The 144,179-nt window shown below is 45.7% G+C and overlaps 1 protein-coding gene across 1 annotated transcript; it reads right to left on the bottom strand.

Annotated features, from left to right (window-relative positions):
- Window positions 1-48,850: 48,850 nt before the first annotated feature.
- On the bottom strand, window positions 48,851-132,076 carry VAPA (VAMP associated protein A). Its single transcript, XM_073550973.1, has 6 exons — window positions 131,705-132,076; window positions 93,632-93,784; window positions 84,934-85,037; window positions 77,729-77,809; window positions 68,672-68,818; window positions 48,851-50,516 (listed from the first exon to the last, which is right to left on the bottom strand). The coding sequence occupies exons 1-6, from the start codon at window positions 131,784-131,786 to the stop codon at window positions 50,403-50,405; spliced, it is 681 nt and encodes a 226-aa protein (XP_073407074.1). The 5' UTR covers window positions 131,787-132,076; the 3' UTR covers window positions 48,851-50,402.
- Window positions 132,077-144,179: the final 12,103 nt, after the last annotated feature.

The following is a 144,179-nucleotide window of genomic DNA, read 5'->3' as shown; positions in this document are numbered from 1 at the left end:
CAAACTGTCCACTTAGGAAGCAACACTGATTGACAATCAATTTCTCATGCTGTTGTGCAAATGGAATAGACAACAGATGTAAATTATTGGCAATTATCAAGACACCCTCAATAAAGGAGTGCTTCTGCAGGTGGGGACCACAGACCACATCTCAGTACTAATGCTTTCTGGCTGATGTTTTGGTCACTTTTGAATGTTGGTTGTGCTTTCACACTTGTGATAGCATGAGACGGACTCTACAACCCACACAAGTGGCTCAGGCAGTGCAGCTCATCCATGATGGCGCATCAATGCGAGCTGTGGCAAGAAGGTTTGCTGTGTCCGTCAGCGTAGTGTCCAGAGGCACTACCAGGAGACGTGGTCGCAGCCATAGGAGGCCAACAACCCAGCAGCAGGACCGCTACCTCAGCCTTTGTGCAAGGAGGCACAAGAGGATCATTGCCAGAGCCCTGCAAAATGACCTACAGCAGGCCACAAATGTGCATGTGTCTGCACAAACGGTTAGAAACAGATTCCATGAGGATGGTCTGAGTGCCCGACGTCCACTGATGGGGGTTGTGCTCACAGCCCAACACCGTGCAGGACGCTTGGCATTTGCCACAGAACACCAGGATTGGCAAATTTGCAACTGGCGCCCTGTGCTCTTCACAAATGAAAGCAGGTTCACACTGAGCATATGAGACAGACGTGACAGAGTCTGGAGACGCCGTGGAGAGCGATCTGCTTCCTGAAAACTCCATCAGCATGACCAATTTGGCAGTGGGTCAGTAATGGTGTGGGGTGGCATTTCTTTGGAGGGCCGCACAGCCCTCCATGTGCTCACCAGAGGTAGCCTGACTGCCATTAGGTATCGAGACGAGATCCTCAGGCCCCTTATGAGACCTTATGCTGGTGCGGTTGGCCCTGGGTTCATCCTAATGCAGGACAATGCCAGACCTCATGTGGCTGGAGTGTGTCAGCAATTCCTGCAAGATGAAGGCATTGAAGCTATGGACTGGCCCGCCCATTCCCCAGACCTGAATCCGATTGAGCACATCTGGGACATCACGTTGCACCACAGACTGTCCAGGAGTTGGCGGATGCTTTAGTCCAGGTCTGGGAGGAGATCCCTCAGGAGACCATCCACCGCCTCATCAGGAGCATTGCCAGGCATTGTAGGGAGGTCATACAGGCACAAGGAGGCCACACACAATACTGAGCCTCATTTTGACTTGTTTTAAGGACATGACATTGAATACTTTTAGCACAAGATGGTACTCTCCTTGAAGGACAGACAACAAAGGCGGCTCCTCGTGTTACAAAACTGTATTCTCAGGATACACAGAAGGAACCACCACCCTCCCCTGACCAATCTTCCCGGAGGACATTGAGATTCAAACTGAGATGTGGTTAAAGTCTTGCCCCTATTCTCCTCTGACAGCTGAGGGTTGCAACCCCCAGGTGTGAGTTTTGCCTGTTGGTTGAAGAAAATAGGGGGGAACCCACGTCTGGTTTTTCATTAATTTATTTCACTTGATCACAGGCGGCGGCTGAGGAAAACCCCGATCATCAGCTCTTGCTGTCACCGTTATTAGCGGCAGCAAGTGTCGGATGATGGGAGTAATTATCCCTAAAGCCCCCACCTGCTGTCTTCTTTTGGACTTTAATATAACACTCATCATTCTCCCCTGCTCGTGCTGATCACCAGCAGAGCAGGGGAGAATGATGAGAGCCATCTTCAGCACCTGCCAACATGGAACAGCGCTTACTGTAGCGCTTCTTCCCTGGTGCCGATGCGTGTCACACGGAGGACATCAATGTGTGTTCTCCGTGTGCATATGTGCAAGACATTTTGCCGTCCGTGTTGACTGTAAAAACGGACATATCAGTGTGTTTTGGACACGGACACATGGTCCGTGGAAACACACTGACATGTGCACAGACCCATTCATTTGAATGGGTCTGCGTGTGTAGGTGTCTCCGGTATGGGTGTCACCACACGTACCAGAGACACTGATGTGTGAAAGGCTTTAATCAGACTTTTATCAGAGCTTGATCAGAGTGTCATATGCATGATGGACATGATTCTCTTGAATGAGAGCATCTACAGCTGTCTGCACATGCCCTAAAAGAAGGTTCAGGACAAGCGGTCAATAAACATAGGGCAAAGTAAACAGTCCAGGTTTGCATTTTTTTATGTCACAAATATTTTAAAGAAAGAAGTTGTTAAACGTTGGTAAAGTTTTCCTTTGTCACCATAGGAATCCAACACCACTTAAAAAATGTAACTAGAGAACATAAAAGCACATGGGGATATGATCCAGTACCTGTATTTTATTCATTTAAAAAAGATGCACCTAAAAATACCAGAAATAGAAGCATGAAATATAGTAGAAATCTCAAGTTAAGACACTACTGCCCTCTTGTGGCTTAATTGATTCATCAACTTTTCCTGTCCTTTATTCAAGTTACAGCCACTTAAAATACAGCTCTGGCAAAAATTAAGAGACCACTGCAAAATTTTCAGTTTGTCTGATTTTTCTCTTTATAGGTATATTTTTGAGTAAAATGTAAATTGCTCTTTTATTCTATAAACTACTGACAACATGTCTTTAAATTTCCAAGCACTAAATTTTGTAATTATTTTCAGAAAATGAGAAATGGTCAAAATAACAAAAAAAGTTCAGTGCTTGCAGACCTCAAATAATGTTAAGAAAAGTTCATAATCATTTAGAAACAATAGTAATGTTTTAACTCAGGAAGAGTTCAGAAATCAATAGTTTGTGGATTAGCCAGGATTTTTAATCACAGTTTTCATGCATCTTGGCATGCTTTCCACCAGCCTTTCACACTTCTTTTGGGTGACCTTATGCCACTCCAGGTACAAAAATGTAAGCAGTCCTTCTTTGTTTGATGGCTTGTGACTATCCATCTTCCTCTTGATTACATTCCAGAGGTTTTCAATGGGATTCAGGTCTGGAGATTGGGCTAGCCATGACAGGGATTTGATGTGATGGTCCTTCATCCAAACATTGATTGACCTAGCTGTGTGGCATGATGCATTGTCCTGCTGGAAAAACCAGTCCTTAGAGTTGGGGAACATTGCCTGATCAGAAGGAATCAACTGTTTTTCTAGGATAACCTTGTATGCAGCTTGATTCATACGTCCTTCGCAAAGATTTCCCTGCCCAATTCCAGCCTTGCTGAAGCATCCCCAGATCGTCACCAATCCTCCACCAAATTTCACAATGGGTGCAAGACACTATGGCTTGTACGCCTCTCCAGGTCTTCGTCTAACCATTTGATGACCAGGTGTTGGGCAAAGCTGAAAATTATGGTTTTTGGCAATCTTCAGCTTGGCTCTCCTTTGCTTCTCATTGATGAAAAGCTTTTTTTTCTAGCTTTACATTACTTGAGCCCTGCCTCTAGGAGCCTATTACGAACTGTTCTTGCAGTGCACTTCACCCCAGCTGCCATTTGGCATTCTTTTTGTAGGTCACTTGATGTTATCCTGCGGTTGCTGAGTGACATTCGAATAAGATGAGAGTCATCAGAGTCAGTGGAGAGACGTTTTCGCCCTCTGCCAGTCTTCGGTAGCTTTGCTGTCCCCAATGTCTGCTGCTTGACTTTGTTGTAATGGACTGCCATTGTAGAAATTTTAAGGATGGAAGCAACATGATGCTCACTGTATCCTTCTGCCAGTAAAGCCATAATTGAGCCCTTCTTTTCAACTCCTTTGGCATGGTTAAAAGTTATTTTTTCATTCCTATTACTTTTGGGATATTACTAGCACTTGTTTTGGCATCCAGCTTGTCCTATTGCAAAAGGATTGTGAACACCACAGCAGGGTTTTTTTTTATACTTTCCTTCCTTAAATAAGATTTGGTTCAAGTGATCACCTAATCAGAAGCACATTAAGTAGAATGAGGTGTACTCTGGTTGGAGTTCAACTGACACTGGAATGGAATGGATGTCAGACATGTAGAGAAGCTAAATAAAAAAAATAAATAAAAAAATCACAGTTTTCCCACAAAAAGCTTCTTTTAGCCCAAAGTGTTTTTATTTTCACAAGGGTAAAAGGAGAAATTACACCATAGAATCTGTTACACAATTTCTCCTGTGTACTCCGATACCCGATATGTGGGGAAAAACTCCAGTTTTGGCACATGGTAGAACTTGGAAAAGAAAGAGCTCCATTTGACTTTTTCAACGCAAAATTTGCTGGAATCATTAACGGATGCCATGTTGCGTTTGGAGAGCCCCTAATTACAAAGATATCAGAATTATATTGGGTTTTTATGCTTGACTGCAGTAACACACTAAAATACGCTTTTTTTTTGTAGCCAAAAACTAGTTTTTGCATTGCCATATTTTGAGAGCTATAATTTTTCCAGATTTCTGATTACAGAGTAATGTGAAGTCTTATTTTGTGCGGGACCAGCTGACGGTTTTATTGGTACTATTTTCAGACATGACTTTTTTATCACTTTCTATACAGATTTTTAAGAGGAAGAATAAATAAAAAAACAGCAATTCAGGAATTTTTGTGGGTTTTATGCCATTCCGCGTGATGTAAAATTGATAATAATAAATAATAATAAATTTTATTTCTATAGCGCTGACATATTCCGCAGCACTTTACATTTCAGAGGGGATTTGTATAGACAATAGACATTACAGCACAACAATAATCACATAGATTATAACAAATACCAAGAGGAATGAGGGCCCTGCTCGCAAGCTTACAGTCTATGAGGAAAGAGGTAGACACGAAAGGTGGGTGGTAACAGTTGCCCTGATTGTATGGACCAGCCATAATGTTAAGTATGTAACAGTACAGACACAGGGGGCTAATGGTGCACAAAGCATGTGGGAACATGATGCAGGGAACCTGGTTATGGTAAAACTTTTGGCTGTGCCACACAGGGATAGATTAGGTTAATGTGTTGAGGCAATAGGCCAGTCTGAATAAATGCGTTTTCAGGGCACGCTTAAAATTGTGGGGATTGGGGACTAATCGTATTGACCTGGGAAGTACATTCCAAAGAATTGGCGCAGCACGTGTAAAGTCTTGGAGACGGGAGTGGGAGGTTCTGATTATTGAGGATGCTAACCTCAGGTCATCAGCAGAATGGAGGGCGCGGGTAGGGTGGTATACTGAAACAAGGGAGGAGATGTAGGGTGGTGCTGAGCCATGGAGGGCTTTGTGGGTGAGGGTAATAAGTTTATTCTGAATTCTGGAGTGGATGGGTAGTCAGTGTAATGACTGGCACAAGGTAGAGGCATCGGTGTAACGATTGGTGAGGAATATGATCCTGGCTGCAGCATTCAAGACAGATTGGAGAGGGGAGAGTTTGGTAAGAGGAAGACCGATTAGAAGAGAGTTACAATAGTCGAGACGAGAATGAAGAAGAGAAACAGTAAGAGTTTTTGCGGAGTCAAAAGTAAGAAAAGGTCGAATTTTAGAAATGTTTTTGAGGTGCAGATGACAACAGCGAGCCAGTGATCGAATGTGGGGGGCAAAGGAAAGCTCTGAGTCAAGTATGATCCCAAGACAGCGGGCATGTTGCTAGGGAGTAATAGTGGAGCCACACACAGAAATGGCAATGACGGGTATAGGTACATTAGTAGAGCGAGGAAACACAAGGAGTTCAGTCTTTGACAGGTTCAGTTTCAGATATAGTGAGGACATGATATTAGACACAGCGCTTAGACAATCGCCGGTGTTTTCTAGAAAGGCTGGCGTGATGTCAGGAGAAGAAGCGTATGATTGGGTGTCATCAGCATAGAGATGGTACTGGAAACCAAATCTACTGATTGTTTGACCAATAGGGGCAGTGTACAAGGAGAAGAGGAGGGGGCCTACAACCGATCCTTGAGGAACCCCAACAGTACGGGGAAAGTGAGAGGAGGAGAAACCGGCAAAAGACACAGTAAAGGAGCAGTCAGAGAGATAGGAGGAGAACCAGGAGAGAACGGTGTCCTTGAGGCCAATGGAACGGAGCATAGTGAGGAGGAGCTGATGATCCACAGTGTCGAATGCTGCAAAGAGATCCAAGAGAAGTAGCATGGAGTAATGACCATTTTATTTAGCTGTTAGTAGATCATTAGAGACTTTAGTGAGGGCAGTTTCAGTGGAGTGTAAAGAGCGGAAACCGGATTGGAGAGGGTCGAGAAGCGCGTTATCAAAGAGATAGCGGGTAAGACGGGAGTGGACCAGGCGTTCCAGGAGTTTAGAGATGAAGGGAAGATTAGAGGCAGGTCTATAGTTAGCGGCACAGTTTTGGTCAAGGGATGTTTTTTTAAGTAGTGGATGTATGATGGCATGCTTAAATGAGGGAAAGATACCAGAAGAGAGAGAGAGGTTAAATATTTTGGTTAGGTGAGGGGTGACAGCAGGGTAAAGGGACTGGAGGAGATGTGACGGAAATGGGTCACTGGTGCAAGTGGTTGGGCGAGAAGATGCAAGGAGCCTGCTTACTTCTTCTTCTGTGACTGGTTCAAAATCAGAGAGTGAGCTAGATGCAGTGGGGGAGGGAGGACAGTGCATGGTATGAGGTGATTGGGAGATAATTTCCTGTCGAATCTGGTCAATTTTTTCTTTGAAGTAATTGGCCAGATCGTCAGCTCGGAGCTCCGTGGTTGGGGCCTGTACTCTTGGGTTGAGTAGAGAATGAAAAGTGTCAAAGAGACGTTTCGGGTTATTGGACAGTGAGGTGATGAGGGTGTTGAAATAGGTTTGTTTGGAGAGGTGAAGGGCAGTGTTGTATGTTCTAAGCATAAACTTATAATGGATGAAATCTTCGTGTAGATTGGATTTTCTCCACAGACGTTCGGCGCACCTGGAGCACCGCTGCAGGAAACGTGTTTGCAGGGTGTGCCAGGCTTGTCGCCGTCTGTGTTGTGGTGTTCTATTTATAGGGGGTGCAAATTCATCCAGGGCACTTTGAAGTGTTTCATTGTAATGCTTCAATGCAGAATCAGGACATGAGAGAGAGGAGATAGGGGCCAATGAAGACTGCAAGTTCTTCATAAGTTTCTGGGTGTTAATGGCCTGTATGTTTCCATAAATATGGACAGTGGGGGTGACCTGAGCAGCCTGGCAGTTCTTGATAGAGAATGAAAGAAGGTTGTGGTCAGAGAGAGGGAGAGGGGAGCTTGCAAAATCATCCACTGTACAAAGCCGAGAGAAGACCAAGTCGAAGGAGTTTCCGTCTTCATGCGTTGGAGAATTAGTAAGCTGTGAAAGGCCAAACGAGGAGGTTAGAGATAAAAGGTGAGTAGCAGATGGGGAGAGGGGAAGAGCAATGGGGATGTTGAAATCTCCCATGATGAGGGTAGGGATGTCACAGGAGAGAAAATGTGGAAGCCAAGTGGCAAAATGATCCAGGAACTGATGGGAGGGGCCGGGAGGACGATACACCACCGCCACTCGCATGGAGAAGGGGGTGTAGAGTCTGATGGCATGGACCTCAAAAGAAGGGAAGACTAGTGAGGGTAGTTGAGGGATAACCTGAAAGGTACATTTTGGTGATAGGAGCAGACCAACGCCTCCACCTGCTCTATTGTCTGATCTTGGGGTATGAGAGAAGTGTAGTCCCCCGTATGAAAGAGCAGCAGCAGCGGTAGTGTCTGACTGCTGGATCCAGGTTTCAGTAAGAGCCAGGAAGTTAAGAGAATTAGAAAGGAAAAAGTCATGAGTGAAGGAGAGTTTGTTAATAAGGCAGCTTTATTCTTTGGGTCAGTATGATTACAGCGATACCACATTTATATTATTTCATGTTTTTGCGCTTTTGCACAAAAGCTATTTTATAGAAAAGATAATTATTTTTGCATCGCTTTATCCTGAGAGCGATACCTTTATTTTTCTACTGATGGAGCTGTATGGCAGCTCTTTTTTTATGGGACAAGATGATGGTTTCAGTGATACCATGTTTATTTACATTCCTCATTTTGATTGTGTTTTATTCCCTCATTTTGGTTGGTGGTATGATGAAAGAGTATAGTTTTTTTGCCTGTGTTTTCAGTGTTCACTAAAAGGTTTAACTAGTGGGACAGTTTTATAGATATGGTATTGCCATGTCTGGAACGACCCTATGTGTACATTTTTTGTTTATTTTTTTGTCATGAAAATATTTATTTATGGGTACTAATAACATATATTTTTAAAAAATCACAAAATAAAAAAATAAGTATTTTTTTTGCGATTTTTATTTCTAAATATATATTTGTACAATTTTTTTTTTTTTAACGGTCTCAGTATGGGACATTCACTTTCAGCACTCAGATCGCAGTTATGGAACATTGAGGTGTGTGTGTGTGTGTGTGTGTGTGTGTGTGTGTGTGTATGAAGCCACGCCCACTCCACATAGCAACAAATCACTAAGCATCTTTCATTTCACCAGAGCAGTTTAAAAGATGAAAGCTGAGCTGTGATTGGTTGCTATGAGCAACAGTTTTCCTTGTAGACAGTTGTGGTAACTGAGGCCTATTATTTTTATTATTTCTATGGTGTTATTGTCCTTCTGGAAATAACTCAATTTATTACCGTGCCAACAAAGACCACCCTCTGACACAGACTGCAGGGGCAGCCCAGTATCCCACAGGATAGGATTAGATACACGGCTCAGCAGACAGTATCACACAGGATAGGATTAGATACACAGCTCAGCAGTCAGTATCGCACAGGACAGGATTAGATACACAGGTCACCAGACTATCACACAGGCGAGGATTAGATACACAGCTTAGCAGACTGTATTACACAGGTGAGGATTAGATACACGGCTCAGCATACAGTATTCACACAGGATAGGATTAGCTACACGGCTCAACACGAAAGTATTACACAGGATAGGATTACAGAAAAGAGGAAAAACGTGGATATAAACCGCGCTGCTGTAGAAGTCACAATCCAGGTATATGGATAAAAAGGACTGGTATTTCATAGTCCACACAGTACACTCAACACATTTCGAACTTCACATAACTTCTTCAGGAGATGATTTCTGCATCTCCTGAAGAATAAGTTATGTGAACTTAGAAATGCGTTGAGTGTACTGTGTGGACTATGAAATAAATGCCAGTCCTTTTTATCCATATACCTGGATTGTGAATTCTACAGCAGCATGGTTTATATCCACGTTTCTCCTCTTTTCTGCAACTGTGAATTGGTCAGATGATCTGATCAGTGGATCTGCAGCAGCTGTTGACAATGAGGAGTCCTATAAGAGTGTTTAATATGGATGACTAGATGAGTGCAAATTAATTTTTATTTGTGAAATTATAATAGGATAAGACACTATTTGCACCCCTCTCTCCTAGAGGTGTTTATATTACAGGGTAGGATTAGCTACACGGCTCAGCAATAAGTATCACACATGATAGGATTAGATACACAGCTCAGCACACAGTATCACACAGGACAGGATTAGATACACAGCCAGGCCCGGATTGATAAAATCTGCCCAACCAGGCCGCTGTCATGTGGGCCGCGGGCTGGCAGCACCCGCTCCTCTGGCCGTTTGCCAGCTGATGCGGCCACAGGTCTGGCTGTTCTTCCTGCCGCTGGCCCTCTGGGGGCATGGCAGTTATACTGTAGCTCTCAACCCTCCCAGGATTTTTCTTTCCCGCACTGCAGGGAGATAAGCCACCATGCTCCCCCACGCACTCCATCCTCGCTCTACCCCCCCAGCCACTAACAGCGTCGCTAGGCTCTCTTCTCTGCGCACAGGACCTGTGATGAGGTCACAGGAGGGGAGGAGTCAGGGGTCACATGATCAGGGGCCTCTGTCCGATACCCCTGATCATGTGACCCCTGACTTCTCCCCTCCTGTGACCTCATCACAGGTCCTGTGCGCACAGCCCTGCCTCTTGGTGTCTGCAGGAATCTGCTGTGCTGGTTGTCAAGGTGCTGGATGAGGGAAGTTTCTGTCTGGGGTCAGGAGGGGTTTACAGGGTGGATGTAGCAGAGCTGTGTGTACGGAGCGGAGCCGTGTGTGTACGAGGTGTACGAAGCAGAGCCGTGTGTTTACAAGGTGTACGGAGCAGAGCCGTGTGTGTACGAGGTGTACAGAGCGGAGCCGTGTGTGTACGAGGTGTACAGAGCGGAGCCGTGTGTGTACGAGGTGTACAGAGCGGAGCCGTGTGTGTACGAGGTGTACAGAGCGGAGCCGTGTGTGTACGAGGTGTACAGAGCGGAGCCGTGTGTGTACGAGGTGTACAGAGCGGAGCCGTGTGTGTACGAGGTGTACAGAGCGGAGCCGTGTGTGTACGAGGTGTACAGAGCGGAGCCGTGTGTGTACGAGGTGTACAGAGCGGAGCCGTGTGTGTACGAGGTGTACAGAGCGGAGCCGTGTGTGTACGAGGTGTACAGAGCGGAGCCGTGTGTGTACGAGGTGTACAGAGCGGAGCCGTGTGTGTACGAGGTGTACAGAGCGAAGCCGTGTGTGTACGAGGTGTACAGAGCGGAACTGTGTGTGTACAAGGCATACGTACGAAGCGGAGCCATGTGTGTACAAGGTGTACGGAGTGGAGCCGGATATGTACGCGGTGTACGGAGCGGAGCCGCATGTGTACAAGGTGCAAGGAGCTGAGCCGGATGTGTACGGAGCAGAGCCGCGTGTGTACCAGATGTACGGAGCGGAGCCAGAGGTGTACGAGGTGTACAGAGCGTAGGTGTGTACAAGGTCTATGGAGCAGAGCCGTGTGTGTATGAGGTGTACGGAACGGAGCCCTGTGTGTACAACATGTACGGATCTGAGCCTTGTGTTATGAAGCGCAGCAGATTCGGGTGTGCGCGGAATGAAGCCACGTGTGTACGGGGTGTACGGAGCAGAGTGGAGCTGCGTGTGTATGGAGCGGAGCCACGTGTGTACGAGGTGTATGGAGCAAAGCCTCATGTATACAAGGTTTATTGAGTGGAGCCATGTGTGTACAAGGTGCACAGAGCGTGGCTGTGTGTGTACAAGGTGTATGGCGCAGAGTCGCATGTGTATGAGTTTTACTGTGCGGAGCCATGTGTGTACTGAGTGGAGCCATGTGTGTACGAGGCATACAAAGCAGAACCGTGTGTGTATGAGGCATGCGGAGCCATGCGTGTACGAGGTGTATGGTGGGGAGCATTCATACCTCCCAACTGTCCCGGATCCAGCGGGACAGTCCCGATTTTGAGAGAGAGAGACAGCCCCAGCTGGGAGTTTGCTTTTCCTGCGGTCACAGGAGTACATGACAGAGCCCTGAGGAGCACTTTAAAACTCGCACGTGACGTTCTACCGGAAGTGACGTGCTAGAAGCTGACCGGAAATTAGGTAATTTCGGGAGGAGATTGTGACGAAACCATGGAGGCACTTCAGGGAATGCTTCAGATCCATCACCGTGTCCTCCTCCCGACAGTGTGGACAGCGGGATTGCCTTGGAATCGGTGATGCCGGCCATGTGAGCTGATCATGATATGTCCTTTTCCCGGGAGGCTCAGGTGGGCACTACAATGGGAGCCGGGCTGCTATAATATCTTTATAGAGTATTTATTTCTCTCTGTTTCTTTCTCTGTTCTTTCCTTCTTTCTCTCTCTAATCTTTCTTTCGTTCCCCTCTTCCTTTCTCTTTCCCTGTTCTTTCTCTGTTTTTTCTTTCTTTGTCAACTCTTTCTTTCTCTCTCTGTTCTTTTATTTCTTTCTCTCTCCTTGTCTGTTCTTTTTTTCCCCTGTTTTTCTCTGTTCTTTTTCTCTCTCTCTGTTCTTTCTTTCTTTACCCTCTCTCTGTTCTTTCTCTCACTAATCTTTCTGTTTTCTTTCTTTCTCTATTCTTCCTTTCTTTCTGCGCTGAATGCTGGGAGTCATTTGGTGGTGCTCAATTATAACACATCAAGGCTGGCATCACCACCTGGCGAAAGCGGGCAAGTGACGTCAGGGACTTGGCATGCTATGGGGCTCGTAAGTAGTGTGGCTCCGGTGCCAGCGCCGACACAGTTGAAAACAATGATGAGTGAGGGAGCCATCTGCTGATGCTCTCTCTCATCATTCCCCCTCTACGTCTGAGCTCTGTGACGTCTTAGTGCAGAGGGTGCAATTACATCACTACAGCGAATAGTCTGTGCCAAGCAGTGCAGACGATCAGAATACAATGAGGAGACCAGAGCAGTGGGGACAGGGAGAAGTATTATATGGGGCCCATTATACTGTATGAAGTATTATATGGGGCCCATTATACTGTATAAAGTAATATATGGGGCCCATTATACTGTATAAAGTAATATACAGTATGAGGGCCTATTATACTGTATGGACCATTATATGGGGCCCATAAAACTGTATGCAGTAATGTATGGGACCCATAATAGTGTATGGAGCATTATGTGGGCTCATTGTACCGTATGGAGCAATATATAGGGCCATTATACTGTATGGAGCATTGTGTTGCTCATAATCTTGTATGGAGGACTATATGGTGCCCATAATACTGTACGGAGAGTTATCCAAATTCGGAAATTCTCCCCTATCTTTTGGATAGGGGATGATTTTGTTTGTTATGGATCTGACTGCTGGGACCCCATGATCCTAGCAAACGTAGCTTTGAAGAGCACCATGTAAATGGAGCTTTGGTCAATCATATGCACTGTGATGCCATTAACATGTGGTTCTTCAAATAATACCGTGATGAGAGGACGACAAAGTATAGCAAAAATTCACTGATCGGGGCTGATGAGTGTTATAGTTTGTGGGCTGGTGGGGTTTGTCCCAGTCCGGCCCTGTACACAGCTCAGCAGACAGTATCACAGGACAGAATTAGATACACAGCTCAGCACACAGTACAGGACTAGATACATGGCTCAGCAGACAGTATAACACAGGACAGGATTAAATACACGACTCAGCAGATAGTATCACACAGGATAGGATTAGATACACAGCTCAGCGGATGGTATCACACAGGACAGGATTAGATACACAGCTCAGCTACAGGATGTGCCAAAGGAGAGGACATTGTCATTCCCAGAATTCCACTCATACCATCTGCTTTGCATTTTTGATTGTAAACGCTTCCAGTTCAACTGGCATTTGCAATGTCCATTAACAATGCCCAGGGACAGTCCTTGAAAGTAGAAGGGATTGATTTGCAATCTCCCTGATTTTCTCATGGTCATCTTTACTTGGCCTGTTCAAGAGTTGGACATGCCAATAATCTATTCAGCATTGCACCGAAAGGAAAAAACAAAAGTGTTGTTTATCAAAAGGCTCTTGAATAAGTTGAAAATAAAATACTAGCAGTACTTAGGTAATCATTTAGTTAATTTGTGTTGCAAATCTGAAGTGTTGAATGTATGATGTGAAATGTACATTTGCAATATAATCATTATAATAATTGCCCTAAGCAGCTTCCGGTTGTAACAACTTCCGTCGAGTTGTAACCGGTGACGTCACCGCACACCTCTTTCCATGTTAACCCTCAACACACACACTCCTCTCACCTTTCACCATCTCCACTCACGTCCACTCACTCTTTCACTCCACATAGGACCCTTTCTCTCACTCCGTCTCTCATACTCACGCCGTCATCGCCGCTGATCCACGATCCCCGACATCTTCTTCCGCCGGCGCCATCCTGGATCCAGACGTTCTCCACGCCGACGACATGTTCTTGCGGCGACGCCATTTTGGATCGGCGAAATCCCGCGATAGTCGCCGCAAAAACATGTCGCCGGTGTGGAGGACGTCGGGATCCAGAATGGCGTCAGCGAAATCTCGCGAGATTTCGCCGACTCCATTTTGGATCCCGACGGCATCCACGCCAGCGACATGTTCCTGCAGCGACGCTATTTTGGATTGGCGAAATCCCACGATACTCAAGATGGCGTCGCCGGCGAGGACGACGTCGGGATCCAAAATGGCGTCGGCGAAAACTCGCGAGATTTCGCCGACGCCATTTTGGATCCCGACGTCCTACACGCCGGCGACATGTTCTTGCGGCGATGCCATCTTGAGTATCGCGGGATTTCACGATACTCAAGATGGCGTTGCAGCAAGAACATGTCGCCGGCGTGGACAACGTCTGGATCCAGGATGGCGCCGGCGGAAGATGATGTCGGGGATCGTGGAGCAGCGGCGATGACGGCATGAGTATGAGAGACGGAGTGAGAGAAGGGGTCGTATGTGGAGTGAAGGAGTGAGTGGAGATGGTGAAAGGTGAGAGGAGTGTGTGTGTTGAGGGTTAACATGGCAAGAGGTGTGATGCTATCGCATCCTCCCGATGCGATAGCATCGGGCCATAATCTAGTAATCATTATAATTTGTTATAACTAACCAGTTAGTTACTATGCCCAGGCAACGTCGGCTCTTCAGCTAGTGCTGTATAACTGTCAGTGCTGTATAGATACAAGTTAGATCATGCACAGTGCATGATTTAACTAACTTGCTAGCGCCTGGTGACCCGAATGTTATCATGATGACATTGGGTCACCATCACAGCAAATCGGCCCCTCATGATGATGTCGCAGGGGGAGCTCATCGGAAGGCAGAATTAGCCCTTTACCTCTGCCTGCCTTCTAAATGTAGTGATTGATATTAATCGCAGCACTTAGGGGGTTAAACTGTCAGGAGGGATGCAGGCACTGTTCCTGTCAGTAAGTGTCGGGTGTCAGTTGTCATGTCAGCTGAACATCCAAGGACAATCACATGCACACAGCTCCAGTGCGCGCAAAATTGCCTGGATGTTTCTATACAGCCAAAGTTGATAAGTTCCTACCAACCTGGATGTATGGATACATCCAAAGTCATAAAGGGGTTAATGTGAATGCACCTGTGCAGGTAAAGAAAGCAAGCAGCGACTATCTTCTGCTTGGTTAAAAGAACTGGGTCTTATTATAAGGGCACGTGCACACATTGAGTATTTGGAGAGTTTTTACCTCAGTATTTGTAAGCCAAAACCAGGAGTGGAACAATCAGAGGAAAAGTACAATAGAAACACATCACCACTAGTGATGAGTGAGTATACTCATTACTCGAGATTTCCCAAGCATGCTGGGGTTGATCTCGGAGTATTTGGATGTGCTCGGAGATTTAGTTTCTGTTGCTGTAACTGCAAGATTTGCAGCTGCTAGACAGCCTGAATACATATGGAGATTTCCTAACAAACAGGCAACCCCCACATGTATTCAGGCTGGCTAGCAGCCACAAATCATGCAAAAACAATCTCCGAGCATGCCAAAATACTCGGAGATCACCCGAGCATGCTCGAGAAATCTCGAGTAACAAGTATACTCACTCATCACTAGTCACCACTTCTGTATTTATCACCCTCTCCTGGTTTTGGATTACAAATACGGATGCAATATACTGACCAAATACTGAACATGTCCTAAGTGTTGCAGCAGCATATCAGGGCTTTATAAACTAAAAAAGGACATTATAAAAGGAGACAATCATTTTTTTTCTTAATTTGATTCATTAACCCCTTCACGACTTTGGATGTATCCAGTACATCATGGAAGAGAGTTTATAAGGTATGTCATGGCTAAAATGCTGCACTGTGACCCCCTTTTGGGTTTTATGTGAAAAAAAATTGAATAAAAAATTAGTTTACAGGACTAGATTAGGGACAGTAAAATATACTGTAGTAATCAGCATCTCCTACAATATTTTTTACTGAATTTAGTCAGGGTTAGTGTCCAATAGCAGAGCGGAAAAAAAAAAGAATCACATTTGTGTATGTGTCCTACTGCTGCCAAGCGCTGATCAGCGACACATCACTGATCGGCATCTGGTTGCTGGTTTAGTTTTTTTCTGCATGAAACAAGAATTTTAAAAAAATTTGATTAGTTGATAGGACTAGCTTAGGGACAGGAAAAGTATTCTGTAGTAATCATTATCTACTACAGTATTTTTAATGAATATAGTCAGGGTTTGTGTCAGATAAGGGCCTGTCACACTAAGCGATATCACTAGCAATATCGCTATAACGTCACTGGTTTTTGTGACGTTATAGCAATATTGCTAGCGATATCGCTATGTGTGATACTTACCTCCGACCGCTCCCCCGCTGGTTATCGCTGATCGCGTGAGAACGTCCTGGACCGTTTCTCGTCGTCGGCTTCCTGCTGTGGAGACGAGCGACGCGTGGACGCGGGCGGGAGGACGTCAGGATCGTCTCGTCTGACAGGTAAGTAGCGACCCCTGACCCCTGCGATGTCGCTGGTGAGATCTGCCTGTGTGGCAGCTCACTAGCGACCACTTATGATGCGGTCATGATCGCTGGTACATCGCTAGCACTGGTCGGGATCGCTGGTACATCGCTAAGTGTGACGGCACCTATAGTTGCAGGCATTTAGTAAATTTTTTTTTACTCTCATCAATTTAGTACGTTTAATATTCTTTTTACTTTGTTTTTTATCTTTTTCTTTCCAGATACTTTTTTTCTTTTTTAAATAAACCGTTTACATCAAACACTCACACCTGAATAAAATTTGCTACAAACACCGAATAGGTAAAAAAAAAAAAAAATGTCCAGTTCGTCCCAAACACACTAGTCAGCGGAGGCCAACGCTTTCCTTGCATCTGACACTGATAGTGAGGAGAGGATGTCACCTTTATTTTCTTTCTTCCTCTAGTGATGCTGATTTACCACACAGACTCCAGAGGAAAGAAAATAAACAATGCCCACTGTTATTGACTCTGCATGGACCTCTCCCCCCCCATCCCCGAAGATTATGAGCCACAGATTCCTGCTTTTGTGGCACAGTCAGCAATCCAATTTGACACCACCGGCCTCACAGAAATAGACTTTTTCAGTCTTTTTCTCTTGAGAATTTTGTAAACCTCATGATGGCCGAGACAAATTTGTGCGCCCAGCAATTTTTGGCCCAAAATATCACTATTTAATTTTCTAATTTGACCCCTGTAAACGCAATAGAAATTGAGATGTTTTGGGGTTTTGTCCTTCATATGGGGATAGTGAAGAACCCAGAACTTTGGCAATTTTGGAGTGTTGATGTTTTATACAACACTCTACTGCTCCGCATGGCTATGATCCGAAAGCAATTTAAGTCAATTCATAAATTTTTGCATTATACTGAAACTGCATGCTGTCTTCCCCAAGATGACCCCAACTTTGCCTGACTTCAAAGTAAGGCTGGTCTTGAGCATTTCAGCAACAAATTTTGCTGAAATGTACGTTCCCTAAAGGGATGTCTGCGTGGATGAGTCCCTAACACATTTCAATGGGAGGCTCAAACTCTGGCAATACCTGCCCAGTAAGAGTGCCAGTTACAGAATTAAACTCTACAAGCTATGAGAGTACCTCAGTGTACACCTACAGGTTTACAGTTTATGAAGTGAAGTACACCTGGATTCAATTCCATGAATGTCCCCATCCTGACATTGAGTGTAATTTGGGGCATCCACTTGTTAGGAACGGCGGAACGCACTAAATAAAAATAAATAATAAAGTGCGTTCGCCGCTCGGGGTCCACCGTGCAGTAGATGTTACACCACTGCTAGGTAACGACAGACAAGCAATATGGCAGTATAATACGCACGGGTTAGACTTCGCCTGAAGTGCGCAAAGCGGGCTCTGTTCACACACAGAGGCGCCGCAACATAAACATACAAAAACACTGAGCCTGTTAGTATCACAGGCCTCAGGTAAATGCACACACGCAGGTCACAGGAGCAGGACCTAAGACAGAGAAGCTGCGTCGGTCTAGACCTACCGTGTGTGTGGCGTCGCTACTGCGAGCGCCAAGAAGGGCTGCAACTGCAGCGTGGCATAGAACACTGCCGCAGGACGACACAACTACAAAGCAGGCGCAATGTCGGACGCTAGCGCAGAAGTGCGGTTTGCACAGTGGCCTAAGGCTTGCCACTGACTGGCGCTGACTGCTGAACTAATTCCCTATCCACATGCGTAATATCAGAGGGAAGGGGTTTCTTAATAAGTCAGTCACCAGAATCATACATCCATCACCATTCACACATAGCAAGTATAGTCTATACTAGCGCATGGCTGAACGGTCATGCACGCTTTTTTATAGCCGTGAGGGACCTTCCAGATCTCGGAGAAGGACAAATGAGATCTGGAGCAGGACCTGGGCACATGACTCCCGTTCTCCAATGGGAGATCGTCTCATGAGCATGCCCAGTATGAGCACAGAGAAACTTAAGTCTCTGGAGCGGTCTGCTGCAAAGTAATCTTCTCTGCAGTAGATAGACAGCAGGAGACCACAGAATGTGAGGCTCTGGATTCCTGCAGAGCAGACACAGAAACCTGACGCCTAAGGCCTCTTTCACACTTCAGTTTTTTGCATCAGTTCAAATCCGCCAAAAAGTCAGACAAGCGGATCCGTTCTTAACTGATGTGAACGGATGGCACAGGATCCGTTTTTAGACGGATCGAGAGAGAGGGAGAGGGAGAGGGAGAGGGAGAGGGATTTTTTTTTTTGTCCAGCACCCAGAAAGAATTTCGGGTTAAATGAGTGTCTGGAGGATCCGCCAGAGAAAAAAAACGTTACAAGCTCCGTTTTGAAATCTTTGAGGATGGTGACGGACAGCAACTTTTGGCGGATCCTCAAAAAAAACGGATGCAACGGACAGTAATCCGTCACAATCCGTCATTAATGCAAGTCAGTGGGGGAAAAAAAAACGGATCCTCAAAAAAAAATTGTGGATCCGTTTTTTTCAAAACCTGGCGGATTGTGACTGATTGTAAAAAAACTGAAGTGTGAAAGAGGCCTAACATTACCCCCCCTCCTAGGGCCCCCTCCCCTCTGAGCCTTCCAATCCACCACCTTGTTCCCATCAGAGGCATAGGCCTCAGACTCGTCCGAAGGCAAGTCTGATGTCCCGGGTAGGTGACACGTGGAAGGTATCAGAGGTGGCAAGATCGCCAAGTTTAAGAAGGGACACGTGGGAAACAACGGGAGCGGCAATACCTCCCAGAGCATAAGTTGAAGTGGAATGCCGTGGTGTGTCGGCAGACGTCTCCACTCTGTTTAACCCCTTTCTGTCATGTGACGTACTATCTCGTCCATGTGCCCTGGGACTTAATTCCCAGGGACGGGATAGTACGTCAGCGATCAGCGGCGCCCACGTGGTCAGCGCCGCTGATCGCGGCCGGTTGTCAGCTGATTATCACAGATGACACCTGGCACAATGTGTCAGGGGCGGTCACGGACCGCCCCCGACACGTTAACCCCTTGCACACGCGATCAAACACGATCGCGGTGTACCGGGGGTTAAAGGGAAGCATCGGCAGGGAGGGGGCTCCCCCCATGCTTCCCTGAGCCCCCCACAGCAGCGCAATGTGCAGCGCTGCTGCGAAGAGCTCCATCCCTGCAGGTCCCCGCATCCAAGATGGCGACGGGGACCTTCGGGAGCCTGCAGGAAGCTGGCTTCCTCAGTGCCTGCTGCAAAGCGCAGGCATGAGGAAAGCCTGTGCAGTGCCTGTGACAGATCGCTGATCTGTCACAGTGATCTGTGATGTGACAGATCAGCGATCTGTCACATGACAGGTATGTCCCCCCTGGGACAATGTAATAAAGTTTAAAAAAAAGAAAAAAAACTAACGATAATTTAAAAAAAAAATCGCTAAATAAATGTAAAAAAAAAAATACCTAATAAATTCATCTTTTGGAAATAATTTTAAAAAAATAATAAAAGTACACATATTTGGTATCGCCGCATCCATAACGACCAGCCCTATAAAACTGTCCCACTAGTTAACCCCTTTAGCGAACCCCTTAAAAAATAAAAATAAAAAACTAAGCAAAAAATAATTTATCATACCGCTAAACAAAAAGTGTAATAACGCGCGATCAAAAAGACGCATATAAATATCCATGGTACTGCTGAAAACGATATCTTGTCCCGCAAAAAACGAGCCGCCATACAGCATCCTCAGCAAAAAAAAAAAATTAAAAAAAGTTATAGCTCGCAGAATAAAGCGATGCAAAAATAATTATTATTTTTTATATAAAATTGTTTTCATTGCATAAAAGCGCCAAAACATAAAAAATGACCTAAATGAGGTATCGCTGTAACCGCACTGACCCGAAGAATAAAAGGGCTTTATCAATTTTACCGCAGGCAGAACGGTGTAAACTCACCCCCCAAAAGAAATTCATGAAACGCTGGTTTTTGTTCATCCTGCGTCCCAAAAATCGGAATAAAAAGCGATCAAAAGATGTCACGTGCCCAAAAATGATACCAATAAAAACGTCAACTCGTCCTGCAAAAAATAAGACCTCACATGACTGTGTGGGTCAAAATATGGAAAAATTATAGCTCTCAATATGTGCTGATGCAAAAACTATTTTTACAATAAAAAGCGTCTTTTAGCGTGTGACGGCTGCCAAAAATAAAAACCCGCTATAAATAGTAAATCAAACCCCCCTTTACCACCCCCTTAGTTAGGGAAAAATAATAAAATTAAAAGAAAATGTATTTATTTCCATTTTCCCATTAGGGTTCGGGCTAGAGTTAGGGCTGAGATTAGGGTTAGGGGTGTGTTGGGGTTAGGGTTGGAGTTATAATTGGGGGGTTTCCAGTGTTTGGGCACATCAGGTGCTCTCCAAATGCAACATGGCGTCTGATCTCAATTCCAGCCAATTCTGCATTGAAAAAGTCAAATGGTGCTCCTTCCCCTCCAAGCTCTGCCATGCACCCAAACAGTGTTTTACCCCCACATATGGGGTATCAGCCTACTCAGGACAAATTGCAAAACAACTTTTGGGGTCCAATTTCTCCTGTTACCCTTAGGAAAATAAAAAATTGGGGGCAAAAATATCATTTTTGTGGAAATAAAATGATTTTATTTTCACGCCTGGGCGTTATAAACTTCTGTGAAGCTCTTGGGGGTTCAAAGTGCTCACCACACATCTAGATAAGTTCCGTGGGGGGGTCTAGTTTCCAAAATGGGGTCACTTGTTGGAGGTTTCCACTGTTTAGGTACATCAGGGGCTCTCCAAAAGCAACATGACACCCGCAGACCATTCTATCAAAGTCTGCATTCCAAAACGTCACTACTTCCCTTCCAAGCCCTGACATGTGCCCATACAGTAGTTTTCTCCCACATATGGGGTATCAGCGTACTCAGGACAAATTGGACAACAACTTTTGGGGTCCATTTTCTCCTGTTACCCTTGGGAAAATAAAGAAATTGGGGACTAAAAGATCATGTTTGTGGAAAAAATATGATTTTTTTTATTTTCACTCCCGGGCGTTTTAAACTTCTGTGAAGCACGGAGGGGTTCAAAGTGCTCACCACACATCTAGATAAGTTCCTTGGGGGGGGGGTCTAGTTTCCAAAATGGTTTCATTTGTTGGGGGTTTTCCAAACACGACATGGTGTCCAATCTCAATTCCAGCCAAAAACGTCAAATGGCGCTGCTTCCATTCCGAGCTCTGCCATGCGCCCAGATAGTGGTTTACCCCCACATGTTGGGGTATCAGCGTACTCAGGACAAATTGCACAAATAACTTTTAGGGTCCTGTTACCCTTGGAAAAATAAAAATTGGGGGTGAAAAGATCATTTTTTTGGAAAAAATGATTTTTTAATTATACTGCTGTACGTTATAAACTTCTGTGAAGCCCTTGTGGGTTCAAAGTTCTCACCACATATCTAGATAAGTTCCTTGGGGGGTCTAGTTTCCAAAATGGGGTCACTTGTGGGGGGTTTCCACTGTTTAGGTACATCAGGGGCTCTCCAAACGTGACATGGCGTCCGATCTGAATTCCAGCTAATTTTGCATTGAAAAAGTCAAACGGCGCTCCTTCCCTTCTGAGCTCTGCCATGCGCCGAAACAGTGGTTCCCCCCCACATATCAGGTATCAGCATACCCAGGACAAACTGCACAATAACTTTTCCGGTTCAATTTCTCCTGTTACCCTTGGTAAAATATAAAAAAAAATTGAACCTGAAGTATTTTTTTTTTAAATATTCAAAAAATTCCTGTGACGCACCTGAAGGGTTAATAAACTTCTTGAATGTGGTTTTGAGCACCTTAAGGGGTGAAGTTTTTAGAATGGTGTCACTTTTGGGTATTTTCTATCATATAGACCCCTCAAAGCGGCTTCAAATGTGATGTGGTCCGTAAAAATAAAATGGTGTCGCAAAAATGAGAAATCGCTGGTAAACTTTTAACCCTTATAACTTACTAACAAAAAAAATTTTGGTTCCAAAATTGTGCTGATGTAAAGTAAACATGTGGGAAATGTTATTTATTAAGTTTTTTGTGTGCCGCATCCCTGTGATTTAAGGGCATAAAAATTTAAAGTTGGAAAATTGCAATTTTAAAATTTTTTGCCAAATTTCCATTTTTTTCACAAATAAACGCAAGTTATTTGAATGAAATTTTACCACTAACATGAAGTACAATATGTGACGCGAAAACAATGTCAGAATCACCAGGATCCATGGAAGTGTTTCAGAGTTATTACCTCATAAAGGGACAGTGGTCAGAATTGTAAAAATTGGCACGTGCAAACCACCCTTGGGGGTTAAGGTGTTAAGGAGGATAACCCGAGCATGAGGCGCATGCCTGAATATATTTTTTAATGTCCCAAGCCCTGTGCGGCCACCAATAAGACCCTGCCAGGAGTTTTGTGGTCTGCATGTAGCCACAGTGACCACCCGCCCTGGACGCGTGTGCCCAAGGCGAGAACCTTCAGCCGAAGGCGAGGGGGGACAAAGGTCTTGCCCGGTGGCACAGAGTTTGGCCTTTGTGGGGCCCCGTTATCCTGGGGAACAGCGTGTTTACAATGGTAACCGCAAATGGAGATTTGTGCCGGACGCGCCTAGAGAACGGCGCGAGACACCTCCATGGGCTCTGGGAGTGGAGTCTCTGGCTCGGGTGGTTCCAGAGGCTCAAAAAAGTTGGGAGCCGAGGTAACCTTCTGTTTGGATTGAGCACGCTCCAGGCCGCGCTCCGAAAAACAGAGATCAATACGGGTGGAAATGGCAATCAGCTCTTCCAAACTTGCAGGAACCTCTCTGGTAGAGAGAGCATCCTTAACATGCTCCGCCAAACCTCTCCAAAACACAGGGATGAGGGCTTTGTCAGACCACTCCAGCTCGGAAGCCAGTGTACAAAAACGAACGGCATACTGACTAACCGAGAGGGATCCCTGAGTCAAAGCAAGTAGCTGAAGAGAGGTGTCGTGCATCACCCGTGGTCCCAGGAAGACCTGCTTAATAGCTGTTAAAAACTGAGCAGCGGTCCGAACCTCTGGGTCACCACGCTCCTATAGTGGCATAGCCCACTCCAACGCCTTGCCCGACAGAAGGGAAACAATAAACCCCACCTTGGCCCATTCCACAGGGAATCGCACAGCCAGTAACTCCAGCTGGATAGAGCACTGGCTGACGAAACCCCTACAGGAGGCGCCATCACCAGAAAATTTATCTGGCAACGGGAGGTGGGTAACTGTCGGCGCATGGGAGGACGTGGACATACGTGAAACCGCGTCTGCGATTGCCTGTACAGCAGCTTCAGTGGATTTTGCAGCTCAGATAGCACTCTCAAGAGTAGCCAACCAGCCCTCCAGCAGCTGCTGAATATAATGTAAGAGTTGCTGCTGTTCTGCCATCACTAGCCAGACCCTGGCACTAGTATAATGTTAGGAACGGCGGAACGCACTAAATAAAAATAAAGTGCGTTCTCCGCTCGGGGTCCACCGTGCAGTAGATGTTACACCGCTGCTAGGTAACTACAGACAAGCAATATGGCGGTATAATGCGCACAGGTTAAACTTCACCCGAAGTGCGCAAAGCAGGCTCTGTTCACACACAGAGGCGCTGCAACATAAACATACAAAAACATTGATCCTGTTAGTATCAATCACAGGCCTCAGGTAAATGCACACACGGTATCAGGTCACAGGAGCAGGACCTAAGATAGAGGAGCTGCATCTGTCTAGACCTACCGTGTGTGTGGCGTCGCTACTGCCAAGAAGGGCTGCAACTGCAACGCGACATAGGACACTGCCGCAGGACGACACAGCTACAAAGCAGGCGCAATGTCGGACGCTAGCGCAGAGGTGCGGTGTGCACAGTGGCCTAAGGCTTGCCACTGACTGGCGCTGACTGCTGAACTAATTCCCTATCCACATGCGTAATATCAGAGGTAAGTGGTTTCTTAATAAGTCAGTCACCAGAATCATACATCCGTCACCATTCACACATAGCAAGTATAGTCTATACTAGCGCATGGCCAAACGGTCATGAGCGCTTTTTATAGCCGTGCGGGACCTTCTAGATCTCCTAGATGGACCAATGAGATCTGGAGCAGGACCTGGGCGCAAGACTCCCGATCTCCAATGGGAGATAGTCTCATGAGCATGCCCAGTTTGAGCACAGAGGAACTTAGTCTCTGGAGCGGTCTGCTGCAAAGTAATCTTCTCTGCAGTAGACAGCAGGAGACCGCAGAATGTGAGGCTCTGGCTTCCTGCAGAGCAGACACAGAAACCTGACGCCTAACACCTCTGTTGGATTATCACTTCTATGTAGATAAGTTTTATAACAGCATCCTCTTCAAGTCCCTCTCTGCACAAGCTACCGCAGCATGTGGTACTGTTTGCAAAAAACAGAAAGGCCTCCCTAAGACACTAATTGGGAAGCTTCTCAGAAAGGGCGAGAGCAGAGGCCAAAATATGGAGACAACATACTGGAGGTCAAGATCAAGGATAAAAGGAATGTCCTTTACTTGACCACCATACATGTTGATGGCATCACCCCCCCACCACTGTATTCCTCTACACAGGTCCACAAACCTGACTGTGCATGGGGTACAACAATAACATGGGGAGTGTTGATCTCTTGTCCTCCAGCCATACAGTGCCATGAGAAAAGTCAAGGTGTGGTACAAGAAGCTAGCTGTGAAACATCGTACAGATGGCAATGTATAATGCTTTCGTGCTATCACAATGTGCAGGCCAAACCGGTATGTATCTTCAGTTCTGTGTGGTTGTGATCAAGGCCCTAATATTTGGAGATCAGGAAGGAGCGGGTCCCAGGACTTCTGTAACTGAAGGTGCCCGTATTATACCACGGCAACATTTCCACACTGAGGTGGTCCCTCGAACCTCAAAGAAAGGTAGGCCGCAAAAAGTTGCCAAGTGTGTTACATAAGGGGGATATGTAAGGACAACTTTTGGCAATGCGACACTTGCCCCACCAAACTTGGGCTGTGTATAAAAGAATGCTTCAAACTGTACCACACATCCATGACCACTAAATTTATTTTTCTAACTGCAGCCAACATGAGGAATGCTACCCTACTCACGTAGGCCAACCTGATGCACGCTACACAATTTACATATGCAACATTATAAAATTCACGTACCAGGAAAATACTAGATCAATTCCAATATACAGTGGGGAAAAAAAAGTATTTAGTCAGTCAGCAATAGTGCAAGTTCCACCACTTAAAAAGATGAGAGGCGTCTGTAATTTACATCATAGGTAGACCTCAACTATGGGAGACAAACTGAGAAAAAAAAATCCAGAAAATCACACTGTCTGTTTTTTTTTTTCATTTTATTTGCATATTATGGTGGAAAATAAGTATTTGGTCAGAAACAAAATTTCATCTCAATACTTTGTGATACATCCTTTGTTGGCAATGACAGAGGTCAAACGTTTTCTGTAAGTCTTCACAAGGTTGCCACACACTGTTGTTGGTATGTTGGCCCATTCCTCCATGCAGATCTCCTCTAGAGCAGTGATGTTTTTGGCTTTTCGCTTGGCAACACAGACTTTCAACTCCCTCCAAAGGTTTTCTATAGGGTTGAGATCTGGAGACTGGCTAGGCCACTCCAGGACCTTGAAATGCTTCTTACGAAGCCACTCCTTCGTTGCCCTGGCGGTGTGCTTTGGATCATTGTCATGTTGAAAGACCCAGCCACGTTTCATCTTCAATGCCCTTGCTGATGGAAGGAGGTTTGCACTCAAAATCTCACGATACATGGCCCCATTCATTCTTTCATGTACCCGGATCAGTCTTCCTGGCCCCTTTGCAGAGAAACAGCCCCAAAGCATGATGTTTCCACCACCATGCTTTACAGTAGGTATGGTGTTTGATGGATGCAACGCAGTATTCTTTTTCCTCCAAACACGACAAGTTGTGTTTCTACCAAACAGTTCCAGTTTGGTTTCATCAGACCATAGGACATTCTCCCAAAACTCCTCTGGATCATCCAAATGCTCTCTAGCAAACTTCAGACGGGCCTGGACATGTACAGGCTTAAGCAGTGGGACACGTCTGGCACTGCAGGATCTGAGTCCATGGTGGCGTAGTGTGTTACTTATGGTAGGCCTTGTTACATTGGTCCCAGCTCTCTGCAGTTCATTCACTAGGTCCCCCTGCGTGGTTCTGGGATTTTTGCTCACCGTTCTTGTGATCATTCTGACCCCACGGGGTGGGATTTTGCGTGGAGCACCAGATCGAGGGAGATTATCAGTGGTCTTGTATGTCTTCCATTTTCTAATTATTGCTCCCACAGTTGATTTCTTCACTCCAAGCTGGTTGGCTATTGCAGATTCAGTCTTCCCAGCCTGGTGCAGGGCTACAATTTTGTTTCTGGTGTCCTTTGACAGCTCTTTGGTCTTCACCATAGTGGAGTTTGGAGTCAGACTGTTTGAGGGTGTGCACAGGTGTCTTTTTATACTGATAACAAGTTTAAACAGGTGCCATTACTACAGGTAATGAGTGGAGGAAAGAGGAGACTCTTAAAGAAGAAGTTACAGGTCTGTGAGAGCCAGAAATCTTGATTGCTTGTTTCTGACCAAATACTTATTTTCCACCATAATATGTAAATAAAATGAAAAAAAAAACAGACAATGTGATTTTCTGGATTTTTTTTTCTCAGTTTGTCTCCCATAGTTGAGGTCTACCTATGATGTAAATTACAGACGCCTCTCATCTTTTTAAGTGGTGGAACTTGCACTATTGCTGACTGACTAAATACTTTTTTTCCCCACTGTATGGTCACTTGTGAGGGGTTTATACAGTTTAGTTACATCAGGGCTCTCCAAATATGACATGACACCCATAGACCATTCCATTAAATCTACATTCCAAAGTCTCACTCCTGAGCCCTGTCATACACCCCAACAGTAGTTTTCCCCCATATCAGCACACTCAGGAGAAATTGCACAACAGTTTTGGGGATTTTCTCCAGTTACTCATGAAAATATTAAAATTGGGGGCTAAAATTTGATTTTCTTTATTTTCATGACTCAATGTTGTAAATTTCCGTGAAGCACCTGGGGGAATCAAGGTGCTCACCACACATCTAGATACGTTTCTTGATGGTTCTAGTTTCCAAAATGGGGGTCACTTGTAAGGGGTTTCCGCTGTTTAGGTACATCAGGGGCTCTCCAACTGCGACATGGTGCTCCATCTCGATTCAAGTCAAACAGTGCTTCTTCCCTTCTGAACCCTGCCATGCGCACAGCGAGTAGTTTTCCATAATATATGAAGTATTGGTGTGCTTTGGAGAATTGCACAACAAATTTGGGGTCCATTTCCTCCAGTTACCCTTGTGAAAATAAAACATTTGGGTCTAAAATAAAACTAATGAAAGTTAAATGTTCTTTTTTTTTCCTTCCACATCGCTTCACTTCTTGTAACGCATCTGAAGGGTTAATAAACTTCTTGAATGTAGTTTTTAGCAACTTGGGGGTGCAGTTTTTAAGAGGGTGTCACTTTAGGGTATTTTCTGTCATATAGCCCTATCAAATATGATGGGGTCCCTAAAAAAATGCTTTTTGTAAATGTTGGAAAAGTTAGAAATCGCTGATGAACTTTTAACCCTTCTAACTTAAAAAAAATACATTTAAAAAATTGTGCTAGTGTAGACATGTAGTAAATGTCATTAACTATTTTTTTGCGTGACATAATGGATTTAAGGGCATAAAAATAAGTTAGAAAATTGCAAAATTTGATAAATTTCCACTTTTTTCACAAAAGTCATATAGAAGAATTTTTACCACCATCATGAAGCACAACATGTCACGAAAAAACAATCAGTGGCATCCGTTGAAGCGTTCCACAGTTAGTACTTAAAGTGACACTGGTCAAAATTGTAAAATCTGGCCTGATCATGTAGGTGAAAACAGGCTTGGGAGTTGAAGGGGTTAAAAAACCTGTCAGCAGGATGTTGCTATCTAAACTACAGGCACTGTAGTACTGGGGTGAAGAAATTCGTCTTGTGGATTTTGCGTAATCAGTGTTAGAAGTTTTCAGTTAATGTTATGCCCATGCTCCTGGATGGGACTGTAGGCAAAATCTTATCTTGCTGCTCTAGGTCAGAGAAACCAGAAACCAAAAGAGTCCTGCACACAGGCCGCCCCAAAGCACAATCAGTGTCTCTGTTTCTATGATGAGGAACATGTTTGTGCCTTGGGGCGGCCTATGGACAGGTCTCTCTTGATTTCTCTGGCCTAGAGCACCAAGATAAAACTGCCTACAGTCCTGCCCCAGAGCATGGGCATATCATTAACTGAAAACTTGCAACACTAATGACACAAGAACCACAAGAAGGATTTCTTCACCCCACGTTTCATTTTAATCAGTGCAACACCAACCTGACAGTGCCTGTAGATTACTTAGCAAAATCCTGCTGACAGGTTCGCTTTAAAAAATGTTGCCATTTGCCTTCTATAGAATCTGTGTTGTACTGCCTATTGCTGGCTGCAGAATGAGTCAAGTTTTGACAGACATTTGTGAGAGTTTGTAGATCATCTGTCTTTTTCAAAGGGTTTCTGAGTTATTTAAACTTTGATATGGTCTGTGGTCATCAATATTGAAGGTGCAGGGAAATGAAGTCAATTAATGCAAAATGGTTAATATGAAATCCAATCAAAACAATTAATCTGTCAGCAGGTTTTTGCTATGTCATCTGAGAGTACCATATCATGCTTTCTGCTTTATTGCAGAAATGGATCAATTAGTCTTAGAGGACAGATTGGTGTAGTTTTACTAAAATCCATGTTTTCGCTGTTGTAGCAGTGCTGTTTGTAAAACCCCAACAACTGACTAGCAGCTTCCTGTATATTTTGAGAAAGCTGATAACGGTCAATGTTGGGGACGTGGTTACACAGATTAGCTGGACTGGCCTGAACACAAGACCTAGTCCTGTAGGGATACTCACCTGCTCATAAAACACTTATTGCATTGAAACTACAGCACACATCAAAATAAAGTGAGCCATTGTTGTAATCAGGTTCCTTGCCCTCTGTGATGTTGCTCTCAGATTAAATAGCAAAAATTTGCTGACCAATTCCTGAACACAAAGGGTGGGGAGGAAGGACCTGAGCAATGTTGGGATGGAAGGGATCAGGGACACTAGGAAGACACCAGGAAGAGAACGTCTTCCATACTTTGCCATTGGTTACCGGTTTTCTTCATTTTTGGAGAGTCCGGATTACCCCATCCGAGACACCTCTGGCTTACAGGATGTTGGCCTCAGTAACCAAGCCGCAAGGTTCAGTTTGTTGAGGTTTGGGTATAGTAGGGGACCTTGATGAAGGAGGTCGTTTTTTTGAGGTAGGAGTAAGGGACCTTCCTGGGCCATATCCATCAGAGTGCTGTACCAGCTTCGCCCTGGCCACATTGGAGCAACAAGGATTGTCGTGACCTGGTCCAATCAGATCTTCTGTAGTGTCTTTGCCAGCATAGGGATTGGTGGGAAGGTGTAAGCCAGGCTGAAAGCCCATGGATGGGCGAAAGCATCTATCCCCCGGGCTCTGTATGTGGGACTGAGGGAGAAATATGTTCCTGTTTTCGTGTCTTGAGCATTCGCAAATAAATCGACCTCTGGGTCCCCCCATCTCACGGTCAGGGATTGGAAGACCGCTTGGTTCAGACACCATTCTCCCGGATAGACATCCTTCCTGCTGAGGAAGTCCGCCTGGATGTTGTCTGATCCTTTCAGGTGTACCGCTGAGATGAACAATAGGTGTTTCTCGACCCAGAGGAAAATTCTTGCCGCCACTGATTTTAGGCTGGCATACTTCGTGCCCCCTTGGTGTCAGAGGTAGTTACATTGTTGAAGTAGATCCGAACATGATGGTTTTGGATGAGGGATGAAGCGGCTTTCAGTGCTTCTTCCACCGCCTTCAATTCTCTTAGATTTGAAGATCGGGCTCTTATGTCCTGGGACCATTGTCCTTGGAAGATTCCTCCACCACGACTCCCCAACCTCTCAGGCTGGCAATGGTACAAAGTACTTTCAGGGGGAGCTGATCCCAGCTCACCCCCCGCCTCAAGTTTCGGCAATTCAGTCACCATGAGAGGGCCGATTTCACGTGTCCTGGAAGTGGAATTCTTCTGGACAGAATGTTTCGATACTTCCTTGAATTTACCAGGACGTATGATTGAAGGATTCGCGTATGTGCCTGAGCCCAGGACACTGCCTGAATACATGACGTCAGGGACCCCAAAATGGACATGAAGTCCCTTAGGGTCGGTGACCTTAGTTGTCTGAATCTGGAGATTCTCTGGCGAAGGTCGTGCTGATGATCTTCGGGCAGGAAGGATGTTCTCCCCCCCCCCCCCCCCCCCCCGAGTCTAAGAGAATCCCCAGGAACTTCTTCCTTGGGGAAGGGTGGAGATCCGATTTCTGAAGATTTGGGATCCAGCCTAGGGATTCAAGGATCTCCAGAGTTTGACACATCGTGGTTTAGTCGAGATATTGATGGAGTGATGATGATCAGGTCGTCTAAATATAGAACAATACATATTCCTTGAAGATGGATGAAAATGACTGCTTCCCTCATGACCTTTGTGAACACCCTCGGTGCTGAAGACACGCCAAACGGGAGCATTGAACTGGAGATGGCTGATCCCCCGGTTGTGGGAGACTGCGAACCTGAGGAACTTTCTGTGATCCGGATGGATCCGTACATGATAAGCGTCCCTCAGGTCTATCGTAGCCATCAGCCAGCCCTGTCCAATGAGAGGGATTGCCGATTTGACCGACTCCATCTTGAACCTCCGGTATGTGATAAATTGATTCAGGGGTTTCCAAGTTTGATAACCCTGTATTTTCTGGAGGGCTTTTTCACAAGGAATAGTTGGGAATAATGTCCTCTGCCTATCTCTTGCTGGGGTACATATGAGATTACTTATTCCCGTAAGAGATCTTGTAGTTGAAGAAGGAATTTTGGAGATCTGGGGACTGTGACGGGGTAAGGGTCCTGTTTCACATAGCGACGCTCAAGCGATCCCGACAACGATACGACCTGGTAAGGATCGCTGGTGCGCCGCTAGTAAGCTGTCAAACAGGCAGATCTATTCAATGATGCAGCAACAATACAGCGATCAGTATAATGACCTCGGCGGTCTTTGGTACCTTGTCACAGCAGCTATTCTGACGACTCACGCCTGCGTCACTGAGTTCTGCGTCGCCAACGAGGTCGCTTGTCGGCGTCAAACACAGCGATGCATGCTGGTCAGCGGGACGCCAACGATCAAAAAATGGCCCAGGACATTCAAGCACGATCAGCGATATCCAGCGAGGGTGGCCCATCGCCGCTATGTGTCACACGTAGCGAGATCGCTGGCGAGGTCGCTGTTGCGTCACAAAATCTGTGACATTTCAGCGATCTCGCTAACAATCTCGTTATGTGAGACGGGACCTTAATTCTCAGACACTGGGGGGGGGGGGAAGATGTTCGAATTCCAACTTCAGCCCTAACTGTACGGTGTGGAGAATCCACTGGTTTACGGTTGTGGACTGCCAATGGGCGAGGAAACGAGTGGGTCGACCCCCCACCGGAGAGTCACTGTTTGTCCGAGGCCTGCTGTTGCTGAGGGACAAGGATGTTCTTCCCTCTACCTCCCTTTGGGTAGCTCCACCGTCCGGTCTTCTCCTTTCCCCTGAACTCCTTCTGGGAGGGCTGCTCACGTGGGGGACGAAAAAAAAACGCCTCCTAGTAGCTTTCTGTTCGGAAAGTGATTTCTTCTTATCCGAAGCTTTTTCGAGGATATCATGCAAGATTGGCCCGAATACGTGGTGTCCTTGAAAGGGGATGGCACAGAGCTTCATTTTAGAGGTGATGTCACCTCCCCACGACTTCAACCATAAGACTGGCAACGCATGTAGAGGCTACGTTTGCTTTGAGCAGATTAGTAGACGCTTCCCAGGACTTTTTAAAGGTGGCTTTCTGTCTTACGATCCATGGGATCTTTCACTTTGTAAGAATCCTTGAAAGGGAGGGACGTTTTCTTGGTCACTTTAGAGACCTGGATGTCTATCTTAGGGATAATCCAAAATAGAATTTCGCTTTCCCCTCAAAGGTGACTTCTTTAGCTCAGAGGATACACTAAGTCCCTTCTCAGGGGAGGACCACTCTTGGAATATATTTTGGACATTTTCATGAACCAGAAACCCTTTCCTACCTCTGGGATTCAGTCCCCCAAACATCTCATCCTGAACGGAGAACTTCACCTCCTCTTCCTCCTCAACCCCCATGGTGTTTCTCACTATGGAGACCAGCTCTTCCATATCCTTAGAAGAAACGTAGTACTTTTTCCTATCGGGTTTAGGGGTGGATGTGGAGCCCTCATTTTCCCAAATATTCGCAGACCCTGAGGTGCGAATTTCACCCGAGTCGGAGTCGATTTCCATAGGTGCCATTTTCCTCTTTGAGAGAGGGGGATGCGGCACCGGGGTCTGGGTAAAGGCTGCCATGGAGGTCTGCCCCTCCTGCTTAATGTGTGTTTTGATACTGTCCAAGAGGGAGGGCTGTTCGGTACGCAGTATGTCCTGCGTACAGGGTTGGCACAGCTTCTTGTTATAATCAGAGGGACGCCTGGACCCACAAACACCACAGTTGCAGCTGGGTTTATTCTTTGGGCCAGAGACCTTTTTTCCCTCAAAAAGGTATACTCAATGACCCATGCCACCAATGCTTGGACAGTTAGGGATCGGCCCTGCTACTCACGGTAGGAGGGGGGGGGGGGACGCTGGGCTCCGCAGATGCAGCTGCTGAAGGTTTGTCGCCGTCCATAGTCAGCACCCCCAGTCACACAGACATGCTGCACCTTACCTGGAGCTCCTGACCCGGATATAAAGGAGTCATCCAGCGTTCTATTGTGTGCTCCTCCCTCTTGGTCCGCAGGGAGGGACCTTCGGAATGACCCTGGCCACCATTCAAGCGCCAGTAGCCCTCTGATCCTCGCCTGGGCACTTCAGCGTGGAACGCAAGAGGACGCGAAATCGGAAGTGCGCCGCGATGTCACTTCCGGTGCACACGGATCCCGGCGCTCGTCAGCATGAGGATGCCGGGGAGCTACGGGAGGACCCCGGCTGCACCACACCACCCCACTTTACCCCCGAAGAGGCGCGGGAGGGGGTGGGAAGAGGTCCTGAGTCATGTGCATGGAGATGGGAGCAGCCACCTGGAGGAGAGGTGAACCCCCCCGACCTCAGCTGCCCGGCGTCGTAAGTTTCTAGGAGCTCCGCTCGTCGGCCATGGCAGCACCTGTAACCTCTTCATGCCCCACTGGGGGACAGGAAAAACACGAGGTAGCAGGAAGGGGAGGGTTATTTTACCTCTGTGTCTCCTGTCCCCCATTAGGGCGAGGAGACATCCTCTAAGGTGACTGCCATGGAAGGTGACTGGAGAAAAAGAAAATTACTTAAAAAGGTAAGGAAAATAAGCCATTGTAAATCAAGTTTGTGTTAAAATGTATTTTTTACATGTAGCACTGTTTTTCCACAGCACAGTCTGCATTAGAAATAGAAAACTTGCAATTTTCACAATTGACCACTGACTTTTTAGACTAACTTACTGATCCTGATTCAGGAAACATAAGTACATTGTTACAATGTGACTGACCCTATATGTTGTATTTAAGCATCTAATGAGCATGTGCGGTTTCAGTTGTGACTTCAGTAGAGGATCCTGTGTTATCACCTATGCATTGTAATCCTGCTTCTTATGCTAAAAAGCCTGTTTATTCTGGTCCTTTCAGGAAGAGTTTAAGAGTATCCAGTGTGAAAGGTGCAAGATTGCTTTTTAATCGTAAGGAAACAATTAGTAAACAAAAAAAAATTTTCAAGACAAAACCTGCTTTAAACTTGCTTTAAAGAGGACTTTTCATGTTGAACTGGACCAATTGCAACAGTGGCTGCAAAGCGGAATAAAAAAATCTTTCTACATGACAGAATCACAGGAAGTTGCCTCCCCCATCCTACTTAGAAACAGGTTTAAATAGCCATCCCCCTCCCTCCTCAGTGTTTTTCCTGTCCCTAAGGGATGAAGAGATTTCTTCCTGAGAGTGCTGGGGCCGGCGAGCAGTCTCTCTATTAGGGTATCTTAAGCCTGGCAGCCGGGGATCGATTGTCCCATATTTTCCTCCCTGCATTGCTCCCGCTCTGGAGCGGGACCGCACCATCGTCCTTCACCCAGGGCAATGTTGGATGGTGAGAGTGGCTGCGAGTCAACCGTAGCTCCCCAGCCATGTCATCTTTCCTCTCCTCTGTGAGGCATTGCAGCTCGCATCACTCTTCCAGAGCTTCTCTGGCGCACTTGAGTGTGTATGGGAAGTGACGCGTACCGCCGAGTCAGTTAGGCGCGACGTCACTTCCAGATGCGTTCTACGGTGGAACACTTCCATTTTGGAGGAAATTTTGAGATCATGCAAAAGGCACCCAAATGACAGTACATGACAGCAGAAGAGGGGAGTCCTCATTCTATTAGATGAGGAAAGCGCTAGATCACGGTTTCCTGAATAAAAGGACCCTAACTGAAGACACCATAAGGTATGACTCAGGTTCTAATGAAGAATGTGTCTCCGCTTAGAGCTGCATCTGCAGAGATCAGCATAAACCCTGGCCCAGGAGAAAAGGATCCTGCGCCAAAATCTAAAGAAAAATCTGCATGTAGCAAGTGTGCCATTTGCAGTAAAAAAAAAATCTTACATTCGCCCACAAAAAGGCTTTATGCCAGCCGTGTACGGAGAACATCATTGAAGATGAACAGCCCTCTTTAATGAATGAAGTGAGAAGAATGGTGAAACACGAGATCCAGTGCAAAAATTTAAAAAAAAAAAAAAAAAAAAAAACGACCCGGAAGATAGCGCAGACTCGGATGTGGCAATGTCAGTTCCTGAAGAATGGTTGGAGTAAGCAGAATTTCTCCCAGTTACAGCACCGAGCGAGATGATAAAAAAAAATATATTTTCTTCTGATGACATAGGAAGGACTACTACTTTCATTGCATTTCTGACCGCAAGTAAAAGGAAAACTTCACGCATGGTCCAAGATGACATGTTCAGGGGCTTATTGAAGATCAAGTAGTAAAATGGTGTTTCCCATCCATGACAACATTCAGAATTTAATTCTGGATGAATAGGAGTTCCCAGAAAGGAAACTGAGCATCCAAGGTGATCTGAAGGACAACTTCTCTCTGGATGAAGACATTTCTAAGTACTGGGCAGAACTTCCTGAAGTGGATATTCAGGTGGCCAGGGTAGCTAAAAACCCTTTGAGGACTCCTCCCAACTTAAGGATCCATTTGACCGAAAGAGGTCTGTTGAGAAAGTCTTGGGAGACATCTGCAGCCGCCTTATGAATGTCACATTCACCCGTATCATGAAAGCCATGTTTCGTTGGTTACAACAGATGGAGAATCATATCAAGGTAGGTACCTCTAGAGAAGATCTTCTGGCCTTGTAACCCTTCTTGCAAAAAGCAGCAGGATTCCTATCAGATGCCTCTGCAGAATATGTCCAGATAGCAGCAAGACCTTTAGTTCTTCCAACACCACAAAAAGAGCATATGTTTAAAAATGTTGAGCGGATACATCTTATCCAAATCAAAGTTATGTTCTATATCTTTCAGAGGGGAGTACATGTTTAGTCCAGTTCTGGACGATTTGCTGGAGGCGATTGATATAAAGTAGTCTTTTACTGCTCCTAAAACCCTCAAAAGAAGGCCATTTTGTTCCCCACAAACACAAAACCTTAAAAAATAGAGGAAAAGGTAAATCGGGACATTTGAGCTACCCAAAAAGAAGGACAAGGGAAGAGTATCTTTCAAAACCAATGTTCTGAATGGCATTGACACAAAATAAATTTCAAGTTTCTTCTCACAGCAGCCAGAAATAGACTGACTGCAAAATACTGGACTCAGTCAGTATGGGAATAAAAATCAAATGTTCCTCCTCCCCCAGAGACTGAAGTAACATCTCTTCCATCAATAAAATTACAGAGCCTCTTAGAATCAGAACTCCAGCAGATGCAATCAGTAATCTTTTCTGTTCAAGAAAAGGAACAGGGCAAAGGCCATTACTCCCGATTGTTTTCTATAAGGAACAAACAGGGCCTACCGAATCATTATCAACTTGAAGAGACTAAATCCGTACATAGTATTCTGAAGATTCAAGATGGAATTCGTAAAAGCTACAGTCCCATTAAATCAGCGAAGGCTTCGTCTTGGCTACTATAGACCCCCAAGATGCATACTACCATGTACCTATTTATCCAGATTAACAGCAATACCTGAGATTTGCAGTCACACAAAGTCAAAAAGTGTGCCACTTTCAGTTCAAGGTCCTCCCCGTCAGCATCTCATCTCCCCAAACCTTCACAAAGATCATGGCAGAGGTGGTAGCATTGTTCCCCACCTGGACGATTTCTTCATCATGGCCTCTGTTCCTGGTCTCAAATACCAACTCTAGTCAGTCCTACATAGTTCTAACATCCTTAGGCTGGATCTGACCCCGTCAACCAAGGTCTTCCTAGGGATCCTCTTAGATTCTCAGAATCAGAGACACTCACTTAGTGACCAAGCAATTAAATGTAAGATCAAGGGTCCAGATCCTAAAGAACCAAAAGAAGTTGTCCATGAAATTTGTGATGTCAGTCCTGGGATCAATAACAGGATGCATTAAAGCATTTCGCTGGGCCCAGGCTCATTCTAGAGTTCTCCAGAATTTTATCCTCTCTCGCTGGGACGAAACTCCAGACACACTCAGCACGAGAATCTCCCTTCCTCACCACGTAGATATCCCTCAACTGGTGGCTCATGCAGGAAAATCTGGTGAAGGGAATATATATCTGGATTCAACATCCTGCCTTTTCTGTAACAGATGCCAGCAAAAGCGGTCGGGGAGCGATTACATATCGGGCGGCCTTCCAGGGGGTCTGTCCCAAAAAGATGGACACCCAATGTTCAAACTTCAGGGAATTAAGAGCTGTAGAGGAGGCCCTGAGAGCAGCAAGTTCTATACTGCAAGCAACTCATGTCCGAATTTATTCAGACAATAGGACCATAGTGGACCACTTACGTCATCAGGGCAGCACAAGGTTTGGGAGCCTACGAGAAGTCTCGGCAATATTTTTAATTTTTTGGGGGGCTGATCATCATGTCATGTCCTTATCTAAAGGGTTCCGACAATATCCAGGCAGACTTCCTGAGCAGGATGGATATAAATCTGGGAGAATGGAGCCTCAGTACAAAAAAGTGTTCCAATTAATAACCAGAAAATTGGGTCATCCAAATGTAGACCTGTTTGCGAGTCAGCAAAACTCAAAAGTAGATTGGTATTTCACCATAGATCCAGGCAAGACTCAAGAGTATATGCCTTTTCTCACCCATGGAACTTCAGGTTGACCTATGCATTCCTTCCAATTCCTTTACTACCAAGGATATTGCAAAAGGTCAGAACCATTCTGATTGCTCCTATATGACCAAAGAGGAGCTGGTTTGGGGATGAACCTTCTGAACTCAGAGGAATCCCCTTATCCTTCCTCCAAACCACAACCTACTACAAGGTCCAAATTTTCATCCGGCTCCCCATAGCTTATGATTGGCAGCCTGGCTTCTGCAGCCTCAATCCTAAATTGAGGGGTATGACTATCCTGCCCTTTGAACCTATAGCCCAAATTCAAATGGACAAATTATCCTGGAAAGCGGCCCTATCGGTAGCTATTACGACAGCAATGAGAGTTGGCGACATACAGACCCTATTAGGGAACCTTATTTGAAGATCCTGGATGACAGTAGTCCTTCGCCTAGACCCTTCTTTCCTTCCAAAAGTAACAATTTTCATGTGTCCCAATAACTAATTCTTCCTTCCATTTGTCAGAAGTTCAGAACCCAAAGGACGATAGAGAAACAGAATTCCATTCTTTAGATGTTCGGAGAACAATCATCTATTACCTAAAACAGACTGGACCTTGGAGGAAATATCAAAAACATTTTGTTCAATACTGAGGACCAAATAAATGGGATGAATGCCTCCAAGAGCTCTATAGCAAACTGGATTAAAAATAGAATTAGACTTACCTGTAATTCGGTTTCTAGAAACCTTCCACAACAGCATAGGAGGTTGTCTCCACGCCCTAATACGGGACAGGAAGCACAAAGAGGTTAAAAGGTCCCTCCCCCACCTCCCTCTCACCAGTGACTTATAACTGAACTCCGTAGCACCGGTTACCTTACGATTCTCAGAATTTGTCCAAGAATACAGGGAGGGAAATAGTGCTGTTGTGGAAGGTTTCTAGAAACCGAATTACCGGTAAGTCTAATTCTATTTTCTCTAGCAACCTTCCACGACAGCATAGGAGGCATACCAACCTATACTGCACTGGGGGGGGACAACGGCCTGAAGAACTTTTCAGCCAAAGACTAAATCCATGTTGGGCACTAGGTCTAACCTATAGTGTCTAGTAAAAGTATGTAACGAAGACCAAGTTGCAGCCCTGCAGATGTGCTCTGAGGATGCGCCTGCCCTCTCAGCCCATGAGGCAGAAGTAGACAATGTAGAATGAGGCCTTGATTCCCGCAGGGGGTGTGATATTCTGCGTTAGATATGCTTCAGAGATAGCCTTCTTGATCCAGTTGGCAATGGTGTTTTTTGCCACCTTCTTTCCTTTGTTTGCCCCTGACGAATGGATGAACAGGTCGTGGTCGATTCTATAAGGTTTACAGTTCAGGTAGTGAAGGATTATGCACCTTACGTCAAGCGTATGAAACACTTCCTCTTTAGGATTCGTTGGGTTCTGGCAAAACGAGAGAATTATATTCTCTGACCTATGAAAGTCAGACACAACCTTCGAGAGAAAGGATGGATCAAGAGAGGACTATGGAATCATCCCTAATGGTTAGATAGGGCTCTCTGATTGAAAGAACCTGAAGCTCTCCTATACGTCTTGCTGAGGTTATTGCTACAAGGAAGCTCTCCTATACGTCTTGCTGAGGTTATTGCTACAAGGAAGGCTGCCTTACAGGCGAGTTGAGAAGTACAGGATGATAGGGTTCTCAAAAGGGGAATTGAGTGAGCTCCCTAAGCACCACATTCAAGTCCCATGATGGAATGACAATGTTTTTTTGGGTGTAGCCTAGTTGCTGATGTCATGAATCTTCTTATCCAGCGGTGGCTGGCTAAGTCGCAGTCGAACATGGAGCTTAAGGCAGAGACCTGTATCTTCAGGGTGCTGGGTTTTAGGCCCAACTCGAGCCCTTTCTGCAAGAAATCTAGTATACGGGAGGATGTTAGGATTTGCTGGGTCAGGAGGATTCGGCAGACACCATGATGAAAATTTCTTCCATACTTTGCTGCATATGGCATTGGTGACCGGCTTTCTTGCCCTCTGAAGGGTTGCAACTACCGCCCCTGATAGACCCTGGCCCTCAAGATTTGGGCCTCAGTAACCATGCCAACTTCATCCCCCAAAGGTTTGGGTGACCCTGTAGGAGGAGGTCGTCCTCCAGGGGTAAGAGGAGTGGCCCATCTACCTGGAGTTCTGTAATTAGGGAGAACCAGCTCCTCCTTGGCCATAGTGGAGCCACCAGGATGGTCTGAGTCCGATCTTCTTGGATCTTTCTCAGGGTTGCAGCAAGGATTGGAACTGGTGGGAAGACATATGCTAGACGGAATCTCCACTTGTGGGCAAAGGCATCTACCCCCAGTGATCTGTCTCTGGGGTTCAGGAAGAAGTAGTCTCTCACTTGAGCGTTTCTGCTTGATGCTAGTAGATCCACCTCCGGAAGGCCCCACCTGCTCACTAGCTTCTGAAAAATTTTTCCGTTCAGACTCCACTCTCCGGGCTGGATACATATTCTGCTTAGGAAGTCTGCCTGAGGATTGGAGGTCCCCTTTAGGTGAACTGCTGTCAGTGAAAGGAGGTGCCTTTCGGCCCAGGAGAATATTTGTCCAGAAAGGCTTTCTAAGCTGTTCGACCTCGTGCCACCCTGGTGCCTGAGGTGTGCCTCTGTCGTTATATTGTCGGAGTAGACCCTGATATGATGACCCTGGACCAGGTATCTTGCAGCCAGGAGAGCCTCTTGCACTGCTTTCAGCTCCCTGAAATTTGAAGATCTTGTACTCACTTCTCAATTCCATAACCCCTAGAATGGCTGGTGGGATACGACAGCTCCCCAGCCTCTCCTGCTGGCATCTGATGTTACCGTGACCAAGGGGACCTGGGACCAGCTGACCCCTCTGTGCAGGTTCTGGCGGTCTAGCCACCAGGCCAGTGAAGCCCTTACCCTCCCTGGGGTTGGGACCCTCTTGTTTAGGCAATTGTGGGCTCCATTCCAATTTTCCAAGATATGAGACTGGAAGATTCTGGAAAGGGCCTGTGCCCATGGTACTGAATGGATGCAGGACGTCATCAACCCTAGTATTGACATAGCTGACTGGAGGGTCAGGAACCTTTGTTTTCTGAAACTCAGGATCTTTGATTTTATAGCCACCTGATGATCCTCCGGCAGGAAGGACATCTGTCTTTTTGAGTCTAAGAGGACACCTAAAAATCTTGCTTCCTGAGAGGGCTGGATCTGCGATCTTTATATTCGGGATCCACCCTAAAGATCGGAGAATGTCCAGAGTTGAGTCACCTGGTTTTCCAGGGTCTGATGAGGTTCCTATTATCAAAAGGTCGTCCAGGTAGGGCACAACGCATATACCTCGACTTCTGATGTGGGACACAGCTTCCGCCATAATCTTTGAAAACACTTGTTGGGCAAAGAATATCCCAAAGGGAAGCACGTTGTACTGGTAGTGCCTGATCTCGGGACCCTGACGGATCGCAAACCTTAGATATTTCCTGTGAGCAGGATGTATAGGGATGTGAAAATAGGCATCCTTTAGATCTATGGTTGCCATGAAGGAAAGAGGCCCTATAAAGGGGATGGCAGTCCTTATTGACTCCATTTTGAATTTGCGGTATGCAATATGGCGATTGAGATTCTTCAAGTTTATTATTCTCGCCTCTCCTGTGGGCTTCTTTACTAAGAATAGCCTGGAATAATGACCCTTTCCTTGTTCTCCCACAGGGACTCGAGAAATGGCACCTGACTGCAGAAGGAGCTGAACACCAGACTCTAGCGTTGCCAAGGCCTCCCGAGATGGTAGGAAGGTGACTCTCAGGCACCGTGTGGGGGGGGATTCGAATACTAGAATGCACTCCTTGATCAGACTGAGGACTCAGGGGCTGTCAGAGATCGACTGCCAAGAATGGAAAAATTTCAAAAGCCTCCCCCCACACCGGGGCCGAGTCATTGTTTCTCCTGTTGCTGCTGGGGAACCAAGATGTTTTTGCCTCTCCCCTTAGCATAGCTCCATCTTCCCGTCTTTCCTTTTGGCTGGGACAACCGGTTCTGGGGGGCTCAAAAAAACGGCTTTCTTGGGGCCTTTTGCTCAGGAAGCGCTTTCTGTTGCCTTCTCAAGGATTTCATCCAGGGCTGGGCCAAAGACGTGTTGACCTTTGAAGGGGATAGAACAAAGCTTAACCTTCGAGGTAACGCCCCGCTCCATTTTTTAAGCCAGAGGGCTCTCCTGGCGGAATTAGATTGTACCATAGACCTGGCAGAGGTGCGGATCTCCATAGATGCGTCCGCCAAGAAGCCCGTAGCCCTCTGTAGTATGGGGAGTTAAGAAGCGCGCCCCTTGAGGTCCCCCGAGCAATATGATTCTCTAGCTCCTCTATCCACTGGAAGAGGGATCTAGAAACGCATGTGGAAGCAATTCCTGACTTTAAGGCAAAGGCTTCCCAGGACTTTCTTAGGAGGCTCTCAGCTTTATGGTCCATTGGATCTCTAAGCTGGGATACATCATCATATGGCAGGACTGTTTTCTTCACTACCCTTGCTACCTGGACATCAACTTTTGGTATGTCCCATTTAAATGCATCTCCTTCCAGGTGGAATCTATGCCTGAGCTCTGATGGAGCCAAGTAGCACTTCTCTGGTTATTCCCATTCCTGGGAGATCATATCAGTTATGCTCCTATGTACTGGGAAACCTGTCCAAACATCTTGTCCTGTGCCAACTAAGGGACTGGCTCGTCCTCTAGTCCCATGGTGGCACGCACCGCACTGACCAGCTCCTCCACATATTCTGAGGAAAAGAGGTATCTTCTGGCCTCCACTGATTTAGAGGTACTTGGTTCCTCCCATTTTTCAGATCCTGAATCATAGGAGTGCTCTGTCTCGGAGTCCGAGTCCTCTAACTGAAGCCATTGCTTTTTTGTGGGAGGTGAACTCTCGGTTGGCGGAAGTGGAGGTGGAGAAAAGGCGGCTAGGGAGGTTTGAACCTGTTGTGTGACCAAGCTGCGGATTTCCTCAATTAATGAGGGTGCTCAGACCTGACCACACCGTCTGTGCACGCCTGACAATTTCTTCCTCCAGTTTGAGGGAAGCTTTGTACTACATATGGCACATTTAGCTGGTTTACTGGTGGTATTGGTGCTTTTATGGGCAGACTTTTCACCCTACAAGAGAGGAGAGAAGCATTTTGAGGACCCTGTACCCAGGATAGCACCACTAGGACCCACCCCAATAACACTCACTGTGGCTGGGGCAGCGCTGGGCTCTGCAGATGCAGGGCAGGAAGATCCGTCCATGCTGACCAGGGGATTTGACTTACCTGTCAGCCTCTTCCGGCGGGTTAATGAAGGGTTAACTCCACCCTCAGTGCTTGCTCATACTGTTTTCCCCCTCCCCCTCCAGGGGTCCGGAGCAGGCACGGCTCTTACCGGCGTGCTCCACGTGCTGCCAGCAGTCTGGGGGCCGACATAAGACCGGACGTCATTTGCGCTCCATGGAGGAACTCATACCCCGGAAGTGACCACGCGCATGATGTCACTTCCAGGTCGCCGGCAGTCAGGAGAGACCAGAGAGCTGCGGGAGGCCTCCGGTCGGGGATCACTGGCCCGCTTTACCCCCAAAGGGAGCGTGGGTGGGCCAGGAAGGTCCCGAATTCAAGAGAAGACGGGAGCAGCACGGAGGAGGGAAGCCAGAGCCACCGACCACCACTGCCCGGCATTTAAAATCCTCAGGTACACTGCAGCAGCCGGCCACGCAGCCTACCTGTAACCTCTCCATGCCCCATGGGGGACAGGAAAGACACTGGTGAGAGGGAAGTGGGAGGGACCTTTTAACCTCTCTGTGCTTCCTGTCCCCCATTAGGGCGTGGAGACAACCTCCTATGCTGTCATGGAAGGTTGCTAGAGAAAAAGGCAATCACAGAAACATAAAAATCAAGATATTGCTCCCCCTGAATCACTAAGGGCTAATTAAACTAGAACAGTGTTTCTCTTAGGCCGAAAGGGCCAGTGCTTCCATCGACAGATTTGCAGAGCTGCTACCTGGTCCTCTGTTCATAACTTTACAAAGCATTACAAATTAGACCTAATGTCTACAAAAGATCTTCCCCTCAGGCTATTGTCCCTCTCTAGCGTTATTCTTTGGCATTTCTCCTGTGGTGCGGTCATGGAGAGGATTAAAGAAAATATTATTACACTTACTGGTAATTTGGTATCTAAGACCCTCCACGACAGCTCGGGCAATTCCCTCCCCCAAGAAACTTTATGTTCACTTGATTCCTTGATGTTAATACAAGCATTCATATTATGTGGATCTTGGGAAAAGCACTAAGGATGGCGGAAGGGCAATGTAAGCATGAAACCAAAATTACCGGAAAGTGTAATATTAATTTGGCCTCACTGTAGCAGAGTTATTAGCAATCTAATATTTGGCACATAATGAGCTTACTTTAGTCAAGTGTTAGATATTTTTCACTGGGGGTTTGCACTTCTGCCTTCTTTATAAGGGTCACATAACCTAAATCCACAGGTCCTGCCATCTGCAGTCTAAATAAGCACTACAAATATACTATACAACACAGAAGTTGTGGAAATATTAACTGCAGTTAATGGCTCCACACACTTCTGTGCTGCGTAATGTATTGTCACTGCTTTTTTAGACTGCACTCTGGCTGGAAGGACCTGTGATCATCATCACAGGTAATTCTGCTCCTCTGTGTTGCTACCTTCTTATATTAGTCAGTGTCATAAACAAGGCAGAAGTACATGCCTCAGTGGAAACCATCTAATAAGACCCATTTGTACATAATTTTATATTTGATTGTTGCCTCTGCGACAGAGAAGTCAGAAAAAAAAACAGCAACACAATTTTATTCCTCTCCGTAGCCACGATTAAATTGTGTCCAGCGTAACATGAAAAATTTGATGAAAGGTCCCCTTTAATCAATAAATCATTCCCAGGGGATAACTTTACTTCTAAGAACAAAGCAAATGAGTAATTGAAACCTTAATGTTAGAAGAGTCCCTTGACAATAACCCAACAACTACATATCTGAGTAAGCAGGAAATCCCTTTATCGAATGGCCACACCTACTATTGTGTTTACATTCCAGTTCTCCCATACTCCAACACATCACGATAAGATAAACCATGGAGAGAATGTGTGTAGAGATGCCTGCTACACTGCCAATACACATGCAATATTAAAGGGAACCTGAACCATGGCCAGTGTGAATCAGAACCAAGCTGCATCATTGCACCCATGCATGTTTTACTCTAAAACACTGCATAATTTAAAGAGAAAACATACTTCTAAAAGCAAGTCAGGACTATGTATCTCGTATGACTAGTCCAAGGCTGTTCCCCATGAAGCTCCACTAGACTGACACGTGTTTCTCTATACACATAGGAAGAGAATTGCCTTGGATGATTCATTCAAGATGCATAGTCACCGGCTGGCTTTTCAAAGTAAAACCATACAGCTGCATTAACACTTCCAATGTTTGCCTCCTGCTGCGAACAGTTCAAGCAGCATGAATGTCAGATTCCCTTTTACAAAATCTGGGAATCATGACCAGTTGGTTACATATAACAAAGTGTGAATTTATTGTTGTACACCATAAAAAAGCCAGTGCAATTACAAACTAACAGAAGCCAAAGAGACTCCGTCCTTATCTACATGTCGTACCATTACATTAATAAAACAAGGAAGCAACAGGAAGACACTGAAGGAACAAAGACAGTTTAATTCATATTTCATAATTTAGTACGGTTGACTTCTTCCAAAGACACTTGATAGCAAAATATTCTGAGCATTACATTTTATATACAACATTAAAGAGGATCACTATGAATCAAGGAACAGTCCAAAATTTTACAGCACCCCATGAAAGACTGATGCAATTTTGCACTAAGTTTAAGCAAAACCCCACATGGAACCCTAAGGATGAGAACAAATCATTAAACCAAATTGTGCATATGACAGTATTCCTGAAAGAATTTGAAATACGTAAATCAGAACAATACATATTTATACAAGATAAAATCTTCCATTACTCTGTTAAATGAATTCTCCTTTAGAGTAGGATAGTAAGACCAGAAATTTCAGTCTGGATTAAATCAGGGCTGCAAGTAGGTTATTTACACAAAGAAGTCACATGGATAAAAGCAGTCCAGGTTCAAGCAGCAATGCTTCCTTTTAGGTGGATCAATGAAACAAATATATTCTTTCTTGCTACGTGAAAGCATTTTATAGTTACTGATCAATGAACTGGAGTGATTAACTCTACACAAAATATCTAAGTAAAGGCGCAATCAACCTGAATGGTCACTAGAGCACCTACAATTCCAAAGCGGATGACTTTTAAGTGATCTGCAGTGACGTACAAGACTTTCCTCCAAAAGCAGAGAGACAGATTCCTTTACACACAAAGCGTTTAAGGAGGTATATTTCTTACAGTACATACACTTCTATTTTGTCGTGGCATCTTCATTACGTGTTGGCTAAATATACAATAGCAGTCAGCTGCATGGTCATGGGACCCACAGTTATGCTCCTCAACTCAAACATCTACAATATTGACCAAATGGTGGGGGTGAGATGCCAAAACAGGTAAAACAAGCATCCGACAGATCCCAAATCATAGGGAAGTTAAGAGAATTTGGAAATTTGAAATTGGGTGGATTGAAAAAAAAAAAAAATATGACAAGTTGGCTGTCATCCTAATACATGAAAAGGTCAACAAATCCTGTGAAAATTTGGAAAGTAACACCTAAGGATGGCCAGCTTTCAGATAGTGAGACATTAAAATCCATTACACCATTTATTAGGGGTCAGAAAAATAATTCACTTTTCCTCTGTTAAGACGCTAATTTGGCTCCACCAAAAATACACAATTTCAGACACTAAATTAATGGAAGAATGGAAGATACAATTCCACAAACAAGGGTTACATGCCAAAGGGTGTCTTACAACATATTTTGAATTGAGAGTCCTCAGTGGTTGATACCTTTTAATGGCTAACTGAAAATATGGTAACAAACTGCAAGCTTTTCAGACTACTCAGGTCTCTTCATCAGGCATATAGACTAACACAATCTGAAGAATCACATTTATACACAATACAGCACAGAAATAATGCAATAGATAAGACAAGTGATATGAAGCAGAACTATCATTATAGGAGATATGGCCACAACTGTTTATCCTTCTCCCATAATGATAGTTCTGCTTCACTTCACTTGTCTCATCTATTGCATTATTTCTCTGATGTGTTGTGTATAAATATGCGATTCTTCAGATTTTGTGTTAGTTTATGCCATATGAAGAGACCAGAGGAGTCACGATAGCTTGCAATTTGTTACCTTTTAACGGCCAACTGAAAAGATGGTATCAACCACTGAGGACTCTCAAATCTAAATATTTTTCTATTTACTGGCTAACACGGTACAAAGATATATAACAGGAAAGATCATGTTTGTAATTGGGTTTTATTAAATTTTGTAAACATTTGCTTGCATATAATTTCCTACATTGTAGGCTGCTCAATACAGTCCTGTGCAATATTTCCCCCAGAAAAGGTTTCGATTGGCACAAGACGGAGCAGCTTTCAATGCATGAGAACACATGCAGGCTACAGAAAAAAAAAAAAAGTTAAAACACTTTCATTAAAACACGATGTACACATTTCAGACAAAAAAAAAAATGTACATTTGTTTTAAGACCAACACCTCAAAAACCATGAAAAGAGATCAAGTTTTCTTTATCCAGAATACTACCCACATTCCAACAGTCAAAGAAGCCGATATATAGCTGTACGGTGGGCTCCTCACATTAGAAAGCTATCCGTTTGACAGTAATATCCTTACCAGAATCTGTTAACAGCTGCTATGTAGTCAAAGTCATACATTTTTGGCCCAGGGAGTCACAAGACCAATGTAAAGCAGTCCTTCATGAGAATCTCTAACAACTCTGCACTTTCAGCATCCTAGCGCCTTGTGAACATCAGTGAGTAGAAAAATATTTGTGCCTTCAGCACAAACTTGAAGTTTTAAAAGTGTAATTTTGACTGAGGCTTTAAATTAAAATTGCGATAATCAAAGAATTTCTCTTACTTGGAAGACTGTGCTCGCTTGCCATAAAATACAGATGACTATAGATATTAAGTGGAATGGAGTTAAAAAAAAAAAAAAAAAAAAACAGACAAGAAATTGATAATGTGTTTAATTCACATGAAAAAGTACAGCACAATATAACTAAGGGTTTTCAAAGTGACTAATGGACTAGTGGTCTACCTAAAACATTATTGGAGCTTCAGGTGAAGGTTCCTTGGCTATGGAGAGCCACATGGTACAAGGGGACTGACAATTGAATGGAGCTGGGATTGCAAATAAGTGGTTAGTCTCCATTACAGTAAATGGAAGATTAGAAGCAGCAGGCTGGGCTCATCTACTTCTCATTCAACTATGCCATTATGTTACCTTCCGGGGTCCCCAAGTCCTATATTATACATTCTCTGTCTATACACTGTCCAGTTACATAACGAAAAGTGCAAGTCTGGGGGACAGAGCATGTACAAGGGATCATCAAAAAAAAAAAAAAGCACCTCTGGGAAACCAAACGGCCACATTGAGAGCTTTAAAGGGCCACATGCCCCCGATCTGCCATTTCCTCAGCCAGAGGCCCAATAAAAGACTTACAGTATGTTAGTGAGGATTGCCTTAGCGAGTGGCATTTATAACAGTCAAAACTATACAAGAGATAAGGACTCCCCAATGTATGGGATGCCAAAGTATAAAATTATGCAAACTCATTATACAATTGCACAGAGAGTTCAACTCTGTTGAACAAACGTAGCTTTGACAATAACTGCTGCAGAGATCTATTTCGGAGCCTAGCATGGTCCATTTGCCAATATCTGAAAGAGAACAGCTAGCTGAAAATGGCAGAACACCATCCACTAAATGGTGATGGGTCATAGGTAAATGTACATGGAAGGGTAAACAGGACCAGGTTTAAGCGTTCATGTTCCCTACTGTATGATTCACTGCAGTTCCCGGCAGACGATTTTACTACAGTTTTCTTAATAGGATACACAAGGCGAAGGGGAAACAGGCAGGCAAAAAAAAATAAAAAAATCAAAGGCACACAACCCACACAATAAGAAGTCAGAATTAGGCCAGGATATTTCTCAATAATAAGCAGCCTGTGTGGATATAAATGAAGAACACTGGATTAGACAGAGGTAAGAACGTGTTGTAGTGTTTAGAAGTGGTAATGTCCTTTCTTCATTAAACATGTGCGCTGATAAAAATACAAAAATCAGTGAGCAGAAATCATTTTACTGTATGAGAAATAATACAGCCATTCTGAGAATATAGTAAAAATATAAAAACATACAATTTTCAATATATATATAAGACGAATTAGACGAGTAGTGGGATCCCAAAAAAAACTAACAGCGAGATCAGACAGTGAGGCTGGATATGTAACGGAACTTTACTCGCTTCCAACCACAGTGGGCAATGGCTACACAATGGGCAATGGCTACTGTGAGTGGGCAGCGTTTGCTCTCACACTAATGCAGCAATCACAAGGAGAGATCCCTTTCAATAAAGAAACCTATGTGCACTATATGTATAGTACATATACAGTGCATGTGTCGCCTACACTACAGCTGGACAAACTTATACGTGAGCCATCTCACTGAAATCAGACTTCAGAGTAACTTTCAGAGTCTTGCATATTTTCAATATCAAAGGTGTTTTTCCAATATTTAGAATGGGTTAATAGATTCCATAGAGAGAGTGAGTGTTCTGTGTTCCCCATCTACAGTGGTTATACTGTAGAGCAGATATGGAAAGAGCTGAGCATGCCAAGTAACATTCAGAAAGTGACTAATGGGTCAGTTCATCTCCACAAATTGGGAACATGGGTCCCTAATGTTCAGTTTATGCTTGGACCCCCAACCAATGAAGCATATATGGCATTTTCATATGCAGTTTTATGAAAAAACAAAAGTCAGAATGAAAGATATGTCATGATCCATGTGGCTTACATGTATTGCTAAAATCCCCCAGAAATCTTGTGGTAGTAACCCACAGAGAATAAGTTTCTGTACTTGTTGAATGAGCAGAAGTGGGATCAGCGTACCCCAATACTGATCAGCTCTTCACAAGCTTTCAATGCGCCTACAGAAGTGACTGTCAGACACAAAGGAAACCAGTTCTTACATGTACCAAAACCAGCGTAATACACTGAACTTTGAGAATGTTTTCCATCACACACAGAGAAATGCTATCCAGCAGGAAAAGGAACTTTCTTTTATTTTGTTCCATCGCGGATATGAGAAATGGAGACAAAAAAAAACAAAAACTGCCTCACTCAGAATTTAAACTGCCATCACATAAACAAGGCAAAAGAAAGGATTTAGCATTTACATTGAAGACACCATCCCATGTTACCTCGATCTTTTACCTGAATTAGATTAGCAATCTAAGGAAACCATGTTGCACAAAAGTGAACAGATAAAATTTAAAACAATTAAAAACATACAAAACAGAATCTTTCAACTTATTAAAACCACAAAGAGATCGTCTGATTAAAGTTTTCTCTCCAATAGAGGACTGAATGTGTGACAAGAGTCTTGATGCTGACATATGAACACACACTTTCGTCCCATTGCCAATCAGTTTGTGTTTCTTTTTATTATTTTTTTTCCATGTGAACTGTGAGAGACAGATGATGCCCATGGGCTGCTGTACATAAACTTATATGGCAGCTCAACAACTTTCTGGCTGAGAAGGGAGAAGAAAAAAAAAAGAAAAAGAGGGAAAGAAAAAAAAAAAAAAGGAAAGCACCTCATGCCTTAAATTTACAAGATGAATTTTCCTAAAAAGAAACCAATGAAAAATGCTGCAATAATGAAAAGAAGTGATGGCATAGTGTTGCATTGATCTTTCAGCATTCCACTGCCCATCCTCTCGACCTGAAAAAAAAAAAAAAAAAAAAATGAATTCCTAGAGAAACACACTTAATTTTCTTTGCAAAACCAGTGCAGAGATACCACGTATGACCCAAATGACTACATAAGTCAATGGACACCAATAGACGCCAGTGGTAGCCATTGCATAAGTGTGTGGTGTATCAGTTATACAAGCCAAGTGCCGTAACCAAGCTGAATACAATTACTTCTAGGTACTGCCACTAAATTATTTTACGTTTATTGCATACATTTTTTTTTTTTTTTTTTAACATTTTTCGGATTTCTCCTTAGCATATAATACATACACACTGAGAAAAGAAGTGCATGGCAGACGTCTAAAATGAAACCACATTTTTTTTTTTTTTTTTTTAATACATCCAAAATAAAATACTGAGACTAAAGCCATAGACTATATTAGCAAAGAGACAACACAATATCATTTCTGCTTGCTCTCAAAGAGCATTGAAACATCGTTCACATCGAGAAGAAGAAACCCTAATCTGAGCCAAGCAACTGGGAAATTTGGAAATATATCTGTACAGATTTTCATCCTCTGGATGTAAACTATTTTTTCCATTTTCTGAAATGAAACATGGACTTTTGTGATAACTCACCGTAAAATCCTTTTCTCCGAGACGCTCATTGGGGGACACAGATACTGTGGGTGTATGCTTCTGCCGCTTCTCCGTCGTATACACCCTCGCCCCTATTGCGGGCGGAACTCAGTTTGGTGCCAAAGCAATAGGAGGACAACAAAATCAGCCTTAATACAGGTACAACATGTCTAGAAAAGCACCACCCTTATATCACAAATAAATGCGTATTAACTAAACAGAAACAGAGCCAACTGGCTAATAGGGTGGGTGCTGTGTCCCCCAATGAGCGTCTCGGAGAAAAGGATTTTACGGTGAGTTATCACAAAAATCCATGTTTCTCCTTCGCCTCATTGGGGGACACAGATACTGTGGGACATCCTAAAGCAGTCCCTGGGTGGGAGATTGACTTACTGATCCAAGCTACACGCACCTCTTGTTTAACAGGTACACCACCACTGCTTGGAGAATCCTTCTACCCAGGCTCGCATCCGCCGAGGCCTGAGCATGGATATTATGTTTGGCAAATGTGTGCAGGCTGGACCAGGTTGCTGCCTTGCCAACCTGTTTCGTCGAAGCCTAGTGCCGAAGCGCCCAAAAGGTGCCCCCCTGCCCGGGTAGAGTGCGCTTCGATCCCTGCTGGAATCGGCGTGCCTCTAATGCAGTAGGACTCCTGAATCGTCCAACGAATCCATCTGGCTATGGTCGATTTTGAGGCGAGTCCCTTTCTGCGCCCTTCAGGGAGCACGAACAGCGTGTCCGTCTGACGAAGGGGTGCCGTCCGCGACACGTACCTCCGGAGGGCTTTTACCAGGTCTAACGTGTGGAGAGCCTTTTCCACATGGCGCACCGGTGCTGGACACAATGAAGGCAAAACAACATCTTCATTAATGTGAAGAGGACACGACTTTCAGCCGAAAAGGAGGGGCTGGTCTGAGGACCACCTTATCCCTATGGAAAGTGAGGAACGGAGCTTGGCAGGATAGGGCCGCCAGCTCTGAAACCCGCCTGATGGAAGTGATAGCCACTAGGAACACCACTTCCCAGGTAAGGTACATCAGAGATATTCTGAAGCGGTTCAAATGGAGCTTCCTGCAGAACACTTAGGACCATGTTAAGGTCCCAGGCGTCCATAGGCGCCTTCTAGGGAGGTACCAAGTGGGAGACTCCATGAATGAAAAGTCTTCACCTGCAAATTAGTAGCAATTCTGCGCTGGAACAGGACGGATAAGGCCGATATTTGTCTCCTGAGGGAACCTGGGGCAAAGCAGTGAGGGAAATAGATAGGGGAGGCAAAACTGGTTCCATGGCAGAACCCACGCGTCCACTGTGAATGCCTGCGAGTCCCAGGCCTGAGCAACATGTGGGCACCTTGGCATTCACTCTGGAAGCCATCAGGTCCACATCCGGAGCTTCCCACAGTTGACAAATCTGCTGAAAAACATCGGGATGTAGAGACCACTCTCCGGATGCAAGACCCTGCCGCCCAATTTTCCACGCCCCGGGATGTGGACCGCCGAAATCACCGAGTGGTTTGCTTCGACCCACTGAAGAACGAGCTCCCCCTCTGGTTGCTCTGCTGCGGGTGCCCCCTTGATGATTTATGTAAGCCACCGCCGTGGCGTTGTCCGATTGAATCCAGACAGGACGGCCTGCTAGAAAGCGAAGAAACTTCTGCAGAGCCAGCCGAATTGCTCGTATCTCCAATAAGTTGATCGGGAGGCATGCCTCCTGTGGCGACCACCGTCCCTGGGCTGTGTGGTGGTGAAACACCGCTCCCCCACCGAGGAGACTGGCGTCAATTGTCATTACCAGCCAATGATCTGGGGGGAAAGGTTTCCCCTGGGCCAGAGAGGAACTGGTTATCCACCATCCGAGTGACTGCCTGACTTAAGAGGACAGTTGGCACCGCCGATTGAGCGTGAAAGGATTCTTGTCCCAGGCTGACAAGAGGGCGTGCTGAAGGGGCGAAGGTGGAACTGGGCGACAGGTATCGCTTCCATTGCTGCCACCATTTTCCCTAGAATCCTCATCCCGGATCGGATGGTATGAGGGGACTGGTTGGCGAAGTGTCCGGACTCCCTACCGGAGAGCTAGCGCCTTTTGCTGAGGGAGAATTACCAACCCTCGGCAAGTGTCGAAGATCATTCCTAGGAAGGAGATCCTCTGAGCTGGCACAAGGGATGACTTCTTTGCATTGCCAACCATCCTAAGCGGGCAAGAGTATCTAGCGTGATGTTGACAACTGCCATAACCCTTGTGAACACTCTGGGAGCCGTGGCTAGCCCAAAGGGTAGCGCTGCGAACTGAAATGTTGATCGCCGATGGTGAAGCGTAGAAACCTCTGATGAGGAAAAATGGGAATATGCAGATATGCGTCCTGGATGTCTATTGAGGCCAAGTATCCTCACTGCTCCATGGCCGATATGACTGAACGGAGAGACTCCATCTGGAAATGTCTGATCCTGATGAATTTGCTCAGAAGCTTCAGGTCCAAAACAGGCCTGACAGACCCGTCCTTTTCGGGAACCGCAAAGAGGTTGGAATAGAACCCCTGAGCTCTTTCGTGTTCCGGCACTGGAGCAATTTGATGGCTCCCAATAGAGCTCTTGCCTGGGTATCCACCCTGGGAAGCCGGGAAGAAAAAAACCGTCTTGGAGGATATCTGACAAATTCTATTCTGTAACCTGAGGCCACCGATTCTTTCCCCCATGCATCGTGAGCGACATTGACCCAGACGTAGTGAAACCAGAGTAGGCGGCCACCCACCTAGCCGGTGTCATCTGGTAAAGGCCTCGAGTCATTCGGCCGACGATCTTTGGGATCTGGATCCCCTCGATCTGGGCTGCTGAGTATGCATTCTCCCCAATGGGTTGGCTTTATATGAGACCTGCCACTCCCTATCCTGGTTGGGGCGGCCTGAGACGGCGGAATTGGCCGCTGTAGTCCACCCAGGGTTGCGAAAGGCCCGAAAACGTGCCTGAAAACGGGTGACAAAAAAGCGTTTAGCCCTTTTGTTGAGGGAGAAACCCATTCTTTCCTCCTGTGGAGTCGGAGATAAGTTGATCCAACTTCTCCCCAAATAGGTGGCCGCACTGATAAGGCAGGGAAGTCAAGGATTTCTTAGAAGTAGGATCGGCTCGCCATGTCCTTAACCATAGGGATCTTCTGACAGAAATTGCATCCCAAAACGCACTGATTACATAGTCTCCGGTCTTCGCCATCTGACCTGCGACCTCCGAAATCTCTGCAGATAGATCCTGTGCGACCTTGTTTAATGTTTCTGATCATGATATCATAGGTTTGGCTACCCAAGTTGCTGCGAATGAGGGATCGAGCGCTGACCCTGAGGCCTCATATACTGAGCAAGCTAAGCTCTCTATAAGGCGATCCGTGGGATCCTTAATTAAGGAAACCCTAGGGACGGATAGCAGGGTCTTACTGGCTAGGCGCAAAACCGGAGGATCCCCAACGGGGATTCCATCCATTTTTTTACAGAGGTCCGGAGCAAACGGATACCTTGTTTCGAGTGCCTTTTGACCCGAGAAACGCCTGTCTGGACGTTCTCTGTGCCGCTGCACTATGTCCTCAAACTCCGCGTGAGAAGAAAAAATTCTGTGCGGGCGCTTCACTCGCTTAAATGCCACTTTATGCTCCGTAGCCGCTGCTGGATCATCCTCAATCCCCAGGGTCTGATTGACGGCTTCTATGAGGCTGTCCACTGTTTCACGTGACCCTGGAGTGTCCAGGTCAAGGGGCTCATCTGAGTCGCAATCTGAGGTCTGCTCGCTATCAACCACTGGTGACAGGGAGCGAGAAGCGGAGCTTACGGATGCCAAGGCACCGGATGGACTGAGCGACACAATGTGGATTAGTTTCCTCCGGGTCTGCCTGGAGTGAGCGCGGCCCCTGCAGGCTGGAGGCTTTTGTGAGGTGGAGGTTCCCTTTAAGGCCGGTGAGCCATTGTCCCTGCCCCTATCTGGGGCAAGAAGGGACTCTATTGCTCTCGTAAGCTACACCATGGACTGTGACAGAGATAGGGCCCACTCCGGGGACACCTTGGCTACAGTCGCAGGGGAGGGCTCCTGGGCGCGTTCGGAGTCGCAGGCTTCTGGCTCTGTGCTCGTGGAAACCTAACCCCACAAGAAATGCATGCAGCATAAAGGAACATGTGCGATTTACCCTTTTCGGTCATATTGCTGCCAGGCCTAATTTATATGAGGGTTGAGGGGAAGGGAGGAGGAGGGAAAAAAAAACCCCACCTTTAATCGCCCATAGCGCTTCCCTAGGGTCGGGAGTCACACTTACCCTGTCCTGTGTCCCCACGTGTTCCTGCCGCTGCCCAGCGTTCCTTTCCTCTGGGTAGGCCGGGACGTTCCTCTCCCGGTCGCGGCCTACCATGCGATGAAGCCGTGGGCTCAATTTGTTCGGTGTCCGCCCTAGGCCGGGGGGCGGCGCCGGAAATGACGTCACGCCGGGGACGAACTTTAGCCCGTGGCCTAGTCACGGCCAAAGCCGCGGGCTAAATTTTGCATGCCCGCCGTGGGGGTGGGGGGGCATGCTGGCGGCCTCTGCCTTTTCCCCCTGCAATCCCTGCCGCCGGAACCCGGCGTCCCTGTCCGGCGGAAGGAGGCAGGAGAGGGAAGGATTGCCTTACACTCCCTAAGATGCCTGGAGCTTCCCGGAACGCTGCCGCAGGGCCCTCCTCAGCCCTCCATACCTGACTCCGGATCTAGCACACCAGGTAGAGGGGATGGGGTTAAATTCTGGACGGTGCAGGCACTCTAGCTCCGTCTAACCCCTTCAGGGGGTGAGGAGAGGGAAAGTCCGCCGCCTTGCAGCACCGCCGTCTAGCGTTGGTGGAGCAGTGGGGGCCGCACAGACTAGTCTTGTGCCTCTGTGCAAGCCCATGGTTACTATACCTAGGGGTGGACAGGGCTAAGTCTGGCATCATGTCCCACGTCGCAGGAGAGGATACGTGGAGGGACACTCGCACGTGCTCGCCCGTTGTTGGTTTGGGGAAATCAGACCCTTTCAATAGGATCCGTTGCCCCTGTCTTATCTTCATGGAAAAAAGAAGTCTAGAGAAACCCAGACACGTGTGCCTCCAAAGACACTAAGCAAAAACCTGAGTTCCGCCCGCAATAGGGGCGAGGGTGTATACGACGGAGGAGCTAACCTCTTTTTTTTCACTTAGTGTCAGCCTCCAAGCAGCAGAAGCATACACCTACAGTATCTGTGTCCCCCAATGAAGCGAAGGAGAAAAAAAAAAATTGTCATGAATTACAAGGAGGATATATTCATACAGTGCCTTGCGAAAGTATTCGGCCCCCTGGAACTTTTCAACTTTTTCCCACATATCATGCTTGAAACAAAGATAAATGTAAATTTCTGGTGAAGAATCAACAAGTGGGACACAATTGTGAAGTTGAACGAAATTTATTGGTTATTTTAAATTTTTGTGGGAAGTAAACTGAAAAGTGGGGCGTGCAATATTATTCGGCCCCTTTAATGTAATACTTTGTTGCACCACCTTTTGCTGCGATTACAGCTGCAAGTCGCTTGGGGTATGTCTCTATCAGTTCTTTACATCGAGAGACTGAAATTCTTGCCCATTCTTCCTTAGCAAACAGCTCGAGCTGAGTGAGGTTTGATGGAGATTGTTTGTTAACAGCAGTTTTCAGCTCTTTCCACAGATTCTCGATTAGATTCATGTCTGGACTTTGACTTGGCCATTCTAACACCTGGATACATTTATGTGTGATCCATTCCATTGTAGATTTTGCTTTATTAAGGATCATTGTCTTGCGGGAAGACAAATCTCCGTCCCAGTCTCAGGTCTTTTGCAGACTCCAACAGGTTTTCATAAAGAATGGTCCTGTATTTGGCTCCATCCATCTTCCCATCAATTTTAACCCCTTTCTGACATCTGACGTACTATCCCGTCCAAGGTAACCGGGCCCCTATGACCGGGGACGGGATAGTACGTCATCGCGATCAGCGGCACCCCCAGGGGGAAGCGCCGCTGATCGCAGCCGGGTGTCAGCTGATTATCACAGCTGACACCCGGCACTGTGTGTCAGGGGGAGGTCACGGAAGGCCCCCGGCACGTTAACACATTGGACACAGCGATCAAACACGTTTACAGTGTACCGGGGGATTAGGGAAGCATAGGCAGGGAGGGTGCTCTCTGCATGCTTCCCTGAGCCCCCCGAGCAGGGCGATGTGCTGCTTGGAAGGTCTCGTTCCTTGCAGGCCCCCGGATCCAAGATGGCCGTGGCGGCCTTCGGGGGCCTACAGGGAGGCGGCTTCCGCAAGGCCTGCTGAAAGCAGGCACGAGGAAGCCTGTGCTGCACCTGTCAGATTGCTGATCTGACACAGCGCTGTGTGAAGTGTCAGATCAGCAATCTGACACTTCACAGTAATGTCCCCCCCCCCCCGGGACAAAGTAATAAAGCAAAAAAAAAAGTGTAAAAATAATTTTTAAAAAATCACTAAATCACTTAAAAAAAAAAATAATCCCTAATAAATTCATCTTTTGGAAATAAAAAAATTAAGTACACATTTTTAGTATCGCCGCGTGCGTAACGACCCGCCCTATAAAACTGTCCCACTAGTTAACCCCTTTAGTGAACCCCTTAAAAAATAAAAAATAAAGCAAAAAACAATGCTTTATCATACCGCCGAATATAAAGTGCAATAATGCGCGATCAAAAAGATAGATATAAATAACCATGCTACCGCTGAAAACGTCATCTTGTCCAGCAAAAAATGAGCTGCCACACAGTATCAGCGAAAAAATTAAAAAGTTATAGCTCGCAGAATAAAGCGATGCAAAAATAATTTTTTTTTTATACAAAATGGTCATCATTGCATAAAAGCGCCAAAACATAAAAAAAAGTAAGTGAGGTATCGCTGTAATCCTACTGATCCGAAGAATAAAACCGCTTTATCAATTTTACCACACGCGGAACGGTGTAAACGCACCCCCCCAAAAGAAATTACAGGAAATGCTGGTTTTTGTTCATTGTGAGTCCCAAAAATCAGAATAAAACGCGATCAAATAATGTCACGTGCCCGAAAATGTTACCAATAAAAATGTCAACTCGTCCCTCAAAAAATAAGACCTCACATGACTCAGTGGGTGAAAATATGGAAAAATTATAGCTCTCAAAATGTGGTGATGCAAAAACTATTTTTACAATAAAAAGCGTCTTTTAGCGCATGACAGCTGCCAAACATAAAAACCAGCTATAAATAGTAAATCAACCCCACCTTTATCACCCCCTTAGTTAGGGAAAAATAATAAAATTAAAAAATTAAAAAAAAATGTATTTATTTCCATTTTCCCATTAGGGTTAGGGCTGAGATTAGGGTTAGGGGTGTGTTGGGGTTAGGGTTGGAGATAGAATTGGGGGCTTTCCACTGTTTAGGCACATCAGGTGCTCTCCAAATGCAACATGGCATCTGATCTCAATTCCAGTCAATTCTACGTTGAAAAAGTCAAACGGTGCTCCTTCCCTTTCAAGCTCTGCCATGCGCCCAAACAGTGGTTGACCCCCACATATGGGGTATCAGCCTACTCAGGACAAATTGCACAACAACTTTTGGGGTCCAATTTATCCTGTTACCCTTGGGAAAATAAAAAATTGGGGGCAAAAGTATATTTTTTGTGGAAAAAAAATGATTTTTCTTTTTATGGCTCTTCGTTATAAACTTCTGTGAAGCACTTGGGGGTCCAAAGTGCTCACCACACATCTAGATAAGTTCCTTTGGGGTTCTCGCTTCCAAAATGGGGTCACTTGTGGGAGGTTTCCACTGTTTAGGCACATCAGGGGCTCTCCAAAGGCAACATGACACCCGCAGATCATTCCATCAAAGTCTGCATTCCAAAACGTCACAGTAGTTTTCTCCCACATATGGGATATCAGCGTACTCAGGACAAATTGGACAACAATTTTTGGGGACCAATTTCTCCTCTTACCCTTGGGAAAATAAAAACATTGGGGGACTAAAAGATCAGGTTTGTGGAAAAAATATGATTTTTTATTTTCACGCCCGGCGTTATAAAACTTCTGCAAAGCACTTGGGGGTTCAAAGTGATCACCACACATCTAGATAAGTTCCTTTGGGGGGTCTAGTCTCCAATATGGTGTCATATGTGGAGGGTTTCCATTGTTTAGGCACATCAGGGACTTTCCATACGTGGCATGGCGCCCGATCTAAATTCCAGCCAAAAAAGTCAAATGGCGCAGCTTCCCTTCCAAGCTCTGCCATGCGCCCAAATAGTGGTTTACCCCCACATATGGGGTATCAATGTACTCAGGACAAATTGCACGATAACTTTTGGGGTCCTATTACCCTTGGGAAAATAAAAATTGGGGGTGAAAAGATCATTTTTGTGGAAAAAATATGATTTTTTAATTGTACCGCTGTACGTTATAAACTTCTGTGAAGCCCTTGGGGGTTCAAAGTTCTCACCACACATCTAGATAAGTTCCTTTGGGGGGGGTCTAGTTTCCAAAATGGTGTCATTTGTGGGGGGTTTCCACTGTTTTGGCTCATCACGGGCTCTCCAAACATGACATGGCAATCTATCTTAATTCAAGCCAATTTTGCATTGAAAAAGTAAAACGGCGCTCCTTCCCTTCTGAGCTCTGCCATGCTCAGAAACAGTGGTTACCCTCCACATATCAGGTATCAGCGTACTCAGGAAAAATTGCACAATAACTTTTGCAGTCCAATTTTTCCTGTTACCCTTGGTAAAATAAATTGGACCTGAAGTAATTTATTTTGTGAAAAAGTTAAATGTTTATTTATTTATTTTTTTTAACATTCCAAAAAATCCTGTGAAGCACCTGAAGGGTTAATAAACTTCTTGAATATGGTTTTGAGCACCTTGACGGGTACAGCTTTTAGAATGCTGTCACTTTTGGGTATTTTCTGTCATATAGACCCCCTCAAAGGGACTTCAAATGTGATGTTGTCCCTAAAAATAAAATGGTGTTGCAAAAATGAGATATCGCGGTCAACTTTTAACCCTTATAACTTCCTAACAAAAAAAAATTTTGGTTCCCAGATTGTGCTGTTGTTAAGTAAACATGTGGGAAATGTTACTTAAGTTTTTTGTGTGCCATATCTCTGTGATTTAAGGGAATATAAATTCAAAGTTGGAAAATTGCGAAATTTTCAAAATTTTTGCTAAATTTCAGTTTTTATCACAAATAAACGCAAGTTATATGAATGAAATTTACCACCAACATGAAGTACAATATGTCACGAGAAATCATTGTCAGAATCACTGGGATCCAATGAAGCGTTCCAGAGTTATTACCTCATAAAGGGACAGTGGTCAGAATTGTTCAAATTGGCCCGGTCATTAACGTGCAAACTATCTTCCCTCTCCCTGCTGAAAAGCAGCCCCAAACCATGATGCTGCCACCACCATGTTTGATAGTCGGGATGGTATGTTCAAGGTGATGAGCTGTGTTGCTTTTACGCCAAACATTTCGTTTGGCATTGTAGCCAAAAAGTTTGATTTTGGTTTCATCTGACCAGAGCATCTTCTCCACATGTTTGGTGTCTCCCAGGTGGCTTGTTGCAAACTTTAAACGACGTTTTATGGATATCTTTGAGAAATGGCTTTCCTTTTTGCCACTCTTCCATAAAGGCCAGATTTGTGCAGTGTACGACTGATTGTTGTCCTATGGACAGACTGTCCCACCTCAGCTGTAGATCTCTGCAGTTCATCCAGAGTGATCATGGGCCTCTTGGCTGCATCTTTGATCAGTCTTCTCTTTGTTTGAGATGAAAGTTTAGAGGGACGGTCGAGTTTTGGTAGATTTGCAGTGGTATGATATTCCTTCTATTTCAATATGATCGCTTGCACAGTGCTCCTTGGGATGTTTAAAGCTTTGGAAATCATTTTGTATCCAAGTCAGGCTTTTAACTTCTCCACAACAGTATCAAGGACCTGCCTGTTGTGTTCCTTGGGTCTTCATGATGCTCTCTGTGCTTCAAACAGAACCCCGAGACCATCACAGAGCAGGTGCATTTATACGGAGACTTGATTACACACAGGTGGATTATATTTCTCAGCATTAGTCATTTAGGACAACATTGGATTATTCAGAGTTCCACAATGAACTTCTGGAGTGAGTTTGCTGCACTGAAAGTAAAGGGGTCGAATAATATCGCACGCCCCACTTTTTTTTTGACTTTCCACAAAAAGTTAAAATAACCAATACATTTCTTTCAACTTCACAATTGTGTTCCAAGCATGATACGTGGGAAAAGGTTGCAAAGTTCCAGGGGGGCCGAATACTTTCGCAAGGCACTGTATATCCCACTGCTGCCACCAATTTGTCACGTACCCACTTCTCAGCACGTGACTTGGGGTTGCTATGGATTCTTTTGAGCATACAAGGTTCAAATTTATTAAAGTTTTAAGCTTTAATAGAAAAGGTACAGTGCTTACAATAAAAAGATATGAAAAATATGGAAACAAAAAGTGACATCTAAACATGAAAAACAGTGATAAAACAAACGGGCGAAAACTCACAGAAATAACGAACTTTGCTTTCTGGTATTCTGTCCCTGAGGGAGGGAGAAATATGAACTGGAACACATCAGCCTAGCTACCCCTTACTGTGAACAGGTTTCTATGTGTAAAGGCCTAATTTATAGATTTACTCTGGAGATCTGATTTCTAGACCAGCCTCATGTTAATATTCTAATTCTTGGTTTGTGACTGGATTATGGCTATTTACCCATGAATACATTATTTTCCTCTGAACAGTAATTTGTGTGATCTTTCGCATAGATAGTGTCAGGCTGTAATTGTAATTGTGTTCTCAGCAAGGCCCCCTGGAGAGACTGGAGACAGAAGACTGCCTTTCTCAGGATAACATATGTTGGGAACTTTGTGAAGAGCTGCAGTCTAAAGACAGATGTTAATTACTGCTGGATATATATATTTCACTACAACTCCTTCCCTATGAACGTGCATGGGGGTTGACTTACTGGTCAGCTCCCAAGCGCGTATCTGGTTCCGCCCCACCTAGGCGAGGATAAGCCATCAGCATTGCCGTGATCGATTCCTTTCTTATGTTGAATTGTAAAATCATATTGCTGTAATATCAGGCTCCATCTAAGCAATTTCCCGTTGGCTCAACAGAGCAGTTGGGGACAACTCAATGGGTTATGATCCATTATCACAGAGAAGTTGTGCCCATAGAGGTATGGTTGCAGGTTCTGCAGGCCCCACACAATTGCTAAACATTCATTTCAATGGTGGCATAAGCCACTTCTCTAGGTAAGTATTTCCTGCTTAAGTAGAGAATTGGGTGAACCTTGCTGGTTCACCTGGCTGAGAACCGCACCTAGCCCATAGGTGCTGGCGTCTGTCTGTCTGCACTACAAACCTGCGAGTGAAATCTGGGGCCTGAAAACCGGGTGAACTAACCAATGCCGACTTTAGGGCAGAAAATGATTCCTCACACTGAGGAGTCCAGGAAACAATTTGGGGAAGCTTCCTCCTGTCAGATCGGTTAATGGCTTAGCCAGAGCACTGTAGTTTGGTACAAACCTCCTATAGTAGCCAGCCGTACCCAGGAAGGACAGTACCTTTTTTTTGGCTCGTGGGGTGGGCCAGGATGTAATGGCTCTCATTAAGATAAGCAATGGCAAAACCATCAAATCCTTCCAACAAGTGATTAACCAACCTCTGGAAGGTGGTAGGGGCATTTTTAATACCAAACGGCATCACCAGGAACTCAAACAGCTCGAATAATGTTATAAAGACAGACCTCTCCTGAGCTTCTTTGGTAAGGGGTATCTGCCAATATCTCCTACTTAAGTCCATGATAGTGAGGTACGATGTTCAAAGTTCGGCTGGTCATTGAACACTTCAACAAAAAGTTTGCTGAAGTGTAAGTGCCCCAATGGGACATCTGCGTGGATGAGTCCTTCGTTCGTTTCAAGGGAAGGCTCGCATTTCGTCAGTACCTGCCCCGCAAGAGGGCCAGGTACGGAATCAAACTCTGTAAGCTGTGTGAGAGTACCTCAGGGTACACCCAGAGGTTTAGAGTTTACGAAGGAACGGACACCAGGATTTTTTTTTTTTTTTTAAATGTTTAGACACATCAGGGGCTCTTGCAAACGGAACATGACGCCCACAGACCATTCCATCAAAGTCTGCATTTCAAAACGTCACTACTTCCCTTCCGAGCCCCGACGTGTGCCCAAACAGTAGTTTTCTCCCACATATGGGGTACCAGCGTACTCAGGACAAATTGGACAACGACTTTTGGGGTCCAATTTCTCCTGTTACCATTGGGAAAATTAAAAATTGGCCACTAAAAGATCATTTTTGTGGGAAGAAAATAGGATTTTATATTTTCACGAAGAGGCATTATAAACTTTAGTGAAACACTTGGGGGTTCAAAGCTCTCACCAAAAATCAAGATAAGTTGCTTAGGGGGTCTAGTTTCCAAAATGGTGTCACTTGTGGGGGGTTTCCACTGTTTAGGCACATCAGGGGCTCACTAAATGTGACATGGCATCCGATCTCAATTCCAGCCAATTTTAGTATGAAAAAGTCAAACGTCGCTCCTTCCCTTCAGAGCCCTGCCGTGTTCCCAAACAGTGGTTCCCCCCCACATATACGATATCAGCATACTCAGGACAAATTGAACAACTTTTGGGGTCCAATTTTCCCTTTTACCCTTGGGAAAATAGAAAAATTGTTGCTAAAAGATTATTTTTGTGACTAAAAAATTAAATGTTCATTTTTTCCTTCCACTTTGCTTCTGCTCCTGTGAAACACCTGAAGGGTTGATAAGCTTCTTGAATGTGGTTTTCATTATCTTGAGAGGTGCAGTTTTTAGAATGGTGTCCACTTGCCATATAGACCCCTCAGAGTGACTTCAAATGTGAGGTGGTCCCTTAAAAAAAATGGTTTTGTAGATTTTGTTGTAAAAATGAGAAATCACTGGTCAACTTTTAACCCTTATAACTCCCTAACAAAAAATTTCTTTCCAAAATTGTGGTGATGCAAAGTAGACATGTGGGAAATGTTATTTATTAACTATTTTGCGTGACATATTTCTCTATTTTAAGGGCATAAAGATTCAAAGTTTGAAAATTGCAAAATTTGCCATATTTCCGTTTTTTGGTTTTTTTAAATAAACGGAAGTCAAAATGAAGAAATTTTTACCACTAACATGAAGTACAATATGTCACAAAAAAAAAAAAAGAAAGTCTCAGAATCGCCAAGATCCATTGAAGCGTTCGAGTTTTTTTACCTCAAAGGGATAGTGGACAGAATTGCAAAAATTGGCCCGGTCATTAACGAGCAAATCACCCTTGGGGGGGTAAAGAGGTTAAAGACGACCTGTTAACAGATGAAATGTGGCCAGATTTTACTCATTATATATTTCTGCTGCTTCTATCAGTATTCCATATTTTGTTACTTTGCAAGTCCCCCAGAAATATTAACTTTTTTAGTTTCTTTCCTCCAAGAGGGCGAGGTAAAAGGCAAAAATGAACAATAAAAGCACACATCTCTCTAGAACATTGTGTATAATTACGAGAGTCCCAGACCAGACCGAACACCTTCCAGGGTCTCGATCCGTTGTAGCCTCACAGGGTGGGGAGAAACGTAGAATAGCTAGTAGGAAACAGATAGCAAAGCTGGGGCCCCAGCTGGATCCGATGGCACCAGAACTGCCTCCCTTGGACCGTCCAGAAAAGAACTATGGTTTTTCATAGCTGTGGTGGTGGGGGGAAGAGTCACTTTGAATAAGATGATGTGAAGGACCTAGGACCCACCTGCAAGCCGATGTCCCTGAGGCACAGCGCACACATGGTCAAATCACCACATAGGTAAATAACATGATCCATTTGCTTATATCTTTTGTACTATACCCTGAATGTGCATATTTGACCATTATAAACCGCATATACTCAAGTATAAGCCAACCTGAGTATAAGCCGAGGCACCTAAAGCCTAGGGTGGGAAATTCAGCAGCTACTGGTAAACTACAAAAATAAAAATAGATACCCATATAATGCTGCACAAAGTTTATGATGATCCCCATAAGATGCTCCATACAAAAATATGCCCCACATAATGCAGCATAAAGTTGATGATGGGCCCCATAAGATGCCCATATAATGCTCAAATGCAGTTTATGCTGATCCTATACTCTATCGCTGCTGTTGAAAAAAAAAAAAAAAGGGACACTCAACTCTCGTCGCTGACAGCTGCTCCTCAGCATCGCAGTCTCGTGATCCTCAGTGTCGCCATCTCTCCTCAGTGACTGTTCTGGCAGAGGGCGCATGCTAATCAGGTCATTGTACCCTCTGCTGACCTGAACGTCACAGCCAGAGGACGAGGAAGATGCCACAGAAGTGGAACGGGGAGAGGTGAATATCGCAAGTACCAGGGGCCTGAGCAAGGGGCCTGATGTAACTTGTGACGGCTTAAGAAATATGCCACAAGATTGTCCGCCCCTTTCAAGTGTGTGCTTGACAGGGATAAAAGATTGCTTTCTGCCCATATGAACAGTTTTTTGGCTTCAGCCATCAGGGATGTTGACTTTGTTCCTCCTTGTCGATTTATGTATGATACGGTCGTGCTGTTGTCGGACAATACTGCCACGTTTTCCTTGGATCTCCTCTTCTGCATGAAGAATTGCCCGCCTTACAGCTGTCAACTCTTTTAGATTGGAGGATGCTGCCCTCATTGAGGGTTCGCATTGGCCCTGTAGAATCTGGCCTGCTAGATGTGCTCCCCAACCTAATGGACTTGCATCCGTGGTCAGTACCACTGGGTTCCGAACTGACCAAGGTACTCCGTTTTTCAGGTTTTCGGTACTCAGCCACCACTTTAACGAGTCCTGCACTTGTGGTAATAAGAGAATTTTCCGATTAAGTTGTACGGATCCTTCGCCTGCTCGGACAGGATCTGCCTTTGTAATTCCCTCATATGGACTTGCGTCCACTGGACCGCTGGGATTGTTGCTGCTGTTAGGTTACATAAGAGTGACATTGCCCCTCTTACTGAAATGGGCTAACGGGGTTGCGCCTGCTTTATCTTTTGCTGAATGGTTCGAATTTTCCTCTCTGGAAGGACACAATCTTGTCTGACTGAATTCAACTGAATCCTGAGGAATTCCTGTATCTGAGCTGGAACTAACCTCGATTTTTTAAAATGTATTATCCAGCCCAGCCTTGTTAGCACATCCAGTACCCTCGTGACTGGGCTTACACAGTTTTACATGCTGTCTGTCACAATGAGAAAGTCGTCCAAATAGGGTACCAGTATTATGTCTTTTCTCACGAAGGATGCTATTTCGGAAATTATCTTTGTGAAAATACGAGGGGCTACGGACACCCCGAAGGGAAGACATTGGTATTGTAGATGAGTGGGAACTTGTGCAATCTCCACCAATCTTCGGTACTGTTGATGTTCCCCACAAATTGATACATGATAGTAAGCATCTGTCAGATCTATTGCTGCCATGTAACAGCCCGGATCGAGTAGCCTTACTGCTGATTTTAGAGTTTCCATCTTGAACGTCTCTAGTCGGATATAACAATTCAGTGTTTTTAAATTGAAGATGGTCCTCAGCGAGCCGTCCAGTTTTGGCGTGAGGAACAAGGTGCTGTAGAATCCCTTCCCTATTTCTTGGTGTGGTATTTTTATTAGCACTTCCTTCTGTATGACATTAATTTTTTCTAGTGTGGCTTGAATTTTCTTTGCCACGAGTCATCATCATTCGCTGCGGCGGAGGGCTGAAGAAATTTAGCCGCAGGCCTTCGGATAACGGGTTGGTTATCCACTGTGAGGCTGGAAATGCTGACCACTGGTGGACAAAAAAAAAAATCAAAGTCTTCCCCCCACCGGAATTTTGGTGTCATTTGTGTGTGGAATCTGATTTAGGGGGAGGCTTACTGAAGAGGACTCCTATCTTTCCGCTCTCTCCAGGGTTTGCCTCGCATGGACCTGTCGTCTGAGCGGCCTCGGCCTCCTCTATTCCCTGACCCTCGAAAGGACGACCGGGAGTCACCCCAACAACGTCTAGAGTAGGGGGGTGGTGGAAAACGTTTTTTTCTTGTTCGCCGCCTTCTCCAAGATTTCATCCAATGCTTTCCCGAAGAGATACTGTCCTTCACAAGGGACCACACAGAGCTTAACTTTCAATTGAAAGTCTGTGGCCCAGTTTTTTAACCACAGTGCTCTGCGACCTGAATTGGATAGGGCGCATGCACGGGCAGCACATCGGACGGAGTCAGCCGCGGCATCCACTAGGAAACCTGCCGCTTTTTGCAAGGAAGGTATTGCCTCCAGTAGTCTCCCTCTTGGACATTTGTTTTTTATTTGCTCACTCAATTCCTCTAACCACTTGACAATAGCACGAGCCGTACAAGTGGCGGCTACCCCAGGTTTAAATGACCATGCTGATGCCTCCCAAGCAGATTTTAGGAAGGTATCAGCTTTCTTGTCGAGGTGATCTTTTAAGAATTTTTTAAGGAACCCATGTCCTCAAATGGAAGAGCTATTCCTCTACAGGTACTGGCAATAGCAGCATCCAGTCTAGGAGCCTTTTCCCCATTTTTCACAGATTTCCTCAACAAATGGGTTTTTGCGTTTCAGTGTCTACGGAACGGACATCTTTTTGTTTGGCTTTTTCCACTCCCTTTTAATCAAATTTAGCAGATTATCATGAAAGGGAAAAATCTTACGTTTTTGCCCCTTCAGGTTACTAAACATGGAATCATGAATTGATCGCTGCTCCCTAGGTGTTTCCACCCCCATAGTAGACCTAACAAGCTTAAGGAACTTCCCGATATTCTCGGATAAAAAAAACAAGCGTGGCCATATTCCTCATCCAAGGAGTCCAGGTCGGAGTCATCAGAGGGGGCTAATTTTCCTGGTTCATACTCCGAATCTACATCAGGGCTTTGGATATCTGTAGGAGGAGGAGGAGGGGGGAGGGGTTCCCGGAACTGAGTGCAGTATGCTGCTTCATCTGTTCCTTTACCGTGGTCTTAGTTTAATCCCTAATAGATTTTATGCTTTGGAGTAAAGACTGACTCCTCCGCTCCCAGCTGCCCCCACACCGCGGACCTTGGTCTCCTGACCTGGAGGTACTCAGCATGCCACATCCACCTGCAGGAACAGGAAACCAAAACTGAGGAGAGGTGCCGCCCCCTTTTATCTCTGCTGCAGGTTTCCTGTTCCTGGGGGCGGATGCCAACTTATGTACGGTGCTGTCATGGGGAAGGGAAAAACAGGGAGGAGTTGTCCAAGTAGTGGACAACCCCCTTTAAAGTCTATAATAGCTGGTCTACACCCACCAGCTCAGAGAGGACTGATAATTAGTGACATACTTAAGAGAAAAACGAATAATACGAATCAGAATAACCAGAAACACTTATTCTTTATCTACAGGACAGTTTCTTCTGAATAGTTATCTGAAGTCAGTCATGCTTCATTGATATTTTGGAAGATAGAACATTCAAACATATTAACAAGTTAAAGTAAAAGCAGTATCTCACTTTCAGCAGCTGATTTTCATCTGACAGCTTTATCATCTCAGACTGAAGTTTCTTACACTCCTCCATGAGCTTCCGTGTTTCAGTGTCATCCATTGAAGCACTACCCTTACTAGGCAGACAAGTAAACAATTTTGTTGATTCATGTGTCTAGATCAAAGAAAAAAAAAAAAGGTTACTTTTCGGTAACGGGATTTTTCAGAGCCCATGATAGCACCACAGAGAGAGAGGATCTGCCCTTCAGGAACAGGGAACCTACACATAGAAAGGGCGGTACCTCTCTCTAGCATCAGTTGGTTTACAGAGCACCTGAGGGCCTCTAGGTTAATGACAACAAAAAAATATATGCTTTATCATACTGCTTATCAGAAAAACACATTGCCTATACATAAACACACTACGAACAGCAAAACATGCTCACCACACACGTGATGGGATGGATTAAGCGGGTGCTGTCATGGGCTCTGAGAAATCCCGCTACCAATAAGTAACTATGTCTTTTTCTATCCCCCATGACAGCACCCCAGAGACAATTACAGAGATTTGTAACTTAGGAAGGGACCACAGCCTGAAGAACGCTTTCTTCTGAAGGTTAAGTCAGACGAAGAGGCTAGGTCCAGCCGATAGTGCCTAAAAAAGGTTGAAGGTGATGACCAGGTGGCAACCTTAGGCCCCTTTCACACATCAGTTTTTTGCCACAATCCGTCGTTTTTTTAACAACATTTTAGCAACTTTTTTTGTGTCCGTAGAAAAAAAAATCGTTGAATGCAAGCCTATGGGCGCAGGATCCGTCGTCATCCATCAAATGACGGATGCCGGCAACGGTTCCACTTTATTTTTAACTGAGCGTGCTCCTAACAGGTTAAAACACCAAAGAAAGAATAGATATATACACAGAGTACATACATTGGCATGTATGTATGTACATGTATGCATGTACATGTATATGTATGTACATGTACGTGTGTGTGATTATAGATAGCTCTGTCACAGCTTCGGGCGATTGTGTCGCTATCCCACAATCCACCGCGGCTGGAAGCTGTGACAAAAATGGCACCGCCATATTGGGACACCAGGAAAGGGGGGTGAGGGGTAGCATGCCTACCAGGATAGGGGGGTGAGGGGTAGCATGCCTACCAGGATTGGGGGGTGAGGGGTAGCATGCCTACCAGGATTGGGGGGTGAGGGGTAGCATGCCTACCAGGATTGGGGGGTGAGGGGTAGCATGCCTACCAGGATTGGGGGGTGAGGGGTAGCATGCCTACCAGGATTGGGGGGTGAGGGGTAGCATGCCTACCAGGATTGGGGGGTGAGGGGTAGCATGCCTACCAGGATTGGGGGGTGAGGGGTAGCATGCCTACCAGGATTGGGGGGTGAGGGGTAGCATGCCTACCAGGATTGGGGGGTGAGGGGTAGCATGCCTACCAGGATTGGGGGGTGAGGGGTAGCATGCCTACCAGGATTGGGGGGTGAGGGGTAGCATGCCTACCAGGATTGGGGGGTGAGGGGTAGCATGCCTACCAGGATTGGGGGGTGAGGGGTAGCATGCCTACCAGGATTGGGGGGTGAGGGGTAGCATGCCTACCAGGATTGGGGGGTGAGGGGTAGCATGCCTACCAGGATTGGGGGGTGAGGGGTAGCATGCCTACCAGGATTGGGGGGTGAGGGGTAGCATGCCTACCAGGATTGGGGGGTGAGGGGTAGCATGCCTACCAGGATTGGGGGGTGAGGGGTAGCATGCCTACCAGGATTGGGGGGTGAGGGGTAGCATGCCTACCAGGATTGGGGGGTGAGGGGTAGCATGCCTACCAGGATTGGGGGGTGAGGGGTAGCATGCCTACCAGGATTGGGGGGTGAGGGGTAGCATGCCTACCAGGATTGGGGGGTGAGGGGTAGCATGCCTACCAGGATTGGGGGGTGAGGGGTAGCATGCCTACCAGGATTGGGGGGTGAGGGGTAGCATGCCTACCAGGATTGGGGGGTGAGGGGTAGCATGCCTACCAGGATTGGGGGGTGAGGGGTAGCATGCCTACCAGGATTGGGGGGTGAGGGGTAGCATGCCTACCAGGATTGGGGGGTGAGGGGTAGCATGCCTACCAGGATTGGGGGGTGAGGGGTAGCATGCCTACCAGGATTGGGGGGTGAGGGGTAGCATGCCTACCAGGATTGGGGGGTGAGGGGTAGCATGCCTACCAGGATTGGGGGGTGAGGGGTAGCATGCCTACCAGGATTGGGGGGTGAGGGGTAGCATGCCTACCAGGATTGGGGGGTGAGGGGTAGCATGCCTACCAGGATTGGGGGGTGAGGGGTAGCATGCCTACCAGGATTGGGGGGTGAGGGGTAGCATGCCTACCAGGATTGGGGCGTGAAGGGTAGCATGCCTACCAGGATTGGGGGGTGAGGGGTAGCATGCCTACCAGGATTGGGGGGTGAGGGGTAGCATGCCTACCAGGATTAGGCGGTGAGAGGACCATGCATACCAGGAGCGCTCAGCCAATGAGCGGTGCCATGCGGCTTTTGCAGGGGATTTGAAAGCCGCGCGGCACCGCTCATTGGCTGAGCTGCCGCCGGCTGAGCAAATGAGCGGTGCAGGATTCAAATCCCCCCGCCAAAGCCGCGTGGCACCACTCATTGGCTGAGCCCCCGCCAGCTGAGTCAATGAGCGGTGCCGCGTGGGATTTGAATCCCCCGCCACTAAGGATACACAGATGTTCATTTCACTGCACTCCCGATGCAATAGCATCGGGTCTATTTCTATATTTCTAGTATACACACCCACAGAGTGTGTGTGTGTGTGTGTGTGTGTGTGTGTGTGTGTGTGTGTGTGTGTGTGTATGTGTGTATATATATATATATATATATATATATATATATATATATATATATATATGCACACATACATACACACACAGTACAGACCAAAAGTTTGGATACATCTCATTCAAAGAGTTTTCTTTATTTTCATGACGATTGTAGATTCACTCTGAAGGCATCAAAACTATGAATTAACATATGTGGAAATATATAATTAACAAGAAAGTGTGAGACAACTGAAAATATGTCTTCTATTCTAGGTTCTTCAAAGTAGCCACCCTTTTGCTTTGATTACTGCTTTGCACACTCTAGGCATTCTCTTGATGATCTTCAAGAGGTAGTCACCGGAAATGGACTTCCAACAGTCTTGAAGGAGTTCCCAGAGATGCTTAAGCACTTGTTGGCCCTTTTGCCTTCACTCTGCGGTCCAGCTCACCCCAAACCATCTCGATTGGGTTCAGGTCTGGTGACTGTGGAGGCCAGGTCATCTGGCGTAGCACCCCATCACTTTCCTTCTTGGTCAAAAAGCCCATACACAGCCTGGAGGAGTGTTTGGGGTCATTGTCCTGTTGAAAAATAAATGATGGTCCAACTAAACGCAAACCGGATGGAATAGCATGCTGCTGCAAGATGCTGTGGTAGCCATGCTGGTTCAGTATGCCTTCAATTTTGAATAAATCCCCAAGTGTCACCAACAAAGCACCCCCAAACCATCACACCTCCTCCTCGATGCTTCACGGTGGGAACCAGGCATGTAGAGTCCATCCGTTCACCTTTTCTGCGTCGCACAAAGACACGGTGGTTGGAACCACAGATCTCAAATTTGGACTCATCAGACCAAAGCACAGATTTCCACTGGTCTAATGTCCTTTTCTTGTGTTCTTTAGCCCAAACAAGTCTCTTCTGCTTGTTTCCTGTCCTTAGCAGTGGTTTCCAAGCAGCTATTTTACCATGAAGGCCTGCTGCACAAAGTCTCCTCTTAACAGTTGTTGTAGACATGTGTCTGCTGCTAGAACTGTGTGGCATCGACCTGGTCTCTAATCTGAGCTGCTGTTAACCTACGATTTCTGAGGCTGGGGACTCGGATGAACTTATCCTTCGCAGCAGAGGTGACTCTTGGTCTTTCCTTTCCTGGGGCGGTCCTCATGTGAGCCTGTTTATTTGTAGCGCTTGATGGTTTAAGTTTTCCCAATTTTTTGGACTGACTGACCTTCATTAATGATGGCCACTCATTTTTCTTTACTTAGAATTTGTATTATGGCAAGAAAAAAGCAGCTAACAGTCTATTCAGTAGGACTATCAGCTGTGTATCCACCAGACTTCTGCACAACACAACTGATGGTCCCAAACCCATTTATAAGGCAAGAAATCCCACTTATTAAACCTGACAGGGCACACCTGTGAAGTGAAAACCATTTCCAGTGACTAACTCTTGAAGCTCATCAAGAGAATGCCAAGAGTGAGCAAAGGAGTAATCAAAGCAAAAGGTGGCTACTTCGAAGAACCTAGAATATAAGACAAATTTTCAGTTGTTTCACACTTTTTTGTTAATTATATAATTCCACATGTGTTAATTCATAGTTTTGATGCCTTCAGAGTGAATCTACAATTTTTATAGTCGTGAACATAAAGAAAACTCTTTGAATGAGAAGGTGTGTCCAAACTTTTGGTCTGTACTGTAATAAATATACACACACACACACACATCATTGAGAGAATGTGTGTGTGTGTGTGTATATATTTATAGTTCATAGTTAATTTTTTTTTTACAGAACATGGGCATTTTTGGATTAGCAGAATAGATTTGGTCAAAAACTTGACACCTCTCCATTATTATCCCGGCTTAATGTCACCTTTCAATAGCAAGGTGATATTAACCCATGAGCCACTGTTAAAGGCCATGGGAATAGAGAGGCTAAGTGCCAGAAAAGGCGCTCCTTATAGAAGCGCCTTTTCTGGGGTGACTGGGGGCAGATTTTTTTTTAGCCAGGGGAGGGTCCAAAAACAATGGCCCCTCTATAGGCTATTAATATCTGCCCTCACTCACAGGCTTTCCCTCTCTGGCGGAGAAAATTGTGCGGAAGCCCACGCAATTTTTTTTTCATGATTATAGCCTTAAATGTAACCCCTAGAGTTCCAAATTTTTCCTAACAAACTACTAAATTGATTAAACACTGACATATATAAATCTTCTTGATATGACATGGTTTACTATATGTAAACCATGTGTCATGTCAGGTTCGGGAATGATTTTACTGAAGCCGGCAATTGATTTAGCGGCTATTATGCTATGTAGAACTCTATGAACTATATATTATTTATTATATATATATATATACACATATATATATATATATATATATATATATACACACACACACACACATATACGTACAGAAAATAAGTGTATGTATATATGTATGTGCATGTATTCTTTCGATTCATGTCAGTGTGGTTTTACTGTACATCTCACTGAATTCCCGGCCTTTTTAAAAAAAAAAAAAAAAAATGATCTGTCGAAAAACGAAGAAACGGATGAAAAAAACTGATGCAACAGATCCGTTTTTTCGCCGGATCCGACAATCGGATCCAGCACATCAGTTTTTTACAATCTGCGATGGATCCGCCGATCCGACGGATTGTGACTGACGTCAAAAAACTCAAGTTTGAAAGTAGCCTTACAGATTTGTTCTATCGATACCTCCAACCTTTCCACCCAGGAGGTTGCCATTGCTCTTGAGGAATGAGCTTTCAGCCCCTCTAAGATGACATTCCCACTGGATGAGTAGGCCAAGGCTATCGCATCTCTTATTCATCTTGCTAGGGTACTCTTGGAAGCCTTGAGTCCCCATCTAGGTCCCTGAAAACATACAAAGAGATCCTTCCTTTCTACATCTCTGGGTGGACTCTAGATACTGAACCAGACATCTAACGTCTAAGGTGTGAAATCTTTCTTACCTATTCTTAGGGTTTGATCAAAAGGAAGAAAGGACTACCTCCTGAGACCTATGGATCTGAGATGCTACCTTTGGTAAGTAGGCCGGGTCAGGTTTTAGGATAACATCATCTAGAATCTTTGTGACGGGAGGCCCTGAAGACGAGGCTTGAATATCACTTACTCTCCAGGCTGACGTTATAGCCACCAGGAGAACGATTTTTAACTATATGATCTTGAGAGGGATTGAACTATAGGCTCAAATGGGGGACCTGTTAGAGCTGATCGAACCAGATTTAAATCCCAAGATGGTAGCTTCCAACTGACTACTGGTCTAGACCTTGCGGCGGCTCTGATAAAACGTGCTACCCACGGATTGCCTGCTACATTCTGAATATATATTGCTCCTAGAGCTGCCACCTGTACCTTTAAGGTACTGACTGAAAGGCCATGTTCTAGTGCCTTCAGTAGAAATTCAAGGTGGACAGGAATTTTTTCCAGGTCTTGCCATAGGCTTTTGTAGTGCCCCTTCAAATTCTACGCTGTTAAATGAAGGTTTGCTGCCTGAGGGTGGAACACCAGTCCTTGAGACAGAAGGTCCGGGAGTTCCGGCAGAACCCAAGGATTGGTGATCGATAACATCCTCAGCCAAGATAACCAAGTTCTTTTTGGCCAGAAACGAGCTATTAATAATAGTCTTGACTCGTCCATCCTGACCTTTCATAGGACTGCTGGGATGAGGATAGTTGGGGGAAAGGCGTATGCCAGACTAGGGCCTGAGGATTCCCCCTGGGGTCTAGAGAAGAAAATGCTTCCACCTTTCTGTTGTTGATATTGGCAAACAGATCTATGACAGGTGTCCCCCATATTTCCACAAGCTGCTCGAAAATGGACTGTTTTAACCTCATTCGCCCTGTCACAATTGAGTGTGGCTCAGAAAGTCTGTTTTTTTATTTTCTACCCCCCCGAATGTGTAATGCAAAAAGAGATAGAAGACTATTCTCTGCTAAGCTGAAGATCCTGGAAGTGGTGTCCATTAGGGCTACGGATCTGGTTCCCCCTTGATGGTTTAGGTAGGCCACCACCACCCAATTGTTTGAGAATACGCGAACATGATGACCCTGTAGAATATGTAGAAAAACTGATAAAACTTTGGGAAGTGGGTGACACTCTTTCTGGTTCGAAGATGCCTCGAGCTCTTGGCCTCTCCACACCTCGAATAACCCTGTTGCCCAGGCGAGCTCCCCATCCCGTGGGGCTTGCGTCGATGCTAACTACCCGATACCTCTGTTACCCAGGGGATTCCGTTGGATAGGTTGTTGGCATCCTTCCAAACTAGGGAATGAATAGTAGCTGAATTTAGAGTCATGTGGCCCTCTAAGTGACCCCTAATTGTAGTCTGGTTTTCCAATATATCCCACTGGAGATCCATTGTGTGCAGCTGTGCCCACTGAACTGCTGGTAAACAAACGGAAAGGGAACCTAGTAGCGACATTACCTTCCTCAACGTCATAGAGGGGTTCTGTAAGGTTTTTGACACCAGGTATATGATCTTCCCTTTATTGTGAGTTGGGAGGCCGCAGTCCTGTTTCCAAGAGTCCAATATTAACCCCAGGAATTTCTGCACTTTGCTGGGCTCTAGCCTTGACTTCTTCAGGTTTAGAAGCCAGCACAGATCCTCTAGGGTATTCACTACTCTGTCCACCTGCTCTCTGCAGTGTTGGGCAGATTCACTTGCTATCAAGAAATCATCCAGCTAGGGGAATATCAAAATATCCTGTTCCCTCAGATAAGCCATCATTTCTGCTACTAGCTTGGTAAATACGCGAGGGGCTATTGATATTCCAAAGGGGAGGGCTGTATTGAAATTTTTTTATCTCCCTTTTATGGAAACGGCCAGTCTGAGGAATTTCTGGTATTCTTTGTGAATGGGGATTGGGGATGTGGTAGTAAGCGTCGCTGAGATCCAAGACGATGGTCATAAAACAGTTAGGAAACAGTATTCTGATGGTCGATTTTATGGATTCCATCTTGAATTTTTGATTTCTCACAGCCAGTTTCTAGGGGAAAGCAGTGACCCCCCCCCCCCCCCCTTTCATCGTCCGAGGATGCAGAGTCTGGTACATCTGAGCCTATGCCTCCGGAGCTAGAGGTATCGGACTGTGAGTATATGACGGTTTCCCGCTCCTTGACCTTGTCCCCCTGCCTGAGGGACCTAAACGCACTCTCGAACTCCATTTTGATAGCAGATCTTAGTTCGGATGTGAAGTCTGGGTTTTCCTCACAGAGCACTTGTCCTATACAAGAACCACAAAGCTTCTTATCCCAGAACACAGGCAAGGCTACGTAGCTTGTGCTTTGTTTTGCACAATCTCTTCCTTTCCTAATAAAAAGGAAGACAAGGGACCCCAATTACAATGGTGAACTTTCATGAAGATCACTCACCAATCGGATGCAGCCGCAGGTACCGGTTCTGTAGGCGGGATAGGATCCTGCAAAAGGTGTTTAGGAGACGGTGACTGATTCATCGCGTCGGAATTTTGGCTGCGTTGTGTGGAGTGGCTGCTGAACTGACCGCTCTGCTTGTCTGCAGAGGAGCGATTGTTCTGCGCATCTGATTGCTGCTTGTTGTGGTGGTGCTGCTGAAGCTGCTGGTCACTGTCCTCCATTATACACAGGGGACTGCATGCAGCAAAAAGTGTCCCCACTCGCCACATTTTGAATTTGCCGCCCTGCAGCACCATGTCACTACCGGCCCCTCCCTCCTCCTGCGGCCACGTCACTTGGAGAGCGCCTCAGCTGCGCATGCTCCGGCCAGGAACCCGGAAGCCCCATTTCATTTCCTGAGCTGCCGCCATCTTGCTCGCCCATTAGGGTGCACGATGTCCGCGTGTGCACCTGCCCAGAACCCAGAAGCCCCTGCACCCTCTCCGGACCGGCGGCCACACTTCCCCCCAATCACCCTGCAAGACTCTGGTCCCAGCGGTGGCGGCCTCGGGCACCGCACCAGCCGTGGCCTCCCCGCTTCCAGAACTTGGACAGGCCAGCAGCCTCTTCCTTTGTTTTTTCTAAAAGGTACGGTCCAAACTGAAGGTTACCCGTCAGGGACATGAAACCAACTGATGCGAGGGAGAGGTACCGCTCTTTATCTGTAGGTTCCCTGTCCCTGAAGGGCAGATCCCCTCTCTCCGTGGTGCTGTCATGGGGGATAGAGAAAAGTATATTAACACAATACAATTGATTACAAAACAGGCAAAACGCAGATATAAACATAGAGGTCAATGCTCACTAATTTTAAAATGCTATCTTACCAGCTTCTCAAGTTCATGTGGCATGTCAAACACACATCTTAATTTAGAATCCATTAGATCATCAGGTTTCGCTTCTTTCCACTGCAATGAACAAACAGGTAATAGACTTTTACAAACCACTACTAGAAACCCCAATCACATCAACCACATTATTTAATGACGATACACAGCTACAGAGTTCTGACATTACATAACTTGTCTTACCTTTATCAGAAAAAATGTCACAAGAATTTCAAGATAAAAATTATCTAACGTGTGCCATGAACTGGCCGGATGAACAGTCAGCTAATCAATAGCGATCTAATCACCGATACCATGCCAGTCTAACAAAATGCAAAAGCCGTGCCAAGCAAAGGCCAGCCACTTTAAAGGTAACCTGTCAGCTTTTTTGGCCGATATAAGATGCAGCCACTGCCTTTCAGGGCTTATCTACAGCATTCTATAATGCTGTAGATAAGCCCCCGATCCAACCTGCAAAGTCCGGGTCTAGCGATTCCCATCTTCTTGTGACACTGCCCTCCTGCTTGCTTCATGCCTCTCCAGCATTGATCAGGCGTACTTCTCTAACCTGTTGAGGGCAGAGCATATTCCTGCAGTGAGCAGGCGCTGGGTCTCTCAGACCTTTCCTGACGCCTGTGCACTGCAGTACTTTGCTCAAGAGGGCAGATAAGTACACCTGATTGATGCCGGGGAGACACGAAGCAAGCAGGAGGGTGGTGTCACAAAAAGATGGGGAGGCGCCGGACCTGCGACACCCATTGGACCAGACCGCCTGCCCCCACCAGTGAGTTTAATAAAACAGGATTTTTAAGTTGCTTACCGTAAAATCTGTTTCTCGGAGCCTTCATTGGGGGACACAGAGACCATGGATGTATGCTGCTGCCACTAGGAGGCTGACACTATGCACAAAAAAGGTTAGCTCCTCCTCCGCAGTGTACACCCCACCGACCGGCAGGGAATTCCTCAGTTAGTGAGAAAGCAGTAGGAGAAGTAACAGAATAGATTGAAAAACAGAACAGACAACTCAACAGTAAATAACCAACAAACATAAGGACAGGAGTTGTAGAACTTGGGAGGGTGCCGTGTCCCCCAATGAAGGCTCCGAGAAACAGATTTTACGGTAAGCAACTTAAAAATCCTGTTTTCTCGTTCGCCTTATTGGGGGACACAGAGACCATGGGACGTCCCAAAGCAGTCCCTGGGGTGGGAAACAAACTTCCATCAGGCCAGCGGACTCACCACCGCCGCCTGCAGAATCCTTCTACCTAGGCTGGCTTCCGCCGAACCGTAGGTGTGGACTCTGCAGCATTTCACAAACGTGTGAACCGATGAGCAGGATGCAGCTTTGCAAAGCTGCAGCACAGAAGTTCTGTGGCGTACCGCCCAGGAGGCACCCACTGCCCGAGTAGAGTGGGCCCTGATCCCGGAGGGGCTCCGTGACGCTTAACTCGGTAGGCTTCCAAAATTGCCGATTTGATCCAGCGAGCAACAGTGGCCTTTGACGCCGGGAGACCTTTCCGCGCCCCGTCTGGAATAATGAAAAGCGACTGTCTTTCGGAAGGGAGTCGTCCTAGACAGATAGACCCTTATCGCCCTAACCAGATCCAGCTTGTTGAAGGACCGCTCTCGGGAATTAGCGGGACTCGGACAGAAGGACGGCAGAACGATCTCCTCCTTGAGGTGAAACGAAGACACCACCTTCGGATGGAAAGAGGGCGGGGGCTGTAGAACCACCTTATCATGGTGAAGTACCAGGAAGGGAGATTGGCAAGAAAGAGCTGCCAATTCCGACACGCGCCGGACGGAAGTGATGGCCACCAGAAAGGCTACCTTCCAAGAAAGGAGAGAAAGGGAAATATCTCTGATAGGTTCAAAGGGAGGACCTTGCAGAACCCCTAGAACCAGATTAAGGTCCCATGGATCCACGGGCGCCCGGTACGGCGGAACCGTGTGAGCCACGCCCTGAAGAAAGGTCTTGACCTGAGGACAGGAAGCCAATGTCTTTTGAAACAAAATGGACAGTGCCGAAACCTGACCTTTCAAGGAACTGAGGGCAAGCCCCGCATCCAGTCCTGCCTGAAGAAACGCTAGGATTGAAGGGAGCGAAAAAGACATGGGCGCGAAGCCATAGGACTCACACCAAGTGAAATAGGCCTTCCAAGTACGGTAGTAGATCTTGGAAGAAGATGGCTTTCTGGCTCGGATCATGGCCTGAATTACTTGGTTGGAAAATCCTGCTTGTTTCAAAACCTCGGTCTCAACAGCAACGCCGTTAAAATGAGCGGCCGAGAATTGGGGTGGCAAATCGGACCTTGAGACAGCAGATCTGTTCTGTCTGGAAGCTTCCAGGGGGCGTCCGCGAGAAGGTTGACAATGTCCGCGAACCAAGACCTTCTGGGCCAATTCGGGGCAAGGAGAATGACTGGAATTCCTTCTGCCTTGATCTTCTTCAACAGCTTGGGCAGAAGAGGCAGGGGAGGGAACAGGTAGGGGAGTTCGAACGGCGACCAAGGAACGGCCAGAGTGTCGGCGCCCACTGCCAGAGTGTCTCGAGACCTGGAAACAAACTGTGGGACTTTCCTGTTGAGGCGAGACGCCAGGAGGTCTATGTCCGGAGTGCCCCACCGACGGAAGAGCAGAAGAAACACCTCCGGATGTAGGGACCACTCCCCCGCCGCGAGGCCCTCCCGGCTGAGAAAATCGGCGGCCCAGTTGTCTACGCCGGGAATGTGTACCGCGGAGATTGTCGGAACGGAGATCTCCGCCCAAAGAAGAATCTTGGACACCTCCTCCAGAGCTGAGACACTCTGTGTCCCCCCTTGGCGGTTGACATACGCCACCGCTGTGGCATTGTCTGTCTGAATCCGGACAGGCAGTCCCTTGAGGAGTTTCTCCCAGTGAACGAGAGCCAGATGGATCGCTCGAATCTCTAGGACGTTGATCGGCAGAGCTGAATCCCGATCCGACCATCGGCCCTGAACCATGTGGTTGCGGAACACTGCCCCCCAGCCGAGGAGACTGGCATCTGCTGTTACTATCTGCCAGTGAATGGGAAGAAAGGAACGACCAGATAGAATGAGAGGCGACGTCAACCACCAGTTGAGGGACCGCTTGATCCGGTATGAAAGATGAACAGGGCAATCCAGGGACAGAGGCGATCTGTTCCACCTCGACAGAATGGCCTGCAGGAGAGGTCTGGCGTGAAATTGGACAAAGGGAACTGCCTCTATCGCCGCCACCATCTTTCCCAGGACCCTCATGGCTTTACGGAGGGACGGGAGTCGTGTGATCTGCAGCGATCGTACTTCCTGCTGCAGGGAGAGAATCTTCTCTTGTGGGAGAAAGACCCTTGACCGACGAGTGTCGAACCGTAGGCCGCCTAGAAAGACCAGAGGTTGGGTAGGAATCAGAGAGGACTTTTTCCTGTTGATGATCCACCCGAAATTGAAAAGAGTGTCCAGGACGATTGACAAACTTTGGTGAGCCTGTTGAAATGAGGGAGCTTTGATCAGAATATCGTCGAGGTACTGGAAAAGAACGAGACCTCTGACCTTCAATGAAGCCAACAACGCAGCCATGATCTTAGTGAAGACTCTGGGAGCGGTGGCAAGACCGAAGGGCAGTGCGACGAACTGGTAGTGGTGCTGCCGAATCGCGAGACGCAGTAACTTCTGATGTCCGGAGAAAATTGGAACATGTAAATAGGCATCTTGGATGTCTATTGAGCACATGAATTCCTGCTCCTCCATGGAAGCGATGACCGAGTGAAGCGACTCCATGCGGAAGTGGCGAAGGCGGACCCTCTTGTTGAGCGGCTTGAGAACCAAGATGGGTCGAGCTGCGCCATTTTTTTTTTTTTTTGGCACTACAAACAGGTTCGAATAGAACCTTGTGAAGCGCTCCGATTCGGGAAAGGGCACAATCACCCCGGAACTGAGGAGAGAGGCGATAGCCGTAGAGAACCCCGAGATCAAGGCTGGATCTTTTGGAGGCTGGGATTCGAAGAAACGATCCCGTGGAAGAGAGACGAACTCTATCTTGTATCCTGAGGATACGACCTCCCTGACCCAAGCTTCCTCTACGGAGGCCAGCCAAACGTCCCTGAAGGAAGCCGATCTCCCAATTGGAAGGACCCCTCGAGTGCCCGACGATAGTCATGCTGAAGTAGACCGTCCAGATCTAGATCTGGACGGTCTGCCCTGGGAAGAGTGGGATCACCAGGAAGGAGTGGGTCTGAAGGAAACTTTCTATCCTGGCGAGCCTGCGGTCTCTGTTGGCTGGAGTTGTCTGCCGTATTGAAACGGCGGAAAGCCCGAAAGGGTCGAAACTGACGCCTTAGTGGAGGACTGCGAGGCTTGGACTGAGGGAGGAGTGAACTCGTGCCTCCAGAGGCGTCCTTAATAATCTGGTCCGATTGGGACCCAAAGAGGCGCACCCCCTGAAAAGGCAGGTTAGTGAGGGACTTTTTAGAAGACAAGTCCGCTTGCCAGGCCTTTAGCCAAATTGTACGTCGAATTGCAACTACGTTGCTTGCCGCCTGAACTGCGCAGGATGCGGCATCCAAGGAAGCGGAAAGAAGATAGACCCCCGCATGGAAGATCTGATTGGCGAGATCGGCCAAACGCTCCGGTTGCGCTTTATCCAAGATGCCCTGACGAAGGTAGTCTGCCCACGTGGCTATGGCCTTTGCTGCCCAGGAAGAAGCCAAGCTTGGACATACCGCCGCTGAAGCCGCTTCGAAGGCAGACTTCGCCAGGGATTCTATAATCCTGTCATTAGAATCCTTTAGGGACGCCACACCTGAAAGCGGGAGAACCGTATTATTGGAAAGCCTGGACACGGGCGGATCCACCGAGGGAGAAGCAGACCAGTTGTCCGTGAGCTCCTTAGCGAATGGATAGAGTACGCCAAGACGCTTTCCTCTTTGAAAGCGTCTGGTCGGATCCTCTCTTTCCCTGGTAAAAAATCTTTCCAAACTCGGAATGGAAAGGAAATACCCTGGAGGGAGTTTCTGCCCGTCTGAACGAAACCTCCTGATCTGAGGATTTCGCAGGGGAGTCAGCAATATCGAAGGTATGATGGATCGCTGCAATGAGGTTCTGCACTGTGAACTTCATGTTTGCATCCTGGTCTGAATCCAGCTATAAAATCCCCTCAGATGACCTGTCCGAAAGCGCTTCACCTGACTCGGGAGAGGAGGCCCGAGTGGGAGGCTGCTGAGAAGGGCTATGCGGTGAGATGGGGCGAGGAGAGGATTCCGGCTGGGTCTTTTGCGACTAACGCTGGCTGACTCAGATGGAATAACTTGGGACCTGCTTGGCCCTGCCAAAGAGTCCAGGGGCAACGTATCCAGAACGGTCACCAGGGACTGAGACACCTTGGTGAGGTCTGCCACTGATTGAGATAGAGAGGAGGCCCAGCCAGGCGTGGGGGGGTTCACCCTCACCTGGGGCAGTAGATGGCCCCTGGACGGCGTCAGGCTGAAGTTAGACATAGTGAAAAGCTGAGGTAGTGCCGGAAGGTTGGGGGACAGAGGGCGGAGAAGGGTCAGTCTGCAGTGCAGAGCTACTCACGGTCCGGTGTCCCCAGAAGCGATGCTCTGCGACCTGTCAGTGGATGCGGGTCAGAGCGAAATCCGGCCGACAGACCACCAGAGCGAAAAACCAGCTGGCAGATGGTGATATCCGGTGACGAGCTGGTGTCCGGCTGACAGGCTGGGAAAATGGCGCCTGCCTGAGAAAGAGCGCGCGTCCAGGAGAGGAGGGAGGGCGGAGCACACCACAGGGTTAAAACTCTCTGCCCTCTGGCCAATAGCGGGCTGGGCAGGTGAAGGACAGGCGGTGGGAGGGCCTGGGAAGAGCGGGAGAGAAGCCCGCTTAGAAGAAAGGGGCGGGGGGCGTGGCCGCGACGCTGCGGTAGGCCCGAACTAAAGCCGGGGCCTAAATTAGTTGCGGCGGCCGCCTGTCAGCAGGGGGTCGGCGCGGAGGTCGGAAAAAGGACGCCGCCGCCGCCGGAAGCCGCGTCCAAGGGAAGAAGGAGAGGAAGAGGCCCTGTACTCCCTGTCCCCAGAAAGGGGGGAGGGAAGGGGGGAACGCGGGGGCCAGCAATATGGAGCATGGTGTGCCTATGGGCGTAGGGCGACTGCGAGCGACCGCAGCGCCCGCTCCCTGTGCCATTGAAGAGGCGCACCCCCTGTCCGTCGGGAATGGGCAGCCAGGTAAATAAAAATAAAAAATCCATACTCACCCATCCCCGATCCGTTACCTGGGACTGAAGAACTCCTGCGTCTCATCCAACCGACAGGCTCTGGTAGGTGAGTGGGAGGGAGACTGGCGACAAGGACCCCTGGAGTCGCTGGCACGTCTTGGTGTCGGCGTCCGTCTGGCTGGTCCTGCCGCGGAGAACTGCAAGGATACGGGGTGGCAGTACACGCCGTACTCGCAGACTCCATGTGGGAGTACAGATGTGACTTTTCACTCTGTATCCCTCCGTAGAACCTGTAAAGGAACGACGCACGACGAGGTAGATATGGGTCTAATGAAAGACCCGTGTCCACCTCCTACTGACACTAAGCTAAACTGAGGAATTCCCTGCCGGTCGGTGGGGTGTACACTGCGGAGGAGGAGCTAACCTTTTTTGTGCATAGTGTCAGCCTCCTAGTGGCAGCAGCATACACCCATGGTCTCTGTGTCCCCCAATAAGGCGAACGAGAAAACTCATTTTTCTTCTCTTTCAGGTTGAATTGGGGGCTTATCTACAGCGTTATAGAATGCTGTAGATAATCCCTGAAAGGCGGTGGACATCTTATAGTGGCCATAACAGCTGACAGGTTCCCTTTAAACGAGGTTTATTGTCAAGTTCTTAAATGGGTAAAATCAAGCTACTTTGCAATTTATCTATTAAAAATCTCTGTTCTCGAGAACAAAGAGGATTTTTAATTTTATAGTGTACGGCTCGTTGTCTAGTTACCAGTCGGTTACCTAGGTAAGGAGCCCACACTGCTTGCAGGCTCTATTCTTTAGAGGAAGGGTGTGCCACCGGAGCCCTGGAAAGACCATGTACAGAGCTGGAACAGGACAGCTCCATACAGAGTAGTGGTTGTTCTCGAGTACTGCTGTTCAACTACGACGTACACTAAAGTGACTAGGTGAGATGTTCGGGCTCAGAAAAACCATTATATTAATATTTATATCATTTTTACTTACCACCGTTTCCATGTCTGTTACATTTGATGGGGCAAAAATGGTCTGCACCATGAACTTGTGCTTACTCTTCTCATTTGGATCATAGTCGAACGGCTGTAACATTACTGTTTTGAAAAGAAAGAAATAGTTACCAAGAGCAAATCCATCATAAATTTAAACTATTAAACTTGCTATGACAGACTGCCCTCAGTAACTAATGGTAGGGTTGTACAGTATCTATTATCTTTTCACACTTGTGATTGTGGAGACGGTGTGCTGAGTGGGTTGCACAGAAACATAAAAAAATAAACGCATATATCCAGCCCCTGAACTGGATGTAATGTAATGAAATTGTGTGATTAATGGAGTTGAGCGCAAAGGCCCTCTACTATAGCACACGTGCTCCTTTTAGAGGGAGGGGCAGAGATGGGTACGGTCATACAAATCAGCAGCAAGGCAGAGCCCCTGCCAGTAGCTTCAGTGGAGAGTTTTCAGTTAACCTTTCTTTGCCAAGAATCACATTTGATTACGGGGCAACCGTCTTAAAGTTCATTTAGCAGCTTCCATTCCCAATGCTAGTTGCATTTATAATGTCATCAGGCAATAATCCAAACTGTACGACCCTGTACTAGTTATAGAGGGCCATCTGTGATGACAGGTCCACAACTAGGACAACCCCCTTGTAAATACTATATTCCCCTTTATATGGGTGCTGCCATTCCAGTGCTGTCAGTGTGGAGTGTCCAGAAGCTTGCGTGACATTGTTATGCCAAGTGAGCCCTGCAGGCAGCTGTGGCTAATGGGCTGAAAAGCTTACTTCTCATCTAGACGACCGAGGTTAATCCAAAGAAAGGGAGACCACAGAAAATCAACAGTGATTGGCTGCAGTGCTCATGGACATCGTGGGAAAAGCGCAGGTACAGGAGGAGAGTTCAAATGGCATGAATTTTATAACTAGTCAATGAGCGAGCTTACAAATCTATTGATGAAAAATTAGGTCTTGTTTAAGGAAACCAAAGACTATGTTTGTGACCACTAAACCACTTGCGTGTTTATCTAGTTCAAAAAATAACAAAAATCTATTAATACCGCATTACCAAGTATATGGATTTGGAGAAGTCCAGGGGAGAGGTCCAGCGGCACACCTTCTTCCTTTAAACCATTTGCGACCACAAAAGTAAATTTATGTCACGTGAGCACACAGGATATACGAAGCGAGCTCAGGAACCACACCAGATAAATGCCGGCTGTGTTACACAGCTGGCATGTGTCGTTAACAGCAGAGGCTGGAGGGAGTTTTGATCTCTGCAGTAAAATGTCACTTTCAATCACTTCTAAGAGACCAGGTTCAAGCCCTTTATAGGGGATGAAAAAAAAAGTTATCAATTTCACAGCCAGTTTTGGTTTTCTTGACAAAAAAAAAAAAAAAAAAGTAAGAAACCACGATTGTGGCACTCCAGAAACAATATTTTTTTCTTCAGCAGCAGTTATATGAGGGCTTTTTTGTTTCAGGATGAGTGGTGTCAGGGGCATCAATGTGTGGTCATATAACCAACTGTCATTAACTCTTTAGGAGAAGGAATATAAAGAATACGGCAATTCTGACCATTTTTTTTTTTTAAATTATACACTATTCCCTATGTTCCCAATTAAGCGTTAACTTTATTCTGTGGGTCAGCGCAATAATAGCAATAATAAAAAATTCTATAGCCTTTTTTTATTATTAATTTAGTACAATACCAGCTTTGAAAACAAGTATTTTTTTGCGGGTCGCCATTATCGGAACCGCAAGTTTCAACATTTGTTAGTGCAGATATACGAATACAAGGGCTTATTTTTTTCAGTGTCAAGCTGGTTTCTTTAGTGTCATTTTGTTGTGGATGCAGCTTTTGAACAGTTATTGCATTCTTTGGTAGGCAAAAGGAAAAAAAAACAAAAAAAAACAGCAATTCTACAATTACGTTTATGTACAAACACTTCACAATTAGGTGTAATTGTCCTGTTCTCTTTATTCTGTGCGCCGTTACAATCATGACATTATAAAATATATACGGTTTAATTTTTATGATTTGCCATTTTGCAGTACTAATGAAAAATATATATTTTTTTTACTTAACTATTACATTCTGATACCTACAACTCTTACTTTTACGTGGACGGAGCTGTATAAGGGCTTGTATTTTTGCTGGAAAAGCTGTACTTTTTACTGGTAGCATTTTTTGAGTAAATACAACTTTCACTTTTTTTTACTCTTTATATGGCCAAAAAATAAAATTGTTTAATTTGATTTTTAAAGAGCTCTAACGTGAAGTGCAATAATATGCATAGTAATAACATGCATGACAAGGGATCTTTTATTCTGAGAGCCGATATAATTACAGCAATGCCCAAGTTATAACTTTTTTAGGCTATTCTATTTCACAAGAAAAATCACTTTAGTCATAATGTAAGAGCCTTTTTCATTTTTCTGTTTACAAACACAAAAAAGAAAGATTTAAAGGCAAAAATTACAAGAACTTGTCCCTAAAAATGAAATAAAAACTATGTACCCCAAAATTATTTACAGTAAATAAAAACACTAGCTTGGTGGGCAATAAACAAGCCTTCAGAAAAATCCACAGACAAAAAAAAAAATTCAAAGGTCTCAGAAAATGGCAACACAAGCCAAGACTTTTTTTTTTATTTTTTTACTTTAATAAAGTTTTTTTTTCACCCTTAAGATATGAAAAAAAAAAAAACAAAAAAAAAAAACACACAAATCTTGCGAGTTTGGTATCGCTGTTGTCGTAACAATTCAGAGAATCATATCATCAGGCCATTTAACAAAACCCAAGAGTGAAGAGTGTGCTTCAAAACTACAATTCATCACACAAAAAGTTGACATATGGCCATGTTGGTGGAAAAGTAAAAGTTAAAAAAAAAAAAAAAAAAAAAAGTAATCCAGTCTTGAAGAGTTTAAAAGGCATCTGGATCAATAAAAAACAAACATGACCAAGGTTGCGTTTTTTTTGTTTGTTTTTTTAAATGCAAAGAGCAAATTTATTAAAAAAGAAAAACTGAAATATCACATTTTCATAAGTATTCAGACCCTTTGTTCAGTACAGAGTAGAAACATCCTTTTGAGTTAGTACAGCCAAGAGTCTTCTTGGGAATGATTCAACAAGTTTTCACACCTGGATTTGGGGATCCTCTGCCATTCTTCCTTGCAGATCCTCTCCAGTTCCGTCAGGTTGGGTGGTGAATGTTGGTGGACAGCCATTTTCAGGTCTCTCCAGAGACGCTCAATTGGGTTTAGGTCAGGGCTCTGGCTGGGCCAGTCAAAAATGGTCACAGAATTATTCTGAAGCCGCTTCTATGTTATTTTAGCTGTGTGCTTAAGGTCATTGTCTTGTTGGAAGGTGAACCTTCGGCCAAGTCTGAGGTCCAGAGCAGTCTGGAAGAGGTTTTCATCAATGATCTCTCTGTACTTAGCCGCATTCATGTTTTCTTCAATTGCAACCAGTTGTTCTGTCCCTGCAGCTGAAAAACAGCCATAGCATGATGCTGCCACCAACACCATGTTTCACTGTGGGGATTGAATTGGGCAGGTGATGAACAGTGCCTGGTTTTCTCCACACATACCTCATAGAATTATCACCAAAAAGTTTGATCATCGTCTCATCAAACCAGAGAATCTTATTTCTCAGTCTGTGAGTCCTTCATGTGTTTTTTAGCAAACTCTATGCAGACTTTCACATGTCTTGCACTGAGGAGAAGCTTCCGTCGGGCCACTCTGCCATAAACGCCCGACTGATGGAGGGCTGCAGTGATAATTGACTTTGTGGAACTTTCTCCCATCTCCCTACTGCATTTGAGGAGCTCAGCCACAGTGATCTTGGGGTTCCTCTTTACCTCTCTCACCAAGGCTCTTCTCCCAAGATTGCGCAGTTTGGCTGGACAGCCAGGTCTAGGAAGACTTCTGGTGGTCCCAAACTTCTTCCATTTAAGGATTATGGAGTCCGCTACGCTCTTAGTAACCTTGAGTACTGCAGAAATTCTTTAGTAACCTTGGCCAAATCTGTGCCTTGCCACAATTCTGTCTCTGAGCTCCTTGGAGAGTTCCTTTGACCTCATGATTCTCATTTGGTCTGACATGCACTGTGAGATTTTATATAGACACGTGTGTGCTTTTACAAATCAAGTACTATCAGTTTAAACACAGCTGGACTCCAATGAAGGAGTAGAACAATCTCAAGGAGGATCACAAGGAAATGGACAGCATGTAACTTAAATGTAACTGTCTGAGCAAAGGGTCTGAATACTTATGCCCATGTGATATTTCAGTTTTTCTTTTAATTTGCAAAAAATTCTACCTTTGTTTTTTTTTCCAGTCAAGATGGGGTACACAGTGTACATTAATGAGAAAAAAATGGAACTTTTTTTTAAATTTACCAAATGGCTGCAATGAAACAAAGTAAAAAATTTAAAGGGGTCTGAATACTTTCTGTACCCACTGTATGTACCCATGATCAGGAAATAGCAGTGTTTTATATCCAGCATATTTTCGGTGCGTCCAAAATGCCAAGCTCTATTTATGCAGGTAAATCCACAAGAGAAATTGACATGCTGCAGATCTGAAAGACACGTCGCATGTCGGTTTTTGTGCGTGATCCGCAGGTGCACACAGTCGCTCAGTGGACATGAGATTTCTAGAAATGACATCCATTATGCTGTAACATCAGGCCACTATGTTTTTTTACGCAGCATCAAAACCACAGCAAATACTGACCGTGGGAATGCAAATATCCCAGAACACCAATGGTTATTGAGCTGCTCACATCACCAGAATGTTGGAGATCTCCCTTTTCCAATGGCTCATATTTATGGTCTATTGACAAGATGTACAGCAGCTTCCATCATAAACAGGAACTATGACAAATCTTGATCTGTCGCATGACAAACGCCATTGTTGGGATTGAATAAAACCAAAAGTCTTATACAGGGGGGACAATAAGAATTTGATACACCGCGGATTTTGCAAGTTTTCCCACCTATAAAGAATGGAGAGGTTTAATATGTAAATATGTATCGTAGGTACTCTTCAAACGTGAGATAAATAAAACTAAAAAATATAAAACAGAAAATCACATTGTATGATTCTTAAATAATTAAATTTAATTTTTTTTGCATGAAATAAGGATTTGATCACCTACCAACCAGCAAAAGTCTGGCTCTTACAGACCTGTTAGTTTTTCCTTAAGAAGCCCTCCTACTCAGCACTCATTCCATATTTGCACCTGTTTGAACTCATTACTTGTATAAAAGACACCTGTAGTGTTCACACAATCACACTCCAACCTCTCCACCATGGCCAAGACCAAAGAGCTGTCTAACGACACCAGGAACAAAAATGTAGACATGCACAACGTTGGGATGGGCTACTGGACAATAAAAAAGCAGCTTGGTGAGAAGGCAACTGTTGGATCAATTATTAGAAAATGGAAGAAACCCAAGATGACTGGCAATCCTCCCATGTCTGGGTCTCCATGCAAAATATTGCATCGTGGAGTAAGGATGATTCTGAGATAGGTCAGGAATCAGCCCAAAACGACACGGAGAACCTGGTCAATGACCGAAAGAGAGCTGGGACCCGGGTCTCAAACATTACTGTTCGTAACACACTATGCCATCATGGATTAAGATCCTGCAGCGCCCGCAAGGTTCCCCTACTCACGCCAGCAAATGCCCAGGCCCATTTGAAGTTCGCCAATGACCATCTGGATGAGCCAGAGGAGGCATAGGAGAAGGTCCTGTGGTCAGATGAGACCAAAATAGAACATTTTAGTATCACCTCTACTTGCCATGTTTGGTGGAAGAAAGAGAATGAGTACAACCCAAGAACACCGTCTCAACCGTGAAGCATGGTGAGGGAAACATCATTCATTGGGGGTGCTTTTCTACAAAGGGGACATGATGACTGCACCATACTGAACGGAGGATGGATGGGGTCACGTATTGAGAGATTTTGTCCGACAACCTACTTCTCTCAGTAAGATCACTGAAGATGAGTTGTGGCTGGGTCTTCCAGTATGACAATAACCCAAAACACACAGCCAGGGACTAAGGAATGGCTCCATAAATAGAATTTTGAAGTCCTGGAGTGGCATGGCCAATCTCCATACCTGAAGCCAATAGAAAATCTTTGGCAGGAGCTAAAACTTAATGTTACCCAGCAACAGCCCCGAAACCTGAAAGATATGGAGAAGATCTATAAGGAGGAGTGGGCCAAAATCCCTGCTGAAGTGTGTGCAAACGTGGTCAAGAACTACAGGAAATGTTTGCCTTCTGTAATTGCAAACAAAGGTTTCTGTACCAAATATTAAGTTCTGTTCTTCTATTGCATCAAATACTTATTTCATACACTAAAATGCGAATTATATAAAATACAATGTAATTCTCTATTTTTATATTTTCTCTCTCCATTCTTTGTAGGTGGGAAAACTTGCAAAATCGGTAGTGTATCAAATACTTATTTCCTCCCCCACTGTATAGTGATGTCTATAGGATAGAAAAAAAAATTTTTTAATATATACAAACAGTCAGGTCATTTACACAGAAGGCAGCCATTATTCTCCAAGATGACAAACATAAATCACTACAGCCAGTTCAGTTATGATTTAATTATTCAATGATCTGTTTCTCATAAGATATTCTTTCTGAATTAGTGCAGCATGTTACTCTATTTCATGATCATTATGGAGATTCCCTTCCTCCTGAATTTCATGTGACTCCACAAAACTACAGGAACATCAAATAAAGTTTAAACATTACCATTTGCCTAGGAGATGAAAAACAAAAGGGAATCGGACAAGAGAAAGGACTTTAAACTACGTACAGCATATGCTTTAAGTTAATAACCTGAACAAGGACTCCGGGATACCACAGCATTTCAAGAGTTTCCAAAAAGTGCATCCAGTAGTAGCTCTGTTCTTTAGTTGCCTGGTGGAGCGGGCAATCTGTCTTCCAAACACCCAGCAGGCACAAATTTTACCTCCCCATCAGACCAAGGGTTGTATTTTACTGCACACTGTCTAATCAGAGGCAAAACCTTTCAAAATTGTGAATCCCTTGCCCATGGTGCACCCAGCAGATCTTGCAGACTGTGACCTCCATTTCACCTGCAGTTTTCACTGAATGGCCATCCATTTAATACAAGGACGGCTCAAGTAGACTAAACGAGAAGTTAGTACACAATGGCTCTGCATTATGGTCCATAAAGGGATGCCATAAGGAGACATAATAGGACAACATATTAGGGCTGTCTTCAAGAGAACCCCTTTAATGTAATGACACAGCACTAAGTCAAAAAAGCATAAACATGTTGAAAGATTAAACATGGCTATTGGACGCAGAAACAGACATCATGACCAGTCATGCACTAAAAAGGAAATGCATGTCAAAAACCAAAGGTGATGCGTCCCTGCTGTTTTTCAGGTCAGCTCCTCCATTAGAGCAGAGCTGAGATTTATCCAATACTTTCGATCCAACCTGGGCTCACTAACAAAGTTTGTAAAAGTAAAAACCACAACAGCTGGAGCTCCGTTCTACTGCTGGAATCCCTCATCAGGCGCCTGGCTTCCTCCTCCATCCGAGGCTATCATGTGACTGCTGACTGGCTGCAGCACTGAGACGTGCTGCCTGCCACCGTAAGAGGAAGCCAAGAGTCTTTCGGGAAATGCAGGCAGTAGAACGGAGGTAAACTGTGATTCTGTAGGAGATTTTTTTTTTTCTCCCACTTTTTGTCCACACTAGGACCATTCAAGCGAGTCTGTTTTAGCAACCAACGTTGGTAGGGAAAAAGTACTAGACTGGATCGATGACATTAACGACACCCATAGTGTCATATGGATCCTACAGACTTATGATCAGGTCTGTCTAGCTCCAATTTAGAGAAGAAAAAAAAAAAAAGCGCTGCAGAGACTTTTTTGCCAGTTGTGTCAATTTCTTACAGAGACTCTAACTTTAATACGAAAAGAGCTTAAAAGGGCTTTTATTGCCATCAGAAGCTCCATCAGTCAAAGTGGCAAATTAAAAAAAAGTCTGTGCAGCGCTATCTTTTCTGGTAAAACTACGGTTTCCTTTGTGGATCCAGACAGACCTCGCTATTAGGCCGGTAACACACATGCAAGAAACTCAGTCTTGCATCTTACCCAGCACTGCCGCCGGCACTCGGGAACAGAGCGTTCAGCTGCATGTATTGCTATACAGCCGCACGCTCCAATCAGAGTGCCGACAGCAGTGCCGGGTATTAAGATGTGAGATTCGTCCGAGTTTCTCGCATGTGTGATCCCAGCCTCACTCCATAGAATAGGTGGAGCACCGTGAGAGTCAGTAGTGTTATGGATCTGTCACTGGGTCATGGTATCTCCTTCCTCAATCAATGATCCAGTCTACTGTTGTCTGCCTTCCCACATTGGCTGCTATGTGGAAACACAAGTCAACCAAGAAAGTCAGTGCATGGAGGGCTGATTTCCATTACAGTAAGGAAAGAATGATTATAAAATGAAGATTAGTAACCACTGGTGAGAAAAACACAAAACAGGAAATTTATACATCGAAGCAAAGGGCCCTTTTAAGGCAGAACCATGAGATGCTTTCTGAAACTTTTACTTAACAAATGTATCCATTATGTTGACAGATCTTTGTTTGCCACTGTCCTGTCAAAGTAATATAAAAATACCTGAAACTGTCACTGAGGCCCCAGGATCAATAGTGCCACTGTTTGGCCTTACACAGTAGCGTCTTGGTGCTGTAGTTTTAACTTTGAAACATACTTTCTTCTCAGATGGATTCCGCAGTTTGAGGTTTGTGGTGACAACATCTGTAAATGGACCTAAAGATATAAAAGCACAAAAGGTTAAAATCCCATGGAGAAAATCCTTGATCACAAAATCTGTTGTAGGAAACTTATGCCCTCTCCATCAGTTTTCTGCCTAAAAAACAACGCAAAACGTGGCATAGGGCATATGAAGGAAGATATATTGCATCAAACTACAACAAGATGTTTAAAGACTGGTGTATGAAACCTCTGTCTTCAAAAAGACCCCAATATTTCTTGTGTATGATGCAGGTGGGGGAGGGTTATAAATATTACTTTCCTTAAAGAAGAACTCATTTAGATATTTTTTAATAAATCTGTGTATGTGCACCATATTTTTGAGTTCATATACTCCCCTACCGCCACTTTCTCCAGTATCCAGCTCCTCTTCTGATTGACGTCATATAATCACAAAATGTTAGAGGTGGAAGGGACCTCAAGGGTCATCGCGTCACTACTCTTCAGTCTCCCGGTCACGCGGTGCTGTGTGTGACCCAGAAGTAGCAATTACAATGTAAGGGTACCGTTACACCTAGCGATGCACCAGCGATATGACGCGGTCAGGATCGCTGGTGCATCGCTAGGTGGTCGCTAGTGAGCTGCCACCAGCTGGGGACGGGGATCGCTACTTACCCGTCAGACGCGGCGATCCTGCGTCCTCCCGCCCAGCTCCACGCGTCGCTCGTCGGTGCCACAGGAAGCTGACGACAAGAAATGGTCCAGGAGCTTCTCGCGCGATCAGCGATAACCAGCGGGGGAGCCGGTCGGAGGCAAGTATCAGACATAGCGATATCGCTAGCAATATCGCTGCAACGTCACAAAATCGGTGACTTTACAGCGATATCGCAGTGTGTAACGGGGGCTTAAGGCTATGAAGCGTCAGAATGAGACTTCTGGCTCACACAGAGCATAGAGTGCGATAGATAGTCTGATGAGTGATAGTCACTGAGAAGAGGAGCAAAACAGTGCTAGATACTGGAGATGGCCGCGGAAGGTGAGTAAAGCAACACGCATATCACACTACATACAGAGATTTAGTAAAAAAAAAAAAAAAAATAAAGTCTTCATGTTAGTGTTCCTTTAAATGCCTGAATGGACAATATGCCAGCAGAAAAGTAGAAAAAAATGAATACATGAATTTGATATCTGGTAATTTAATCAGTGGAGAAAGGGTTTAATATGGTACCAGTTTAGTATGTGGCTGCAGTAACTGGGTAAAAAAAGCAGCACTTTTCCTTTTCTCCCAGTGATCTGATCCTGGCAATTTTAAAAGGAACTCTAACAGCAATACCAGAGTTTGAAAACGAACAGACATAGACCATCCCCTGTTGCACGTTTTATTGTGAAATTCACATTAAAGATTAACAAAATTGACATTAAGGCAGAAATCCTCAATTAGCGAAATAGCTGATGAAATTTTGTCCACAAAATATCTGCAGGGAAATCCACAGCACTACATCCGTACTAAATTATACAAATTTTGGTGCAGACCATCTTGTGGATACCCAAGGTACGCAGATTTTTTTTTTCTTCAAGACTCTAGGATTTTGCAGCAAACCTGCATGTTATCTGCATAGAGACTGCAATGCCCAGACTGACTGGGGATGTCTCAACCCGAGTTTACAGCCTTATAAATACACATGAAGCTGTAAGTTTGGGTCGGGAAACCTGAGGCTAGTCCGGACATTATGGTCCATTTATGGACATTGAAAAATGCCTGTCTGACCCCTGAATATGGGCCATTTAGAAACAATATTGCCTTTTTAACAAGCACTGATTGACACTCATTTATGGGCTTATTCACAAGCCAAAAAAAGTATATGAAAGTGTCAAGATCTTATCACTCAAATTCACAATATCATAGGCAGTGAAGGTCATGCAGAACCAGCCGCTGTGATGTATATAGAACAGCTCTCTGTTGACCCTTATCGTCCGAACAACTACACAACTGGCCACTAAATAATGGAGGAGGCTGCAGGCTGTTTGCAGTAACAGGCCAGTTATCGGGAAACTAACAATGAGCATACGGTATCTATACGTCCCGATTCCAAAGTATAGAATATATGCACATACCTCCGTACTGTCACAGCGAACTCTACGATAGCCTCAGACTACTCGCCGACACCAATCGTTTATACATGCAGATTGGATGCCTGATAGGTAGCGTATGGCTTTGACGAGTGGTTTACAGAACAAAAGGAACAGAACCATTACATTTTATATTTATTCCAAAAGGGAGGCAGTGTTTATGAAAAATATACAGAAGATTTTACAAGGAGGACAAAACAATACAGCATATGCCGTTACATAACAATAAAAGGGATAACACAAAAGAAACTTATTACACTGATCGTAGAGACGATGCAGTTTAGCTGAAGGAGAGCACTTTGGCTGTTCAGTGAACAGCATCCTTGTATACAGGGCTGTGGAGTCGGAGTCGTGGAGTCGGAGTTAGTTTTGGTTGGAGTCAGAGTCGGAGTCGGTAGAAATGTACCGACTCCAGCTTTAAAAAAAATGTATTAATATTTCATAATTGAACTTTCATATGAATTTTATAAATGTTACTCAAATATATATGTTCTATCAAACTATGACCAACAGTGATAAGCAGTTCTGCTGGAGATAGAGACATTTCTTACTTCTTGTGTGTCACTGTTCTCCACTGCCCTTATCTAATCTTATACTTGGTTAACCTCATGTTGCCCCAACCCCCCTACTTACAATGTATGAAACTGAAAGTGAAAATGTGTTGCAAATTCTTAGTAGTAAAGCTCCTCCTCTAGACTAGATCATACTAGGTGTGCGTCTTCCAAGCATCTCACAGCTGCCTGCTACTCAGAAGAGGAAGACTGTAAGAAGTATTATCCTTTCAACAAACTTTGCATCAGTTAACTGTGAGTACATGAGGAATAATAACAGTATTACTGACCACTATATCAGTTGTACGACCTGGCAATAATTTTGTACAATTGTTTTTAGGAAAAACAATTGTCATTTGGATTGTGAATGCAGAATTAAAAACCTGAGAACGTCAAAGAAGCATCACATTAAATCAGCTGTATTTGAACATTTCACCATCACTCAAGATAGAAAACATTATGTCTGTCAGTGCATGACAAATGATCCAGACGAAAACAAATGCTGTGAAGCCAAGATGAGTGCATATTCAGGCAAAGATAAAAATGCTCCTACCAGAGCTTCTAATCTAAAGAGACATTTACAGCGCTTTCATCCAGAAGTACTGAAAGCAGTGGATGAGAAAGACTGCATCCAAACCAATGAACCAGTGCCCAGCTCTTCCAGCCAAACAAAGGAGCAGAGAACTTTGCAGCCATCAGTTGCAAGATATTTTGTCAGTGACAAAGTTACTGTGACAATGACAGTAGATACATTTAAAAAACAGATCATAGAGCTTGTTGTAAAGGATAGTGTGCCTATTTCATTATTTTCACGACCAGCTTTTGTGTGTCTGAATGGGGAAATGGCCCGCAAGCTTGGTGTTTCTCTGGAGAGAGAGAGTATTAGAAACTTAGTAATCGAAGAAGCTTTTAAACAAAAGGAAGAACTTAAAAAAACTCTCAAGGGACGCTTTCTGTTTCTTAAAATGGATGCCTGCACACGTCACAGAGTGAACTATTTTGCCATCAATGTCCGATTTGTTTGTGACAAAAATGAAATAGTTACCAAGACATTGGCAGTAAAAGACACCAAAGCTCATCACACCAGTGAGTTTCTCCAGGTCTTGGTGGAAAAGGTTCTGCAAGACTATGAACTTAAAAAAGAGCAAGTTCTTTCTGTCGTAACTGACAATGCTTCAAATATGATAAGTACTATTAAGCTAATGAATGAGAGTAATGATGGTGACCAGCAGCTAGAAGAACATTCTGGGTCCACAGACACAGAAATGTTTGAAATAGAGGAACACAGTATTGTAACTGAGGAGCAAACTGAAGTTGCTTCAGATGAACAGCAACATGATAGTTTAGATGATCTTGTTGAAACTGTGTCAATATGTTCTTTCATTCATCACATGCGCTGTGTTGTGCATACGCTACAGCTGGCTATAAGAGACAGTCTGCAAGAAGGACATGCTGCTGCACTGATTGGCAAGGTGAGAAAATTGGCTACTGTTGCCAGAACCCCTAAAGTTGACTCAATTTTGAAGAGACGTGCTGGAAAAGGGGCAATTATTGATCAAGCCACACGATGGGGCAGTACTTACTTAATGATTCAGCGCTTGGTTGAACTGAAAACCTTTCTTGTAGACATGGCTAACCCTCAACTGACGCTAAATGAAAGTCAGTGGAATCAGGTGACTGAGCTGGAAAAATTGCTAGAGCACCCATTTACAGTGACTAAAAAATTACAAGCAGAGGACTTAACTCCAGGTATTTTCTTAAAGGCGTGGAAGAACCTGATGTTTTGCCTGTCCCAAAGAGGAGGGTTAATTGCAAGTGGCATTGCTACATCAATGAAACGGAGAGAGGAGCTACTATTACAAAATAACATTCTTTTGGCAGCTGTTTATGTAGACCCAATGCATCGGATTCTTCTAGATGATCAACAGCTAAGTAAAGGAAAAGAAGCTCTGTTTGAAATAGCAGTAAGGATGAAAGGGTTGCAGAACAGTCAGGAGGAACAAGAAGAATTTGGTCGTCCTGCCACATCTTCACCCTCATCATCAACTGATGAAGAATTTGATTTCGAAAAATATTTGGATCACAAGGACCGTGCAAAGCGTTCCCACATAGAAGAGTCATCCCCACCAAGGAACACAGCCAGTAAATTTCAGCAGAATTTTTCATGTGCACTAAAAGAAATTGAGAAATTTGACCGTTCATCAAAAATAACAGTGCAACAAGCGATTCCTCTGTATCCTGACATTGTCAGAGATTTTGCCCGAGTGGTTACTGCTTTGCCACCAGCACAAGTTAGTGTAGAGAGGTTGTTCTCTGCTCTCAAAATAATTAATTAGATCAGATTTGAGGGCATCCATGAAGGAGGATCTGACAGAGGCAATACTTTTTCTGAGGACAAATTTATAGATTTCTTCTTATTAACTGCATAAAAGTGTTTATTGCATATTTACTTACAGTTTAGAAAAGTTTATAAAAGTTATTTGCTATATTCTAATTGTATTCTAATAAATGTAGTTTTTGCTCTAAGTGGTCTGATTACTTATATGATGGTGAGAAACTGAATAAGCACGATGTTTAATATTTTACAACAGTAAATTTGTTGTTATGAATTGGCCATTTATGAAGGAGTCGGAGCCGGAGTCGGAGCCTGATAAAATCCAGGAGTCGGAGTCGCAACTGTGGCTTACCGACTCCACAGCCCTGCTTGCATATACGATATGTACTGTATCTCTCTACACAAAATCAGATCATAATTCGGCTTGATCTTTTATCAGACCGAGTGCCACGCACACACCCTCCCAGTAATGACCGCACGTGGGCAGGGTTGAGGGCTGCTCTCAGCCCTTCAGGATTTTATGAAATCCAAACTTATGCGATAACTCCTCACCGGACGATCGCAGTAGTTCGAGATTCATGCCACTTTTTTTTTCAATTGGGAATTTATTTTTACTTAGAGACCAAACATGTCCTAGCTGTTGGCAGTTATCTGGCCCCTATGGATTTGGGCCTTTTGGCAGGGGCCATAGTTATAAAAAAATACATATCTTATTCCCTGGTTAGGCCCCGGCGCCAAAAAGGTATGTCTCATTAAAGGGAAGGTGCAATCCCAAAAAATTTTTTTCAGCAATTGAAAAAATGTAAAGAATTAATGTTTACATTTTCTTAAAAAATATCATTTGTTTTTAATTTTGTAAAATATGAAAAATAATTTTAAAAAGTTTGGCATTTCCACTTGTTAACACTAGGGGGAGCAGCTACTGAAATTTGGCACCAAAACCTAGTGTACAACTAGATCACATTACTGCCCTACAGTAATTATGGGCGGAATCTGCTGACATGGGTGTGATGTCACTCCTCTCCTCCCCTTCTGGGTGTTTGCTAAGGGAAAAGAGAGGATGACATTTAGGAACACAGTGAGCAGTCATTTTGATGGGGCCTGCAAAGTTACTGACTGTCTTTGCATGCAAAGTCTGGATCAGAACAGGCCATCAATCAGCAGAAATGTTTCCTGGATTTATGTGGAGTAGACAAGCAGACCGTCCATCCACAGCACACTATGTACAATCCCTGCCACCGAACAGGGTGCCCCCCATAGACCAGCACACTGCTCTCCTGAAATACTCTCTGCTGCTGTCACCCTGCTCCTTCTACCATTTATCAGGCCCCTTTCGCCTCGCTTTCACACATCGCCAGGACAGGATCTGGAGGAGAGGAATCGAGTCTTCGGTCACCGAGGATGGCAGGCTGCAAGGATTCTGGGAGCAGGGTGACAGCAGCAGAGTATTTCAGGAGAGCAGTGTGCTGGTCTATGGGGGGCACAGAGGGAGATATATGGGGAAAGAGCAGGGTGACAGCACCACAGAAATCCAGGAAACATTTCTGCTGATTGATGGCCTGTTCTGATCCAGACTTTGCAGGCAAAGACCCCATTCCCCTCCTCAGATCCTGTCCTGGCGATGTGTGAAAGCGAGGCGACAGGCGCAGTCCGGGGTGACGCTAGGAAGCAGGATGGGGGGAAATGTAGCCATATAGTAACGATAAAAATGAGACCCCTCGCTTCAGCTGCCTCACCAACCCTCCCCTGACCCGTGTGCAGGTGCTCAGCCAGAACCACCCTAGAATGGGTCCCCTTTTAGCAGATAATACCGCCATATACTTCACACATAATACCGCCATATAGTTCACACACAATACCACCATGTAGATCACACATAAAACCAGCAGGGTGACAGCAGCACAGTATTTCAGGAGAGCAGTATCACACGGGATAGAATTAGATACACAGCTCAGCAGACAGTATCACGCAGGAGAGGATTAGATACATGGCTCTGCATACAGTATCACACAGTAGAGGGTTAGATACACGGCTCAGCAGTCAGTATCACACTGGATTGGATTAGATACACGGCTCAGCAGTCAGTATCACACAGGAGAGGATTAGATACAGGGCTCAGCAGTCAGTATCACACAGGATAGGATTAGATGTCCAGCAGATTGCCAAATGTTTTGAAAGAGCAGGGAGCAGCTCCTCCTATGTTTTGCAAGGGCAGGGGCTGCAGCTGGTCGGGTGATTTGGAAACAGCAGCTCGGTCTCCAGGAGCTCGTCCTGTATCCTCTCCTACAGCTGTTATGTGCAGAGTGAACATCCAAGCCCTGTTATGCTGGAACAGTACAGCATCAGTGATAACAGGGCTTGCAATAGTGTAAATGGAGCTAAAAGGAAAGCACTGGGCTCTAATAAAATGGCGCCTGGCCACACCTACAGCTGTGAATTGAGCTGCCCACAGAGGCGTGCCCAGATCACAGCTGATGCTGCTGCAATGATACAGATAGGGTCGGGAGCCGACTCTTGTCTCTTATGCCCAGGGACTGCCGTAAATGAGCATGGAAAGTGTAGTTCAGCAGCCAGAAATGTAAGATGGCAGCTCCCAGTGGCTGCATTAATACAGAAAAAAAAAAAAAAAACATACACACAACTGAGTCAAGCTTAGGGGGACAATATTTTTTTTATACTATTTTCTTTTTTACATTAAATTATGAAAAAACACAGCACCTTCCCTTTAATATCGGATTTATACAATTTCTATATTTTCTTTCGGAGACATACTGACTGAGCTGGTTTATTGTAACATGTTCTCAAGGCAAGAACCCAATGTCACCTGAATCCCCAACAAGCATTTCTGATTGACAAAAGGGGCTTCCACTGTTTTATTTACGTGTACGCTGAGTGACCATGGCTTTTTCTAAAGCGTGAGATATTCCCTTTAGGCTATGTGCCCACGTCGCGTTTTTCAAGCGATTTTTTCCTGAGCAGAAACGCATGCCCGTGTCAGGGAAAACGCATGCGCTTTTTGACACGCATTTTTGACGCGATTGTCAAGCGTTTTGACATGCGTTTTCCCATGCGTTTTTGCCCATATAATTGATGGTATGTGGAATATCAGGCGATTCCGAAAAATTAATGAACATGCTGCGTTTTTTACAGCTAAGCGGTTCCGCAGCGGTAAAAAACGCACCATTGGCACAACATGTGCGTTTTCTATTACAAATGCATGGAATGCTTTTTTTAAGCGTTTCCGCGGCAGAATCGCGGGTTTAAAAACGCCGCGGAAACACTTAAACGCTACGCGGGCACACAGCCTTAATCCTCTCAAAACTTAAAAAGTCTTTTCCGATCTAAACTATTTGTTCAACCTGTAGTCTTTGTCAATGCACAATATACATCCTCGTTCAGTCACCTGGGCATAAACAGGACTCCTAAGCATTTTAATTAAGATGGTTCACATCTCTTTGTACACTGCATCATTTTACATAAAGGCAGCTTTAGATTGCTAGATCCTGTTTCCTTAGGCTACTTTCACACATCAGGTTTTCGGCGTCAGGCGCGATCCGGCGTCGTGCCGGAATGCCAGATCCGGCAAATGTTTTGTAAAACCTGATGTGCCGGATCCGGTTTTCTGCCGGATCCGTCTTGTTCTTGACAGACAAAACCGGATCCGTCTCATCCGATTCATCCGTTTTTCTATCCGTTTTTCGACGGATTACGCCGGATCCGGTTTTTAAAATTGACCCTTGTGGCCTTCCGAACGGGATTGGCTACTGGAAAACTATATATAGCATGTTCCTACATCCCTTCTTTGACAGGTTGTAGAGAAGAAAGTGCAGGTTGGAGAGAAGAGCAAGTTACTGGCGAAGATGGATGTTGTCATTGGAAATATTACCACTAGAAGTTCTGTGACGGTTTCAGTAATGAGGGACAATTTTGCACTATACTTTATGTCACCTCAAGGCAGAGTACACTGGCAGGATGACAGAGTGTGAAAGATTTGTGCCCTAACCAAACTTGTGTACCTTCTGGACCAACAGTATATACCTTTGCCAACCAAAGTTGGCTATCTTGTCATGGTCTTACTATTTTTAGCTTTAGGCCACAGGTGTGTACCTGGTTGTGTTTTATGCAAAGTATTTCACCTTTTAACAAAAGTTGTGTACATTGTTAGGAAATCACCAACAATAAACACAACTTTTTAGGTGAAATACTTTGCTTCAAACACAACCAGGAACACAACTGTGGCAAAAAGCTAAAATTTACCCACAGTTATATACCTGGTTTTGAATACCTTTTTACCTTTGAAATACCCTGTATTTAACCTTTTTTTTTTAAACATAGTTCGCCGCAGAAAGAAATGACAGACAACCATTGTGAAACGATAATTTAACTTTTATTTAAAATTTTTTTTTTTTTTGTAAAATGTTTTTAAAGTGCAAAAAACTTTTTAATAAAGGTTTTAAACCCAATGGGCATTTTTATAAAAAAAACACACATTACAAATCTGTGTAGTGTGGGGTGGAAATACTGCTGGAGGGGCTGCGGGACACTTCGACACTGGGTGTGTGGAGAGAGGACTGGGATTGTGGTGGGGAAGGAACAGTTAGAGGTGAAGGTGTGGAAAAAGCTACAGAATGGGTGGACATGTGGGAGGCAGAAGAGGTGGTGGGCGGTGGAGTGGAGGGTTGGGCAGGGACTGTAGGAGCAGATGATGTTGATGGAAAGGGGTACGGGGCAGGAGTTTGGTACGGGGCAGGAGTTTGGTACGGGGCAGGAGTTTGGTACGGGGCAGGAGTTTGGTACGGGGCAGGAGTTTGGTACGGGGCAGGAGTTTGGTACGGGGCAGGAGTTTGGTACGGGGCAGGAGTTTGGTACGGGGCAGGAGTTTGGTACGGGGCAGGAGTTTGGTACGGGGCAGGAGTTTGGTACGGGGCAGGAGTTTGGTACGGGGCAGGAGTTTGGTACGGGGCAGGAGTTTGGTACGGGGCAGGAGTTTGGTACGGGGCAGGAGTTTGGTACGGGGCAGGAGTTTGGTACGGGGCAGGAGTTTGGTACGGGGCAGGAGTTTGGTACGGGGCAGGAGTTTGGTACGGGGCAGGAGTTTGGTACGGGGCAGGAGTTTGGTACGGGGCAGGAGTTTGGTACGGGGCAGGAGTTTGGTACGGGGCAGGAGTTTGGTACGGGGCAGGAGTTTGGTACGGGGCAGGAGTTTGGTACGGGGCAGGAGTTTGGTACGGGGCAGGAGTTTGGTACGGGGCAGGAGTTTGGTACGGGGCAGGAGTTTGGTACGGGGCAGGAGTTTGGTACGGGGCAGGAGTTTGGTACGGGGCAGGAGTTTGGTACGGGGCAGGAGTTTGGTACGGGGCAGGAGTTTGGTACGGGGCAGGAGTTTGGTACGGGGCAGGAGTTTGGTACGGGGCAGGAGTTTGGTACGGGGCAGGAGTTTGGTACGGGGCAGGAGTTTGGTACGGGGCAGGAGTTTGGTACGGGGCAGGAGTTTGGTACGGGGCAGGAGTTTGGTACGGGGCAGGAGTTTGGTACGGGGCAGGAGTTTGGTACGGGGCAGGAGTTTGGTACGGGGCAGGAGTTTGGTACGGGGCAGGAGTTTGGTACGGGGCAGGAGTTTGGTACGGGGCAGGAGTTTGGTACGGGGCAGGAGTTTGGTACGGGGCAGGAGTTTGGTACGGGGCAGGAGTTTGGTACGGGGCAGGAGTTTGGTACGGGGCAGGAGTTTGGTACGGGGCAGGAGTTTGGTACGGGGCAGGAGTTTGGTACGGGGCAGGAGTTTGGTACGGGGCAGGAGTTTGGTACGGGGCAGGAGTTTGGTACGGGGCAGGAGTTTGGTACGGGGCAGGAGTTTGGTACGGGGCAGGAGTTTGGTACGGGGCAGGAGTTTGGTACGGGGCAGGAGTTTGGTACGGGGCAGGAGTTTGGTACGGGGCAGGAGTTTGGTACGGGGCAGGAGTTTGGTACGGGGCAGGAGTTTGGTACGGGGCAGGAGTTTGGTACGGGGCAGGAGTTTGGTACGGGGCAGGAGTTTGGTACGGGGCAGGAGTTTGGTACGGGGCAGGAGTTTGGTACGGGGCAGGAGTTTGGTACGGGGCAGGAGTTTGGTACGGGGCAGGAGTTTGGTACGGGGCAGGAGTTTGGTACGGGGCAGGAGTTTGGTACGGGGCAGGAGTTTGGTACGGGGCAGGAGTTTGGTACGGGGCAGGAGTTTGGTACGGGGCAGGAGTTTGGTACGGGGCAGGAGTTTGGTACGGGGCAGGAGTTTGGTACGGGGCAGGAGTTTGGTACGGGGCAGGAGTTTGGTACGGGGCAGGAGTTTGGTACGGGGCAGGAGTTTGGTACGGGGCAGGAGTTTGGTACGGGGCAGGAGTTTGGTACGGGGCAGGAGTTTGGTACGGGGCAGGAGTTTGGTACGGGGCAGGAGTTTGGTACGGGGCAGGAGTTTGGTACGGGGCAGGAGTTTGGTACGGGGCAGGAGTTTGGTACGGGGCAGGAGTTTGGTACGGGGCAGGAGTTTGGTACGGGGCAGGAGTTTGGTACGGGGCAGGAGTTTGGTACGGGGCAGGAGTTTGGTACGGGGCAGGAGTTTGGTACGGGGCAGGAGTTTGGTACGGGGCAGGAGTTTGGTACGGGGCAGGAGTTTGGTACGGGGCAGGAGTTTGGTACGGGGCAGGAGTTTGGTACGGGGCAGGAGTTTGGTACGGGGCAGGAGTTTGGTACGGGGCAGGAGTTTGGTACGGGGCAGGAGTTTGGTACGGGGCAGGAGTTTGGTACGGGGCAGGAGTTTGGTACGGGGCAGGAGTTTGGTACGGGGCAGGAGTTTGGTACGGGGCAGGAGTTTGGTACGGGGCAGGAGTTTGGTACGGGGCAGGAGTTTGGTACGGGGCAGGAGTTTGGTACGGGGCAGGAGTTTGGTACGGGGCAGGAGTTTGGTACGGGGCAGGAGTTTGGTACGGGGCAGGAGTTTGGTACGGGGCAGGAGTTTGGTACGGGGCAGGAGTTTGGTACGGGGCAGGAGTTTGGTACGGGGCAGGAGTTTGGTACGGGGCAGGAGTTTGGTACGGGGCAGGAGTTTGGTACGGGGCAGGAGTTTGGTACGGGGCAGGAGTTTGGTACGGGGCAGGAGTTTGGTACGGGGCAGGAGTTTGGTACGGGGCAGGAGTTTGGTACGGGGCAGGAGTTTGGTACGGGGCAGGAGTTTGGTACGGGGCAGGAGTTTGGTACGGGGCAGGAGTTTGGTACGGGGCAGGAGTTTGGTACGGGGCAGGAGTTTGGTACGGGGCAGGAGTTTGGTACGGGGCAGGAGTTTGGTACGGGGCAGGAGTTTGGTACGGGGCAGGAGTTTGGTACGGGGCAGGAGTTTGGTACGGGGCAGGAGTTTGGTACGGGGCAGGAGTTTGGTACGGGGCAGGAGTTTGGTACGGGGCAGGAGTTTGGTACGGGGCAGGAGTTTGGTACGGGGCAGGAGTTTGGTACGGGGCAGGAGTTTGGTACGGGGCAGGAGTTTGGTACGGGGCAGGAGTTTGGTACGGGGCAGGAGTTTGGTACGGGGCAGGAGTTTGGTACGGGGCAGGAGTTTGGTACGGGGCAGGAGTTTGGTACGGGGCAGGAGTTTGGTACGGGGCAGGAGTTTGGTACGGGGCAGGAGTTTGGTACGGGGCAGGAGTTTGGTACGGGGCAGGAGTTTGGTACGGGGCAGGAGTTTGGTACGGGGCAGGAGTTTGGTACGGGGCAGGAGTTTGGTACGGGGCAGGAGTTTGGTACGGGGCAGGAGTTTGGTACGGGGCAGGAGTTTGGTACGGGGCAGGAGTTTGGTACGGGGCAGGAGTTTGGTACGGGGCAGGAGTTTGGTACGGGGCAGGAGTTTGGTACGGGGCAGGAGTTTGGTACGGGGCAGGAGTTTGGTACGGGGCAGGAGTTTGGTACGGGGCAGGAGTTTGGTACGGGGCAGGAGTTTGGTACGGGGCAGGAGTTTGGTACGGGGCAGGAGTTTGGTACGGGGCAGGAGTTTGGTACGGGGCAGGAGTTTGGTACGGGGCAGGAGTTTGGTACGGGGCAGGAGTTTGGTACGGGGCAGGAGTTTGGTACGGGGCAGGAGTTTGGTACGGGGCAGGAGTTTGGTACGGGGCAGGAGTTTGGTACGGGGCAGGAGTTTGGTACGGGGCAGGAGTTTGGTACGGGGCAGGAGTTTGGTACGGGGCAGGAGTTTGGTACGGGGCAGGAGTTTGGTACGGGGCAGGAGTTTGGTACGGGGCAGGAGTTTGGTACGGGGCAGGAGTTTGGTACGGGGCAGGAGTTTGGTACGGGGCAGGAGTTTGGTACGGGGCAGGAGTTTGGTACGGGGCAGGAGTTTGGTACGGGGCAGGAGTTTGGTACGGGGCAGGAGTTTGGTACGGGGCAGGAGTTTGGTACGGGGCAGGAGTTTGGTACGGGGCAGGAGTTTGGTACGGGGCAGGAGTTTGGTACGGGGCAGGAGTTTGGTACGGGGCAGGAGTTTGGTACGGGGCAGGAGTTTGGTACGGGGCAGGAGTTTGGTACGGGGCAGGAGTTTGGTACGGGGCAGGAGTTTGGTACGGGGCAGGAGTTTGGTACGGGGCAGGAGTTTGGTACGGGGCAGGAGTTTGGTACGGGGCAGGAGTTTGGTACGGGGCAGGAGTTTGGTACGGGGCAGGAGTTTGGTACGGGGCAGGAGTTTGGTACGGGGCAGGAGTTTGGTACGGGGCAGGAGTTTGGTACGGGGCAGGAGTTTGGTACGGGGCAGGAGTTTGGTACGGGGCAGGAGTTTGGTACGGGGCAGGAGTTTGGTACGGGGCAGGAGTTTGGTACGGGGCAGGAGTTTGGTACGGGGCAGGAGTTTGGTACGGGGCAGGAGTTTGGTACGGGGCAGGAGTTTGGTACGGGGCAGGAGTTTGGTACGGGGCAGGAGTTTGGTACGGGGCAGGAGTTTGGTACGGGGCAGGAGTTTGGTACGGGGCAGGAGTTTGGTACGGGGCAGGAGTTTGGTACGGGGCAGGAGTTTGGTACGGGGCAGGAGTTTGGTACGGGGCAGGAGTTTGGTACGGGGCAGGAGTTTGGTACGGGGCAGGAGTTTGGTACGGGGCAGGAGTTTGGTACGGGGCAGGAGTTTGGTACGGGGCAGGAGTTTGGTACGGGGCAGGAGTTTGGTACGGGGCAGGAGTTTGGTACGGGGCAGGAGTTTGGTACGGGGCAGGAGTTTGGTACGGGGCAGGAGTTTGGTACGGGGCAGGAGTTTGGTACGGGGCAGGAGTTTGGTACGGGGCAGGAGTTTGGTACGGGGCAGGAGTTTGGTACGGGGCAGGAGTTTGGTACGGGGCAGGAGTTTGGTACGGGGCAGGAGTTTGGTACGGGGCAGGAGTTTGGTACGGGGCAGGAGTTTGGTACGGGGCAGGAGTTTGGTACGGGGCAGGAGTTTGGTACGGGGCAGGAGTTTGGTACGGGGCAGGAGTTTGGTACGGGGCAGGAGTTTGGTACGGGGCAGGAGTTTGGTACGGGGCAGGAGTTTGGTACGGGGCAGGAGTTTGGTACGGGGCAGGAGTTTGGTACGGGGCAGGAGTTTGGTACGGGGCAGGTTGCTGGAAGTGGGGAGATGTCTGGTACTGGGGAGGTTGCTGGTACTGGTGAGGTTGCTGGTAAGTAATAGGAGGGGGAGGATGGAAAGTGGCTGGAGGGGGTGCAGATGTAATAGGAGGGGGAGGATGGAAAGTGGCTGGAGGGGGTGCAGATGTAATAGGAGGGGGAGGATGGAAAGTGGCTGGAGGGGGTGCAGGTGGAGGAACTACAGTGGTGGGAGGTGGAGGTTGGGAGGTAACCTGCTGTAGAGCACCGTGGCACGAATGCATTACATGCATCTGCTGGGTAGGAGATAGTGTTGCCATGCGCTCCACAACAGACCTGAAAAAGGTGTGGTTTGGCGAAGATCTTGCTTCTGAATGCATGGTTTGCAGAAGTGTCTTCACCTCCAGAATGCTGGAGTTGATCTGCTGAAAGCCTGCGGAGATTTGCTCTGACAAGACTTTTAGACAGTTCTGGAAAGATACATTGAGATGCAAGAACTCTTGCGCATAACTCTTTTCCTGACCCCTCTGCCGCTGCCGCCCAGTACCCGCAGGTGTACTAGAGGTGGCAGGGGCAGAAGGGTGGGGTAAAGGGAAAGCGATCTCCTCACCAGCAGCTTCATGTAATGTAGGCGGCCACGATGCTCCTGTGCTGGTGGATGGGACAGATGGGTCGAATGTGTGGGAAGGCTGGGAAAGTGCAGATGTACCGGGGCGGTCGAAGTGTCCCTCGGTGCCGGTCTCCTCAGGGATCGCCTCAGAAGGGTCCAATCGTGCAGGCTCCCGAGTGCTGCTCACCGTGCTGTGGAATAAAGAGAAAAAAAAACAATTAAAATACTGACATGGTATGGCCCTGGCTGAAAAAAAAAAAGTTACATCTAACATTTTTTTTCACATGTGGTGTGTATATTTACCTTCTAGTGATCATTGTTTCCCGGAGGAATGACAGGGCTTGTGCGTACTTGTACTTGCTCCTGCGTCCTCCAGATCCACTCGGGGCCCGCATCTCTTTATTGAACTCCTTCTTGAAACGATCCCTCACAGACCGCCACCGATTCACAATTCTGTTCCCTGAAACGAGAAAGGAGTGGTTAGTATACAACATCAGTGTTTCACAAACTCCAGTCCTCATGGTCCCCAGGGGTCATGTTTTCAGGATTTCCATAGTAAATAGAAATCCTGAACACATGATCCGTGGGGACCACGAGGACTGGAGTTCGTGAAACACTGGTTTACATCAAGCAACCGGTACTGTATATACTTACGCTCTTTAATCTGGGCCCGAACATCGAGGTCCTCCCAGCGGCCCACAAGGAGCGAACAGATTTCCTCCCAGAGTCGTCGGGTAACGATAAGGTCAGCGTGGCGGCGGTCAGCCATATTCCAGAGCGGCTCCCTTTCTCTGACGAGATCGATGAGGTGGTCCACATCGAGTCCTCCATCCTCACCGTCAGAGTCGGGAGCACGCTGTGAAGGCTGTTAAAGAAAAAGACAAAAATAACATAATTAGCCTCCACAAAAGAAATGAAATAAAAAGTGCAAAAAAAACAAAGCAAAAATATTTATACTTACACGCTGGTGACCGCCGCGTTGCTGTCGCCGACGACCCTGGGAGGCACTGCGAGGACCTCTTGGCCGAGCACCAGATTGGGAAGACTAGAGAAGAAAACAAAAAATGTTATGTCTTTGGATGTAGGCATTTGTTTGCTGTGTGTGGTCTGCAGAACATTGTTTTCTATGTGTTGTGTGTAGTGTGATGTTGTGTTTCTGCGTTTGATGCAAAAAACTTACCAATTGTGAGCCCACTCCAGGTGTCTGTCCACCCCTTCCTTCTTCTTCTGGGAGCTCCTCTTCATCTTGTGATTCCTGTTTTGAAATAAAAGGCAATGAATAGACATATATTACAGAGATGATGGATTTTGGAAATAAAAACTTACCGTCAAACGCTGACGATGCGAGGGAGGGCTCCCAGAAGATGATGTGCTGTCCTGTTGATGGCCAGACTCCATGGCTGTGGTTATTGCTGCTGCTGTTGCTGCTGCCAGTGATGCCATTTCTGCTGCTGCTGCATCTCTTGGGCGGCTGTTGAATAAAGAGAAACAAAGGGCCAATGAATATCTTGATATTCCATGGCCCTAGTTTGGAGGAATGGGGGATTTGATAATTACCGTCTCTCATCTGCTGCTGGACTCCCCTCCTCAGCATGTTCCATTTGCTGCTCCATTTGGGGTGGTGGTGGTGCTGATGGTGCTGCAGTGGTCTCCTGCCTTCTCCTGCTGCGCTTGGTTGCTTTCTTGGGTGGCATGTTGGGTGTGGCTGTGGGTCCCACTGTCTTGCTTTTATATATGTCTTGTGGGCAGAGCTACTGAGCATGCTCAGACCAAAAAAAACGGATCCGGCCACCGGATCCGGCTTTCGCCGGATCAGGCGCATTGCGGCGCTCATAGGCTTTCATTGTGTGAAAAAGCCGAACGCGCCGGATCCGGCGGGTCCGGCTTTTTCGCCGGAGACAAAAAACGTTACAGTAGCCGTTTTTTCCAGACGCCGGATCGCGATACATTGCCGGATCCGGCGAAAACCGGATGAAACGCATGGCCATCCGGCGCGATCCGGCGCAAATGCAAGTCAATGGGGGGGAAACCGGATCCGGCATTGCATTTCGCCGGATCCGGTTTCTGTCAAAAGCGCCGGATCACGCCTGATGGCGAAAACCTGATGTGTGAAAGAGGCCTTATTGCAAATTGGAGAGAAGAGGAGGAAGAGGGGTTTGGTATCAGGTCCTTGGTTACTCTTAGGCTGGTTTTACACTTGCCGTGTTTTTTGCGGCCCGTTTTTGCGGTCTTTTTTGCCGTGATTTTTGCGGGATCCCGCAAAAACGGGCTGCAAAAAACCTTCACGGATCACCATTTTCCCTGTTATAACAAATAGAAGGGAAAAAGACGGCGATCCGCAAATATGGTGTACCGCAAAAACAAGCAAATGTTGTGTTTGCGGTACCATTGAAATGCATTGCGTTCGTTAGCCTTGAAAATTATCGAGCAAGATCAATATTTTTTTCACAGCCGCAAATACGGCCCTCACGGCAATACGGAGCACGGCCCTCCTACTAATTTTTGTGGGCCGATTTTGCGACCCCATAGAAATCTATTGGGGCCACAAAAACGGCCAGTAAAAATATAGCAAGTGTTGTGAGGAAAAAAAGGGAGGGAGCCGGGCATGTGAGTGACTTCAGAGATTCTTAATATTTTCTATGACAGAAAGAATGATCAATTTGTTTCCAGAGCATCAGATTTTCGGAGTACAACGTGCTGCCAATGATGAATTTTACTCAAGCACAAGAGTCCGATCGCTTGATGAAAAATCATTTTGCTCATTTGCTGAGTGATCGACAGCGTATTTACAGCGTATGATAATCGGAGTGTTCTTATCGACCCCTCTAAATGAGTTTTGTTGTAGTTTTTTTACTTCCCCCACTGAACTCAAATAGGAATAATCTGTGACAAACCCATGAACATTGAGCATCATAACATGACAGGAGAATTTAACAACTTGTAGTGCAAGTCAATTCATACTAAAATATCTGTATGGATGAGATTTGTTTAACGCTCACCCACAAGACCACTATGGCAGACATCAGTCCACATATCCAGGCATGAAAACTTCAAATTCACTGCTAGATATGAATGAAGATTAAAATTCTAAAAAGTCCACTAAGACAGCTTAGGTTACGCTCATATCATGGGTTTCACTGTTGCCACAAGAAAATACACCTTCATTCTTGTACAACATTTATTTAAGGGACTGTCACCCCCAAAATGCAAATTTAACTACCTAAACATTTATATAGGGGCTCATAGTCAGTAGTATACATTTTAATGGCAGATAAATAGTCTTTTAATTCATATGCAGAGCGAGCACTGCCTGAACTTAACCCACGTCTCTACTAGCTAGCACACAGTGTCAGGACAGGTGCTCTGACCCCCGGCTCCTGTCCAGGGCCACCCCTTGCTACACTTCAGAGAGATGCCAGGGATCAATGTGTGCCCGCACTGACACTGTGCCGCTGGGCTCATCCAGTGTTAGGTACGTGAATCGAGTTCTAGAGAGCAAGTGCTGTCATTCACGATGAGGGATAGCGCTTATAAAGCAAATTTGAGGGCATAATAGTACACAAAAAAGTCACAAATGGGCATCAAAGCACCGTCTTTTGCACATTTGCATATGAAATTAAAAGTCCATTTTCGAAGAATGACTTCGAGGAGCTAAAATGTTTAAATAGCTTAATTTGCATTTTGAGGGAGTCAGATTCCTTTAAACAGAACTATATTGGCAACACCAAAAACTACTGACATTATGGAAGTGCTTCCAATGTGGGCATATAATGTCAAATCTCCTGCACTTGACCTGGAAGAGAAATATGATGCAGTTCTCCTTTATGTGCACTGAAATAGTGAAACTGGTACAAAGGAATGTAGATTAAGTGGATTTAAACCTTTACCAGGAATCTCAGATTAACAGATTTGAGCATACTTCCAATAGAGGAGCAGAGATCTGAAAATAGGATTATCTTTCACTTCTACAATAATGAATAAAGTGAAAGTCGCTACAAATATTAATGAGGAACCCTTTATTTATACATATTACACAACAGAGTCCTGTACTAGGAGAAATACCTGCAGTGTGGGGGCCGAGGACTCCCTGGTTATAGTATGACATTACCATGTGATCACTGAAGCTTCTCAGAGGCTTGTTATATCCACAGCGCAGAATAGCCCATGAATGCTGATGGGACACACATCCATCTTGAGAATTGGGCTCTCGGCAACTATCCGAACTCCTATACTCAGGTGCGACCATCTCTCCAGTGACTGACCCGTATCTATAAGACATCCTGCAGTTATGTCCTAATAGTATGGGATTGAAATACCCTATTAAGAGCAGCTAACATTAATTATTATACATTTATATAGCGCCATTTATTCCATGGCGCTTTACATGGGAAAAGGGGTAATATAGACAAGTACAATAAACATGTGCAAGACAAGGAACACACAAGTACAGAAGGAGAGAGGACATTAATAGCATGTGGCTGGTCTGCCGTCACCTCCACTAACTCAAGCACAGGGTGGGGGGGGGGGGGTTTATGGCATATTCCCAGGACATGCCAGAAATGTGTGATAGGTAGCTGGATTTTAGGACCCCTAAACCCTTGCCTGCCCCTTTTGAACAGTTACTATAGGTAGTCTTAAATGAGTGAGAAAAACACACAGAAATAAGAGATGACGGTTATTATTAATTGAGTAAAAAACAAAAGTTAATCTCCAAAGAGAGTATTACATCCACTACTAGGTATGGGGCATAAAGTAGGATGGTGAGGATTAGGGGATACTATCCCTAAAACAATGCACCCTATAATTCACCCTGCCTAGCTGCGAAGGTGGGCACCCTAAAAAGCAATGCAACATCGGGGTCTTTGTGCAACGTAGTCTTGCCCTAGGGGACTCTAGGAAGCCCTAAATCAGGATAGTCTATCCCCTTATATTAACAATTGCCTCACATAGGACGGGACAGAAATTATATACATACAAAGTAAAAACATCACCCCATAAGGAATGCACAAGTGAGTGAACACTAGACTAAGATTTTTCATATTTCCCCTAACTTTGTAAGTTTCTCCAGCTCTATAAATAGACAAATGGCATTTCTTGCATGGCACTCTGCATTCACCTTCATGGGAGGCATGGGAAATCGCATACACATTCTGGAGATGGATGCAATACTCACAGGAACGACCACACATTTAACATCTGGGTACACCATACATGTCCAAGTAAGGAATATCCCTTTAAATGCAATTTATCGGACCAGCTGACAGATCTATAGATTCCAAAATGGCAGCATTGTCCCATCCCTAGTTAAATAAGGATTATGTCAAAGAGAACTCTGCTTACATGAGCATGGGAGGGTTACCTCCCTACTATACAGTGACGTACACTTCATCAATGTATTCCTGATAAACAGCTACAGGATGGTGAAGGCTAGGCTCCATCCACATTGTGTACGTATGCGGCGTATACAAACAGCCATCAGTCCCCCATTCAGTTGATAAATCATAAAAAGTGAGCTTTCTATTGTTTAGGAAATTGTAACTTCCGCTTTCTACACAGAGGTATCCAGCTCAAAAGAACATAGTACTGTACACAATTTCTGTTTCACATGGAAACCTATGCATGACATCGCTATGTGTCTACAAACTGGCATTCATTGCTGCCCTGTGCAGGAAGGACGAGCCAGGAAAACATATGTGTACTTCCGAAAGAAGGCTTGAGCAGTCTGAACAAGCTTTAGAAAGGGAGTTTAAAAAAAAAAAAAAAAAAAAAAACAGCAGACATAACAGATCGACACAATCGGAGTACAAAGGTTCTGTTATCTCAGCAGGTAGTTCCTGTAACGGCTGCATAAGAAAACAAGCACATGTATTCATATTGTCTCTATATATAACCCAGAACACACCTAGCTTCTTGGCAACCAAAGTATAGCTCCACTACAGAGGACTAAACAGAAATCTGTGGAGACCACTATAACATAATCCAAAATCACATTTATAATTATATTAAGCCATAAAGTTTTATTAAAGTGTATTTCCTATTTAGAAGGGGTAGTCCAAGGTAATATTGATGACCTGTCGTTAGGGCAAGTTATCAATATCTATCGATGGGGTCCGACATCCCCTCTGCCAGCTGTTACTGGCTCCAGCAGTGGCAGGAGGTAAACAAAGTACAGAGCTGAACAGCTCAGCCCCATATACTGCTCCTGCTGAAGAGTATACCCGGCAGTGGGAGCATACAATGCATGGAGCTCCACTGTTCAGCACCACTCACACTCATCTGCATCTGGAACAGGTGCAATGCGTCAGACCTCTACTGATCTACAGAACGAGAGCCCCAAATTCTGTGTGAATGGAGCAATAGCGCGGGTGAAGGACCTCAGTTCAATTCATTTCTATGGTACTGATAGAATGGCTATCAGCCAGTCCCATAAAAATAAACATTTTGAGGGAAAACCACTTAAGAATTATCCATGCTCTGTGTATGAAAGTCACAAAAGTATCACCTTAATATCAACTTAATTTGTCATGTGTGCAAAACAGCAATGTTTCAGCTCTGAGGAGCCTTGACAAAGGCTCTTCGGCGCTGAAATGGTTTTTGCACACATGGCAAATTAAAAGTTTGTTCACTTTTTTGATATTCCTATAGTGTGCTGCCTGACTTTTTGTACTTATATTAATAAGACTACTGGGCTATAACCTGCAGACTGGCACCAAACATCTTTTAGCTTTTGCTTGCGCTGCCTCATTTTATATATACTTATGCATTTATCCCCATATCTTGCAGTTGTGCACAGAATAAGATTATAGAAACTCATTAAGTGCATGACTCTTCATGAAAAAGGTTAATCTTAAAGCACCACTCGAGAGTTGTGGGTTTTCTTCAGTGCTGGAGTGGCGCTTTAAATGTAAGTCCTCTGGTCATATACTCACCCACCAAAGTCTTCACCGTTTTTTGGCACCGCTCTGGTCCCACGGTGTCATCTAAGTCTATGCGGGCCAGAACGAGAATCTCAGAGACTTGTATTGAAAATTAACCTCCATAAAGCTCCATGAAAACACTAGAGATGACAACAGGCTACTTTCAACGGAGGCCGACGGAAAAAACGCTGGAAAACAATGAAAAGGAGGCAGATGAGTGTGAGACTGGGGAATTCGAATTGCATTTAAAAGCACCACTCCAGGAGTGAAATTATATAAAAAAATAAAAAAAAAAAAAAAAAACAACACGCTGGAGTGGTGGCTTTAATGAATCAGTATTATGGATTTTTTGAAAAAAAAAAAAAAAAAAATAATAGAACTACACTTACCGGTAGTTGGGTTTCTACGACCCTCCACGACAGCACAGGTAATTTCCCCCCCCTAACAAATTTTGTTCATTTGACTTATATGAATAAATAATATTTCAAGCATTCACTCTGTGGTCCTTGGAAAACACTGGGGATTAGAGGAAGGGGAGGGGTATTTAACCTCTTGTTTCCTGTCCCTAATTAGGATGGGGAGGCAACCTCCTGTGTGCTGTCGTGGAGGGTCTTAGAAACCCAACTACCAGTAAGTGTAGTTCTAAGACCCTCCATGACAGCACACAGGAGGTTGCCTCCCCATCCTAATTAGGGACAGGAAACAAGAGGTTAAATAGCCCCCCCTTCCTCTAATCCCCAGTGTTTTCTAAGGACCACAGAGTGAATGCTTAAAATAGTATTTATTCATACAAGTCAAATGAACAAAATTTGTTAGGGGAGGAAATTACCTGTGCTGTCGTGGAGGGTCTTAGAAACCCAACTACCGGTAAGTGTAGTTCTGTTTACTCTAATCCCCTCCACGACAGCACACAGGAGGTATACCAAAGAATAATGGTTTAGGGAGGACCCATGGCTTGCAGGACTTTCCTGCCAAAGGCTAGATCTCGTACTGACATAAGATCTAATCTATAATGCCTAGTGAAGAATGGACTGAAGACCAGGTCGCAGCCTTGCAGATCTGCTCGATGGATGCATTAGCCTTTTCTGCCCAGGAGATGGAGACCGCTCTAGTGGAGTGGGCTTTCAAGGATACTGGAGGAGGTAGATCCTCATTTTTTATAAGTGGCAGTGATTGCTTTCTTGATCCAGTTAGCTAGGGAGCTTTTGGACGCTTTTTTCCCTGTTTGGTCCGCCATACTGAACAAAAATATTCTGATCTTTCCTCCAGAGTTTTGTTTCTTCCAAATAGACTAGGACTGTTCGCCGGACATCCACAGAATGGAATCCCACTTCCCTCTCATTCTTCGGGTTATCACAGATGGAGGGCAGTATTATTTCCTGGGACCTGTGGAAATCCAAGGACACTTTTGGCACAAAGGAAGGGTCTAGCCAGAAAATAAGTCTATCGTCCAGAATTCTTAGATAAGGCTCTCTGATGGACAGAGCCTGAATTTCGCCCACCCTTCTTGCCATTGTAAGGGCTACGAGTAGTGCTGTTTTCCAGGATAGTTTATCTGGGTCTGGTCGATAGGTTCAAATGGAGGGCTCGTTAGACCCTTTAGTACTATATACAAGTCCCAAGCTGGGACCATGCTGGAACTATTTGGGCGGATTTTGGAAGCTGCTAACCAATCTCCTCATCCATCGATGCTCTGCTAGGTTTTGGTCGAGGTAGGAACTCAGGGCTGATACTTGGACCCTCAAGGTACTTGGTTTTAGTCCCTTGGATAAGTCGCCTTGTAGAAAATCGAGGATTTTTGCTAAGTCTGGGTGGAAGGGATCCATGGGAGTGGATTCATACCATGCCGAGAAAGTCTTCCATATTTTGGAGTATATGGCGTTTGTGACTGGTTTCCTACTCTTTTGCAAGGTGGATATCACCGCATCTGAGAGGCCTCTGGCTTTCAGGATTGTGGTTTCAGAAACTAGGCTGCCAAGCTTAATCTGTGGGGAGCCAGGTGAAGGATGGGACCTTGATGTAGAAGGTCACGGTCCAAAGGCAGGATCAGAGGACCCTATGAGTTCATTAGTTTTAGGGCTCCAAACCAGCTCCTTTTTGGCCAGAGAGGGGTGATCAGGATAGTTTTGACCCCGTCTGTCCTGACCTTTTGCAGAGTTCTTGTTATCAGGGGAATTGGTGGAAAGGCGTATGCCAGTCCGAAGTTCCACGGGTGAGCGAAGGCATCCACCCTTGAATGTTTTTCGTTTGTACCTATGGAGAAGTACTGCTTTGTTTTGGCGGTCTCCCGGTTCGCGAATAGGTCTACCTCTGGGAGACCCCATTTTTTTGTTACAGTATGGAATACTCTCATATTGAGGCTCCATCCGCCTTATGACGTAGATGGGCCACGGTGGTCATATTGTCGGAGTAGATCCGAACATGGGTTCCCTGGATTGATGCTTCCGCTGCCTTTAGGGCTTCTTCTACTGCTCAGTTCTCTAATTGGAAGATTGTTTTTCCATGTCTTTGGGCCAGAGTTCCTGGAAGACTCCCTGCAGTGATATTGCTCCCCAACTGCATTTGCTGGCGTCTGTTGTGATTGACGTTATGGAATATTGTATCCAGGGTGTCCCTTTTGCTAGGTTTCCCTGCTTGAGCCACCAGTTGAGAGATAGCTTTACGTGTTGGGGTAAGGAGATTCTGGTATTGAGGGTCTCTGGGTCTTTGTTAGAGAGGGATAGGATATATCTCTGAATTATCCTTGAGTGGACCTGGGCCCAGGGGACCGCCTGGATGCAAGAAGTCATTGACCCTAATGTTGACATGGCAAACCTTATAGTCACCATTTTTTGACATTTTAGAGTCCGAACCTTTGATCTTACGCCTACCTGCTTGGTGGACGGCAGAAAGGATATTTGGTTCTGGGAATCTAGGAGGATCCCTAGAAAGACCTTCCTGGTTGAGAAATTCAGGTCTGATTTTTCCCAATTTACCATCCAGCCTAGGGATGCCAGGGTCTGAAGGAATGATTGTAGATGCTGTCTTAGAGTGGTGTTGGAGGGAGCCATGACCAGGAGGTCATCTAGGTAAGGGACGACACATGTCCTTTCCTCTGAAGAATGCTACCACTTCTGCCATTATTTTTGTAAATGTTTGGGGTGCCGATGATATGCCGAAGGGCAGAACTCTGAACTGGAAGTGGTGCACTTCTTCCTCTAGAATAACTGCGAACCTTAGATATCACCATTGAGACGGATGGATGGGTACGTGGTAATAGGCCTCTTGGAGATCTATGGTGGTCATGACAAAGTCTTCTCCGATCAATGGTATTGTGGTCTTTATCGATTCCATCATGAAGCGTTGGTACCGGACATGTTGGTTCAGCTTCTTTAGGTTGATGATGACCCGGTATTTCCCACTTGGCTTTTTACTAAGCTCCGGTTTTGGAACTGGTGAAATTACCGCCGATGATAGCATCTTTTGGAGTTCCGAATGCAGAACTTTTTTAAGTCTTGCCGAAGGAAAGTGTGTTACTTCCAGGTTTTGTGTGGGGCTGGAGGAGAATTCTATTTTTGCTCCCCATCTGACCTGAGTCTAGGATTCTTCGATCCGTGGTTATCTTCTGCCAGCTCGGGAAGTAGTTTGCGATTCTGCCCCCTACCTGCTTGACGTCATTTCTTATCTGTCTGAACGAGAGTCGTGAAAAATATTCCTGCCTCTTCTGCCTTTTGGGTAGCACCATCTCCCTGTTTTTCCTTTCCCTCTGTATTGAGGGGTTTGAGCCTGGGGTGGGTGATAGGGCTTTTTCTTGGGCGGTTTCGGCTCGGGAAGATTTTTCTTCTTGTCGGTCACCTTTTCTAATAGTTCGTCCAGTGCTGGACCAAATATATATTCACCCTTGAATGGAATAGAGCACAATTTTGATTTTGATAGGATATCTCCACTACACATTTTCAGCCATAAGGCCCTTCGGGTGGTGTTGGAAAATATGGATGTTCTTGCCGCAATACAGACCAATTCTGCTGAGGAGTCCGCTAAAAAGCCTGCTGCCTTCTGTAGAAGCGGTAGAGAGGTTAGAAGATCTTCCCTCGGAGTTCCCCTTTTAATATGGTCCTCTAACTGCTGAAGCCAGAGGTATAGGGTTCTAGTTACACAGGTGGGATGCGACATTTGTTTTTAAGGAAGTTGCAGAAGCTTCCCAGGACTTCCTCAGTAGACTATTCATCTTTCGGTCAAGCGGGTCCTTGGGCTGCGAGGAGTCCGCTAAAGGTAGCGTAGTTTTTTTTAGCTGCTCTAGCTACCTGGATATCTACTTTAGAAATGTCAGTCCAAGGCTTTGCGGCTTCTTCATCCAGGGGAAACCGATCTTTCATTTCGCCCGGGATACTTAGCTTCTTTTTTTGGAATTCCCATTCTTCCAAGATTAGATTCTGGACATTATCATGGATAGGGAAAACCATTTTCTTCCTAGACTTCAGGCCACCAAATAGATCATCCTGCACCGAGCGGGGTCGTTTATCTTCTTCTACTCCCATTGTGTTCCTTACCGCTAAGAGTAGTTCTTCCATATCTTCTGATAAAAAGAACCATTTTCTATCATCTTCTGTCTGGGTTGGGGTTAATGCACCCTCTTCCCGCCAATCTGCTGAAACCGATGACTCTGGTTCGGAATCTGAGATGTCCTCAGGGGCATACTACCTCTTCCTTGAGGTTGAGGTCCCCCCCCCCGAATGACTGGGAAAAGGTAGCCAAGGACGACTGGATCTCCTGTCGCACCATCCCTCTTACTTCATGCATCAGTAATAGTTGTTACTCCTGGACGATTTTTCCCGTGCATTGCTGACACAAGGTCTTTTTATAATCGGAGGGGCGTTTCTTCCTACAGATGGCGCATTTGGGGCTTGTAGGCTTTTCTTCCGTTTTTGGTGCAGGATCCTTGTCTCCCTGAAAGAGAAAAAAAGGAGGGGGGCCCCTAAGAATGGGTCCTGAACCAAAAAGGGGTATACCCTTTTCCAAGCGTACTCACTGGGCCAGGGTTTGCGTTGGGCTCTGCGGAAGCAGCTTTCAGGGAAGCCGCATCTATCATGCAGACGTTAGTCCTACCTTATGGAGTTTTCTATCAGGGTCCTTAAATAGGAACCGAGATCCAGCGTTTCCTTACCTCATCCAATCGGATGAGATCATTCCCCCTCAGTTCATGGCGCCATCCTGTTTTTTTTCGATTTCAAGTTTCCCGCCAAGATGGCGGTGGGTTCCACTGTGGAACGCAAGGCGGCGGAAGTGACGTCACGCCTTCAGACCCGGCGGTGAACGTCACTTCCGGTACATGCCGCTCGGTTAGAAGCGATCATGCGGCGCGCGGGGGGAGCGGATCCTGGGCTGGGGAGCTACGGGAGGCCCCCAGCCCGGTTACAACCATCCAGCATTGCCGGGGCGCCAGAGCATGGTGCGGGTCCCGCCAGCGGCAGGAGCAGCGTCCGGGAAGGAAGCTCAGGGACGATCGACCCCGGCTTCCAGGTAGGACTCCGGGATTTGCCAGCCCCATCCATGGAGCACAAAGAACCTCTTCATCCTGATTAGGAACAGGAAAACACTGGGGAGTAAAGGAAGGGGAGGGCTATTTAACCTCGTTTCCTGTCCCTAATTAGGATGGGGAGGCATTAGAGAAAGAAATCTGACACATTGTGAAAATGCCACCCATTACGTTACAATCATTGGGTGCCTTAATGCAATTTAGTTTTAAAACATTTTGTAGGAAATGTATAAAAATTAATTTCTGTGGTTAAAAGTCTGACAAGTACAACCTTAGGGGTTTGTTCCCATTGGCCATATGTGCACATGATTTTCTGCAGCAAAATTGCAAGCCTAAAATCCAAAGCATAATACAGAGGAAAAAATAAGGATGAAATTTCCCAAAAGCTTATCGACACATGCTGTAACAGCTGCATAAATTGGCCAGAGCTGCAGATTTCACTCCAAGGAAAAAAATGGCAGAAATGCATCTGTATTTCCCCAATCCCCAGCAGATTTGCTGCCAGTAGTTCCACAGGAATAAGCCCTGGATGTACAATTCCTAACTATAAAAGACTAGGATAGGCAGAGTTTATTTCTGCCAGTTAAAGGTGTTGACTGGGACTTGGATTATTTATTTCTTATGGGGCTAAGAACTTACAGGCAGGTAGTTGCTAACCACCTGCCTGTTCCGCCATGCACCAATTTGTGCCTTCTCAGAGCGGTCACACGCCATTCATGCTTCAATTGTCCTCACCTCAACAGATAGAATGGGGATGTGGGAACCACAAAAATTACGACCAATAGATCCAAGTGACAAAAATATATGTACTTTATTGGGGAAAATACACAGAACGGGAAAAATGGGGAACATGTGCAAAAAGAGAGCCAAGTGCTGCAGTGCTAGAGGACACGTGACCTACCCTGACCATATTTACATATACATAAGTATGCAATTAAATTAAGGTAAGCACCACCTTCACTGAGTACCAACTTAGCCTTACAGCACTCGGATCTGCAAAGGAGTCTGGAAAAAAAAAACCTTTTTTTTAATATATTTTTACTGCCAGTATACACATCCGTGCCAATTTACAAATTTTTACAATGTGCCCAAATCACACATAGATATAATTATAAATACACAGACAATTGGACAATGTATTTTTTGTTTATTTTTTCATAATTTTGCATATAGTTATGTAATATTTTTATTAATGTAAAAGGCTTATTTATACATATATTTTTTTTTAATTTTTTTTTTTCATTTCATTTTATTTTTTATTTTCTGTACTTATGTTCCATTTGCCTTGTCATGTTTTTGCATAATGAGATGTATATATACATACAGATTAATCCCATGTATGAGGAATGTAGATTGTAACATCCATTATTGTCCAATGTATGAATGACTTTGCAATATGACATTATGGTCTTTATATTTAAATCTATATTCACTTATCATGTGGCTCTAATGTGATGCAGATATCCTCATCTAATGTAATGTAGGGATAATCTGGCACTTATATATCTAGATGAATTTGAGCCTATTCAGCAGTATGGAGAGTTTCATCATGCTCCTGCACTTTCTCCTCCATGTTTCAGTGACGGCGGATCTGACGTGGCGCTGACTTTGTACGCGTGTGAGCCATGTCCCGGTGCGTGGGCTGGCCTCGGTGTCTCTATGCGATGGGGGAGTGTCTGACTCTTCAAGGGCCCCTCCCGCCGCATGACGCTGTGCCCATCCTGCGTTCCCGGTCTCCATGACTGCACCCGCATCATTTCCAGTCGGCGTCACGGGCACTTCCGGTCCGTCGGTATTTAAACTCACCGGTTTTATACTATATACGCCCCCTGACGAAGGAGAATCTCTCCGAAACGCGCATCGGGGTGACGCGTTGACTACCCAGCCATCTACATTCCTTCATCTGAGGTAATGTCCCGCTCACTCCTATGTGGGTGGGCGGATTATGTGCCATGTCTAGGGGTGGATAATATGTCTCGGCCTCTCGGGATATCACATTGTCTGTGTATTTATAATTATATCTATGTGTGATTTGGGCACATTGTAAAAATTTGTAAATTGGCACGGATGTGTACTGGCAGTAAAAATATATTAAAAAAAGGGGTTTTTTTTTCAGACTCCTTTGCAGATCCGAGGGCTGTAAGGTTAAGTTGGTCCTCAGTGAAGGTGGTACTTACCTTAATTTAATTGCATACTTATGTATATGTAAATATGGTCAGGGTAGGTCACGTGTCCTCTAGCACTGCAGCACTTTGCTCTCTTTTTGCACATGTTCCCCTTTTTTCCCGTTCTGTGTATTTCCCCCAATAAAGTACATATATTTTTGTCACTTGGATCTATTGGTCGTAATTTTTGTGGTCCCCACATCCCCATGCTATGTGTTGTGAGCGACTGATCCTCCGTTTATCCAATACTATCGGCATCTAATATTGGCAGTTCACATGATGCTGTTTTATACCTTTGCTTGTTTGCTATATTCTCACCTCAACAGAGCAGTTCTTCCTCTTCCGATTTTCTCCATCGACGGGGCATCATTGTCTATGTCATGCTGATCGACCATCAGCGCCCTACAGTTTAGCCGCAGGGAGCCAGCTGTCAATCAGCATGACATTAGCAGTTATTAATGGTCAACAGAGCAGAGAGGAAGAGAAGTAGCTGCTCTGCTGACATGATGTCACAGTAAGCAACAGAAGCGCCTGGCAAGAACAAAGATCAGCGATGTGCAAGAACAGGCAGGTAGCAACTAACTGCCGGTAAGTTCTTGGCCCTAAAAGGGAAAAATAAACAAAGTCGCAGATAGCCCCTTTAAATCTACATCTGTATGACCAGATTATCACATTTCTGAGAACTAACCCAAAGAGAGAGCATCATAAAGAGCTCCCTTCATGTTTCTGGAGGCTGCACAAGGGCAGAGGAGCAGGTTCTGCACCATTTTACAAGCACAGAGATCCAGAAATTAAAATTTTCATAAGCTCTACACCCCAACAACACCGAGAATATTGAGCCCTAATATTAAGAGGACAGCAAGCATATCAAGTCAAGACATTATATATAGATTCCAGGAAATGGAAGGGTTGAGACACAAAGGGAACAGGTCAACATATTTTTTACATACCATTTGGGAATCTTCAACACGCAGTAACGTTTAATATCTCTTAAATATTATGTAAAAGAGAAAAAAAAATATTCCCGAAGGTATTTACAAGTAATGGGTATGGCTGTACAGGTACTTTATGACCAATAGAAATGATGCTTTTCTTAATGCTGTCAGTCAGTGCCAGCGGCACAGTTACACCTGCCGCTAACAATTTACTGAGACATGTCCGAAGCCTTGCCAGCCCACCCCTGTGACTGAACGCCCAAGCCAACCAGGAGAAATAAAGTTAATTTCCTCTTGGCAGCATGGCTCCAGGTAGTGGTGTAGGAAGGACACTGTCAATTTAATGGGAATCTGCCAGTAGATTTTTGTTACCTAATCTTAGAGCAGCATAATGTAGGGGCAGGGGCCATGATTCCGGCAATGTGTCACTTACTGGGCTGCTTTTTGTAATTTTCATAATCTCCTACTGATAAAACAATGATTTTATCTTTAGAGGACTAGTAAACCTGCTGCCAAATAGTCCTCCATATTCAAAAGCTCTAACCCCACCACAACTACTGATTGGCTGCTTTCTGTGTACATTGCCCATAGGCAGAAAGCTGCCAATCAGTCATGTGGGTGGGGTCATACAGATCTCATTCTGTAAACTGGAAGATCTGCAGCAGAGAAGACCTAGATAAAAGAAAAAAAGAACTGCATCAATAAGCTCGGTAAGTGACACATTGCTGGGATTAGGGCCACTGTCCCTACATTATGCTGCGCTTAGACGGGGTAGCAAAGACTACTCTCTTTAAAGGCTGTAATATATATATATATATATATATATATATATATATATATATATATATATATTCTCAAAAATTAAGAGGCCACCACATCAAAACCCTGTCGTGGGCAGCCCATTCTCCAGGCCTGAACCCCATTGAAAACCTCTGGAATGTAATCAAGAGGATGATGGATAGTCACAAGCCATCAAACAAAGAAGAAATGCTGAAATTTTTGTGCCAGAAGCAGTGTGAAAGAAAGACTATTGGAAAGCATGCCAAGACACATGAAAGCTGTTTTTAAAAATCATGGTTATTCCACAAAATATTGATTTCTGAACTCTTCCTCAGTTAAAACATTAGTATTGTTGTTTCTAAATGATGATGAACTTGTTTTCTTAGTATTATTTGAGGTCTGAAAGCTCTGGGGTTTTTTTTTTGGTTTTTTTTAATTTTGACCATTTTTCTTTGTCAGAAAAAATACAAAATTTTTTGCTTGGAAATTCGGAGACATGTTGTCAGGAATTTATAGAATAAAAGAACAACTTACATTTTACTCAAAAATATACCTATAAAGAGAAAAATCAGATAAACTGAACATTTGGAAGTGGTCTCTTAATTTTTGCCAGAGCCGTATATGTGTAATATATAAAAACAAATACCATACATATTTACACACACTATCACAATCATGGTGTTTGTATAAGATATTTACATTTCCAAAACCAAAAAAACTGAACTGCTACTTCAATCTATAGGGCTGTGGAGACCATAAATAGGCAGCAAGGGAAACCCACCCTGCCCATCAAGCTGATCTACGGCAATAGAGCCACATCTCATATAAGGAGTGTAACCGCACACATAGGGAGGGAAACGTCTCGGACAATTTTGGCAACAAACTAGGATAGCAAGGAAGCATTTTACAGTGCACTAATTTTAGCCATGAGGAAACCTTCTCAATTTGCAGCAATGCTATCTGTAAAGCCAAGATGCACCGACGCTCTTACAGGCCAAGGAAGGCATGCCAAATACAGTGACTAACAATTTACTGGAATTAGGGCCATTAAAATGTTCCTAGCTGATTAAAATCACTAATAAAGACAAACATCAACATGAATGTCAACTAACATGGATCCTGTGACACCAGACGGCAGATCTTCCACCGATGCCATTCTGTAGCTCGGCTAATGCCAGGCTATCACTAATGTGAACACCAGACACGTTGTAATTCCTGAAGGAGCATCTTATCTATAAATAAAAAATTATGTAGAGGGGATTTTCATATGAATAAAGCTCTCTGATGTATAACAAAGTTCTGAAGAGTATTAAGAGTAAAGGCCCCGTCACACTAAGCGACTTACCAGCGATCCCGACACCGATATCAAGGTGTCAGGATCGTTAGTAAGTCGCTATGTGATCGCTGGTGAGCTGTCACACAGACAGCTTCACCAGCGATCAGCACAGCGATGCCGAGCGCCCGGCATCGCTTGCCATCGCTGTAAAAAATAGAATCAAAATAAAAAAATATTGTTATTCTCACCTTCCGACGTCCCGTTCAGCCATCCTGCCTCTCTCCACGCTCCGGTCCCAGTGATCCTTTGCGAGAATGACCACGAGATGTCACGGTCTCGCGGGATAACAAAGTCTCGCGGTCATTCGTGCAAAGGATCACTGGGACCGGAGCGTGGAGAGAGACAGGATGGCTGAACGGGACGTCAGAAGGTGAGAATAACTATTTTTTTAATTATTTTTTACACCTGATCGCTGGTCTCCCGCCTGTCACACACAGCGATGCGTGCTGGCCAGCGGGAGACCAGCGACCAAAGAAATGTCCAGAGGTTTCTTCCAGCGGTTGATTAGTAGGGGACAGAGGGGAGCTGAGAAGGGGAAGGCATTGATTAGCCCAAACTAATCCTCCCTGTCACAATGTATGCACACCCTTGTGATCGTGAACGACATGATTTACAAGGGCAACATCATCTTCGGACTCGGACATGTGTTGAGGAGCACTATCATTCACTGGCTAAACATAGTAATTATTGATTGCATATGGGGGTTGTAAGACCAGTCTTACATTTTCTGCCAGTAAATGTGGAGCTACTTGACGGCAGGCCAATTCAGGGGGCACTGTGCCGATGTAGTCTGGGACATACACATGGGTGGCTTCATCGCACATTCCCAGAAAGTGAACGTCAGATTTGCAAAAGAGCCAACGGCATCATTTCTCTTACAAATTATGTCGCTCACACATGCAGCGGAGTACTTACAGGATGAAAGGGAGGATTAGTAAACTCTTAATCAAGATATTAACTGATGAGAAGAGAAGGCCTTAAGGTCCCGTCTCACATAACGAGATAGTTAGCGAGATCGCTGAAACGTCACAGGTTTTGTGACGCAACAGCGACCTCGCCAGCGATCTCGCTACGTGTGACACATAGCGACGACCGCCCCCGCTGGATATCGCTGATCGTGCTCGAATGTCCTAAGCCATTTTTTGATCGTTAGAGTCCCGCTGGCCAGCATGCATCGCTATGTTTGACGCCGACGAGCGACCTCGTTGGCGACGCAGAACTCAGGGACGCAGGCGTGAGTCGTCAGAATAGCTGCTGTGTGACAAGGTCCCAACGACCGCCAAGGTCGTTATACAGATCGCCGTTATTGTTGCTGCGTCGTTGAATAGATCTGCCTGTTTGACAGTTTACTAGCGACCATGTAGCAACGTACCAGCGATCCTTACCAGGTCGTATCGTTGTTGGGATCGCTGGAGCGTCGCTATGTGAAACGAGACCCTAAGAATACTTTCTAAGGAACAGTTCATATTTTGCTAACGAATCCAGTATTAATAAAACCGAAACCATTAATAAAAGTAAAATGGCATTCCATTTCTGAACGGATCAGTCTTTAAAAGGAGGATCCATTAACAGACGACCATTCATAATGTACAAAAAAAAATTGATCCAGTTTTTTTGGCCTGACAAAAAAAGTTGTGCAGACTGTTTTTTGATGCAGCTAAAAAAAAAAAGCAGACAAATGAAACGTTTTATGACACTTCTGTTCCTATTCAAATTAATTAGTCCAATAGCAAAACATTTCCCAAAAACGGAACCAAAAAATGGAAACTAATGGACATGTGAACATGTAATATATAGTACCTCAATCTCAGTCTCCAGAAAACCCCTTTATTTAGAATGATAATCTTTTTGATCTCATAAAATGAGATTTGCAAACTACTACTGTGAGTTAAGGTACTGTCACACTTAGCGATGCACCAGCGATCCCGACCAGCGATATGACGCGGTCAGGATCGCTGGTGCATCGCTAAGTGGTCGCTAGTGAGCTGCCACACAAGAAGATCTCACCAGCGACATCGCTGGGGTCGGGGGTCGCTACTTACCTGTCAGACGAGGCAATCCTGACGTCCTCCCGCCCGCGTCCACGCGTCGCTCGTTGGCGCTGCAGGAAGCTGACGAGAAACGACCCAGGACGTTGTCGCGCGATCAGCGATAACCAGCGGGGGAGCCGGTCGGAGGTAAGTATCACACATAGCGATATCGCTAGCAATATCGCTGCTACGTCACAAAACCAGTGACGTTACAGCGATATTGCTAGCGATATCGCTTAGTGCGACAGGGCCTTTAAAAATAATTTGCTATCCTAAAATGGAAATGCTACAGGTCATGACTGGGATTCTCTATGCATGATATATGTAATTGTTCAGTTTTTCCCCAAATACTTTAATGGACAATTTTGCAAAGAAATGAAAGCATAGAAAAATGTAGATGATCGTGAAAAGGACAGGTCCAGTTCTTTCCATCTTTATCACACAAGTTGCATTCTTCTCTTCTGTAGGTGAATCTATGTATAAACTGGCTCCGCAGGTGGAGCGGCATTTTACACCACAGAGGCAGGATGTACTGTAGTAAAGCCTCATTACCTTTTTTTTTTGCTGTTATAGACTACCTGTAACCTTACACCACATACCTGCTCCTTATAAGCCCGACCCTCCTCAGGAGTAACCAGGAGTCATAGCGCTGCCACCAGTTTTATTATGAGTAGTTGCTTATGAGGCAAAGACTAGTTACAAGTTGAATTTTCGGTCAGAAGCTTTGTACCAAAGGTACATTTTTAATGGTCTAATAAATGGACTAGAACCCTGCTCAGAAATCTCCAAAAGGAGAAATTATGAAATATTTAGAGTCACTTTAAGATATGGATGAATGCAGGTGACACAGTATACCGCCTAAGATGTGATCAGACCAGAATTTAGCAACAATGATATTCAATATTTAGTGTTAAAGGCAGTGTATCCAAGGATAATGTGGACGTATAATGGACCTTTCACTGTAAGATCATGTGGCATGTCTTGTGCCCAACCTCCTCTCACATGAGGCAAGGCATGAAGATTCCACCCTACAAGATACAAAGATTAGATCCAACCCTGCCTCCAGGTCCCCAGCACTGCAATCCTCTAATCTAGTTATCCGGGGATCCAAGATCCGAGTTTAACTAGGTGCAACATCTACAAGGAGCTTTTATATTCTATGAATGGGTTTACGCTGGTGACTCCCACAAGGCAAGAATAAACTGCTAGCTTTACAGCCTGTGGCAACCAGAATAAAGCACTGCAAACATTGTATAATCTGCGGCATCACGACGCCTTTTCTGATTAGTAGGTCCCCTCGACATCATGCATGCACTGCAATGGAATGACGCGGATATGCTGCAGGGTCACAGTGCTGGTCTAGCGGACAATGACTACTGGCATGGACCACTGGGACCAGGGTCCTGAGAGTCTTTTTGCTAAGCTCTAGATAGGTAGCTTGGCTTCCTATGAAACGGACCAGTGTGTGTAGGAGGACAAGGACTGAAGTGGGTAATCAGAATCTGCGTAAATGCTGAAGAACACTTTGGCACAATTTTACGTGTTGATTGACCAAGGTAACATCAGGACAAAGTTTAAAAAGTAATAACATACACAATAAAGTCCTCAACACCCACCAGTGATGCCCAAACGACGGGCGCTTAGCTGTCCAATGACAACTCTCTAATCACCACAATAAAGAGTGACTGAACCACAATTAAATAGCACCAAAAGATAATACAATTTCTCTGGCAATAACAAAGACCTTAGGCAGCCAAGTCAATGAAAAAAAGTTATGGCTCCTTAATAGTGGTGCGATCAAAATTAAAGAGCCACTTTGTCATCAGTGGGTCAAACAGGCTTGGCCTCAATGGGACAAAGTTTTATTCAATAAAATATTTTGTTTTGACTATGAATTTGGTAAAAAGGCTAAGCGTGCAAAGCAAAATAGGACAATAAAAAGATTTACTAGAAATAATATGCGAGACAGACATCCAGGGACAGCAGCACACCTCCCTCATACAATCAGGGGTCTTCCTGGAGCAGTGGGGGAGGGGGGGGTTCACAGATTTGTACTCAAAAACATATTACCAAGTGTCAGGAGCTGGAATACAGCACAGATGTCACCTGCTGGAGTAGTAAAGTGGCTCAGTGACACCAGCGCTTGCACTGCTAAGCAATGAGCCAGTTACCTCTATGGGTACCGACCCCGGGTTTTGCTGCAAAGCAATGAAAGGCCCAACAGAAAACAAACAGGGACACTTTGTGCCCAGGGCAAATTTCAAAGGATCCGTTTAGGCTTGTTTAGATTTCACTGTCAACCCCATGGCTGGCCAGCATGGCACCAAGCACTGCCTGAGGGCCCAAATTACACAGCAGCTCCTGTCACATGCCAACGATCATCAGGACTTAAATGTGGCATCTACATAGTACACAAGCAAGGTGCTCACATGTTCTTCTCCCAGAGCCCCTGTCATCTTGATCTATCAACCCCATTCACCTGCAGGAGGCCAAGAACGACCCGCTGGGCAGGGGTATGCGGCGTACCTTTTACCTACTGTCTCTGCAGGCATCCAGTAAGAAAGGAAGCAGCGCTGCATGTTAGTCTTTGTAAGCGTTAGGATGCCAACATTCTTCACTAATCTATGAGAGGGGCGACAGGTGTGCGATCACAGGGGGCTGCACCATCATATTCCACAGCTATTTACAGACATCAGCACCGTCCCCATCGGGACCAATCTACATTATCAGGATGTCTTTGGAGTGGAGGAAAGGTAAGCAAACTCCTTGCTGCAAAGCCACAGTGCTAACCACTGAGCCATGGTGCTGGCGCTGGGCATCACTACAGCAATGGTTACAGGAGTGCTGCCCCGCCGCATTCCCACAGGGGACATGGAACCGTGCAACTTGTCACTGGTGGGGCCCCCATCCCCGTCACTTAGAGTGGATTACACCTGTGGCTGGAATAACCCTGTCGCATGGCAGCCTATGGGTGACAGGTACCTGTGCACGCTGCTGAGGGGCCATGGTGGCGCCCTTGGCACACTATAGAGCCCGGGCACAATGATGGCAGCCACACTCCCATGCAGCCCCCCGCACAGGACACCGGCTTTACCTTTGAATTTGAGCTCGTGTGGCGGGTCAAGGATCAGGACCTGCTCGTGCCTGGACATGTTGGCCCCTCCGGCAGCACACATGTACCTCACAGCTCGGACACGGAAGAGGGGATGCGGGAAGAGGCCTCCTCCGGTGGTGGGGAATGCAGAGGAGCCTGGCAGAAAACGCCACCAGGCCGGGTGGGTAAGGGAGACTCCGAGGCAGGGGGGCCGGCGGCCGTACAGACAGCAGGGTCGGTGCTCGCTGCTCCACCCCCTGCGCTCCAGGTCACCGCTGACTCAACACAGTTGCGGCAGCCGCACAATGCACAGTGCACGTCAGCGCCGGTAGTGACAGGGTGCACGTGACGTCAGCACGCAGACCGGAGCCTGACTGCCCACTTGTAGCCACGCCCCCCACAGCGAAGCCACGCCTGGATGGGCACGTCACTATCTTTTTTTTTTTCCCCTAGAATATAAAACTTTATTGAATACAGTGATCCTCACAAAAGGGCGGGCGCAGAGCAGACATGGCGCTTTCTCAGCCAGTCTGGGGCGCTCATTGCAGCAGCACGGTGACGGACAGTCACAGACTATCTGCTCGGCCTCCGTGCCGGGGCGGACAGCGGGCGCCGTGCCCATTGTGCCAATACGAAACCGGTTATCAGAATGGTACAACCCAGCGACCCAGTAGCGTAGCGGTGGCACTCTGAGGAGGCCCACCCACTGTAACTGTATGGCAGAGTAGGGAAAATCGATCATCTCCCTCCCCTGCTCTGCTGTGTTCTCGCTTCTGTGTGCACAGGACCTGTGATGAGGTCACAGGAGGGGAGGAGTCAGGGGGTCACATGATCAGGGGCCTCCGTGTGCTGGTTGTCATGGTGCTGGATGAGGGGAAGTTTATGTGTGGGCTTAGGAGGGGTTTGCAGGGTGGATGTAGCAGAGCTGTGTGTGTACGAGGTGTACGGAGCAGAGCTGTGTGTGTACGAGGTGTATGGAGTGGAGCCGTGTGCACTAGGGTGACCGGATCTCATATGGGGGGAAAAAATGTCAGAATCTTGTTTGTCTGGACCCCACAAAACGATTCCCCTTTCCGGATATTGAGAGAGCCAAAATTTGAGCTCGATCAAATGACGTTAACCCGTGCCGCTCGTCACTCAAAGTTTGAAAAAATCCAAATTGAGGTATTTTAAGATTTAGGTATTTTGCATAGTCTGTTAGACTATAAAGAATGTGACAACAACATTGCAGAAATAGCCCTGACCAAATTTTCTAACCATTTGTGGTATTTGAATGCAGAGTTGGTGGGATTATCGTTTTTTGATCCCACCATTACAGACAATGAAAAGTTGTTAATGGCTAATAAATTGCTCAGTAGCACAGATGAACCATCAGAGCACGCTAACCTACATGAGTTGATAATTTTACATAGTTATCTAATCTATTCTAGAGCTTTTGTTAACCTCTTCAAGACCGCCCACAGTAGATAAACGTTGGCGCTTGCTGGGCTTTGTGCAGCGCCGACGTTTATCTACTGTCGGCGGTTTTGTGCCCCCCGGGACCCCCACATACCTTACAACGCGGGGATCCCGGTGCGCAATGCATGCTGGGACCCCCGTCGTCATCGAGACCTGATTGGTTCAGGTCCCGATGACGTCAGCGTCACAGCAGCCAATGGGAGCGATCGCTGGGAAAGCTGCTTGTTTCCCGGCGATCTCCCTCATTGTAACGCGACTTCTCCCTCTGATCTAACACTGACAGCTGATCAGAGGTGAAGCAGCGTTATTGTGTGACTAGATCGCTGCCTGGCACAGCTGATCGCTGCCTGGCACAGCTGTGCCAGGCAGCAATCTTGTCACACAGTAACGCTGCTTCACCTCTGATCATCTGTCAGTGTGAGATCAGAGGAGAAGTCGCGTTATGTGCCAGGCAGCGATCTTGTCACATAGTAACGCTGCTCCTCTGATCTCACACTGACAGATGATCAGAGGTGAAGTGGCGTTACTATGAGTCAGATCGCAGGGCAGCGATCTTGTGATAAAAATAAAAAAAAAAAGTAAAAAAAAAATGCTAGGGCTAGGGCTGTGATTAAGGTTATGGGTGTGTTGGTGTTAGGTTTGTGGTTAGGGTTATGGTTAGGGCTGAGATTAGGGTTAGGGGTGTGTTGGGGTTAGGGTTGGAATTAGAATTGGGGGTTTCCACTGTTTAGGTACATCAGGGGCTCTGTAAATGCAATATGACGCCCGCAGACCATTCCATCAAAGTCTGCATTTCAGAACGTCACTACTTCCCTTCCGAGCCCCACCGTGTGCCCAAACAGTAGTTTTCTCCCACATTTGGGGTACCAGCGTACTCAGGACAAATTGGACAACAACTCTTAGGGTCCAATTTCTCCCGTTACCCTTGTGAAAATAAAAATTGGGGGCTAAAAGATCATTTTTGTGGAAAAAAAATGATTTTTTTATTTTCACGCCTCTACATTATAAACTTTACTGAAACACTTGGGGGTTCAAAGTGCTCACCACACATCTATATAAGTTCCTTGGGGGGTCTAGTTTCCAAAATGGGGTCACTTGTGGGGGGTTCCCACTGTTTAGGTACATCAGGGGCTCTGCAAACGCGACATGACACCCACAGACCATTCCATCAAAGTCTGCATTTCAGAACGTCACTACTTCCCTTCCGAGCCCCACCGTGTGCCCAAACAGTAGTTTTCTCCAACATATGGCGTACCAGCGTACTCAGGACAAATTGGACAACAACTCTTAGGGTCCAATTTCTCCTGTTACCCTTGTGAAAATAAAAATTGGGGGCTAAAAGATCATTTTTGTGGAAAAAAAAATGATTTTTTTATTTTCACGCCTCTACATTATAAACTTTACTGAAACACTTGGGGGTTCAAAGTGCTCACCACACATCTAGATAAGTTCCTTGGGGGGTCTAGTTTCCAAAATGGGTTCACTTGTGTGGGGTTTCCACTGTTTAGGTACATCAGGGGCTCTGCAAACGCGACATGACACCCACAGACCATTCCATCAAAGTCTGCATTTCAGAACGTCACTACTTCCCTTCCGAGCCCCACCGTGTGCCCAAACAGTAGTTTTCTCCAACATATGGCGTACCAGCATACTCAGGACAAATTGGACAACAACTCTTAGGGTCCAATTTCTCCTGTTACCCTTGTGAAAATAAAAATTGGGGGCTAAAAGATCATTTTTGTGGAAAAAAAATGATTTTTTTATTTTCACGCCTCTACATTATAAACTTTACTGAAACACTTGGGGGTTCAAAGTGCTCACCACACATCTATATAAGTTCCTTGGGGGGTCTAGTTTCCAAAATGGGGTCACTTGTGTGGGGTTTCCACTGTTTAGGTACATCAGGGGCTCTGCAAACGCGACATGACACCCACAGACCATTCCAAAAAAAGTCTGCATTTCAGAACGTCACTACTTCCCTTCCGAGCCCCACCGTGTGCCCAAACAGTAGTTTTCTCCAACATATGGCGTACCAGCGTACTCAGGACAAATTGGACAACAACTCTTAGGGTCCAATTTCTCCTGTTACCCTTGTGAAAATAAAAATTGGGGGCTAAAAGATCATTTTTGTGGAAAAAAAATGATTTTTTTTAATTTTCACGGCTCTACATTATAAACTTTAGTGAAACACTTGGGGGTTCAAAGTGCTCACCACACATCTAGATAAGTCCCTTGGGGGGGTCTAATTTCCAAAATGGGGTCACTTGTGGGGGGTTTCCACTGTTTAGGTACATCAGGGGCTCTCCAAATGCGACATGGCATCCGATCTCAATTCCAGCCAATTCTGCATTGAAAAAGTCAAACGGCACTCCTTCCGTTCTGAGCTCTGCCGTGTGCTCAAACAGTGGTTTAGCCCCACATACGGGGTATTGGCGTATTCGGGAGAAATTGCACAAAAAATTTAGTGGTTCATTTTCTCTTTTTACACTTGTGAAAATAAAAAAAAATGGTTTTGAAGTAAAATGTTTGTGAAAAAAAGTTAAATGTTTATTTTTTCCTTCCATATTCCATTCATTCATGTGAAGCACCTGAAGGGTTAATAAACTTCTTGAATGTGGTTTTGAGTACATTGAGAGGTGTAGTTTTTAGAATGGTGTCAATTTTGGGTATTTTCTGTCATATTGACCCCCCAAACTCACTTCAAATGTGAGGTGGTCCCTAAAAAAAATGGTGTTGCAAATTTTGTAAAAATGAGAAATCGCTGGTCAACTTTTAACCCTTATAACTTCCTAAAAAAAAAAAATTATGTTTCCAAAATTGAGCAGATGTAAAGTAGACATGTGGGAAATGTTATTTATTAACTATTTTGTGCGATATCACTCTCTGATTTAAGGGCATAAAAATTAAAAGTTTGAAAATTGCAAAATTTTCTAAATTTTTGCCAAATTTTGATTTTTTTAGCAAATAAGTGCAGATCATATCTAAAAAATTTTACCACCATCATGAAGTACAATATGTCATGAGAAAACAGTGTCAGAATCAGTAGGATCCGTTGAAGCGTTCTAGAGTTATGACCTCAAAGTGACACTGGTCAGAATTGAAAAAATTGGCCCGGTCACGAAGGCAAAAACAGGCTCGGGTGTGAAGGGGTTAAAGTAGTTTTTGAAACGTCAGAATATAATGCTCGGCATTTGCTTACAACTTGCAGGACATATTGCTTTTGTTCTTCATCTTTTGTCAGAAGGTCGTTAAAGTCGGTTACTTCCTACCTCTTTTAATTTTTCTTTCCTAACTTTTGGATTTACAACCCTAGCGTGCTCTGATGGTTCATCTGTGCTACTGAGCAATTTATTAGCCATTAACAACTTTTCATTGTCTGTAATGGTGGGATCAAAAAACGATAATCCCACCAACTCTGCATTCAAATACCACAAATGGTTAGAAAATTTGGTCAGGGCTATTTCTGCAATGTTGTTGTCACATTCTTTATAGTCTAACAGACTATGCAAAATACCTAAATCTTAAAATACCTCAATTTGGATTTTTCAAACTTTGAGCGACGAGCGGCACGGGTTAACGTCGTTTGATCGAGCTCAAATTTTGGCTATCTCAATATCTGGAAAGGGGAATCGTTTTGTGGGGTCCAGACGGACAAAATTCCGACATCGATTTTTTGCGGTCACCCTAGTGTGCACGAGCGAGGTGTACAGAGAAGAGCCATGTGTACGGAGCGGAGCCGTGTGTACGAGGTGTGCGGAGCAGAGCTGTATGTGTACGAGGTGTACGGAGCAGAGCTGTGTATGTACGAGGTGTGCGGAGCAGAGCTGTGTGTGTACGAGGTGTACGGAGCGAAGCCGTGTGTGTACGAGCGAGGTGTACAGAGAAGAGCCGTGTGTGTGCGAAGTGTACGTAGCGGAGCCGTGTGTGTACGAGGTGTACGGAGTGGAGCCGTGTGTTTACGAGGTGTACGAAACGGAGCCCTGTGTGTACAAAGTGTACGGAGTGGGGCCATGTGTGTATGGAGTGGAGTCACATGTGTATGGAGCAGAGCCGTATGTGTACGAAGCAGAGCCATGTGTTTGGGGTGTACGGAGCGGAGCTGCATGTGTTCCGGGCGTACAAAAAGGAGCCCTGTGTGTACGAAGTGTACAGAGCTGAGCAGAGCCATGTGTGTACGGAGTGGAGCCGCGTGTGTACGAGGTTTACAGAGCGGAACCGCGTGTGTATGGAGCAAAGCCAATGTGTGTACAAGGTGTACAGAGCGTGGCTGCGTGTGTACAAGGTGTACTGAGCAGAGCCACATGTGTACGAGGTTTACGGAGTGAAGCCATGTGTGTACTGATTGGAGCCGTGTGTGTGCTAGGTGTACGGAGTGGAGCCGTGTGTGTACGAGGCATAGAAAGCGGAACAGAGTGTATGTGTATAAGGTGTGCGGAGCATGCATGTACAAGGTTTATGGTGGGGAGCATTCATACCTTCCAACCATCCCGGATCCAGCGGGATAGTCCAGATTTTGAGAGAGAGTCTGCCCCGGCCGGGAGCTTAATTTTTCCGCGGGCACAGGAGTACACGGCGAAGCCCCGAGGAGCACTTTAAAATTCACACGTGACGTTCCACCGGAAGTGACGTGCTAGAAGCTGACCGGAAAGAAGGTAATTTCAGGAGGACATTGTGACGGAACCATGGAGGCACTTCAGGGAATTCTTCAGATCCATCACCGTGTCCTCCAGCGCGGACAGCGAGATCGCCTTGGACTCGGGGATGTCGACCATGTGAGCGGATCATGATATGTCCTGCATCGGGAGGCTAAAGCGGGCATTATAATGGGAGCCGGGCTGCTATAGTATCTTTATAGAATCTTTCTTTCTCTCTCTGTTTCCTTCTCTCTCTCTCTCGCTCTCTCTCTGTTCTTTCCTTCTTTCTTTCTCTCTCTGTTCTTTCTGTCTAATCTTTTTCTTTCTCTCTCTTTCTCTGTTCTTTCTTTCTTTCTTTCCCTTCTTCCTTTCTCTCTCTGTTCTTTTTTTCGCTCTGTTCTTTCTTTCCCCTCTTTCTTTCACTAATCTTTTTTTTCTTTCTTTCTCTCTCTGTTCTTCCTTTCTCACTCTCTGTTTTCTTTCTCTCCTTTTTCTTTCTCTCCTCTTTCTCTCCTCTTTCTTTCTCTCCTCTTTCTTTCTCTCCTCTTTCTTTCTCTCTCTCTCTCTCTGTTCTCTTTCCTTCCCCTCCTTTCCTTCCCCTCCTTTCTTTCCCCTCCTTTCTTTCCCCTCCTTTATTTCCCCTCCTTTCTTTCCTCTCCTTTCTTTCCTCTCCTTTCTTTTCTCTCCTTTCTTTCCTCTCCTTTCTTTCCTCTCCTTTCTTTCCTCTCCTTTCTCTTTCCTCTCTGTTCTTTCTTTCTCTCTCTGTTCTCTTTCCTTCCCCTCTTTCTTTCTCCTCTATTTCTTTCCTCTCTTTCTCTCTCTCTATTCTTTCTTTCTTTATAATGTAGCCCCCTTCATATGGTATAATACAGCCTCCCCAAAGAATATAATGTAGCCCCTTCAGAATATAATGCAGCCCCCCCTCATGGGGTATCATGCTGCCCCACTCATGGCTTATCATGCTACCCCCCCCCTCATGTGGGGTATCATACTACCCCCTCATACGGGGTATCATGCTGCCCCCCATCATACTGGGTATCATGCTGCCCCCTCATACGGGTATCATGCTGCCGCCCCCTTCCCATACGGGGTAGCATAATCATGCAACCAGGACTCACTGTATAACTTAAAAAAAAAACTATACTCACCTCTCCTCCTCGCTCCCACGCTGATTTCGGCGGCGACTCTGCTCAAGAGCTGCACTGCAGTCAGACCGGCACACAGCGGGGACGTAATATCAATATTGGTCTTTTTATATATAGATTATTTTTGGCAACAGCATGGTCATATGTTGAGGTTCTCTGGTTAGGGGCCCACTCAGAAGTTTCGTCCCCCCCCTGGACCAAAACCCTAGCTACGCCTCTGCAGCGACCACATAAAAAAGGAAATTCCGCCCTTTGTTGGTGCAGGCATTTCAATCTCTCATTTTACTGTATTGAAAGTGATTATTAAGGGGAACCTGTCACCAGTCTTTCATAGAATCATAGAATTGTAGAGTTGGAAGGGACCTCCTGGGCCATCTGGTCCAACCCCCTGCTCAAAGCAGGATTCCCTAAATCATCCCAGTCAGATGTCTGTCCAGCCTCTGTTTGAAGACTTCCATTGAAGGAGAATTCACCACTTCTCGTGGCAGCCTGTTCCACTCATTGATCACTCTAACTGTCAAAAAGTTTTTTCTAATATCTAATCTGTGTCTCCTCCCATTCAGTTTCATCCCATTGCTTCTAGTCTTTCCTTGTGCAAATGAGAATAAAGTTGATCCTTCTACAATGTGACAGCCCTTTAGATATTTGTAGACAGCTATTAAGTCTCCTCTCAGTCTTCTCTTTTGCAAACTAAACATTCCCAAATCCTGCAACCTTTCCTCATAAGACAGGGTTTGCAGACCGGTCACCATTCTGGTCGCTCTTTTCTGAACTTGCTCCAGTTTGTTGATGTCTTTTTTAAAATGTGGTGCCCAAAACTGGACACAATATTCCAGATGAGGTCTGACCAAAGAGGAGTAGAGGGAAATAATGACTTCACGTGATCTAGACTGTATGCTTCTGTTAATACATCCTAGAATTGCATTTGCCTTTTTTGCTGCTGCATCACACTGTTGACTCATATTCAGTCTGTGATCTATTAGTATACCCAAGTCTTTTTCACATGTGCTGTCACTTAGCCCTATTCCTCCCATTCTGTATATGCTTTTTTCATTTTTATTGCCCAGATGTAGTACTTTGCATTTCTCCCTGTTAAAAACCATTCTGTTAGTTGCTGCCCACTCCTCCAGTTTATTTAAATCTTTTTGAATCCTCTCTCTCTCTTCTCTAGTATTAGCTATCCCTCCTAGCTTTGTGTCATCAGCAAATTTAATTAGTTTACCCTCAATTCCTTCATCTAAATCGTTGATAAAGATGTTGAACAATACAGGGCCCAGGACAGAGCCCTGTGGTACCCCACTTGAAACATTCTTCCAACTGGATGTGCAGCCATTTACGACCACTCTTTGGGTCCGATCACTAAGCCAGTTATGAATCCACCTAACAGTTGCCTTGTCCATTCCATACTTAGTCATTTTTTCAATAAGGATTGTATGAGAGACTTTGTCAAATACTTTGCTGAAGTCAAGATATACTATATCTACAGCATTTCCTTGATCCACCCAATCAGTGATACCGTCATAGAAGGAAATTAAGTTAGTCTGACATGACTTATTAGTTACAAACCCATGCTGACTCTGTTTAATCACTTCATTCTTATCCAGGTATTGACATACATGTTGTTTAATAATTTGTTTAAAGATCTTTCCTGGTATAGAAGTCAGACTCACCGGCCTATAGTTGCCTGGGTCCTCCTTCTTCCCCTTTTTGAAGATAGGAACAACATTTGCTCTTCTCCAGTCTTCTGGCACTTCTCCTGTTCGCCAAGAATTTTCAAAGATTATGGAGAGGGGTTCAAAAATTTCTTCTGCTATCTCCTTCAGTACTCTGGGGTGTAATTCATCTGGACCTGGAGACTTGAATTCATTTAGGTTAGCTAAGTGTTTCCTCACTATCTTTCTGTTTATAGATATCCTGGATTCTTCTATTCCCTTAATAGGACAGTGAAGAACAGTTGATGTTACATTTCCTTTCTGAGAGAAAACAGATGCAAAATAGGAATTTAAAAGTTCAGCCTTCTCAACATCCTGTCTTACCATTTCATCATTTTCATCCTGTAAAAATCCTATAGCATCTTTGACTTTTCTTTTACTTTTGACATATCCCCAAAATCCTTTATTATTGCTTTTGACATCTCTTGCAAGCCTCAATTCATTTTCAGCTTTAGCTAATCTGATTTGTGCCCTGCAGGTTCTGCAGACAGCATGATATTCTTCTTTAGATATGCCTCCCTCTTTCCATTTTATAAACATTTTTTTCTTCCTTTTTAGCATGTGCTTAAGTTCTGTGTTCATCCATCCTGGTTTCCTTAAATGCTTCCTATTCTTCCCTCTTTTCGGAATTGTTAACAACTGTGCTTTGAGAATTTCATTTTTCAAGATTTCCCATCCTTCCTGGACATTTTTGTCTTTAAGGATATCCAGCCATTGGATCCCTCCAATTCTCTTTCTGAATCCCTGAAAATCTGCCTTTCTGAAATCTAACCTTGACGTCTGAGTCTTCACAGGTCTTCCGCCTCTAGTTATCCAAAATTCTAATATAGCATGGTCGCTACCTCCTAGGGTCCCAGCCACTTTTACCTCCTCAACCATTTCCTCCCTGTTTATAAGGATTAGATCCAAGGTAGCAGTTCCCCTTGTTTTCTCCCCTACCTTTTGGAAGATAAAGTTGTCAGCAAGAGAGGATAAGAATTTCCTTGACCTGTTAGTTTTGCCTGAGAGAGATTCCCAAAAAATGTCTGGATAGTTGAAATCTCCCATGACAACTATGTCATATTTTTTGGAGAACTTGGCCATTTGATGCATAAAGAGTTCATCCATATCTTCAGCTTGCACAGGCGGCCTGTAGTAAATGCCTACAATGGTGTCCTTTCCATTGTTCTGTCCTTGTATTCTTACCCAGTTTCCACAGAACTCCCAGTCTCTGAAGCTTCAATCTCTGTGCAGATATACGTGTTTCTAACATACAATGCGACACCCCCTCCTCGTTTATCAAGTCTGTTTCTTGCAAATAAGTTGTATCCTTCTTGTCTTGTATTCCAATCATGTGTATTGTCCCACCAAGTTTCAGTGATTCCAATGACATCATATTTCTTTTCCTGTGTTAGTAGTTCCAATTCTCCTTGTTTGTTGCCCATGCTTTGTGCATTAGTATAGAAACATTTTAGTTTGTGATTTGTTTCTCTTTCTCCAATATTTATATTAATTAGATTCTTTTGTCTTTGTTCTTCCTTTCCACTTCTAATAGCAGAGTTCTCAATAGCATTTGTCAGGTGTATGGCTTTTTCTGGTCTTTTGCTTCCCTTCCCATGTTGTTCTAGTTTAAAGCTCTCCTTACAAGTGTAGCGAGGCGACTTCCGAATACATGCTTTCCAGTCTTCGTAAGGTGCACCCCATCTCTAGCAAGTAGTCCATCGTATAAGTAATTCACTCCGTGATAAAGAAATCCAAATCGTTGCTGACGGCACCATCGACATAGCCAGTTGTTCACCTGCAGAATCTTATTCCACCTCCTTGTTCCATGGCCATCCACTGGGAGGATGGAAGAGAAGACCACCTGCGCTCCCAGTTCTTTCACTTTCTTGCCTAAGTCTTCAAAGTCTCTGCAGATGGTTTCCAGGTCATTTCTTGCGGTGTCATTTGTCCCCACATGTAGTAGCAGGAGTGGGTAGTCATCTGTAGGTCTGAAGAGTCCTGATATCCTGTCAGACACATCTTTAATTTTTGCACCTGGAAGACAGCACATTTCTCTTGAAGTTATATCCGGTCTGCAGATAGCAGCCTCTGTTCCTCTCAACAGGGAATCCCCCATGACCACCACTCTCCGTTTCTTCTTCACAACATTTTTCTTTCTCCATCCAGGAGGACTCTGAAGGCGTACAAGGTTGCTGTTTGTTGGCAAAGTCTTATCCTGATGTATTTCTTCATCGTTTTCCTGCGTGAGAGCCTGGTACTGGTTTCTGAGCAGTATGGGTGCTGACTGCCTCCTGATCCTCCTGCTTCTCTGGGTCACATGTCTCCATTCCTCTGTTTCTTCAGGTGCACTTGGAATTTCTTCTCTTTCTGTAACATGAAGAGATAATTCTGCTCTGTCCAAGAACTCTTCACCTTCCTTAATGCTCTTCAAGTCTTTGAGCCTCTGAACACATGCCACTATGTTAAACTGCTCCTGTGCTGCATTCCATAACCGTGTCTGTCAGCTCCTGACTCCCCCTGTATGCCCCCAAAAATACCATTTGTTTTGCCACTGCGCTGTATGTAAATAAGAGTGGTCCAGTCCGGTAGGCGTCTTTGCTGTGGCGTACGTCCTTGCGTTTCTGTGCGGTCGGTGGGCACGTCAAAACGCCACATGCGGACGCATCATCTGCATGCAACGCATGTCCCTGCGTACCCAATGGTAAAGATAGGTACGCAGGACGCATGCAGAGCGTAGGAGGAACTTAAGGGAGGAAGTCCGCAGCCACACGCAGACCAACCAAACGCAAGTGTGAACTTAGGCCTCTTTCACACTTCAGTCTTTTGACGTCAGTTGAAATCCGCGAAAGTGTGAAAAAACAGATCCGTTTCCACTCTGCAAAAAACGGATGCACCGGATCTGCTTTTTTGACGGATCCGCTGCAGCCGCCAGTGTATGAAATTTAAAGTAACAGAACTCTGGAAAAAGGAGTTAACTCTGGGGTAAAATTACATGAATGGAATTATTCCGGGCATGCTCAGTATAAAAAAGCGGATTGACTGTTTGCAACGGATCCGCCGCCCATAGGCGTCCATTATAGCTTATGGCGGACAGTGACGGCTCCGTTGCTATCCGCCTTTTCAATGCAGACAGAAAACATTTGAATGTTCGTCCACTCCAGACAGCGGACTCCAAAATTATGACGACTCCGTCAAAAAACGGATGCAACGGACGACCATCCGTCAATAATGTAAGTCTATGGGGAAAAAAAAAAACGGATTCCGCCAAAAAAAATGGCAGATCCATTTTTTCTAAAGACGGCGGATTTCAACTGACGTCAAAAGACTGAAGTGTAAAAGAGGCCTTAGCCTTACTGCAAAGACAAATATATACACACACTAAGATTACTATGCCATTAAACAATTCTAGCCTGCCCATATGATGATGTCTTATGTTTGAAAGCTTCTTATAGGTTTTTTGGCAACATCTGAGTTAATTAGAGACACACCTGTGGATGTATTTTAATGCACACCTGAAACTCACTGCTTTTTTGTTTTAGCATCA

This window comes from Dendrobates tinctorius, unplaced genomic scaffold (assembly GCF_039654945.1).
Source record: "Dendrobates tinctorius isolate UK_male_01 unplaced genomic scaffold, ASM3965494v1 ptg000171l, whole genome shotgun sequence".
NCBI classification, from domain to species: Eukaryota; Metazoa; Chordata; class Amphibia; order Anura; family Dendrobatidae; genus Dendrobates; species Dendrobates tinctorius.
Note: the sequence above shows the minus strand (reverse complement) of the source record. Positions and strands in the feature narration are given on the sequence as shown.

Bases quoted from the DNA above. Each gene is read 5' to 3' on its own strand.
- VAPA (XM_073550973.1), bottom strand. From the start codon at position 131,786: ATGTGTGCTGCCGGAGGGGCCAACATGTCCAGGCACGAGCAGGTCCTG. The intron at 68,819-77,728 runs GTAAGATAGCAT...TCTTTGATCTAG, and splicing joins CACATGAACTTGAGAAGCTG to ACACATGAATCAACAAAATT. The intron at 50,517-68,671 runs GTGAGATACTGC...TTTTTTTTTCAG, and splicing joins ATGAAAATCAGCTGCTGAAA to GTCGAGAGGATGGGCAGTGG.